Here is a 133,024-nt window from a genome sequence, read left to right as displayed (position 1 = left end):
AATAAATTTTAAGATCAACACAATGACTCACAAGATCATCCATGGCGAATCCCCTGGCTACATGAGTGATTTGATCGACCTCCCTGCCAGAAACAGATCTATTTCTTCACGAACTTATCTTAACCTACACCTTCCCAATTGTAGAGGAATTAAATGAAGACCTACTACACATCCAGTTTCTCCTTTTTGGGCAGCCAGCTTTGGAACGCTCTACCCAGTCCAATAAACGACTTCTTGCCCTTTAGAAAAATGCTGAGAGCTCATCTCTTTAAGCAAGCCTACCCAAATGCCCCAACCTAATCTCGCCAACTTCCACCCCCAATTCTGTTCTGACTTAAATACCAACCTCCCATTCTTCTCTTTCCATCTCTCCTTAATTTTACCCTTACCCTTTCTCCCAAATTATACTATCCTATCCTGTCTACCCTCTTTTGTCCTAGTCATATATTATCTAGCTCAACTCATCCTACACTACTAAGCCCAACTTTACATTGTTTTACTGCTGTTGTACTGAAAATTCTATTAACTTTGTATTTCAAATTACGACGTAAGCCGCATTGAGCCTGCATTATGTGGGAAAGCGCGGGGTACAAATGTAATAATAATAATGTCTTTCAGCAACCATTGTAAGTGATGTTACAGTAATCCAGTCTAAATAGGGTTAAAGCCTGAACCAATAATCTAAACTTACCAGGATCAAAATAGTTCTAAGTTTCCTCAGTGTATGAAATGATTTCTTACTAAGGGATTTTACATGATTGGAAAATATTAACAAACTATCTTCCTCCACCACATTAAGGACTTACGTATAATCAGTGGTTTATAAGAAAAAGAAAGAAATAAAAGCCGTCTTGTTTAAAAATCACACTCCATGCCAGCTAATGGATAGTTGTTTTGGTTTTTTTTTGACTGGACAGCTCAGTGACCAACCAAACTTTATCCAAATTACAAAAAAAGTGATGTACAAAACTGTCCACCCTGCAGACTTCACTTACCTAGGAACCAAACGGTGGAACGCCTGACCACCCAAAATAAGAAATATACAGGATACGTCAGGCCCCATCCCTACCCATCTTCAAATCCTTGCTCAAAGCCCATCTTTTCGACTCTGCTTTTGGCACTTAACCTAACCATTACTCCTTTATTCAATACCACTACCAATCTGTCTGTATTATGAATTTGCATACCTTAATTGTCTTTAGCTGTTTAGATCTATTAATCTGTCCCTATGAACTATTGTGTAATCAGATGTACTATGCTGTCCTAATTTGATTGTCTCTGTTGTTATGTCCTTTAGATTGTAAGCTCTTTTGAGCAGGGACTGTCTCTCTCTTCATGTTTGACTGTACAGCGCTGCGTAAGTCTGGTAGCGCTTTAGAAATGTTGAGTAGTAGTAGTAGAATATACTAGATTCAGCAAAATCCTCAAATCATTCCTATTCAAACAAACCCTCACAAAGACCAACCATATCTCAAACAACTAATTATTACCCGAATTGGTTATTATTAACTTTCTCTTTGCTTCATGTACAATTTCTCATTCCTAATAGATTTTCTAAATATTAAACATCCATAGCTATCCCAGTATGTTTATGATACTGTATTGTAAAATTGGATTCTTACAACAAATTACTTTCTTATGCATTACTCATTGTTATGCATCCTATTCTGTTTATTGTAAGCCACATTGAACTCAAAACTTGTTTGGGATAACATGGGCTATAAATAAATAAATACATTCTACAGTGGAGTCAGAAGTTATCTGGATAGGAGTTATCTTCATAGAAACATATAGACTTCATAGCAGATAAAGGCTGTACTGCCTTTAAAACCTGCACATCTGTATCAACTATTAAGCTCCACTATTCCATCCTGTCCCTCAGAGATATGAGGGGAGATACGATAGAGGTCTAAAAAATAATGAGTGGAGTGGAACGGGTAGACGTGAATCGTTTGTTTACGCTTTCCAAAAATACTAGGACTAGGGGGCATGTGATGAAGCTACAAAGTGGAATTTGTTGGCAGAGAATGTGGTAAAGCTTAGCGGGGTTTAAAAAAAAAAGGTTTGGACGGCTTCCTAAAGAAAAGTCCATAGATCATTATTAAAATGACTTGGAGAAAATCCACTGCTTATTTCTGGGATAAGCAGCATAAAATGTATTGGGATCTTGCCAGGTATTTGCGAACCTGTTGGAAACAGGATGCTGGGCTTGATGGACCTTTGGTCTGTCCCAGTGTTGCAATACTTATATACTATGCTTGCCCCATGCTTTCTTGATTTCAGATACAATCCTTATATCTGCCACCTCTTCTGAGAGCCCATTACACGCACCTGCCACCCTTTCTGTGAAGAAATATTTCCTTCTTCTATTTCCATTTATGTCTGGTTTTTTTTTGCACTGCAGCTACCAGCCCTTCTTCAGCAAGTACCAGAAATATTTGTTAAACAACGTTATGCCTCACACTGATTTTCCTTTCCATTGCCAGAGTTCAGCCTGTGCTTCTCAGGAAGGGAGGCCCAGATTTTCAAGCCCTGCCACTGCCTCAGGCTCTCTGCTACTGCCAAGGCCCCCCCCCCCAACCAAATGAAATGGCTGACCATGACTGCAGAGAGCTGGCGGGGAAGATAAGGGCCCAAGAGGGGAGGACAAATGTTTAATTTATTTGAATTTCATACCCTGCCCTTCTCAAAGCTAAGTCAGAGTGGTTTGCCAGAAAAACAATAAACTAAACAAATACAGATTTAGGATGGGGTCTTGGGGCGGTAGAGGGTGGGGGAGTGTAAAGGAGAAGGTGCCAGGAAGTCGCCATGGGGTAAGGTATGAGGTGAGGCCTACCTCATTAGAACAGAATGGGAAGTGTGAGCTCAGTGGCCCCTAGTGTAGGCCGAGGAGCTAAAGTCATACTTTTTAGAAGAAGAGAAGAGAGAAGAAAGATAAATATTTGAATTTTTGTATCGTACCAGATATCTGTGAAGTATCAGAAGGTAGAAAGTTCCAACAGAATGAGATGCAGAGGTCATCAGAGCAGTGGCGTATCTACAAGGGGTCACAGGGGCCTGGGCCCCCCCCAATTTCCTATGGGCACCTGGTTTTGTTGGCAGGGGTCCCCAACCCCCGCCAGCTGAAGTGTTGTCCAGCGGCACCGCCGCATTGCCTGGCCTGCTCTGCATTCCCCCTGACATCCGGCACACTCCTTTTACTGAACTGAGCATGCTCAATTTCACTAAAAGGAACGTGCAGGACGCGAGGGGAAGACAGAGCAGGGTCGGAAAGCAGCGCTGGACAACACTTCAGCTGGCGGGGGTCGGGGACCCCCGCCAGCCAAGGTATTTGCTGCAGCAGTGGGTGGGGAGCGGCAGGGCGCAGATCAAAATGTGCCCCCCTCACCTTGGGCTCTGCATCAGAGCAGCCAACCCATGATTGGGTTTGCCACAAGGGCTACTGTTAGGCACGCTAGAATTATATGAAGGATAAAATAAAAACCATGTTCGGGATGAGGGGGCCTGCTTGTGCGTGGTACTCAATCGAGAACGGGCAGACCAGAGGATTCTTGTGAGCCTTGTCTGACCTCATATCCTGTGACTGTCTCCCAGGCTTTCTTGAATTTGTCGGGGCACCGAAAAGGGCCCAGGGCAATTGCCCTGTTTGCATGTCACTAGCCCTGGCCTAGGGTGCCACAGAGTTGGGGGTTGAAGAAAAAATGGGAGGAAATCCTGTTTTCAATAAGCAGGAAGTGGATCCCTGGAACACATTTTCCATGGAGGTAATAAAATTCTAGCATGCATGGGGTCTGCTGTAAAGGGCTTCTTAGTGGCAGAGAAAGACAGCAGATCTAATAAGCATAGTAGTCAGAAACAAACAGGCAGACCGGGTGGTCCAGTGCTGCTCACATCTTCCATGCTTCCCTGTGTCCTGGCGCCACCTGCTGCTGCTCTCCGAGAGGCGAAGGAGATCCAGCTCCAGAAAAAAAAGCTGGGAAACAAGCAGCAGCTTCACTAGAAGAATCAGCAGCAAGAGCAGCCAGGAAAAAAAAAAGCCTACGCAGACAGCTGCTCGAGGGCAGCCGTACGTACGCAGACTAGAAAAACTACTATTGAAAGTATTCCACCAAGCCTCACACGCTGGAGAGAGATCTGGAGTATATCATGAACCCAAACCTGTAGAGAATGGGAGAGGTCCCCCCCACAGAAACATGGCACCCTTAATTCTGCCGAACCTCCATCAATAACGGGTACTGAGCAAAGCTAGAAATTCCCCCCCCCCCCCTTCCCCTTACTGGACAAAAGAGAATATTCAAATTCCGGTGTCACCTCAGTAACGAGAACACAACCCCTCTACTACCCAGCATTTTGTGAAGGGATACATAGCCCTGGATCCTGCAAGCAGCAGTAAAAAAAGAAAGAAATTCTGTAGCACTGAACTGGAAACGGTCACACATCTCACCCCCCCCCCCCCTGCATTGCTGGGGTGTGACATGCCATCAGAGGCCTGTACACAGAAAGGCATAACAAGATAGCACGGCTCATGCGCTAGAAGCTACGTAAACACCATCAGGGCAATTCTATAAATTAACGCCTCAGTCTAGGTGCCCCCAATGCTGTGCGCTATAAAGGTGCTGAGTTTCTGGGGGGGAGGGAGGGGGAGGAATCTCTCCCTTTCTCTACCGGGTCCTCCACATTTCTCTCCAGGTGTGAGGCTTGGTTGAACAATGCTTGTGAATTAGGGTTACCATATGTCCGGATTTACCCGGACATGTCCTCTTTCTGAGGGCATGTCTGGGCAACCGGATGGGTTTTGCCAATCTGGACGGCCCGCCCATCACCCTGCCCGTTCCTCCCCTTACTTACTAGTGCCCTGGTGGTCTAGTGACCTCTTCCGCATTCGGGACAGACAGAGCCCCCTCTTTCCTGTTGCTGATCCTCGGAGCTGATTCAAAATGGCCGCCGAGAGTTGAAGTGACCTCGTGAGACTTCAACTCTCGGCAGCCATTTTGACTCGGCGCCGAGGATCAGCAACAGGAAGGATGCATGCCGGCAGCGCTCCGGGCCGGAAAGAGGGGGCTCTTTCCTGCCCTGAAGAGGTCACTAGACCATCAGGGCAGTAGTAAGGTAAGGGGAGGGGGGTGACGGGGAGGGGGGGCAACAGGGTATGTGACAGGGGGGAGGGGAAAATGTGACGGGCGGAACGAGGGTGTGACAGGGGGGCGGGGCGTGTGTCCTCCTTTTTGGGGGACAAAATATGGTAACCCTATTGTGAATAATTTCAACAGGAGTTTTTCTAGCCTGCGTACAGCATCTTGGTGGCAAGATTCGATTACAGAACACTAGCATGTGTTGGCATCGGTGCAGCATGCATATCTTCTAGTATTCTATAAAACAAAGAGGTTTGATAACAGGATATGTTATGATATCCTTGGTCTTTTCCCAGTATGGCATTACTTATGAACTTATCACAAGGCTAAAGCCAGTCTCCATCCAAGAAGGTTTTAGTTCTCCCCAATGCAGCAGCTGCCGCCATCTTGGTACACCCCAAACAATAAAATTAATGGGCCAGATAAGCTCATGCCGTCTCCCGTTATCAAACCTTCTCGCTATAAAACTATGCACGTAACTGAGAAACACACCCATGGCCTGCCCATGCTCCACTCACTCGTACGTCCCTGTGCAGTTAGGTGCTAAGGCACTTAGACTCTACTAGAGGCCAACCGAATTTTGGTTTCGGCACGAAAACCGACCCAAAATTTCGGTTTCAGATGAAAGTACCTAAGCATTTTCGGTCGGAACTGAAAAACATGCCCAGGAACCAGCCACCCACGCCCTAGAGAAAATTTGCCCCCTCCCAACTGCAGAGCTGCCAAGTTACCCATTCCAGGAGGGAGACTTTTTGGCCGGTCCTGATTTTAAACTTACATCCCAAAGCAGTGTAGCATTTGTAGTCCATGATTCTATCCATTCAAATCAGTGCTGCAGGTCCCATAATGCACCAGGATGAAGTTGGCAGAAATCCAGGAGCGGCCAAAAAGGTCTCCCTCCTGGAATGGGTAACTTGGCAGCTCTGCACCAGCTCCACCTGCCCTCTCTGGGCCTACCTTCTACAGCCCCTGGTGGTCTAGTAACTTCTTCGGGGCTCCATGTTCATAACGCTGGCCATGACTTCCTGTGGCAGCTCTATCAGACTGCTGCGGGAGGTCGTGGCTGCCATTTTGGAATTGGGAATATCATAACCATGAGCAAGTCTCCTGCTCACGCCACTCCCGATTCCCAAAATGGCGGCCGCTAAACACTAGAACACTCCCTCCCCTCTGCTCTTGGCCACACAGACCCTCACCTAGTACAGAATATGGGGACCACAGACTGAAAATAGGAACATGCATGCAAAAACTGAACTGGGAACCCCAAGAAGCCAGAATCGGCCTGCAATGAAACACCAGAGAAGCAGAAACATTGTCTCCTGTAATGAGCAACATGCAAAAGATAGATGCACATTTCCCAAAATGATACAGAAATCAAACGCTTCCCACAAAATAATGAGCAGAAAAAAAACCTTGGATTAATCCTGGGGAAACAGCAGTAGACCGAGAGTGCCCCTTCCTTTAGTGCCAGCAAACCAATGAAAGGGTTACAATTAAAGCCCTTTTCAAGGGACCACTGCCTAAGATAAGAGTGGGCAGGGCACTGGGACCCAATGTGTGCCCTGTGCTCTGATCAGTAAGCTCAACAGAGAAGGAACCCACGACTTGCACACTCAAGATACCATAACATAAAGGATAAGCAAAACATTGTACAGAAATATCCAATCATTCTACCTCAGGAAGGGCAGAGTGTGTCCCACAGTTTGACAAGCAAATCTAAAACATTTATGGAAATTTCACAACCTTAAATGGAAAAAGCATGATTCAGGCCAGAGATGGACCACCCACTCACTGCAGGTCCTACTCTGGAAGGGATGGGGGGGGGGGGGGGGGGCTTCCTGATCTCAGATGCAAGACCTTATTCCCATACCAGGTTTCACAGTATGGTGGTAAACAGCAGATTTCAGAGGTCTGCACATTTACAACCAGAAAGAGAGAGAGAATGAGGCTACCTCTTATCAACTTAAGAGAGCCTTTGCATTTTCTCTCCTCTCTGCCAGCAGAGCTCAGGTTTTGCCTTGCACTCTCCCCACTGCCAGCGAGAAGGGTTTCTTTCTGAAGTGGAAAGACGAAATATCAATACGGTCACTCTCTAACTTCTGGAGTCTTATGTAAGCCCACAGACTCATGAGTGAGGAAGTGCCCGGGGCAGAAATGCTCAGGATTCCCCGTGATAAAAGGGAAGGCGCCTCCGCCCTAGCATCATGCAAAGATCCATCTGGGAGCCTGACCTCCTGACACTCCTCCAGCTCGGGAGAAGGAATAGGGTTCAATATGAGGCCAGACAGCTGCAAAGACAGATCCAGAAACACATATTAAAAAAAACAAATTCCTCTTATGCGTACTTCTAGAAACACCAGCCACGTAGAAAGCTGACATGCCTCTATGTATAGGTTAGTTTTAAGGGACCCTCCTGCCTGGGGACTTATTCTCTACGTTTGTGAACTTTGTGACATACAGAGATTACCCAAGTATCAGTGATACCCTCATGTCATTGGAAAAAGGGGCGTAAGAACCCCTTGTTTTCAGCCGATGACATCACAGCAGGCATGAGGAAGGAGCATAGACGCCAACCAATGATATCACAGTTTACTTCTATGTGCTTTAAGTATGATGTCATCACCACGGGACAGCGTGTCCTGTACATCCAGTGGGAGGGGGAAGATTTTTGTTTTAAAATAATAACAGGGTCTTAAATCAGCAGAATCAGAAAAACATGTACCCTACAAAGCACTGGAGGAGTAACCTAGTGGTTAGTGCAGTGAACTTTGATCCTGGGGAACTGGGTTCGATTCCCACTGCAGCTCCTTGTGACTCTGGGCAAGTCACTTAACCCTCCATTGCCCCTGGTACAAGATAAGTACCTGAATATATGTAAACCGCTTTGAATGTAGTTGCAAAAACCTCAGAAAGGCGATATATCCAGTCCCATTTCCCTTTCCCCCTTCCCTAATCTGTGAATAATGAGTCATCACGGATCTCAGGATTCAGTCTAGCTCTCCTGTCTTCCACAGTCCTTCCTGCAAATGGAAAATGTCTTCTCAGATGTGCTGGTAGCAGGAATGTACAGGACCCCCCACGCAAATCTTGCCAGTTGTGGCTAGCATTTTTGCTTGTTTTTCCCCCCCCCCCAAAAAAAATGAAAACATCATCGCCTGCATCACTCGAACATAAATTACTGTCCAATTCATTAACAGCCTTCAAAGTAGAGAATGACACCGGGGACGAAGTTTGCCCCCGTCCCCGTGGGCTCTGTCCCCATACCCATCCCATTCTCTACTATGAGTCTCTTTCAGAAGTACCATACATCTTAAGTTTTCCTACGAAGGAGAAAGGATATTTCATAATTGCAAACATGTCTAGGGTTTCCTGCTCTCTGCTGCTATCTAAAGCTCTTGTTGCATAATCAGAGCAACCCAGCTGCCACAGTTACCTAATACTGGTAAGCAGCAGTGACACGGGAAGTAACAGGGCCATGAGATATGCATGGACCACAGGAATTAGGTAACGGCTCCAGAAGTGCCATGTTTTCATCTGCCCAGACAGGCTGGGAATGGGGTCTTTGCAGACACAGGAATAAAAGGAAGGAATGGCAACAGAACCCCAGAAACTGAAAACGTCCCCTTCCCTAGAATGCCGACACTGCTAGGGTGGGGGCTCTCTTTATTCACTGCCACGCACAAGAATTGAATTACAATGATAAGACAGGCTGTTTCCTAATAAAGGAACAGCAGAACAGCGGCCATGCCTGGCCAGCTCCACCAGTCAGGGGGAGAGAAAGTAGAGAGGTGCACGGGTGCGGGCATGGCAGGATTCCCACAGGGATCGCCTCCAAGTCTGCAGGGATCCCACAGCAAGATCAGAAATGCTTGGCGATTCAAGCTTTGCCTCCCCTCCCCCAAGTCACAGGGTACCCTCCCAGCACATACCTCAAGCCACCCTGGTGGTCCAGTGGTTTCTTGGAGACAGGAAAGATCTCCACTCTTTCCTGCCTGCTGTCACCACTTTTTAAAAATGGCTGCCCGGACTTCCAGCGGTGGCCTCGTCAGACTTCCGTGGCAGTCTTGCGAGGCCGCCGCTGGAAGTCTCGGCAACCATTTTAAAGAAGCGGGTATGGCAGCAAGAGCGGCAGCAGCGGGCAGAAAAGACCGGGGATCTTTCCTGCCCCGGAGAAGCCACTAGTCCAGTGTTTCCCAAGTCCGGTCCTGGAGTAACCCTTACATGTCAGGTTTTCAGGATATCCGCAATGAATATGCATGAAACAGATGTGCATATAATGGAGGCAGCGTATGCAAATTAAGTTCATGCATATTCATTGTGGATATCCTGAAAACCTGACTGGCAAGGGGTACTCCAGGACTGGACTTGGAAAACACTGTACTAGACCACCAGGTAGTTGAGGTATGTGCCAGGAGGGCACCCAGGGCTGGAGGGGAAGTCTGGAGTCATATGTGGGAAGGAAGGAGGGAGGGAACTGTTAAAAAAAAAAAAAAAAGCAAGGTTTCCCCTTCCTCATGCAGCCGTCATCACTGTACACTGCATCCACGTGTCGTTCTTTATTGTTGGCTGCATTTTTATTTAATCTTACTTATATTTTCAAACTTGCCAGCTTATGCAAACAGATGTACTCAGAGGAAGTATAATTACGGAATAACTTTTCATAGGTTGAGTAGTAATTTGTTATAAACCGCAATTGGCGTGTCATTTGGAGGGGCTGGTTAAAGGGACACCCTAGCACTGTTATATTCGTGCAGAGATTTTTTTTTCTCCTGGTAAGGGGTCACTAAAATAGATATCATGTTATGAGAATCTGGTGCTCAACATTCAAAGCTTCTATCTATTTATTTACTTATGACATTCATATCCCACATTAAACATGAATTAGGTTGAAACCCGAGAACATTTAAAATCCTTTTTTTTTTCCAGTTCCTAAACCAAAAGAAAAAGATGGCATGTAGAAACTTGCTCCTTTTGTTTTGCGGATTAGTAACATAGTAGATGACGGCAGAAAAAGACCTGCACAGTCCATCCAGTCTGCCCAACAAGATAACTCATATTTGCTGCTTTTTGTGTATACCCTACTTTGATTTGTACCTGTGCTCTTCAGGGCACAGACCGTATAAGTCTGCCCCGCACTATCCCCGCCTCCCAACCACCAGCCCCACCTCCCAACCACCGGCTCTGGCACAGGCACAGACCGTATAAGTCTGCCCAGCACTATCCTCACCTCCCAACCACCAGCCCTGCCTCCCAACCACCTGCTCTGGCACAGACCGTACAAGTCTGTCCAGCACTATCCCCGCCTCCCAACCACCAGTCCCGCCTCCCGATCTTGACTAAGCTCCTGAGGATCCATTCCTTCGCTACAGGATTCCTTTATGCTTATCCCACGCATGTTTGAATTCTGTTACCGTTTTCATTTCCACCACCTCCCGCGGGAGGGCATTCCAAGCATCCACTACTCTCTCCGTGAAAAAATACTTCCTGACATTTTTCTTGAGTCTGCCCCCCTTCAATCTCATTTCATGTCCTCTCGTTCTACCATCTTCCCATCTCCGGAAAAGGTTAGTTTGCGGATTAATACCTTTCAAATATTTGAACGTCTGTATCATATCACCCCTGTTTCTCCTTTCCTCCAGAGTATACATGTTTAGTTCAGCAAGTCTCTCCTCATACGTCTTGTAAAGCAAATCCCATACCATTCTCGTAGCTTTTCTTTGCACCGCTTCAATTCTTTTTACATCCTTAACAAGATACGGCCTCCAAAACTGAACACAATACTCCAGGTGGGGCCTCACCAACGACTTATACAGGGGCATCAACACCCCCTTTCTTCTGCTGGTCACACCTCTCTTTATACAGCCTAACATGCAGTGGTATATTATAAAAATGCACTTGCCTTTTTTTATTTTTAATGCCCAGGTGGGTATATATGCTAATCTCAACTTTGTTAAATGTTTTAGACATATCTATCTACTTGCTCCCAAATTCTATTACTCTGTCTCACTGTATCTTCAAACGTATGCTACATTGAACCCAAGTCTGCTTGGGATAATGTGTGATAAATGTGAAAAAAAAAACCGCCCTTATTTCTAATAATTTTTTTGCTATTTTATTCAATAGCGTTTACTATTATTTTGGGTGAACCAGTGTGGCAGCAATCTCCGCCTTCTGGCTTCAGCCCATATAATAGGCTAGAGAGGCTCACCCCATCTCCTGCTTTATCTAACCTCCTTGGTAAAAATGTTGAACGGAGTGTGGATGCAGGGAAGAGGGGAAAAAAGATTGGTAAGGGGGACATACATAGATGAGTGGGGAAGGGAAAACGAGAAATAGAGCACATGGGATAGAAGGGGATGGAGAGGAGAAGGGGACATGCCGTTCACGGATACGAGTACCTCACTTAATTTTGCATTTAGCAGAGTATGGAAGAAAATGATTTGTGTTACTTTTACTAGTATTTTTACTGCTTATAGAATCTGGTTTTCTTGGGAGAGGGTCTTCGTGACTGCGGCGCAGGAAGGGCAGGGCGGGCCGGGAGTTGGGACGGAGGAGATTACTTGAGGTGGGGACAGGTTAGATTTCTGTCCCCATGCAATTCTCTATTTCCAAGCCTCCAGACGCATAGACAGTAATATCTGTCCCCCATCCTGCATGTATTTTTCCTGCTCAAAAAATGAGCAAAGGTAGCACAGGGACCTTGGCATTACCCTGTGTCTCCCCCTCACTCCTTACAGACTGTAAACTCTACAGGACAGGGAGCCCCCCCCTATCTCCTAGCCACAGGGGAAAAAAAAGTCATTAAAAGAGCAGGAAGCCCTCTAACCTTTTTTAAACTCTGCTAAGCCAACCGCCCCAACCACCTTACCTGGCAACGAATTTCAGAGCCTAACCACACTTGAGTGAAGAAAAACTTCTGTGAAGGGGGTTGCTCTTAGGTACATACACCTCCCAAAGTTATCTGTCTTCTCATTTGCATTCCCTCTTTGAACCCCAACTTCGACTTTCCAATATAGGATAAAACCAAAGGGTTTCTCTTAAACCTAACAGGCAGGGCATTACCATAACCGACCATTAAAACCAGCTAGTAAATGGGTTACACAGTCCCCGAGGTATCAGAACAGCCAGCAGTGCACAAATCCTTTAGCAGCTGGATCCTTGTGGGGCTTGGGAAACCCTCCCTGCACCTTATTATTTCCGCCCCCTCCCCATTCATTTGCAGATGCTCACAAGTTTCATCTTTTAGCAGATCAGGAAAATGTGAGTGGGGTTAACGGTGATGAGATCCGGATGGTCTGGTGGTTACTTATTGCCATGGCACTGGGGGGGGGGGGGGGGATCCCAGGACGGGGGGGGGGCAATTGTTTGCAGGAGAAAGCGAGACCCTCACCCCGAAACAAAATCAGACACAGCAAAGGTCCCCCCCCCACCCCCCCAAGACTTATTTAGTGGGGAATAACAAAGTGGGGAGGGGGATTCTTCCTCATGGGGGGGGGCAGCACTGCTGGTACTCACCGCAATCGGGATCCCCAGACGTCCGTCTCTCTCGGTCTCTCTGATCGCTTTTACCCGAAGTCAACCAGGGACGGGGGTTCAGCCGCTGCAGCAACCACCAGCACCATGCACAGTCCCACGTGAGCCCGGCTTCCTTGGATACGCCCCCTCCGCGCTTCTATTGGCCGCCGCCGGCCGCACCTCCTCCCGGGAGCCGGCTTCCCCTTAGCTGATTGGCCGGCGGGGCTCTGCGAGACGCCGCACGCGGGTCGCCAGCGCGGCGGCAGCACGTGTCGGACAGCTGCCAAGGAGATAGAGGAGGAGGGAGGGAGCGCGCGCACCGGAAATGCCTTAATAGGACTGGGGGTACGTAGGGCGACTCCCCCCCTCCCATCCCCGAAACCCAGAGAATTCAGGGGGTTATGTTTGCTCCGGAGTATTATTATTATTGTCGATCCGAATTGAAAGGCGATTTGACTTGATCCAGTGTAGCATCATGCGAGGAGGATGCAAGGATTTGTGATTGGAACAGACATGTAACAGGAATTGCAAAATAATAATAATTTATATAGACCAGAAACCATATTAAATTCAAGAAAATCAAAACCAGACATCCACCAAATATAAATTAAATTATGTAAATGGTATGTGCTTATTTGTAAATTGTCGATCCGAATTGAAAGCCGATTTGACTTGATCCAGTCTAGCATCATGCGAGGAGGATGCAAGGATTTGTGATTGGAACAGACATGTAACAGGAATTGCAAAATAATAATAATTTATATAGACCAGAAACCATATTAAATTCAAGAAAATCAAAACCAGACATCCATCCACCAAATATAAATTAAATTATGTAAATGGTATGTGCTTAGTATTTTTGGTGTATATACAAAGACTCAGGGATTGAGATGCAATAACACCTTCACAGACATCATAGCACGCCCTACCTCCTCCTAATAAAACACTGCTCAAAGTCTTCCTTCAGAATGCGAAATTGTATACCAATGTAAAGCTGTCACTTAGCTTGAGCAGTAAATTTGATGGCCCATGTAGGGAACTTGGGTTTTGTTTTTTCGTTTGATGATGGAATGGAAATATTTTGCACTATAAAAGTATTGCACTGACCAGGAATTTGCACCGAATGTATAAACACGTCAAGCAATTGGATCAAATTTAACAGCTTTACATTGGTATACAATTTTGCATTCTGAAGAAAGACTTTGAGCAGCTTTTTATTAGGAGGAGGTAGGGCGTGCTATGAAGGTGTTATTACATCTCAATCCCTGAGTCTTTGTATGTACACCAAAAATACTGAGCACATATCATTTACATAATTTAATTTATATTTTGTGGATGTCTGGTTTTGATTTTATTGAATTTAATATGGTTTCTGGTCTATATATATTTGACATATAAGGAAACGGAATTCAAAGAACACCCAGTGGCTATATCATAATGATAATATAATCAGGGCTTTTTTTGAGGGGGTACTTGGGGGTACTGAGTACCGGCACCTTTTCCACTGTCTGCTAAAATTGACCCATGGAATACAAGTTTTAATGCTAGAGCTCAGGCTCTACACACCAATTCTGTCTTATAGATTCTATGAGTGGTTGCAGGGGGGCTGGCTATTGTGGGGTAGGGCCCTCCTCGGTGATCACCCCACTCCTAAAAGGTGGCCTAGCATTTGAGTACCGGCACCTTTTTTGCTAAAAAAAAAAAAAAAACAACACACAATATAATCCATCAGAAAACATTTCCCCCCCCCCCCCTTTTTTTTTTTCCAAATGTACGTGTGATTACTTTGATTTAGCCAACCATATAGCATTTTTCTTCAAAAGCAAGGGGGGGGGGGTGGATTGTTAAAAAGAAAATTAGACTACTAAAGCACACTTTGAAAATTTCTGTATTTTTGAATTGTATATAACAAATACGCTGGAAGTTGTGACTAAAGCAATTTGATTAAAGTTATTTCCTCTGTGTACTTATTTAGGGTACAGTAGGTTATAAGTTACTGTATGCCTTTTTTGTTTTCTCTTCATTTTTTTATCCTTCTCAAATGGAGTTTATTCATTTATTTCTGAGGATTTATTTACTACCTTTTTGAAGAAATCACCCAAGATGTTATACAGAAAGAAGAGCCTGAGCAGAAGCAATAAGCAATCAAACCAGTAAAAAATTACATTCAAATAGCAGTATACAATCTAATATAGTATGATACTTACAGTATCAATGCAACACACACTGAAACATCTTTAATAAACAGCACAGGGTAAACAAAGGTGGGACATATACACAGACTATAGAGTAACAGGATATTAGATAGAATATAAGGATGACTAATATATGGAAAAATTGCACATGGACTCAGAAAAGGTGCAGGTGTCAGTAAGCAAGTCCTGCTGCGGTAAGTGCCACCAGTGTTAATCTTCCTGTAACTAGATGGTTACTTCTTCCATTAAGGGCTGTCTTGTGTCATGTGAAGATTTTCTGGGCACGTGTTCCATTGTGGGGGCTACTCCAGAGAAGGCTCATTAGCAGTTGACACGTCATGTGATTTTACTTTACATCATAGGCACGGTTTGGGTAAGCAATGGTGTCCGCCAGATGTTGCAGGCACTAACCTTGACCCTGCTGCCAGATGACTTTGACCCCCCCTCCCCCCTCAAAGTAAGCAGTGGAACTACACAGTTGATCTACATAAAGTGGATGGGGGAGGGTACCAATGTGGCCCCGGGATGGAGGACAAAACCCAGCAGTTGCAAGTACTGAAATTGAGGAGTGGGGGGGGGGGGGAATCCCAAATACTTCAGAGGAGGAAGACCCTAGAGACTGGGAGGAGCATAGGCATGGCATGAGGGCTGTGCAGAAGCTGCTAGCCCTGCACTGCCACTGGCTGCGGAAGGCAGATATGCTAATGCTGGTCACCTGTCTCCGTCCAATCACTTCCCTGGCTCAGGCTCTACCTTGCCTTTCCAAGTAGAAACAGGTATGCTGATGGAGGTCATATAGGCAGTGGACTAGGGTGAGCTATCGGAGCCACTGCCTCACTAATATTTTGTCCCACATAGCATCAAAAACTAAGACATCTGAGGAAGAGGTGAGGTTAGTTCGCTTTGCACCCCCACCAGGCAATAATATGCTAGCCCTAGTGGCTCAGACTTAACAACAGTAAGCCCTCCTGGAGGGGAGCTTAGGCTCACATCATGCTGTCCCCATGCAGCCTGCTAACTGGTAAGGGAACCGCCAAGTGTCTCTGGGCCGCCTCAGTGCTCTTCCAGGTGTGGGTGAGAAGAAGACAGTGGCTGCGGCAACTCTAGCCCCTAGTAACATCCATTACAGGTATGCATCTTCTTGCCCTGCTGAGCTTAACGGTAGCTGCAGTGCTCCAAAGGGAATGCAGACCTGGGCATTGCAGCTACTACGTTTGGGGAGCGTGCCAGGTGCCCTTGACCTGGATTGGCCACTGTCGGTGACAGGATGCTGGGCTAGATGGACCTTTGGTCTTTCCCAGTATGGCACTACTTATGTACTTATGTACTTATGTACAGGCAACCCAGGGCTGTGTTTATGATGATCTGTTTAGCACCCACCAGTTAAAGCTAAAAAAAAATCTTTCACAGAGAGCAACCAGAAATAAGAGACTGCCAAGCATTAATGAAGCCTCTTTACCCTAATATCAGTTTAGCTGAAATCCCTAGATCAAGTGTTAGTTTGGCAAATGCATCTGGCAAACACACTCCCCCCCCCCCCCCAAAAAAAAAAAAATGTTCCTCCCTCTCACCCCACCCCCAACAGAGATGTGTTCCAAACAAACCACAAAGACACATGACAATTCTCGAAGAACATTTATTATACATCACTGGCCGAGTCCCTCCTGCCGTTCTCCACTGTCACTCTCAGCTGAAGGATAGCTGTAACAGCCTCACCAGTGCTTAAACAGAGGGTGAGGGGGGTAGAGATAAAACAGGGGTACCGGCCCCCCAAGTCAAAATCCACACTCTAAAAACAAGCTACAGTGTGCATCCTTGGCTCTCTTCCTCCCGTCAAGAGAATTCATTCCTTGCTTTCTGAAGCCAACAGGAACTTCTCGTACCAAGGCCCTGGCCAGTAGAAGACACTGCATACATTCCAATGTAGGGCTTCTATCCCTACAGTTAACCCCTACTATCACCCCCTTTGCCCTAAACCACCTCTCACTGACAATTTAAACACTGGTTGGGGCCCTTGACCTGTCCCAGAATGTAATGTCAGTTTCAGTGATCTCAGCAAAGTGATCCCAGAGAGGGGGGGGTTCAGAAAATGAGTTACAGAGCCAACATGTCATAGACGGATGTAGCAATAACTTGGGGGTGAGGGTGCAATCGTGTGCCCCAAATTTCCCTCCATTAAGGGCTAGGGATTATGGGTAGCAGCCAAAGGCATCTCCCCCATCGTATGCCCCTCTCCCAAAATGTCTACCTTTTTCCATATCTTTATGCTACAGTTGAGACCCATGACTTTTCTTTCTCCTCTGATAAGGACCACACTCCTTCTCAGTGGCGTCTTCTTCAATGCCTGCTTCTTTTTACACAATACGTGTTTATATTTTTGTGCCATCACACAATTGCTCCCAGTTCTCAATGGAATGCTACAAATGGGAATAGTACTGGGGGGGGGGGGGAACAAAGAGAGTTGTTTTCTGGCTAGAGAATTAGGAAAGAGGTCGAGAAAGGAAGAGTCTCAGGGCTCACATAGCCCACTGGTTCAAGACTTTGTGCTAGAAGTGAAAGTATAATGAGTGAGGTCAACAGGGGATACTGGAACAAGGCTGACCCCCTTCCAGGGTGATCCTGCCCACCAGCTGGGGCCTACTGGCAATGCAATTCAAACCAAGGCTGGTATCTCTCATTACAGTCAGTGGGAGACTGTCAGTGTGAGACCAGGCTGGGCCTTATGTCACTCTGTGCTGTTAGTGTCAGCCTAGTCCATGGCATCTCTGTATAGTTAGACTGAGACTAGGCTGCAGGTTGAGGGTTATACCTCTCTGTGCTGTCAGTAAGTATACTTAAGCCACGCTGTCTCCATGCTATCAGAGTGAGGCCAGGCACTCTCTGGAAAAAAAAAGGCCAGGCTGCAGTCTCTTGTGCTGCAGATTTGCTGTAAAGGGGGCTGGGAGTCTATAGATGGTTCTTGTCCTTCCCGCCTACACAATACTATTTTATACATAAACGTCCATATCACATGCCACTTCCAGTACACTGACACAGCTACAGAATGTGCATCAAGGGGACACGGTCACATTTCTGTCTGCACATGAGAACAATAATATCACGTGTCTCTCTGGGATCTCCTTTCCACACTAGGAAAAAGAGCAGGCATCTTACTTCTCTGTACCCCTAACAGCCTCTGCCCGTTCCCTTCCTTTTTAAAGGCAAAAGATGTTGGGTAGTTTTCACGTTGGCATCATTCAGAGAAATCTGAGGTCACTGGCCTTCGCTGGGAGTTCAGGGGAAAGCTTATCTTCATCACTCAGAGATATTTTGATAACATCTATTGTACAGCCCTATCAGCTGGAAGCCTGGTACTATTTCCTAGAGAGAGAAACCCTCTCATTCCTGCTGCCACTCCTTTCCCCAAGGCACAGCTTTGGATGCTTTCTGCTCCCCGTGTGGGCAGGGTTTGTGCTGTGCCCCAGACTCCACAGCTGCACCGGGGCTAGCAAAGTGAGCTTTACACTGGCCCGCTCATGATGCAGATAGTGGAAGAGTGGCCGCAGGCGGAAGGCATGGGGAAAAATCTCAAATTGGGGACTGGGAACACAGTCCCATGAGATCTGTCTTGAGCTATGGGAGGCAGGGCAGTAAGTGCCGACTCTAATTGGGTGGGGGTGGGGGGCGAACCAAAATATGTCACAGGTAAGGGACTCCCATCAATCAAGATGTCACCCTAAAGTCACCGAAGGGCTATAACCAGGCCTTTTCAAGCTAAGAGCATGGGAAGGCCTAGGCAGGGTCAGCCTTCCTTGAAGACATGATGAACTAATGTGTCTCAGCACTCACCCCTGTTACAAGGATATGTGACCCTATTCCCCCCCCCCCACCCCCTCCCAATCAGGGAGCCCGTAATCCCAGACCTCATGCAAATGCCTGCTCCCCTCACTGACCCCAACACAAAGGTTATTCCAGGTAACTTCATATTAAGGATAAAATGGCTGCTCCCCTCACTACCCTCATATATGAGTTATGCTGTATAATTTGATAGTAAGTCTGATCCCCACACTGTCTGCAGGACCCCTAATTGCAATTATATCCATGTTATTTAAAGGGGAAAATGAGAGTTGCTAACAAGACACCGGAGCAGTTCCTACTGCCTGCTGTCTCCCCCCCCCCCCCCCCCCCCCCCCCCCCCAACATATTAATAACATTTGGAAAAGATCACAAAGCAGAACGGGAGGAATGTTACGGAAGCTTCAACACACACACACACACACACACATAGGGCAGGGAGAGGGGTTTAGTCAGGAGGGGGCCTGGGTGAAGGGATAATCTTTCTTCACTTCTGGGTGGCAGGTTTGCTTGCTGGTGGCACGTCCACCTGTCCTCTTCCCTCTGACCCCCTCCCAGTCTTGCCGGTTATAAAAACAAGGGAGTTGGTCCTTCTCTGGACTGAATTATAAATGGAGACACGTAGAAAGCCACCAAAAAGGAAATTAAAATACCACATCTACAAACCTTCTAGTAACAAAACTCTACAAAGACAAAATATAGAGAGAATATGTGTGTGTATAAATAAGAAGCGAAATTGCCCAGGATATTTACAGAACAGACACACACACACACACACACACACACTTGCAGACACACACACACACGCACACACACACACACACACACACGTACAAGGGGGACTCGTGAAGGACCCCTCCGCCCCCAGAGGAAGGGGTCTGGAAGATATGGCTGAGATTTGGGAGATTCGGGTCCCTGCTGCAGCTGCGGGATCTGAGTCCAGAGGAATCCTTAGGTGCTGAAGTACACTGAGGAGAGAAGAGGAGAGATACAGAAGGGGTTCCAAACGTGCCCAGGAAAGCTCACGACAGCTACTGAGTTCTGACTCCACCCAAATGCTAACGTTACCTGAAAATACTAACCCACCCCACCCCCCTCACACAACAATCAAGGCATCTGTTGAACTCCTGACCACTCAACTCACCCACTCAGTCCCTATCATCCTGGCTAATTCAATCACAGGCAATATACTCCTGCCTTAGCATTAATCAACCAACTCACCTGTTCAACCACTATCCCACTCATTTAGCCATTAAATATTACATCCATTCACCAGATAACAAACCAGCTCAACTATCTTCCCAAAAACTAAACCTGCCAACTCAACCATAAGTCAACCCCTTCAACCATTGCCCAAGCAGCTCCAACGAAGGAAGCTAACTACATTGGTCACAGCTATTTAATCTAAGCTGAACGAGTTCAGACAGCTAGCAAACCCAAGGCCCAGATTACTAAAGAGCTGTTTCCTATTTTGTGTATGTGGGCAAAATGCTCCATTCATCCAGCCTCATATGATTTAATATGGGATTGTTTAACCTAAAGAGAAGATGAAAAAGATCTATACGAATCCTGGAGAAAGTGGGTTGCCATAAGTTGGAACACTTGGGCCAACCTACAAATTCTCCAGAGATGACACTGGGTGGGAACTTTCAAGATGGGAGCGGTTGATGTGTTGATGACCAGCACTGGGGCTAGTGGTTAGGAGGCGGGGCTAGTGCTGGGCAGACTTCTACAGTCTGTACCCTGAAAATGGCAGATACAAATCAAGGTCAGGTATACATATAAGGCAGCACATATGAGTTTATCTTGTTGGGCAGACTGGATGGACCGTACAGGTCTTTCTCTGCCGTCATCTACTATGTTACTATGATGATGGAACCCAGTGCATTCTAAAAAGCTCCCACCAAATGTCAACCCTAACCTCAATCAGCAGAAAAATCAATAATCAGCTCAGGCCCATAAGCTCCCCCATCCCCTGGCTGCAAAGACCTGCTGCGGACTGAATGGGAGGTTGAGATACTCACCAATAATAATGATAAGAATGATGGCGCATATCACTCCCAGGATGATCATCATCTATTGAGGACAGAGAGAGAGCACAGGGGAGGGGATCAGAGAAAGGGTCCATAATTGGGAGAAAAAGAGAGAGGGGAGTTACAGAGAGGGGCTGTCAGTGAAGGGAGACCAAAGGAGATAACAACATGGGGGTTGTCAGTCTGTGAGACAGTAGGGAGGGGAGAGAGTCAAAGGGAGAGGCCATCGGTAACAGAGGAGTAGGGATGTGAGGCATAAATATTTCCTTTTGTTTAGTTTCCTGTGTTGCTTGCAGGCTTTCTTATTTGTTTAATTTTGTCTATACATTTTCATTTTGTTTTTGATATTCTTTTCCAGGGCACCACTGGACAAGAACAACACTGAAGCAACAGGGAACAAGCCCAGAGATGGGATAGAAATGCTCAAGCCTCCCCTCAGCTGGCTCCTGTAGGCCCAGTCAGGAAACAAGAAAACACAGTTTAGGGATGGCCTGGGTAGAGTAGCTCTCAAGTGGCAGAAAAGCTCCTCTTGAAAGTTGGCTGCCTTCCAACCTGAAGGCCTCAGGTTCAAGGCTGGCTAGTGTTTGATAGATATTAACACTGAGAAAAAATGCTAACATTTTTCCAATACTGGAAATAAACCTGACATTTCAGGGTTTATTCCTGTCGTTTCCAGGTTATAACCAATATAAAATGACAAGGAAAATGGCAATTATATTTCTCATGCTGTTTCAAATGAATGTCCTTCCCTATACAGGAGGAGGGGTTCAGACAGAAGGGCTTTTGGAGGCAAGTAGGGGAAGAGAAGAGCCAGAGAGAGGAGTCATTAGCTTGAGGCACAGGAAAAGAGCGGGATGTCAGAGAGCTGAGGGGAATGGGGAAACAGGGCACAAGATGTGAGAGACATGAAATGATGTAGCACAGGTTGGTAAGAGGTAGGATTTGGTCCATACCTTGAGGTTCTTCCACCAATATTTACGCTTCAGTTTGGCAGCGCTGGTCTCAAACTGAGAGGCTCCAGCCTGCAGGGCATCAGCTCGGTCATCCAGCTCCGACAGCTTCTGATCCCTCTCCAGAACCTTGTCCACGTTCACCCGCATGATGTCCACAACCTGTGAGGAGCAGGAGAGACAGGCAAGCAGACACTCAGAAATACGCACATCATGAGACAAGGTAAGTTCTGGGAAGCAAAACCCCAGCTTTCAACCCCCATAGACATCTTGGACTAGATTCTATATCTCACGCCTAAAATATTGGTGCCGAAAAAAATACACCTAGGCATGTTCTATAAACTGTGCCTAAATTTAGGTGCAGCTTAGAGAATATGCTTAAATCTAAGGGTATCGTATAGAATATGCCCAACACCTGTTTTCTGCGACTATATTTAGTCACGGCCATTTACGCCAATGAAAACCTGTTGCAAATGCCAACGTCTAAATTACACCCGGATCGGGCATATTCTGTAACAATGTGTGTAAATTGTGGGAACAGCCACGACCCGCCCGTGGCCACACCCTTTTTCAGAGCCACGTCTTAGAATTTACACGCATCACTTTTTAGAATACGCTTAAGACATTTGTGCACACAAATTCTAATTAATACCAATTAGCGTCAATAATTGCTTGTTAAGTTCAGTTATCGACACTGATTGGCTAATTAAGTTGCGCATACAACTCAAGTCAAGCTATATAGAATCCGGGAGATTTGGGGCTTCTTGGTTTCTCACCTCATCCACTTGAGCTTGAGTCTGCTGCAGTCTACGATTACTAGTGAGATTTGGGGGTGCTGCAGGGGCTCCATCTCCTCCAGCAGCTGGGGGTCCGGCAGCGGGGGCAGACCTATTGAAAGAAGAAGAACAGAGACTGAATCTGGTCTTAGGGTAGTCATGGTTTATTCCTCCAGTGGAAGGATCCCCAACGTTGGAACTACGTCATTCCAACAAAGACCTTCAACGGGTGTTTATAGAAATGTAGACGAAGAAGGGCAACCTTCGAAAGCTAATCAAGAAATGTATTAAGTTATGTCCAATAAAAAAGGTATCATCTTATTTTCTTTTCCATGTTTTATTTTGTTTGATTTCTATTGATAACCTTTAAGAGTGGACTAACACGGCTACCACACCTCTCTACTAGAAATGTAGACAAAATAGTGCACGTTTAATCTTCCCCATCACCTGTCCACAGCTGCCCAGAGGTCATAAGTACATGTGTTACCAGACTGGGACAGACCGAAGGTCCTTCAGGCCCAGTATCCTATTTCCAGCAGTGACCAATCCAGGTCACAAGTACCTGGCAAAATCCCAAAACAGTACGATACATTTTATGCTGCTTATCCTAGAAATAAGCAGTAGATTTTCCCCAAGTCCATCTTACTAATGGTTTATAGACTTTTAGGAAGCTACCCAAGCCTTTTTTTTAAAACCTAACTAAGCTAACTGCTTGTACTACATTTCCTGGCAATGAATTCCAGAGTTTAATTACACATTGAGTGAAGAAATATTTTCTCCAATTTGTTTCACATTTACTACTTTGTAGCTTCATTGCATGCCCCCTAGTCCTAGTATTTTTGGAAAGAGTAAACAAGCAATTCATGTCTACCTGTTCCACTTGTCATTTTATACACCTCCATCATATCTCCCCTCAGCCGTCATTTCTCCAAGCTGAAGAGTCCTAGCCGTTTTGGCCTTTCTTCATAAGGAAGTTGTCCCATCCGCTATAACGTTTTCGTCACTCTTCTCTGGGCCTTTTCTAATTCCACGATATCTTTTTTGGTTTAGGGGCATTTTGAGTTTGACCGTGATTGCCTGTCCTTCGTTAATCTGTCCGGTCACTTTTGATGGGGGGGTTCTACCATTCCAGGGGCTTATCTCTACCTCGTGTGACAAGATACTTGTATTCCAGGAGAGAGTAAAGAATAGCAGCTACTTTTAGTCACCATCACCACACAATGTCCCTTCTCCCAGGTGAGTCCGAGCTTTTTCTTGATTGTACTCAGGCCCTCGCAGATTGCGCAATGCAGCTTATCTCAGTTATCTGGTCTGACTGCTACAAAGGTTCTGAGCTATATATAGTAGGACAAGAATAGCTGGCATTAGGAGCCCAATTAAGGCAGTATTTTTACTGAGCTATTCTTGTGCATGAAGGTGCTGTCGGCCTGTCCAACACACACACAAACACGTGTCACTATTTATATCTGCGCATCCCATCAATCAGCGAGATTTAGTATTAAAAAAAAAAGCCTCTTAGCTTCCAATTCAACCTAAGATGCCCAGGACTCCAACCAAGACTCGGTGGAGTTATCAGGGAGGTCCTTCATCTCAATCTGTCTTCTCTAAAACTTCCCTGAATCCTGGAACCAATTTGTTTAAGAAGGCCCCTGATCCAAATTAACTTCCTGCGACACAGCAAAATGTGGACCGTACTAGACTTCTATCAACACCCCCTCTTTATATCTTTGTTGTTTTATACTTATGTTTCTCACATGCTTACTACTGTGCTATGTACTTGTATTATTGAACTGGAGCCTACCTCTACGGTACTGTGTAAGCCACATTGAGCCTGCAACTAAGTGGGATAATGTGGGATATAAATGTGTTAAATAAATAAATAAAGTGTCTCTTCCAAAGACTCCCAAGAATAAGCCCTGTGGTTCTCTGCTCCCTCGCTTCCCTTAAGTGCTCTTCGAGCGGGTCTCTGTTCTGTCACTCCCTACAGGTATCGTATCATTTATATTTATTCACACTCGCTATACTGCCCTTGCCAAATATGCATCAAAGTGGTTTATAACTTACTAGACAACCCCCCCCCCCAAAAAAAAAAAAACAAGCAACCCCACCACCACCACCACCACCACCAAGTAAGCCAGGATAGGGATAGCACTAACAGAATAAAAGAATCAACCCTGTTTCCCCGTAGTCCATACTCTCTCTGCTTCCCCGGTCAGGAAACAAACTCTCAAAACAGTGAGTGAGTGCCTGTGGCTTTCCGTGAGTGCAGCCTGTGTGTGTCTTTGCTCTGTATCTCCTTGTGGGTGTAGCCTGTGTGTGTCTCCGCTCTGGTGCAGCTTGTGTGTGTCTGTGCTCTGTGACCCTCTGCAGGTGTTGTGCCTCTGCTCTGTCACTCCTTATGAGTGCAGTCTTTTCTCTGTCATCCTCTGCAGGTGTTGTGTCTCTGCTCTGCCACTCCTTGTAGGTGAAGCCTGTGTGTGTCTCTGCTCTGTAACTCTTTGTGAATACAGCCTGTGTGTGTGTCTGCGGTGTGACCCTCTGAAATAGAGACCTTCATGGGAATGGGGTTTGCGGGAATCCTGCGGAATCTGCGAGAATCCCCTCCAGGGTTGCAGAATTCCCCCGGGGATGGAAGCAATGCTGCGGGCTTCTCGTGGAGATGAAAGCAATTCCTGCGGGGGAAAGAAGCAATTCCTGCAGGGTTCCCATGGAAGTGTAAGCTGCACCTGCGCCAGCCTCTCACCTACCAACTACCAAGTTCTTTGCATGCCGCCTCCTCCTCCTCGCTCTAACAGTGCAGATGCGGAATGTCTTCCATTAATCCTCTCTGGTCCTGAGATGATGCGCAGGCCTCAGCTCTGACACAGGCACGAGCATCAGAGGTCACCTGACCTACTGGCACATGCAAGTGGCAACCTCTCAGCTCACAGTGCCAGCGAGTCAGAGACAAGTCTTACATGTGTGCACCAGAGTGTACTGAACTTCTGTTCCTTTGCTGCGGCTCAAACCCAAAGAGAGACAAAGAGCTGACTGGCATTTCTTTTTTAGGTACCATTAAATTTTTGTGGGGACGGGTTACATTTTTGCAGGGATGGGTAAGATTCCAGCGGGGATGGGTTAGATTTCTGTCCCCATGCAACTCTCTACTCTTTAACTCCTTGTAGGTGCAGCCCAGGGGCGTAGCCAGACTTCGGCAGGAGGGGGGGTCCAGAGCCCGAGGTGAGGGGGCACATTTTAGACATCCCCCCCCAGCGCCGCCGCCACCACCACCAACTTTGACGACCCCCCTCCCGCCAACCACCCTCTCGACCCCCCTCCCACCGCCAACCCTCCCCTGCCGCTGCCGTCGTCGCCAACCTTTGCTGGCGGGGGACCCCAATCCCTGCCAGCTGAGGTCCTCTTCTTCCCGCAAAGGCTTCGTTCTGTTTTTGACGTCCTGATCTGCAAGGCTTCGTTCTGTTTCAGTGAGTCTGACATCCTGCAGGTACAACATGCAGGACGTCAAAAACAGAACGAAGCCTTTGCGGGCAGAAGAGGACCTCGGCTGGCGGGGATTGAGGTCCCCCGCCAGCAAAGAGGTTGCCAGATGGGAAAAATTTTCCCCACCCAAAATCAGCCTTAAACCAGCCCAAAACCCGCCCAATGTCAAACCCCGCCTCCAACGTCATCGACCCCGCCCCCTGATGTCACATCTGATGTCATTTCCCCGCCCCCAATGACACCTCTGGCGTCATAAACCCCGCCCCGATGTCAACCCCGCCCCGGAAAAGCTTCTATTGGACCAAATTGGACCAATAGAAGCCCCGGAAAAGCTTCTATTGGACCAAATTGGACCAATAGAAGCCCCGGAAAAGCTTCTATTGGACCAAATTAGACCAATAGAAGCCCCAAAAAAAGAGCCCACACCCTGCACAGCTGTAGTGAAAAAGAAGCCCAATTTCCCGCAGCCTGCAACCTTCGATAATTTCCCGCATCCTGGCTTAAAAACCAGCCCAATTGGGTGGGAAACCAGCCCACCTGGCAACTCCTGGGTCCAGGGCCAAGTCTACGTGGGCCCAGGCCCCCCTGGCCCCACGTAGCTATGCCACAGGTGCAGCCTGTGTGTGTCTCTGCAACCTGTGTGGGTGCAGTAGCCCACACCTGCTTCAGTTTATCATTTCCATTTCAGGTTCTATTTGAGTACTCCCTGCACATGATGTACAGAGCTATGCAGGGGTCACTGTGCTGCTGGTTCTGTTGTTCTACATGTTACCATTTACAGCCAGAAGCGGTGGCAGGAGCCATACGTACCGCACAAGCCTCACTTCAATATAGATCTAAAAGGTGCACAGCAGTCCTGGGTTCGCCTTTCATCCTCTGGTTTGGGGGATATTAACCTTGCATATGCATGAGTAAGATTTGCATACTCATTGCAAATATCCTAAAAACCTGATTGGCTGTGGAGTCATTACAGCTGGTTTGGGAAGTTTTCCCCTACTCTATTCTGTCTACTCTACCTTAACTATGTATTTCTTTGTTCCGGCATTGGCGTAGCCACAGGTGGGCCTGGGTGGGCCGGGGCCCACCCACTTAGGGTTCAGGCCCACCCAACAGTAGCACACGTTTAGTGGTAGCTGATGGGGATCCCCAGCTCCACCAGCTGAAGACATCCCCCTGATGGTAATGAAAACACTACTCTCCTTGATACTGGCACCTGCGCATGCTCAGTCTTCAGCGCATGCCTATTGCAGACTGCCAAGGTGGAAAGAAGCGTTTTCCCACCAGCTGAGATATTTTTTTTTTGGTGGTGGTGCGGGGGGGGGGGGGGGGAGGGGGAACACTTGGTGCCCACCCACTTTTTGCCTAGGCCCACCCAAAATCTGTTGTCTGACTACACCCCTGTGTTCCGGAACTGGTAATCACCATTTCGGAACTATGTAAGCCCTAGGCTGAGTTTTCATATCACTGGCAAGCAGTGTAGCTTCCTCCATGACAGTAGGCGCTGAACAAGGCGACGCTGGAGCCTTGCAACAAGAATAATCCATTCCAATTAACACTTCAAAACCTAAGCGTGTTCTGCACAGAGGAGCGATGTCTCATATTGACACCAGGCTTTTTATACTTCGCCTCAGCCCCCAGAAAATGAGAACAAAAATTAGCTAAATGAAGGACATTTATAAACAAAGACCCAAACAGGAGGCAGCAGAGCTAAAATATCAGTTCAGCATGTTTGTCTGGGAGAAGCCTTTGAGAAAAATGCAGGTGTCTGCGTGGAACAGGAGCGACACCCAGTGGTCAGCTGAAAATAACAGCTGTATAAATTAACTTTTATAACGGTCAACGCTCAGGTTTGAGCAATCCCTGGAACATCTTGTACACCCAAAGTGCTCTTTTTTTTAATCTGTATCTCACTTACAATTTAAAAAGGCTTTTAAAGAATCATCTCCTAAGGGGTTTCATTTGTATAGTGCTGACATTATAAGTTTCATATCTGTTCCTCTATGCTGTTTAATTATGATGTATCATTTGCTCTGTGTTAACATTTAACCATATTTCTGTTATATAACTGCTCTACTGTGCAGTTTTACTACATTTGTAACAATGTATCATGCTATTCCTGTTATTAGGATTCATTTTGCCTGTCTCCAAGTTGACATCATTGAATGTATTTATCTTTATATTTAAATCTATTTATTAGTTTCACTATTTAAACAAGCATTCTACTTGTGCAGAAATACAACGTTAAATATAAACCAAAAATGGGAAAAAAGGAAATATCATACATTGATATTCATAACATATCATTATATATATATATTCAACGTTTCCTTAGACCACTTGAGAAGAGTTATTTGTGGCTACACGTGGTGGCTTCACATGATTCTTATATTATCTCAGTTGTCTAGTATCTAGAAAAGATTTCAACTGTTCTGGAACAAAAAAGGAATATTTAGTTTCAGCAAAACGGACCAAGCATTTACAGGGATAGGCAAGGAAAAATGTCCCTCCCAGTCTCAGAACTTCTTGTTTCATTTTCAAAAAATCTTTCCTCCTGTCTTGGGTCTGACGAGTAACATCGGGATAAATCCAGATTTTCTCCCCATAAAAAGGGGTCTTTGGCAAAGTATTTATCTTTATATATCATTATTTTACTATTTCTGTGCTATTTACAGTCATAAATAAAAATAAAACAAAACCTAGAAAAGAAAATAAGATGATACCTTTTTTCATTGGACTAACTTAATACATTTTTTGATTAGCTTTCAAAGGTAACCCTTCTCCTTCAGATCAGAAAGATCTGAAGAAGGGTTACCTTCAAAAGCTAATCAAGAAAATGTATTAAGTTAGTCCAATGAAAAAAGGTATCATCTTATTTTCTTTTCTAGGTTTTGTTTTACTTTTTTTCGTTGTACCTTTAAAAGTGGTCTAACACAGCGACCACATCACTATGCTGTTAACAAAATTGTAAGTTGTTTATGTCAAGCTATACCTGCTGTATATTGCAGTCAGCGAGTCTCTTCATAAAGGCAGTTCATATATCCCAATAAATAAATAATTAAAATAAATATTCCAATTATTTTAGACTTTTGGATGCTTTTCTTTCAAAAGAAAATGGTTTTCCAATACTTGATTTGTCTCCCCGATTTTATTTTCTGTATCTTTTTTTAATGTCTTTTCTTCTTCCTTCATCTCTTTCCATTCATCCTATCTCTACCCACCCCTTTCATTTTTGTGCTATTTCAAAAGAGCAGTCAGATAAGGTTGTTTCTTTGCAGACGATACCAAAATCTGCAATAGGATAGAAACCCTGGAAGATCTGGATAACATGAGGAAGGATATAGGCAAGCTCGAAGAATTGTCTAGAATTTGGCAGCTAGATTTAATGCAAAAAATGCAAGGTCATGCATTTGGGCTGCCAAAACTCAAGGGAGAGGTATAGTACAGGGGGGTGAAGAACTTCTCTGCGTGAAAGAGTGGGACCTGGGAATTATCATATCTGGGAATCTTAAGATGGCCAAGCAGAAAGAAAATTTAATGGCAAAAGCTGGAAGAATCTTGGGTGTATAGAGATAGGAATGACCAACAGGGAAACAAGGTGATGGTGCCTCTGTATAAGTCCCCGATGAGACCTCGGTTGAAATGCTGTGTACAGTTTTGGAGGCCACACCTTCAAACAGATATCATTGATCCAGAGGGTGGCTATTTAAATGGTTAGTGGTCTTCATTGTAAGGAATTATGGGACAAACCTAAAGTTCTAAATATGTAAACTTTGAAAAAGAGGCAGAATAAGGAAGATATGATAGAGACCAGGGGAGTAGCCAGACAACAGGTTTTGGGTGGGCCTAGGGAAGAAGTGGGTGGGCACCAATTGTTCCCCCCCCCCCCCCAACCACCACTCAAAAAATATCTCAGCTGGTGGGGAAAACGCTTCTTTCCACCTTGGCAGTGTGCAGCAGGCATGCGCTGAAAACTGAACATTCACAGTCTTCAGCTGACCGAGCTTGGGATCCCACCAGCTACCACTAAACGTGTGCTACTGTTGGGTGGGCATGAGCCCTAAATGGGTGGGCCCCGGCCCACCCAGGCCCACCTGTGGCTACGCCACTGATAGAGACATTTAAATACCTCAACATGTAAATGCACAAGAGTTAGGCTTCTTAAGGAAATTCTGGAACATGGGGTCGTAGGATAAAGGTGAAAGAGGAAATATTTTATTATATAAAGAGTGGTGTATGTGTGGAACAGCCTCCCAAAACTAGTGGAAGAGGCAAAACTGTATACGAATTCAAGAAAGGATGGGACAAGAGCAAGGGGATCTCTGATGGAGAGAAAGGGATTGTAAAGCTTAATAATTGGTATGGATGGGCAGAGGCAGACTGGATAGGCCTTATTATCTGTCATCATTTTCTACTTTTTTATTAGTCACCTAAAGAAATAAAATCCCCCCCCTGCTAGCTCCTCCCTCACTGAGGAGCGGAAACTCTATGCACACCTGCAACGCCTGCATGGAGTCACAGAGCAGAAAGAAGCATGTAGGCAACACCTGTAAGGAGAAACAGAACAGACACCTACACATACACACTTAAACTCACAAGGAACTACAATCACAGTGAGTTACAGAGCAGAGAGAGACAGAAAACATCCTACACTCACAAGGAGTCAGAGGGAGAGAGATAGAGAGACACATACATCATGTTGCACCTGCAAGGAATCACAAAGCGGAGACAAACACAACACACATATACAGGTAACACAGGAAGTCACAGCGCGTGCACACCCACACACACACACACACACACACACACACACACACACACACACATCAGACATGTACAGGCAGCACCTGCAAAAATCATTCTTACACCAGCAATGTTAATTGCTAAATCATTGAATACATCCAAGTGTAAGATACCTTAAATGTCTTTCCTTTCCTTAGTGCACACTGGATATAATAGGATTATAAAGATTTCTCATAAAATGATTTTAACAGGGACAAAACAATCTGAAATTAAATGACATATATTCCCACTGTCCAAATAAAACCCTTGATTGCTCAAATATATTCCCTACACTCCATTCTATCCTGTTATTCCAATTCCAGACACCAATCCTGGGCTTGTCCAGTTCCCAGGATAGCACGCTGGGTTCAAACCAAAATCCAGCCTTAAGGAAATCAGGGACTGGAGCCTCAACCCAGTGTGTTCCTCCCTGCCCCACCGCTGGAGGTGCTGATCTGGTCCCCGCGGATCCGGCTCCAAAATTCCGAGCTGGTCCCACTGCAACTGATATGGTGCTGTCCAAGGTGCTGATCAGCCACCGCCGCCGCTCCCCCCTCCCTTGGTTCGTGCTCCGGAGCCTACCTCAGTCCTGAACCGGTTCCCACAGCTCCTGCCTCTGGTGGTGCCCCGGAATTCTCCGCGGATCCCCGCCCCTTTCCCGGCTGCTGATCTGGCCCCCCCCCCAGCTCCCGCCCTTTCCCCTGGCACTTATCCGATCTCGGGTCCCCTCCTCCCCAAAGTACTGCCTCCCTCTCCGCCGCTGTCCGAGGTGCTGATCTAGGCGGTGGGACCGCTTAGTTCCGGCGCTGTCCGAAGTGCTGAACTGCTGTTTCTCAGGGCTGACCCAGTTCCCACGGTTCCCGTTCCTCGCTGATGTCCCACAGGTTCCGATCCGGTACCCAAGTGGGGGGGGGGGTTTCTTCACCAGTTTTCCCATTTCCCCTTCCACCCCGCGCGACCCAAATCAACAAAATTTATATTCCGCTCTAGGAGAGCTTCACTACCGCATACAGCGTATCACACCCCAACCCTGCGGAAAAAAACAAAGCGCGTATAATCCATATAGAATATGAAGGCAGTCATTGCATACCCGGGATCGGACCAGCAACCTACAGCTATATAGAACATATATAATCCATGCATCCATAGTATCCACGGGTTTAGCCCATCAAGTCTATGGGGATACACAAGGTATAGAAATCCCATATATAATACATACAGAACCACAGATTATATCACCCGTCCCTAGAGATACTGAGCATATATAATGCATAGATAACATGTGTCTACAACATATGATATATAATTAATAAGACATTACTACAATACACAGCTTCTACCCCCCCCCCCCCAACACTGAAATACCCCAGCCCCTGCTCTTCTTTCCCCTCCTTTTACACCGAGCAAAAAAAATCCCAGCATCACCCCCCCCCCCCCCACAAAAAAAAAACCTAACCCCACCCGACCCCCTCCCCCACCAAGGGAGCATACCACAACGTCAACTCCAGTCCCCCCCCCCCAACTCGGGAGCAGAAACTCTAACCCCACCCTTCCCCCAACAACGAAGCAGAGAATTTATTGCCATCCCCAGCCCCCTCCCCCCCCCCCCACTTCACCGCAGCAGAATATTTCTCTGCATCCCCCCCTTCCTTCGGGTGAAACTCACATGCTGAGGTTCGGTCACGCTCCGCCGGGGTTTCGGTTTAGGCTCCGGTTCCCGTTAGAGGGATAGCCGTTTCCGATCCGCTTCTGTCTCTTTTCTCCTTGGCTGCAGATGTTGATCCTTTTCGGAAGCAAAATGTCCGACTGACGTCAGCAGCATCCGGGCACTGTGCAAGAAGAAGGGCGGGGCTCTAAGGCCTGCCGCAGCTCAGCACTTTGGAGAGAGGCGAGAGGGACCTAGCTAGCAGATTTCAGCACTCCTCCCTCTGCATAGGGGAAGGGGGGGGGGGGGGGGATCTGTTAGGGCTTTGCTGGCTCTGGTTTTCCACAAAGCAGCATGCACCTCCTCTCCTGCACCTGGACGGAAGGGGAAGGCAGCTACAGTTATCACATATCCATAGACAACCATCACAGGCAGAACCAGATTTAAGATTTTGCTTTCATGTAGGTAAGACCAGCCAGCAGATTGCAGAGAGCAGGGAAGGGATATGAGAAAATCCAAGGACTGGAGAGGCAGATGAGGAACAGAGGAAGGCCATAGCGCCAGGAAGGGAGGGGGAGGTCATCTGTATGAAGCAGCACATGCACCTGGCCTCAAAGTAAGCTCAGCAGGTTCCTCCTTGGCCTGTGTCCTTGGTGCTCCAAATGCAGGCCAGAGAAGTTAGCCCTGATCATGGGGTCAGGGAAGAATCAGGGCCAACTGTCCACATTCAGGTCTCATGTTCCTTCAGACCAGCAATGGTCAGGGAGAAGGGTCCAACACACTTCAGCCATCTTATCTAAGTCATCAAGAATTCATGTTCCTGGAACTTTCCTTCCTGAATACCTACTCCATTCTGTCTACTCTACCTTAACTATGTATTTCTTTTTTCCCGGAACTGGTAATCACCATTTCGGAACTATGTAAGCCACATTGAGCCTGCAGATTGGTGGGTAAATGTGGGATACAAATGTTGTAAATAAATAAATGGTCCTCTGGCAACCCTAGGTCCTAAGATTCCCTGTAATATATCTACTTATACAAGTATAGGCCTCCGTTCAGTCCTAGAGTTGAGCAGGCTATACATTTCTGTAAATAAATGTATATCTAGGGGGAAGGATCCTACTCCCAATGGGGGAGCATCAACCAAAGTCCTACTTGTGTGGAGACCGGAGGGCTCAGGAGACAATTCGTCACAAAGCACAGGCAACATTTTCAGAAAGAAAGGAGCTTCTACATCAAGATCTCCCCAGTCCCTCTCCACTCTTGTCTCCCCCTACGTTCCCCCTCGAGTACTCCGTTCTGTAGATAAATCTCTCTTATCCGTCCCTTTCTCCTCTACTGCTAATTCAAGACTCCGTTCCTTTTATCTCACTGCACCTCACACCTGGAATGGTCTTCCTGAGCCTATACGTCTAGCCCCGTCTTTAGCCGTTTTCAAGTCCAAACTCAAAACCTACCTCTTTACCACTGCTTTTGACTCCTAACTCACTTACCCTGTCCTTTATCCTCACCTCTTTATTCCCTCACCCTTAATTGTTCTGTCTGTTTACCCGTCTTATCTAGATTGTAAGCTCTTTGAGCAGGGACTGTCTTCTATGTATGGTGTACAGCGCTGCGTATGCCTTGTGGCACTATAGAAATGATAAGTAAATAGATAGAAGTAGATCTTGTTATTAGATTAACAAGCCAAAAAAGTATATTAATATATTTTGAGTTTATTCTATTATGGCCGGGGGGGGGGGGGGGGGGGGGAATTTTGGATCTAGCACACTCCTTTTTCAGTTGTAGCTCAAGGTGATTATATTTAGGTGCAGTAGGAACTTTCCAATCCTCATAGGGCTTAAGGGGTCTTTTAACCAAACGCTGGTAGTAGGGGGCCTCAGTACACCCTTCCAATGGTCTTTTCCATACACTGAGGCCATTTTTTATTGCAGCTGAAAATCCTATTTTCTGTATTAATGGCCATGTGTTCATTTTCCCATTATAAGTGGAAAGGGCTCACACACTAATCCCATGCTAATTGGTTAGCACCTGGCAATAGAGTTGTGCTGACCAATTAGCGCAGAACGGCACCTACTCTCCGCACTCGACCCACCCCCAGCGCTAAATTGTTTAGCGGGTCCAGAGTGCAAAATTACTGTAGGGCGCTAGTGTTTACCGTTGGTTAGTGAAAGGGCATCTAAGTTTGTATCTGAAGCAATGGATGGTTAAGAGACTTGCCTCAGAACACAAGACGCCACAGCAGAATTTAAACCCTGGCTCCCCCTGCTTCTTAGTCCACTGCTCTAACCACTAGGCTCCTCCTTCACTTGAAGAAGAGGCACTGGGCTGCTAAAAGCTGCTCAAAAATGGGTTAAGGGCTGGCCCAGAGGTAGCTTGGGTCCTAGGCCAGTGGTTCACCAACCTGGATCTGGAAGCACCCCAGCCAGTCAGGTTTTCAGGACAGCCACACAATGAATATTCATTAGAGCGATTTGCATGGCAGGTCATTCATTCCATGTCAAGTGGTCTGGTGGTCCCTGCGCGACCATCACGGATTTCGATGAAATTTTCTGTGAACATTCATACATGTCCCCAATGAACATTGGTAAAGTTTTACATTCACCGATGCAATACTTGCTGAGATATAGTAATCTGTTTGACCCCCATACTGCAGCCTTTGCGCAGGGACCACCAGACCACTTGACATGGAATGACCCATCTGCCTCCACTGCATGTAAATCTCTTTCATGAATATTCATTGTGGATACCCTGAAAACCTGACTGGCTGGTATGCTTCCAGGACCAGGTTTGGGAACCATTGATCTAGGCAAAGCAACCAAGGCCTTTCCCACTTGTGTCTATCAAGTTCCCGCCTCTAAACCCTGAGGTGTCCAGGATCTCCCCTTCCACTCCCCTACCTTACCTGTCCAGGGCAGCTTCGTTTAGTGGGTGCCAGTCAGTATCTCTCAACAACACTCAGCACAACCAGCTCAGGGCCTTGAGTCTTGTTTAGAGATGTTGATTGCTGCCCTATGGTCACTTGGGTGGATCCCTAGGCCATCTACTGTTGGGCCAGGCTTGTAGTGTTAGCCAAATAGAAGAGGTGTCACCTTTTGTCTTATTAACCTTTATTTCTACATTTCAAGTGAACTTGCACTAATTCAACCTAGAAAAGGCCATAAGGCGTCTCAAAACGGGGCAGGGAGGGGGGACTCAGGAATACTATGATGAGAGATAGTGGAGGAGAGGCCTAGTGGTTAGGGTGGTGGACTTTGGTCCTGAGGAACTGAGTTCAATTCCCACTTCAGGCACAGGCAGCTCTTTGTAACTCTGGGCAAGTCACTTAACCCTCCATTGCCCCATGTAAGCCGCATTGAGCCTGCCATGAGTGGGAAAGCGCAGGGTACAAATGTAACATAAATAAAATAATTGACATTGTACTCTCATATTTCACAGGTGACAGATTGAAGGAGTAGCCCAATAGTTAAAAGTAGTGGGTCACAAACTACAGAATCCAGTGTACACTGTCTTCCATTGCCTGAGGAACCCACTTAGACTAAAGTTCTACTAGGCAGGGACATGTATCTGAAGTCTAAAACATTGATTTATTTCTTTGGTTGACTAACAAATTAGGCAAAACAGGTCACAGCAGATTTATTTGACACGATCGTCCTGTATTAAAGCCCTGCTACCTCAAATGCTGCAGTCCGCTAGCAATAGCTAGTGAGCTATCCTTTCTTCCAGTAGATTCTTCGTTAAGTTTCCCACCAATGTAAAATAAGCCAGCCCCTACTTTACAGCCTCCTCTGCCACCATTCTTATGAAAAAAACAATATCCACTTTCTTGTAGTTTTGTGGAAACACTGCTATCACCAAAGATAGCTAGGAATTATTAGGAAAGGGATGGTGAATAAGATTGAAAATACTATAATGCCTTTGTATCACTCCATGGTGCGACCCCACCTTGAGTATTGCATTCAGTTCCGGTTGACGTATCTCAAAAAAAATATATATAGCGGAATCAGAAAAGGTTCAAAGAAAAGCGACCAAAATGATAAAGGGGATGGAACGCCTCTCATATGAGGAAAGGCTACAGAGGTTATGGCTCTTCAGCTTGAAAGAGAGATGGCTAGGCTGCATTACAATAGTTCCAAGTGCGAAACCACAGAAAAGCATGGATAAGCATGTGGAAGGTTGAATTATCACATAGGGTTGATCAGGCACAAACTCTTTTCACCCTCCCCCCCCCCCCCTTCCCTGCCCAAGTTGCATTCCTTCTTGAGCTAACTAACTTTGGGGATCACTGCATGCAGAAAAACCACACCTTACACCGATTCTGATCTCTGGAAGAACTATTCCATCCCAGCACATCACCCTCTTGTGAGCCTGATCAATCCCATCATCTAGGGAAACCATGTTAACAGGTGAGAAACTCTTCCCTTCTATAAATAACGTTGTATCCATCTCATTTCTATATGTACCCTTGACAACACAGCGCAGATTGTGGACACAGACTACTAATCAGGAGTCACTGAATTATTTTGTTTAATGTTTCTGCTTTTGCCTCATCTCTCTCTCCACACATTTGCTATCACCTTTAAATCTCACAATTCCACCTCTGGCTTTCTTTATTGAAGTGACATATGTGAAAACCGCTTCATCACCTTGCTTTACACTCTTCAGCTATTTTTTCCCCTCACTCTCACTTTTTCCATTCCCGATATATTTGGTGAAGATGAGCACATTTTTCCTGTTCGTTTTCAGAGCCTCTGTACTTTGTAACATAGAACCTTTCAGGGTTTTTTTTTCTACCATTTCTTTGGAAGATCAGAAAATCTCCATTTTTATTTAGTTTTTTTTTAGCAAAATAAAAAAAGGTGTTTTGGCATAGGTTATAGGCTCCTTTTAGTTTCATCTATCTCCTCCCACCCTGCCTGTACTTCCTTAAGGTAATTGCCCATGCCAACATTGAGAAACAGGCTTTCTGTTCCACTGAATCTGCTTGAACAGGAGACGCCACTTTCAGTTTGTGCTAAAAAGATTTATGTTTTTAAAGGCTTGTGAAGTCTTTATATTTTCAATTGCTTTTTAAATGCTGCTTCATTTTGTTAGCATTTTTATTTAACTTAGTTGTAGGGTTAATATATATTTGTTTTGACTATTGATGTAACTCAACCAAAGGGCTTGTGGGAGTGAAACATGCCCAACCACAATCAGTATTTTTGAAACATAACTTAGTAACATAGTAGATGACGGCAGAAAAAGACCTGCACAGTTCATCCAGTCTGCCCAACAAGATAAACTCATATGTGCTACTTTTTGTGTATACCTTACCTTAATTTGTACTTGTCCTTTTCAGGGCACAGACCGTATAAGTCTGCCCAGCACTATCCCCGCCTCCCAACCACCAGTCCCGCCTCCCACCACCGGCTCTGGCACAGACTGTATAAGTCTACCCAGCACCATCCCCACCTCCCGCCACCGGCTCTGCCACCCAATCTCGGCAAAGCTCCTTAGGATCCATTCCCTTCTGAACAGGATTCCTTTATGTTTATCCCACGCATGTTTGAATTCTGTTACCGTTTTCATTTCCACCACCTCCCGCGGGAGGGCATTCCAAGCATCTACTACTCTCTCCATGAAAAAATACTTCCTGACATTTTTCTTGAGTCTGCCCCCCCCCCCTTCAATCTCATTTCATGTCCTCTCGTTCTACCGCCTTAAGACTCAGTGCAATTCTTCGCCTCCTGGGCTATTATATATTAATACATATCATCTGTTAATCACTAGTGCTCAAGTAGACTCATACCTGAACACTGGAGACATTAGTTTCATTTATAGATACCAAATACAGCATTTCCTACTCCATCATGGGTTCCGGCACTCTTGGAACACAGGCCCCTGAAGGATGTTCATCATCTCCCCTTCCCACCAATTCTGCAGCTGGTAGGTTAACATTTCCTACAAGAGCACTTCATTCCCACCCTTCGGGCATCTTTGAAATCTGCCTGGAGCCTCCACGGTGGAGAGCTATAAACCAGTGTTTCCCACGTCTGTCCTGGAGCACCCCCTTGCCAGTCAGGGTTATAGGATATCCCCAAAAAATATGCATGAAAGATTTGCATATAACGGAGGCAGTGTATGCAAATCACTTTCATATATATTCGTTGTGGGTATCCTAAAACCCTGACTGGCAAGGGGGTACTCCAGGACAAACTTGGGAAACACTGCTCTAGACCACTCCACTGTCGATAGCCCCTAAATCTTTATCATTTCCCTATTCTCCCTGCATTTCTTCCTTTGTCTACGGCCTTTAGCTAAGAATGTCAATATCCCATTCTCATTGAGTTCAGCCTTCATAAGAGCAACAGCATTCAAGTTTGCTTTTGACATTAGTACTTGCATAGCTGAAACGTTATTGTTAGTCTACTTATGCCAAATATACCTAATTTTTTTTGTTACATTTGTACCCCGCACTTTCCCACTGATGGCAGGCTCGATGCGGCAGGCAATGGAGGGTTAAGTGACTTGCCCAGTCACAAGGAGCTGCCTGTGCTGGGAATCGAACTCAGTTCCCCAGGACCAAAGTCCACCACCCTAACCACTAGGCCACTCCTCCACTGTTGCTACTATTTGAGATTGTACATGGAATGTTGCTATTCAACTAGAAGTCGGCCATTGCAGATCACGAATGTGGCCGCGCAGCCTTCTACATGGAATGTTGCTAGTGAAATAGCAACATTCCATGTGGAATCTCCAATAGTAGCAACATTCCATGTAGAATCTCCAATAGTATCTATTTTATTTTTGTTACATTTGTACCCTGCGCTTTCCCACTCATGGCAGGCTCAATGCGGCTTACATGGGGCAATGGAGGGTTAAGTGACTTGCCCAGAGTCACAAGGAGCTGCCTGTGCCTGAAGTGGGAATTGAACTCAGTTCCCCAGGACCAGAGTCCACCACCCTAAGCACTAGGCCACTCCTCCACTGTTGCTACTATTTGAGATTCTAGATGGAATGTTGCTATTCCACTAGAAGTCGGCCCTTGCAGATCACCAATGTGGCCGCGCAGGCTTCTGCTTCTGTGAGTCTGACGTCCTGCACGTACGTGCAGGACGTCAGACTCACAGAAACAGAAGCCTGCGCAGCTAATGGAATAGCAACATTCCATTTAGAATCTCCAATAGTAGCAACATTCCATGTAGAATCTCCAATAGTATCTATTTTATTTTGGTTACATTTGTACCCCGCGCTTTCCCACTCATGGCAGGCTCAATGCGGCTTACATGGGGCAAGTGACTTGCCCAGAGTCACAAGGAGCTGCCTGTGCCTGAAGTGGGAATCCAACTCAGTTCCTCAGGACCAAAGTCCACCACCCTAACCACTCCTCCACTCCAGGCTACTCGCTGGTGAGAACACAAGAAACAGAAAAGGGCACAAGGACTATAGAAGCGATTGTTGTTTCCTTATACCCTAACAATTGCCAATACACTCACTACAAGGAAAGCCACCTTAGAGAAGTGATCAAAGCAAAAAGATTTTTCCAGCCTCTAACCAATCAATGAAACACCCAAGGAGTTTCTGATCATTTGCACCAGGGGTTCAAGAACTTAAATTAAATAAAAAGGGACAGAAGACACCTTGTTGAATTTCACACAGGAGAAAAAAACAGAAGGGTAACCATTCAAAATCATTTCAGCCTCAGAAGTAAAATCAAATCTTTTAATCCAATGTAGGAAAGTTAATGTAATCAAAAGGTATCTCTACAGCAGGATACATTATAAATCTTGTCTTAGTATTTTAAGGTAATACAAGAGAAAATGTTGGCTGGTAGACACTGACATTACCTTTTACAAATCCAATCTCACTAAAGCGCTTCCAAAATTTTAACACGGCCAACACCCATTGTAAAATTGTTACTATAGTTTTAATAACTTAATTAAATTCATAGTAAGAAAGTGTGTAATGCACAACAGGTAAAAACAATATATTACACTTATACCCCACATTTTCTCACCTATTTGAAGGCTCAATGTGGCTTACAAAGTACCGTGAAGGCGTTAGCCATTTCGGTTGATAACAAATACAAGATTGTGTTGGTGTCAAATGAGATAGAGGTGAATAAGGCATCAGGGGTCGAGGGAAAGAGGATGGTAGATTGTCCAGTTCGATCTTTGATTATGTTGTGTTGCAGGGTGTGGGGATTTTATGTTGGATCGTTGGGATAAGCTTTTTTTTTTTTTTTTTGAAGAGGTGGATTTTTAATGACTTCCTGAAATTTAGGTGGTCATGTATTGTTTTCACAGCATACGGGAGTCCATTCCATAGTTGTGCGCTTATGTAGGAGAAGTTGGATGCATAAGTTGTTTTGTATTTTAGCCCTTTGCAGTTTGGGTAATGTAGGTTTAGGTATGATTGTGTTGATCTATCAGTCTACGTGATGTGCAATCTAACATGTCCTTATGGAGTCAATATTCAAAGAGATTTAACTGGCCAGAAATGACTCGTTAAATCACTTGTTCAGGGCTCTCCATTAATATTCAGCAGAACTTAATTAGTTAGTGCCACTGGCTATCACCAGAGTCTACTAAACTGAAAGCTGGCTATTTTCTGGGCGGTCTAGGGGCAGTCGGCACTTAACTGCCTAATTTAAGCAGCCAACTTGGATGACATAACACAAACCTATTTCTATGCAGTGATGCTTAGGCAGTTAAGTGCTGACTATAACAATTAAGAGCCTAAGATAGTCGGCCGTGGGATAAGCGTTTCCAAATAACATGATCTTTAGTGATTTCCTGAAGGCTAGGTGGTCGGTGATGGTTTTTGGCAAGGAGTTCCGAAGCTGAGCGGTCAAGCTCTACACCAAAGCTTGTTTCGTCTCAGAATGAGTCGGGGCTTTGCTGTGCCTTACCCCACCACCACTTGGGGAGTTTTATTGGGATCCTCCCAGCTGCTGTGCAGCCTGTGATGTCACACTGCCTAAAGTTTTTGCCTTCACCTGTGGATCCTATGGTTTGCTCCAGATTCTCTTACCATCTTTGCTTACTGTGTGTGGGATCTCTGAGCACTCCTGATTGAGTGCACTTGCCACATTCTGAGGAGGCTGAGCATGGCTTCTGCAACTTCTAGCATAGGGATTCATTTGATTACAGTCTGAGCAACCTGTCAACATCATAGTCAACAGGCACAGCTCATGAGCATGCCCCTCAGGGCCATCCAAGTCCTTTAGACACTTAAAAAAAAAATTCCAACCTTTCTGGGAAGCTGAACAAACCCCTATAAGAGCAAACTAAGAAGGTCTTCACATCTGTCACTGGTGTTCTTTAACGTATTTGTTCAATTGCTGCTGGAGAGTGTGCCAAGTTAATTCTATACTAGTCACAGGCAAAACAAACTTGGGTGGGGGGAGGGAAGGAAAGAGAGAAGGGACTCGTGATAAGCAGAATTCATGCACTTGCTAACTCTGAACCTGTGTGGCTGCCTCATCCAGGCTAAAATTCACGACCTTTCTTTCTAAAGACATTTACCTACTCACACTATAGGCTGTACTGGGAAGAGTTCTGAACGTGCAAACATTCTTTTCCACCCCACCCCCTCCCCCAAAGCCACATAATCCACAGCTGCAGTCAAGAAATCAGCACACAAGCTGCAGCTTTAAGCCAGTATGGAGATTTTAATATTTTCAATTTAAGGGTCTGATTTTACAACTGAGAAAAGCATTCAGAAACGTAAAAACTATCGTACATTTTCCCTCTTAAAAATATTCAGACAATGCAAAAGAACTTGTGTGCAGGAGAAAGTTAGTAAAACGTGGATTAAAAATTTACATCAAACCCTGTGCTCAGAGTGCATTCCCCTCCAGATTTGCACTCCTGCTTCTGGGATGTTTGTCCTCAGTTACCCATCTACCTTCTCTCCCTCACCCCAAAAGAGGGAATGTACTTCCATTATACTTAAAAAGATGCCTCTACAGAGCATCTGAGTCAGAATGTCCCATTCTGTGGCACGGGCTAAAAGAGGAAGGGACAAAATGGATACTGGAACGTCTATAAAAACTATTTAGACAGAACTGCTGAGACAGCCAGGAGGGAAAGCAGGGGCAAGACATAGATACAAGAATTACTAAGGAGCACATTACAGAAACAAAACAGCAAAAACAAGGAAAAAGCAGGGACAGTACAGCTATAGGAAGGGCTAAGAGGGGGCCGCAGAACGTAATACACAAAACTGTTAATATTGGGGGAGGGGGGGGAAGACAGTGCTTCAACTTCACCTACTCCCACACAGTTTCAAAATCAGAGCGTTACTTCCAGGTCAGACTCTGGTTTCCAGGCACTGTTACACCTTGAAGCTGCCTGATGCTCACTAGTCACACATCCCTCCCTCTCCCTAGCTCTGACGTGCTGAGGCTGTGGTCCATATCACTGCACTTTTACTGGACACTGCTCAGGGAAGGGGCAGTGGAGTGTGCAAGCTGTGTTCTCATGGGCTGTAGCCACCCAAGCTGAGAACACGTGTCCAAGGACTCCAATGAGTAGAGATAACCAGGCTGCCTCCTTGTGAGCTAAACTGAGAAGCGAGTCCAGGGCTGCTGAAGACTTGAAGACCACAGGCAGTCCGTTTCCTTCGACCCACCGAGCCGACCCAGTCCCGCCCCATTGTGCATGAGTGCTTCTCTGCAATGAGCAGTTAGAATCATAAAAGCTATTTACAAACTGCCTGGTGCAGAAAGTTGGGCTCCCACCAAACCATACCACCCTAATGGCAACTGGAGCTGCAGAAGACAGGGGGTAGGACCCGGCGAGAATGTTCCTTTACCCATGGGTGCACCAGGACCTTCTCGAGCACAAGGCGTTGGGCGGGGTTGTACTGCAGCAGCCTGGAGATCAGATCCTTGGCACCCTCTGACATGGTGGGTGGGAATTTCAAATTCACCTGCAGGAGAGAGAAAATTAAGCATTATTACCCAGTTGAGGGCTAGGTAGGCCACAATCACACCCGCAGAAGGCAGTGGCAGGACACGTCCACCTCACCCCACCCACTGCTTACCTTAACAATGCGCTGGTAGGTCTCGCTTTGATCGGGGCTTTCGAAAGGTGGGTGTCCTACCAGCAGCTCATAGCACAGCACACCAATGCACCACAGGTCTACTTTCTCATCATGAGTCTTTCCCTCAATCATCTCAGGAGGCAGGTAGTCCAGGGTACCACACATTGTCTTTCTCCTGGAGGGAGAGACAGGAGAGGGCTGCTGAATTTGGGATGCGAAGAGTGCCAGACTTTGAAAAGTACGTCCCTTTTCTTCTAAGTTGCTTCAACCAAAAAGGAATAGAGCTGACAGATTCCCTCGTTGGAACCCTTCAGTCCCAAAGGGAAACATTAGACCTTGCTACTGTCCTTGGCTTGAATTCTCCTGGGTTTTTTTCCCCTTAAACTATCGGTAGCAGCTGGCTCAAGAGTAGAAGAGGGGAACAGGTGCTTTCAATTGTGCTTCCAAGCTCTGAGCGAACAGAAGGGAGGGAGGACGAGACCAATAGTCCTGTTTTCTACCTTAAGGCAATGGTTCTCAACCCAGTCCTCGGGGCACACCCAGCCAATTGGGTTTTCAGAATACCTACAATGAATATGCACAATTGAAGTTTGCATACCAGGGAGGGTTTCTCCCAAGTACTTTTTAACCTGGCTTGGCCACTGTTGGAAGCGAGATACTGAGCTAGATGGACCATTGTTCTGCCCCGGTATGGCTATTATGTTTTCATGATTATTCTTTGTGGATATCCTGAAAACCCAACTGGCTGGATGTGCCCCAAGAACGGGGTTGAAAAGTACTGCCTTAGGGGACCACAACCATCACCACCCAACCCAAGCCCTCTTAACAGCCTTAACTACACCAAGAAAATCAGCTCAACATACTGGAGACAAATACTGGCTATCAGAAGGCTACACATGTTCCTATATAGGAGACGTCAAACCAGTTTTCTGTCTCCATCTGCTGGTAGGAGAGTATAAACCTACATGTCTGGAGTGATAAGTTTCCTCTCATCAGAACACTGCTTCTAGTGCTAACTTATTATTTTAAGTGATGAACTGGTTACGTGATTACAGATGAAAGAACCAGAATTTAAAAATAGAAGCTTGATGGTGGTGATGCCAGAGCAGTGGAAGGGAAGGTGAGATGTACTGTGACAAAGTACCAGTGTTGGTTGTGCTTCAATACAGAAAGTTGAAAACCAGTGTTCTGTAGTCTCACACTAAGCACAGCAAAGATAACAGATAAGATGAAGCCTGGAAAGACGTCCCATCCATAGGAGGGTGCCATTACCTGAGAGATGGTGCATGCACAGACCAGCCAAAATCTGCTATCTTCAGCTCTCCCTTGTAGCCCATCAGTAAGTTCTCTGGCTTGATGTCCCTGTGAATTACCTTCCTGCTGTGGCAGTATATCAGGGCATCGGCCAACTCCTCCATGTACTGTGGAAGAATGGACAAATTGACAGTCCTTCTGTTCTACCTCTGTGTGGGGCCTCCCAGCTATGGGAAGTTGCTTGTGCTCAAGACTAGACCTAACCAAGGTCAGAATTGATAAGAATGTGCCACTGAACCCACCTTGGGAGGTTCAGTGTCTGGTTTTATCCAAAGCTCTTGTTATTGTGCCAGTGCCTTACTCCCCCATTAAGTAGCTAGGCCACCTGCATTGCACTGCCTTTCTTAAAGAACCCTCCCCAGCCTCTATCCCTTCATTATTCCATTTACCGTGGCAGTCCTCTGTTCATTGAACCGCCCGTATTTCTGCAGCTCTTTGTACAGCTCTCCCCGTGGCGCATACTCCAGGATGAGATAGATACGCTTCTTGTCATGGAAATAATTGTACAGTCGCAGGATATTGGGGTGCCTACAGAAAAGCAGCACAGTTTGTCCTCTTCCAAGCAACGCCCGATTCGTTATCTTATACAATATTCATGACACCCCCCCCCCCCCATCAAGCACCTCTCTCATGGGCCTAACCATCGCCCAGTGCGCACAATGCGCCCTCCTCCCCTTCGTTGCACCGACCTGAGGTGGGACTGGATCTCAATCTCTCTCCGCAGTTGATGCTCCACTCCTTCCTTCTCCAGTTGGGACTTGAACAGCACCTTCAGGGCCAGGATCAGTTTGGTCTCCCGATCCCGGGCCAAATACACGTTGCCAAACTTGCCCTTCCCCAGAGGTCGGCCAATGTCAAAATCCTCGATGGTGAACGATTTCCTGAAGGGGGAGGGAGGGAGATATTTAGGTGTTAGGGCGAGAGGAGTCAGTGTCGCTATGCTCATATTATCCCTCTCAAGTCACTTCAATGGCTCCCTATCTGTTTCTGCATACAGTTCAAATTCCTCTTATTGACTTACTACTACTAAACATTTCTAGAGCGCTACTAGGGTTACGCAGCGCTGTACAAAATGCACAAAGAAGGACGGTCCCTGCTCAAAGGAGCTTACAATCTAAAAAACGAAATGTCAAGTTGGGGCAGTGAAGATTTCCTGGGTAGAGGTGTAGAGGTTAGACTTACAAGTGCATTCACTCTGCAGCTCCTCAGTACCTCTCCACTCATCTCTCCCTACACTGGGTACATCTCTCTTATCTGCACCCTTCTCCTCCACCGCTAACTCCAGACTCCGTTCCTTTTATCTTGCTGCACCATATGCCTGGAATAGATTCCCAGAGCTGGAACGTCAAGCTCCATCTCTGGCCGTCTTCAAATCTAGGCTAAAAGCCCATCTTTTTGATGCTGCTTTTAACTCCTAACCCTTACTCACTTGTTCAGTACCCTTATTTTACCATCCCCACCTTAGTAATTCCCTTATCTCTTATTTCTCCTGTTTGTCCTAATTAGATTGTAAGCTCTGTCGAGCAGGGACTGTCTCTTCATGTTCAAGTGTACAGCGCTGCGTACGTCTAGTAGCGCTATAGAAATAAGTAGTAGTAGTCTTTGGGATTCCGGAATCTTGCTACTCTTTGGGATTCCGCACAGAATCTTGCTACTCTTTGGGATTCCGCACAGAATCTTGCTACTCTTTGTCCTTATCCCTTATTTGTCCTGTTTGTCTGTCCTAATTAGGTTGTAAACTCTGTTGAGCAGGGACTGTCTCTTCATATTCAAGTGTACAGCGCTGCGTACGTCTAGTAGCACTATAGAAATAAGTAGTAGTAGTAGCAGAAGAAAGCAATAACTACAAGGATACCATATATCCCCTATAAACATCAGGTTTAGTACAGATGCCCTGTGGGGAAGGGATAGGAAGAGTTCGTTTTCTACTTTGATCCTTTCCATCAGTAGCAGTGGCGTTCCTACGGGGGCTGGCACCCGGGGCGGATCGCCGATGCGCCCCGCCCCCCTGGGTGCAGCGCGGACCCCCCCCCCCCCCGCTGGGTGCACACCGCTGGGGGGGGGAACCGCGCGCCTGTCCTCCGTTGTTCCAGGCTTCTTCTCTGCCCCGGAACAGGAAGTAACCTGTTCCGGGGCAGAGAAGCAGCATGGAACAACGGAGGACAGGCATGCGCGGCGCACCCCCCCCCCCCAGCGGCGTGCACCCGGGGCGGACCACACCCACTGCCGCCCCCCCCTGCCCCCCCCAGGAACGCCACTGATCAGTAGGGATCTAATATGCAGAATAAAGGGAACCAAATTAGGAGAGAAGGGACTCACATTGGGAGCTTCTGTATTTCCTGTGAATTGGTACTTGTTGCAGGTATCGCCACCCTACCTGGAGCTAAGGAGAAAAAAAAAAAAAAAAAGACCATTACTATACACATTATATTATTATTCCTCCAAATATGGGCACCTCATCACTTGCACAATGGAAGTAACTTAAAATAAGTGCAGCTGTGATATACAAACAGATTAGCATCATCTCACCCCACCAGATTTATTCTAGTCTTAGCCTCTGTAGCCCTGGGTGCTTCTCGGCTCCCAGTACATTAGGACGTCCACCTTTCAGACTCACCAGTCTTCTGAAAGCCGTTCAACACAGGCGCCGTCCGGCTGCCGTTAGTTATGGCGCGTTGCAGCAAGATGGACTCTGAAGGAGTACTGAAGCCAGACACGAAGGGCTCCTTCCTCAGGACCCGCTGGGGGCCAGAACTGGACAGGGGCGTGATAGATGGGGTGAACTTAAGGGGGGGGGGGAGAAAATGTAACAGTATTAATTACATTTAATTTGGCACTTCTAGTTTTTACACAGGGACTCCCAATTACAAAACAAATCTGCTAAATTAAACACAGGAACATGTAGGCAGATAAAGGCCACATGGCCTATCCAGTCTCCTCATCCATTCCAGTCTCCTCATCCATGCCATTCATTCTATCACTCCACTGGAGATGCTATGTACTTGGCTCAAACTCTCTTGAATTCAGATACTGTCATCTCCAGTTCCACCAGGAAGCTGTTCCATGAATTCACCACACATATGAGTTTATCTTGTTGGGCAGACTAGATGGACCATGCAGGTCTTTTTCTGCCGTCATCTACTATGTTACTATGTATGTATTTCCTCAGGTTACTTCCAAGTCTAACCCCCTTCACGTTCATCCTACATCCCTTCAAACTAGAGCTGCCTTTCAATTGAGACTTGCTTCATAAGACATTTACATGGCATAAATGCCCAGATCTCCCCCCCTCTCTTGCCTTTCTTCCTAACCCAAATGAAGAAAACATTTCATAGATTTAAAAAAAATATATAAACTTTCCAACTTGGTTGACAAAATTAAAATATAAATCAAAAGCATAATTTCAAAAAATTTAAATACACAAGACAGCTCAGACTAACAAGCAAAAACAACCAGCCACCAAATGCCCGATATTATGAATTGGGGTTAAAATAGTATGTTGGAAAAATGAGACAAACCCAACCATGTGCAAAACAGGAACCAAACAGTTAGTGTCACATTGCAATATGTATAAATAAGCCATGTCTTATATTCAGGAAGACTGATTTAAAAAAAAAAAAATCAGAAAGGAACCTCAAAAACTCAGCAACACAAGTTAAAACTCAAGTTACCAAGTTCTCCGATTTAGAAGAGAAATGTTGGCATCCAATTTTTGTTCCAGGTGCAAAAGGGTTCCATAGCTGTGACTCCTTGCCAAATGATGTCACTCGTCTACATGGGAGCAGTCATTTTAACCAAAGATACAACATTTGTGACATTACAGCCTTCTCTTTTGCTCTTGCTAAATAATATACATCTGATGTAAACAAACATTATTGTAATCAATCTCTTATCCAAGAACTGTAGGTCCCATTGAACCAAAACTTGTTTTGGATAATTGTGGGATACAAGAAAGAATTAAAAAATAAATAAATATAGCAGTTAAAAACCTTAAAAGAATTTAACTTGTGTACAGATTGTAAGCTCTTTGAGCAGGGACTGTCTTTCTTCTATGTTTGTGCAGCGCTGCGAACGCTTTGTAGCGCTATAGAAATGCTAAATAGTAGTAGTAGTAGCAGGCATTTTCCCCCCAATATAAAGTTACTCACCAAAAGCCCAATTCTAGCACTCATTCCTTCTTACTGATTCCATTGCCCATCTGCTTTTACTACTACTAACCATTTCTATAGCGCTACTAGACATACGCAGCGCTGTACACATTATATACAAGTACTTTTCTCTGTCCCGAGGGTGCTCACAATCTAAGTTTTTTTTTGTACCTGGGGCAATGGAGGGTTAAGTGACTTGCCCAAGGTCACAAGGAGCTGAAGTGGAAATCAAACCCAGGTAGCCAGGGCCAAAGTCCGCTGCACTAACCATGAGGCTACTCCTCTCAACCTCAGTCATGTTCATCCACCAGCCCACACTAGGCCACTGCCATCTGTCCACATAAACGCATAGTACGGCCTTCCAGGCTATGCAACCATCAGAAGAGAGGCACAGGCATGTTGCCCTGCAAATACAGGCACACTGGCCAAGGTATCTGACAGACACTACATCTTTATATATATCAAACATATAAATGGCAAGTGACCGACTCACCTGTAAACGCGCAGTAGAGACTTCCCTCTCTGTCCCGCCCTCGCGTCAAGAAGTGATGACGTCAGAGGGCAGAACAGAGAGGGAAACGGAGTCGGACTGTCGGGTGCTGCCGCTGGATCCTGGAAACAAACATTGCGCGCACCAACCTCCCCGCCGCCGCTCCCGCCCCCCTCCGTATTGGGCCCCCTGCACTGACCTGACAGCGCCTCTCACCTCCGTGTGGAAGCGCTGCAAGCAGCAGTAGAGCGATCTGCTGCTGCCTGCAGCACTTTCACACGGAGGTGAGAGGCGCTGTCAGGTCAGTGCAGGGGGCCCAGCACGGAGGGGGGAGGGAGCGGCGGCGAGGAGGGTAGCTGGACATGGGGGGAGGGCATGGTTGCTGGACATGGGGTGAGAGCAGGGCAGAGAGGAGGGTTGCTGGACGGGGGAGGGAGAGGCCAAGGGAAAGAGGAGGGTTGCTGGATGTGGGGGGAGGGCAGGGGAGAGAGCAGGGTTGCTGCACATGGATGGATGGAGGTGAGAATTATTACATTTTGCAAAACACAAATCTTGCCCATTTTAACGGGCTTAACAGCTAGTAAATACCTATACCAATATTTTTAGAAAGACAGCACATCAAGTGAGCTAGGTATTACTAGCAGCAGCGAAATAATGCACAGATTGTGTGCAAGATTCACAGCCTGTACGTCACACTGCATACCTTGGAGATGTTGCAATAGCCACCAGGATTCAGGTTCTCCTTATAAGCCATCCTAAAAGACCAAAGCAAAGTTACACAGCACATTCTTCAGCTTGAGAAGCAACAGTTTCCTTTACTAAAGGGCTTTGGTGGCTACATCATTTAGGAAGGTTGAACCAATGCAATATTTTTCTTGGTTATTGTCATCAAATTGCTTTGGCTCTTTCTTCTTGCTGTAAGTTTATATCCTGTCTTGATTTGTGTGATGAGAAGGTAAAATTATGTATAATCATACCTGATAATTTTCTTTCCATTAATCATAGCTGATCAATCCATAGACTGGTGGGTTGTGTCCATCTACCAGCAGGTGGAGATAGAGAGCAAACTTTTGCCTCCCTATATGTGGTCATGTGCTGCCGGAAACTCCTCAGTATGTCGATATCAAGCTCCATCCGCAGGACTCAGCACTTAGAGAATTACACCCACGAAGGGACACTCTGCCCAGCTCACCACCGCCGAAACGGGGGAGGGGAATTAACCCAGCTCATCCCCACACAAGTGGGGGAGGGGAATCCGTCCAGCTCATCCCCGCGGAGCGGGGGAGGGACACCACACCCGCCGATGCGGGGGATCTGGCTTATCCTGCAACCGCAACCGCGGGAGGAGCTGACTGACCCTAACACCGCCGAAGCGGGAGGGGTACAAAGCTGCCCTACAGCCGCACGAAGCGGGAGGGAGTGCCGGCAGAATTTATGTCTCAATCCAGCCCCGTAAAATGGAGGGGAGAGGAATGCAGCAGCTCACTGTAACACAAACTCGTCTCACCTCTTGAAGAATCCAAGTGAAAGAACTTGAACACGAAGTCTTTCTGAAATAACTGAAGACTAAACTTGAACCTGAAATGCAACCAGAATAAAAACAGAACAGATATCTGGGAGGGGCTATGGATTGATCAGCTATGATTAATGGAAAGAAAATTATCAGGTATGATTATACATAATTTACCTTCCATATCATCAAGCTGATCAATCCATAGACTGGTGGGATGTACCGAAGCAGTACTCACCCAGGGCGGGACATTGAAATCCCTGACCTCAACACTGAAGCTCCAAACCGGGCCTCCCGCCCGTGCAGCCACAGTCAAACGGTAATGCTTGGGGAATGTATGAGCCGAAGCCCAAGTTGCCGCCTTGCATATCTCTTCCAAGGAGACGGATCCGGCCTCTGCCATCGAGGCCGCCTGAGCTCTCGTGGAGTGAGCCTTCAGCTGGATAGGCGGCACCTTCCCCGCGGCCACATAAGCCGCTGCAATGGCTTCCTTGACCCATCTTGCCACTGTAGGCTTAGCAGCCTGCAGACCCTTACGAGGACCTGCAAACAGGACAAACAGATGGTCCGATTCCGGAAATCAATGGTCACTTCCAAGTATCTGAAGATGACTCGTCTCTCATCCAGATATTTAAGAGCAGAGTACTCCTCTGGTAGTCCTCCCTACGAAAGGAAGGGAGACAGAGCTGCTGATTCACATGGAAGCGAGAAACAATCTTGGGCAGGAAGGAAGGCACTGTGCGAATAGTCACTCCTGCCTCAGTGAACTGCAGAAAAGGCTCTCGACATGAGAGCGCCTGGAGCTCGGAAACTCTTCTGGCTGAAGTGATAGCCACCAAAAAGACTGCTTCAACGTCAGGTCTTTCAGAGATGCCCTCGACAAGGGTTCAAAAGGCGGCTTCTGCAATTCTCTTAGTACCAGGTTGAGATCCCACGCAGGCACCACTGAGTGCAGAGGAGGGCGCAGGTGATTAACTCCTTTGAGAAGCGCACCACATCTGGCTGTGAAGCCAGGAAGCACCCTTCAGGCGGCCCCTGAAGCAAGCCAGAGCCGCTACCTGGACTTTAAGGGAACTGAGCGACAGGCCTTTCTCCAGACCTTCTTGCAGGAACGCCAACACTGAAGCAATTGGAGCAGTGAAGGGAGAAAGAGAGCCTGCTTCACACCACGCTGCAAAGATACGCCAAACCCTGGCGTAAGCAGTAGAAGTAGAGCGCTTCCTCGCTCTCAGCATAGTGGCGATGACCTTGTCTGAGAAGCCCTTCTTCCTCAGACGCTGCCGCTCAATAGCCAGGCCGTAAGACCAAAGGGGGAGGGATCCTCCATCACCACGGGACCCTGATGTACCAGGCCCTGCTCCACTGACAGCCGCAGAGGATCGTCGACTGAGAGCCTGATCAAGTCCGCATACCAGGGACGTCTGGGACAATCCGGACCCACCAGGATTACCCTGCCGGGATGCTTTGCCACCCGGTCTAGCACCCTGCCCAACATGGGCCAGGGCGGGAACACATAGAGGAGCTCTTGTGTCGGCCACTGTTGGAGAAGAGCATCTACTCCAGGGATCGAGGGTCCCGTCCTCTGCTGAAAAAGCGCGGCACTTGGCCATTGGCCGATGACGCCATCAGATCTAGGCTCGGCTGGCCCCAGCGCTTCGTGATGTCCAAGAACGCCTGAGCAGATAGTTGCCACTCTCCGGGCTCCAAGGTATGGCGACTGAGAAAGTCCGCCTTGACATTCATGACTCCGGCAATGTGGGCTGCTGAAAGCTGCTCCAGGTTCGCTTCCGCCCACTGGCAAAGACTCATAGCCTCCTTGGCTAGAGGGGCGCTCTTGGTACCTCCCTGGCGGTTGATATAGGCCACAGTCGTGGCATTGTCCGACAGGACCCGTACAGGCTTCAACACCAGTACCGGGATGAACTCCAATAACACCAACCGAATGGCTCTGAGTTCCAGGAGGTTGATAGACCACTTGCCTCTGCAGGAGACTAGAGCCCCTGCGCTGTCCTTCCCAAGCAGTGGGCTCCCCAGCCCATCAAAGAGGCGTCTGTCGTGACGACAATCCACTCCGGGGTCACCAGAGGCAATCCTGCAGACAACTTGTCTGTCTGCGTCCACCAGCTCAGCGCCTTGCGCACTGCTGGGTCCACGGGAAGGCGCACAGCATAATCCTCCGACATCGGAGTCCAGCGCAGCAGCAGAGATAGCTGTAGTGGTCTCATATGAGCCCTGGCCCAGGGCACTACTTCCATCGTGGCCGTCATAGAGCCCAACAGCTGCACGTAGTCCCAAGCCCGAATAGGAGAGGCTACTAGGGACTAGTCCACCTGAGCCTGAAGCTTGACAATCCGATTGTCTGGCAGGAACACTCTGCCCACTTGGGTGTCGAATCGAACTCCCAGATACTCCAGGGACTGAGTCGGGCGCAGCTGGCTCTTCTTCCAGTTGATGATCCATCCCAGGGAGCTCACAAGAGCAACTACCCGGTCCATAGCTTTGCCGCACTCTGCATAAGAGGGGGCTCGGATCAACCAGTCGTCCAGATAAGGATGGACTTGTACTCCTTCCTTTAGCTCCTTGGAAAAGGTCCGCGGAGCAGTAGCCAACCCGAAAGGGAGGGCTCTGAACTGGAAGTGTCGTCTCAGGACTGTAAAACGCAGAAAGCGTTGGAGAGGAGGCCAGATGGGAATATGCAGGTACGCTTCCTTGATGTCCAAGGAAGCCAAGAACTCTCCTGCCTTCACTGCCGCTATAACAGAGCGGAGAGTCTCCATGCGAAAGTGCCTCACTTTCCAGGCCTGATTGACCCCTTTGAGGTCGAGGATAGGCCGGACCAGAACCTCCTTTCTTTGGAACCACAAAGTAAATGGAGTAACGTCCCTTGCCAATCTGATTTTTTGGCACCGGAACGACCGCACCCAGGCGGATCAGGTTGTCCAAGGTCTGCTGCACTGCCACAGCTTGACCGGAGACTTGCAGGGAGAGAGTACAAACCGTCTCTTAAGGGTTGGCAGAACTCTAGCTTGTAGCCGTCTCTGATGACTTCCAGCACCCACGCGTCTGAAGTTATAGTGGTCCACTCGCCCAGAAACGAGGACAGCCGTCCTCCAATCTGCACTGGGGCGTGGACCAAGGCCCCGTCATTGGGTACGAGACCCTGGGGGAGGACCGGAGGGAGCACCTCCGGGACGGCGGTCTCTGCGAAAGGAATGCTGCTTGGGGGAGAAATTCCTCTTGAAGGAAGAGGGGGCAGAGGAACCCGACTTGCCCGGGCGGTACCGACGGGCTTCCAGCAACCGTCCTCTGGAGGTACCGGGACGAGTACTAGCCCGAGCCCTGACCTCTGGTAATTTCTTGCCCTTAGACGTGCCGAGATCGGTCACGATTTTGTCCAGCTCGACCCCAAAGAGCAGCTTGCCTTTAAAAGGCAATCTAGCCAGGCGGGATTTAGAGGCGTGGTCAGCAGACCAATGTTTCAGCCAAGCCACCGCCGCGCAGAGACTGTCTGAGCCATGCCTTTAGCTGAGGCTCTCAAGACATCATACAGCAAGTCTGCCAAATAGGCTAAGCCCGATTCCAGGGCGGCCAATCAGCCCTCAAGGAAAGATCCGAGGGGGAAGCCCGCTGCACCATAGTCAGGCACGCCCTGGCCACATAGGAGCCGCAACTGAGGCCTGCAAACTTAAAGCAGCTGCCTCAAAGGACGACCTTAAGGCCGCCTCCAATCTTCTGTCTTGGGCGTCCTTTAGGGCCGTGCCACCTTCCACCGGCAACGCCGTTTTCTTAGTCACCGCAGTGATTAAATAATCCACGGTAGGCCACAGAAAGGCCTCACGTTCACTCACAGCCAAAGGATAGAGGCGGGACATAGCCCTAGCCACTTTAAGGCTCGTTTCCGGGACATCCCATTGAGCCGCAATTAAGGTGTGCATGGCATCATGCACGTGGAAGGATCTAGGCGGGCGCTTCGTCCCCAGCATAATGGCAGAGCCAACAGGGGCTGAGGGAAAGACGTCCTCCGGAGAGGAAATCTTCAAAGTGTCCATGGCCTGTAAAAACAGGTTGGGCAAATCCTCTGGGCTAAAAAGCCGCGCTGCAGAGGGGTCATCCGCTCCATCCGAGCGGGGATCTATCTCCTCCAAGGAATCCGCAAAGGACCGTTGGGAGACCTCAGACACGCTGCCCTCATCTACATCGGAGGAGACAAAGTCCTCCAAGGCCTGGAAATCAACCCGAGGGCGTTTACCTCTGGGAACCTCAACCTCTTTATCAGAAGAGGGAGCAGGGGCAGCGTTTGGCATGAGGAAAGCCTGATGCAGCAGCAAAACAAACTCGGGGGAGAAACCCCCCAGACTGTGCACTTCCGCAGCCTGGGCACCAGCCCTAGACACACTCTCAACCGGCGCTCGCAATAGCGGGGGAGAGACATGCTGCGCATCCAAAATGGCGTCCGGCGCGAAACTCCGCGAAGGAGCCGCGCGGGAAGAACGGCGCTTAACTTTAGCCGCTTGTGCCGTCGCCCAAATTAAGGGCGTTCATGGCATGTCTCCAACCTCAAGGGCGGCCCACGAAGAAGCCGTCCGAGCCGCGTGGCCGGCCAAGATGGCGGAGGCGAGGAGCGGGGGATGGGCGTTTATGGCGGGAAAAAACCGCCACGCCGGAGGAACGACCGGGACATTCATCGGTCACTAAACTGTCACCCATCAAGGGCGAATCAGGTTGTAAAACCCCCGCATCCCCTCTAGAAGCGCTCCAGCGATCCGGGGAGCGACCCTTTGCGCCCTCGCCCTCCGACGCCATATGCCACGAGGAGAAGAATCGGGGAACCCCCTGCCCGCTATAAAAAGGTAAAATTACCTGCTTGCCGCTCCGAGCTGTAACGAACTGGTGTCCCAGTGAGTAGCTGCAATGAACGTTTAAAGAAACGTCGAATTAAACGCCTTTAAAGACGTTTAAAATTTTTTTTTTTTTTTTTTTAAACGGAGCCAGCGGGAGGGGGGGAGAAAAGGAGGGACCTGGCACCACCAGGTTTGCACTTGCTCAAAAGAGCCCTCAACCCACGCCTCAACAAAACCTAAGGATTAGGCTTGGAGGCCTAGCCAGAGCTGCTGCTGTGTGTGACCACCACCTGCTGAGATAGAGAACATACTGAGGAGTTTCCGGCAGCACATGACCACATATAGGGAGGCAAAAGTTTGCTCTCTATCTCCACCTGCTGGTAGATGGACACAACCCACCAGTCTATGGATTGATCAGCTTGATGATATGGAAGGGTTTATTTACTGTTTGACGTTATTTTATGTAGACTTTTGAATTTGTTTACATTTTAGTTTTGTAAAACACTTGGCTATTCGATGTGCCATGTGAAACTTGGTATACAGTTTACACAGCTTTGCTACACTCTGCTTGTCAGGACGTTAAAATGCAAGGAGATGGTGATCATCCAGAATTTATGACCAAAAAAATAAACAAAACAAAAACAAACAACAAAAATAAAACAAACAAAACCACCAGCAGGCAATAGGATCCTGCCTTCTCTCTCTCTCTTCTGTAGTATGGATGGACATTTAGGCAACAGCACAGACTAAACTCCACTAAAATAATACCTAGTTTCCTCCAGAAACTTTGCAGCCAGTACAACAGCAAAAACATCTGAGACAGCTTTGGAAAACACTGAAATCAAAGACCTGGCTAGAAGAACTGGGCCAGCAACTAGCTTATACCACAATGAATTAGTTTATCTATAAGGTGTTAATTTTGTTATAATAGACAAACATGATTAATCTCAACGTTTTTAACAGGGAGCATTCTCACTTCACCACCCCCTTCCAGTAACCAGGTAGTAATTATTATACACAGAGCACCCTCTTATACCCCCCACACATGTAGAGCAGATAAGCAAAGTACCCATTGTTTAGAGAACATCCTTGGTACAGGGCATATAACCAGCATACAGATAAGAGAATTTAGAACAAAAGTACCTTAATCAACCCCCACCATCCTCTTTACCCCCTCATACAGAACAGTTAAGTGGTTTACAAAGTGAAGTGTACATATATATTCAAAGTCTACACTCAAGCACACAGCACCCCTCCCTCAAAGGACAAACAGGAATTACCCCAGCACACAGTACCCCCCCCCCACACACAGGTCAGGAATTACCCCGGCACACAGTACCCCCCCACCCCCCCACACACACAGGTCAGGAATTACCCCGGCACACAGTACCCCCCCCACCCCCAGGTCAGGAATTACCCCGGCACACAGTACCCCCCCCCCCACACACACACACACAGGTCAGGAATTACCCCGGCACACAGTATCCCCCACACCCCCAGGTCAGGAATTACCCCGGCACACAGTACCCCCCCACCCCCCCACACACAGGTCAGGAATTACCCCGGCACACAGTATCCCCCACACCCCCCCACACACACAGGTCAGGAATTACCCCGGCACACAGTATCCCCCACACCCCCCCACACACACAGGTCAGGAATTACCCCGGCACACAGTATCCCCCACACCCCCCCACACACACAGGTCAGGAATTACCCCGGCACACAGTATCCCCCACACCCCCCCACACACACAGGTCAGGAATTACCCCGGCACACAGTACCCCCCCCCAACACACACACAGGTCAGGAATTACCCCGGCACACAGTATCCCCCACACCCCCCCCACACACACAGGTCAGGAATTACCCCGGCACACAGTATCCCCCACACCCCCCCACACACACAGGTCAGGAATTACCCCGGCACACAGTATCCCCCACACCCCCCCACACACACAGGTCAGGAATTACCCAGGCACACAGTATCCCCCACCCCCCCCCACACACACAGGTCAGGAATTCCCCCGGCACACAGTATCCCCCACACCCCCCCCCACACACAGGTCAGGAATTACCCCGGCACACAGTATCCCCCACACCCCCCCACACACACAGGTCAGGAATTACCCCGGCACACAGTACCCCCCCCCAACACACACACAGGTCAGGAATTACCCCGGCACACAGTATCCCCCACACCCCCCCCACACACACAGGTCAGGAATTACCCCGGCACACAGTATCCCCCACACCCCCCCACACACACAGGTCAGGAATTACCCCGGCACACAGTATCCCCCACACCCCCCCCCCCCCACACACACACACACACACACACACACACACAGGTCAGGAATTACCCCTGCATACAGCCCCCCCAGGACAAAGCCTTCGTGCACACAGAACCCCCAGCCCCAACGGACAGCTAAAAACGTACAACACGCTTATGCTAACCATTAGGAGGAAAAGCAAGACGGACGCGATCTCGCAACAAACACAGACCCGCCTTCCCCTTTTACCTCCCAGCACCGGCTCTTTCGTCTCTACCCCCCGTTCCCCGGAGAGCCTCGCGCCGCCCGCCGGCGTTATTTCAAATATACAGCCCAGCCCCCATCGACGCCGCCTATTGGCTGGCTCAGCAGAACCTTCAGCCGATTGGTCGGAGCCGGTTCCCCGGCCCGACGACGCTGGTAAAGTTCCTTTTCTGGGAGTGGCAGGAGCCAAACACGTCGGGTGGAAGAGGAGGAGGGGCGGCGTGGTTTCTTTCAGCCAATCCGCACGGCCGGTTCAGAATGGAGGAGGAGGAGGAGGAGGAGGGGAATACCAGAAAGAGGCTTGGAACGCAGCAGGTGGAACCCGTGATTTGAACTGGGGTTTGAATGCAGAAGTGTAAAAAGGTCAGAAGACCCGCCGGTGCGGCGAGGAGGTTGCATACCGAGCTGAGCTCCGACTGCGAGATTTACCGTTCTGATCGTTCACAAAGAATACTCAGCACGCTCTTCTTCTCCCGTTAACCGTTTTAAATCCCCGTGACGTCAGCAGCATTCTTTTAACCCTTTAAAGGCCTTGGAATGACGTCACTCCCCCTTGTTAAAGGGCTGTGCTGTAGCGGTTGCAGCATCGGGTTGTTTACACACAAATAAAGATAATGTAGGAGACGAGTTACATTTAGGTAGAAGAAGTGTTTCCCTGTTCAGGGAGGATTTATAATCTATATATTTGTGCCTGAGGCAATCGGGGCTAAATTTAAGAGAACTGGCCCGGAGAGGGATACCCCAGAGACTGGCCTCGTTTTTTTGAGCACCTTTAGAATTTGGGGCTCAAAGATTAAATCAAATCCTGGATGCAATGGAGGGTTGAGTGTCTGTCCTTAGGTCACAAGGAATATGTGTGGGATTTGAATCCTGTCTTCCCTGGATTGGGGCGTGCTACTTCATCTAGAATCTAGATCATATATGTGGAGGATCGTTTTCAAAGTTAGTCTAATAAAAATGTATTTCATGACTAGCCTTTGAGAACTAACACTCCTATTAGATTGTAAGCTCTTTGAGCAGGGACTGTCTTTCTTCTATGTTTGTGCAGCGCTGCGTATGCCTTGTAGCGCTATAGAAATGCTAAATAGTAATAGTAGTAGTAGTGTTTCAGTAGCGTAGCCAGACCTCATTTTTTGGGGGTGGACTGGGTGGGCATGACCCACATATTTCCTCTCTGTCCATCCCCCTCCCATAAAGATAAATACCTGGGCTGGCGGGGATCTCCGGGCCCTGCCAGCTGAAGAATCTTCTGGAGGCCCCCAAGGCTTGAGAAGTCTCATCCCTGTGCCAGTCACCAGCATGGCAGGAAGCAGCATTGCCTGCGTGCCTTTAAATTGTAACGTAGAAAATGATGGCAGATAAAGACCATCCCCTCAATATTCAAAACCATTTAACCAGCCACCTGGCCGGTTAAATGGCACTTAACCGGAGATTTGGTGATATGCAGTGGAGGATAGCCGGTTATCCCCCACTGAATATTCCCGGTTAGTGCCTAGGAGATAACCGGCTATATCGCGTGATATAGCCGGCTATTCCCAAGTAGTCAATCCCTGTCTGGCTATTGTAAGCAGCCACATCTGGCCAATTAAATAGCTGGTATATCTTTAGCCAGTTTAAAGTTATCCAGCTATCTTTGAATATCAACTGAGCCGGTTAACTTTAAACTGGCTAAAAATAAACTGGATATTCAATGCTGGTCACCGGAAATGGCCTGGCATTCAATATCCAGGCTGACCACTGGAATTAGCTGGGCTCCCTCCCATGTTCTGAATATTGGCTCCCATATGAACTATCTAGTCTATTCGTCCACACCAACTGCTAAACCCTACAATCACTTCCTCTCCCTTATAGGGACGTGAATTCGTTGCCAGAGAATGTGGTAAAGGCGGTTAGCTTAGCAGGGGTTTTAAAAAGTTTGGACGGCTTCCTAAAGGAAATGTCCATAGACCGTTATTAAATGGACTTGGGGAAAATCCACCATTTCTGGGATAAGCAGTATAGAATGTTTTGTACTTTGGCATCTTGCCAGGTATTTGTGACCTGGATTGGCCACTGTTGGAAACAGGATGCTGGGCTTCTCTCCCTTATAGGGACGTGAATTCGTTGCCAGAGAATGTGTTAAAGGCGGTTAGCTTAGCAGGGGTTTTAAAAAGTTTGGACGGCTTCCTAAAGGAAAAGTCCATAGACCGTTATTAAATGGACTTGGGGAAAATCCACCATTTCTGGGATAAGCAGTATAGAATGTTTTGTACTTTGGCATCTTGCCAGGTATTTGTGACCTGGATTGGCCACTGTTGGAAACAGGATGCTGGGCTTGATGGACCTTTGGTCTTTCCTAGTATGGCAATACTTATGTACTTATGAAGGGTAATTCTATAAAGACTGTCTAAAGTTAGACGCACATATTTATAGGATAATAACACTGACGTGTTTGATTGGCCTCAGTAATTGGCAGTTATGTACTATAAAATATGCACTTAAATCCCTTAGTAGAACTGCATGGGGGCGTTAACATGGCCGTGTCATGGCGCTTTATCTAGCAATGATGGTAGCTTATATACATAGTAACATAGTAACATAGTAGATGACGGCAGAAAAAGACCTGCATGGTCCATCCAGTCTGCCCAAGACAAACTCATATGTGTATACCTTACCTTGAATTTGTACCTGTCCTTTTCAGGGCACAGACCATATAAGTCTGCCCAGCAGTATTTCCCGCCTCCCAACCACCAGTCCCGCCTCCCATCACCGGCTCTGGTACAGACCGTATAAGTCTGCCCTCCCCTATCCTCGCCTCCCAACCACCACCCCCTCTTCCCCCCAACTGCTCCGCCACCCAATTTCAGCTAAGCTTCTGAGGATCTATTCCTTCTGCACAGGATTCCTCTATGCATATCCCACGCATGTTTGAACTCCGTTACCGTTTTCATCTCCACCACCTCCTGCGGGAGGGCATTCCAAGCGTCCACCACCCTCTCCGTATAGATTAAGTTGCCTACTTCTGCTTGCCATTGAGTTGGCGTAAGTGGCTGAATCTATTTTTGGGTGTGCTAGTGCCATCTTACGCCTAAGTATCATTGTAGAATTGGTGCTCAGCTCGGCTTTTTGTGGCACTTAATTTATGGAAGAGAAATAGCCACCGTGGTGCAGGAACAAAAAAAACCCCTATGGAATGCACACAGTCAGTAGGAGAATAGGGTAAGAAGATGAGTCTTCCAACAGTAGGCACTCGTACACTGGTAGGTTCTGAAAATTAAGTTGTCAGCTACTAAGAAATTTGCCAATATAATGTGAATAGTGTTGTATTATTCAGTCCATTGTATTTGTCCGAATTTTGTGAATGTTTTACTGTAACCCGCTTTGGGGGATATAAATCTATGAAATAAATAAATATTGAAAACAGCTAAGACCCGACGCGGACCGTGTTTCAGATGAAAGAAGCCTGCCTCAGGGGTCAGCAGGAGTGTGTGTGTGTGTCTGGGGTAGAAAAAGCAGAGAAAGGAAGACCCAGGCTGGAGGAGAGAGAGCACTGTTAGTCTTTCTGGAGGTTGGAGAGAGAGAGAGAGGGGTGGGGCGGGAGTTAGGGCTGGGAGTCTTCCTAAGGAGTGAAGAGAAAGAGAACAGGGAGAAAAAGAAAGCTTGGAGCAAGGATAGATAGATGTAGGGGGGTGGGGGTTGAACCAGAGTGTAAGGGAACAGAGATGAAAACTAAGGAGGGGGCAGAGAGGGAGCTGGTGAAAATGATATTGCTGGGCAAGAAAATTGAGGGGAGGGCAGCAGAAGCAGTGAAACATTTTTGGTTGATGTTTGGCTCAACTGTACACAAATAAATAAAGTAAAATACTGTGTGATGAGTGTGACAAACAAAATGAATTTTGAAACAGAGAATTATCACATGTTTATATAAACACGAGTAATAATTATTAAATACAGAGATATAATTTATCGTTTAAAATTATCAGATATAGTTCATAAAAACAAAAAAAAAATACTAGAAAGTATTAAGAAATCATTATTATAAATCTTTCATTTTAAACAGTAAATTTCACGAGATCGTCAGTGAAAATCAGATTGGAAACCCTGGGGCGTTGCGAGACCCCAGAGCAGGGAGACTGTAATCACACATTCATCCCGCTCCGCTCATCATGTTCTGCTTCTCCCGGAGGAGGAACAGGTAAGGATATACCTCACTGACGATAGCTCCCAACGCCCAGCCTACAAGGCAGCATTCAGCACAGCTCCCATTAAGCTCAGGGGAAACCCACTAACCCACATCGCCTAATCGGCGCGTACAACGTACTACATCGCGGAGAAAAGAACATGCACTAAAAAGATATTATCGGCACTGACAGAAGTTAAAGAAACCTGCCGCTGCAGCCTACTAATCGCCGCCCATGAGCCTTTGCGGTGGTAATTTGCATGTAATAGAACAGCGGCTGGCGGACCCTATGGAATGTGCTGCTTTTCATGCATGCAGCAGAGAAAGAGGTGCTGATGCTGCTCTCTGCCTGCATGCTCTTTAAGGCAGGACAGCGGAATAAAAGGGGGCAGAGCTGATGCCTTTGGTCTTTTCTTAACTAGAAATGGTATTCTGTTTCTCTCTGTCCTTGTGTCTGCCTGCATCAGCGTTTTAGGGGGTTTTGTATGCACCATTGGTGCAAACAAGCTCCAGATTTGATTCAAAAGGGTCCATACACTCATCATTGGTTGACCTCATTGCAAGAAAAGACGTGTAGTTCTTTCCTACAGCATTGCCTAATAGAAGCAAGACTACAAGTTCACATATGAAGTGAGTGGGGTCTCCCAGGACTGGGATTAATTCTCTAGCATACAGATATACACAAGGAAATGTTGCCAGATGCGCTGACTGGGAACGATTTGAGACTCTTAAATAAGGCTGCCAACTGGATCCAGATTTGAAGACAGGGTTGATCCAGTCCAGGGGTTACCAAGTGCATGCTACAACTTGTAGTCTTGATTTCTTTAGGGACTGCAATAGGGGAAATCACAAAACTACAAATCCCTGCATGCAATGGAGTAAACCCAGGATTAGATCAATTATGTCCTTACAAATTTGGGGTCCAGTTTTTAGCCTTACTTTCAATTACAAGTCATTTGATACATTGAAGCAGTAGTGGCTCTTTCCTATACACTGTTATGACATAAGTCCCAAGGGTATTGGTTCACTGAAGATTTAAGCCAAGTAGCCTTTGCTGGTCTGTCTGCCTTTTTCTTTTCAGCAAGGGTGGGAGAGAGGGAGTTAGTGTTTATTCTTGGCTTGGGGAGGGCACCTGACCAGGGGCATAGCCAGACTTCGGCGGGAGGGGGGCTCCAGAGCTCAGGTGAGGGGGCACATTTTAGCCCCCCCCCCCCCCCCGGCGCCAATGACCCCCCCCCCTACCATTGCTGACTACCCCCTGCCGTTGCCACCACCAACTTTGCCCCCCTGCCGACGACCCCCCGCTCCCACCGTCAATCCTCCCCCGCCTCCCTGTGCTGGCGAGGGACCCCAATCCCCGCCAGCCGAGGTCCTCTTGCTTCCGGCGCAAGGCTTCGTTCTGTTTCTGATGTCGACGTCAGACTCACTGAAACAGAACGAAGCCTGGCTGATCTGCAAGGCTTCGTTCTGGACGTCAGAAACAGAACGAAGCCTTCCATGGGAAGCAAGAGGACCTCGGCTGGTGGGGGTTGGGGTCCCCCGCCAGCAAAGGTAGCTCACGGCGATGGAGGGTTGGTGGCAGGCGGTGGGGTTGAGAGGGTCGTTGGCAGGGGGGGTCCAGGACCAAATCTACAGGGACCCAGGCCCCCGTGGCCCCACATAGCTACGCCCCTGCCTGAGACTTCACTAAAGACCAGCTGTCTGACCTGGCTCTTGGCAAGAAATCAGCACTCAGGTGGTTGGTGAGATTGGGGAGGTGATGGGGGAGCTTTGAAATGGAAGGACATGGCTGGGGATGAGAGGTGCTTTTCTTATAGGATTGCCAAATGGCTCTAGATTTCTCCAAACTGGATTGCTTAAGAAAAGCAAGACTATAAGTCCCTGCATGCAGTGGGGTAAAACCAGGCCTGGATCAAGCCTTAGGCAAATCTGAATCCAGTCCATAATCTTATTTTTCTTGGCTGTATTTCAAGAGCTTATAACAGACCAGGCCTGACTATAGCCATCCTCCATTGCTGTGTCCTGCGTGCCTGGATTTATAGCCAAAATCACAAATGTCAGAGGGATTTGAACCCTGCCTTCCCTAATTTTTAGCTCATAGCTCTACTAGCCTAATTTCACAGAGGTGAGGTTCCCTTGGACATGTGGGCTGGAGGCTTGATCTCATGCTATGAGGTCTACCCAGTTCCCTGATCTTAAGCTTAATGGTCCTTAGGCTGGTCTTGCTCCACCGTGAAACCCCATTCAGCCCTTGCTCTCTCTCACCCCCTGAAACACAGGAGAGGGAGTATAAAGATTTGGTTGCCGGCTCTGTGCCCTCACTTTGATCTGTGTGTGCATAGCAGCAGTGTTTCCATGGTAACCAGAGGCACACGTATGACATGTGGTATACACCGAATGATCGTGCAGAACCTCACCACCAGGATACTGCGGAGAATAACCTGCTTCTTCTTTTTCCCCCACCCTGCCCATCTGTTGCCCTAACACCTGCCCTCTTAACATTTTCAGAAATCCATGCTGAAAATTCACATTCAGACCTCAGGCACCCGGATCAATGTGAGATGGCGACAGGCAGTGCCTCTGTGTTCAATCCACAGAAAAGGAATTAATACAAATATTGAGATCCTTTATTTCAATATCAAGATTTAAAAAAAAAAAAAACCCATTTCCCTATCAAAATGTGTTATATATATATATATATATAAAACGAGTTACACATACAATATGCAGATTATCACGCTTATGTACACTGACAATGTAAAAATAACAGTACTGTGAAACCTCATCCATAAAATCAGGAGTACCTGAGCTCATTGACACACACAGTGCAGAGGTTTATATATTATTATTAACATTTGTATAGCGCTACCAGACGCACGCAGCGTTGAACACCTGACACAGAGAGACAGTCCTTGCTCGATAGAGCTTACAATCTAAAAATACAAACAGACAAGACAATTAAGGGCGAGGGAAGTACTGGGTGAGAAGGAACAAGGAGAGGGGAATCGAATTGCTCCCAAACAGTAGGGGTGGCAACTCTTAAAGCAATGTTTCTGCAGCTGGTCCTGGAGTATCCCTTAACCAATCTGACTTTCAGGACATCTACAATGAATATGCATGAGACTGATTTGCATGTGCTGCTTCCATGCAAATGTATTTCATGCATATTCATTGTGAGTATCCTGGGGTATTTCAGAACCGGCTTGAGAAGCACTGGTTTAGAGAACTGATTGAAAACTTCCAGCTAGGTTTCTGCATAGTGTTAGCATGATGACTCATTAAACGCCTTGGCAAGTTACTCTGGACATGCTCAGACTTCTGTATGGTTTCACACAAGCCGGACCTTGTGTTCTCTCACTGTGTTTTACGAGGAAGAGAAAGAGGTGGGTGGCTGCAAACAGGAGAGAGATGTTTAGGTTTATGGATTTGACATACCACCTTTGGTTTAACATATATTAGGTGCAGGTACTGTCTCTGACCCTAGTGGGCTCACAATCTTAAGTTTAAGTTTTGTCTTTAAGGTGTCCAGATGGAAGTTACAGTTGAGTTTAAGAAGTTTTTTTCTGCAAGTACACTGGAAGGGTCGGGAATGTGCAGACTGGGTTCCTGTTGGCTTCCCCCCCCCCCCCCCCCCTTGACTCTTGTGCTGTTTCCTTGCGAATCGGATTCCATGCCAGGCCAATGGCTCTCACTTTGAAAGAATGCTCACAGGGGTTTCTTCTTCAAACCAAAGACAGCGATGAACAGGATGACTTCGATGCAGGCAGGCAGTGCGCTGGAGGAAAGACAAAAAAACCCCCAAGACTTCTCAGTTTAGACAGCAGTAATCTGGAATCCTAAAGGTTCAGAGGAACTAAGGGCTGAGAGAGGGAGACTAAGTGTTATAGGTCCCAGAAGAGGCGAACCACTGTCTTGCTGATGGGTGACAGAGGACTGGATTGGTTCTCTCTGAATATGACAGGCAAATCTGATAAGTAACCACAGTGTGAATGGCCTGAGCAGGAAGATCATGACCCAGGTATCACTAATCGCTTTGTCTTGTAAAAGCACTATTTTAGCTGGAACACAGATAAACCCATTAATGCTCAACAGCCTTGTCACGCTATGACCTCACTGGTGATATCATCTACAGTGGGGGAAATAAGTATTTGATCCCTTGCTGATTTTGTAAGTTTGCCCACTGACAAAGACATGAGCAGCCCATAATTGAAGGGTAGGTTATTGGTAACAGTGAGAGATAGCACATCACAAATTAAATCCGGAAAATCACATTGTGGAAAGTATATGAATTTATTTGCATTCTGCAGAGGGAAATAAGTATTTAATCCCTCTGGCAAACAAGACCTAATACTTGGTGGCAAAACCCTTGTTGGCAAGCACAGCGGTCAGACGTCTTCTGTAGTTGATGATGAGGTTTGCACACATGTCAGGAGGAATTTTGGTCCACTTCTCTTTGCAGATCATCTCTAAATCATTAAGCGTTCTGGGCTGTCGCTTGGCAACTCGCAGCTTCAGCTCCCTCCATAAGTTTTCAATGGGATTAAGGTCTGGTGACTGGCTAGGCCACTCCATGACCCTAATGTGCTTCTTCCTGAGCCACTCCTTTGTTGGCTGTATGTTTTGGGTCATTGTCGTGCTGGAAGACCCAGCCACGACCCATTTTTAAGGCCCTGGCGGAGGGAAGGAGGTTGTCACTCAGAATTGTACGGTACATGGCCCCATCCATTCTCCCATTGATGCGGTGAAGTAGTCCTGTGCCCTTAGCAGAGAAACACCCCCAAAACATAACATTTCCACCTCCATGCTTGACAGTGGGGACGGTGTTCTTTGGGTCATAGGCAGCATTTCTCTTCCTCCAAACACGGCGAGTTGAGTTCATGCCAAAGAGCTCAATTTTTGTCTCATCTGACCACAGCACCTTCTCCCAATCACTCTCGGCATCATCCAGGTGTTCACTGGCAAACTTCAGACGGGCCGTCACATGTGCCTTCCGGAGCAGGGGGACCTTGCGGGCACTGCAGGATTGCAATCCGTTATGTCGTAATGTGTTACCAATGGTTTTCGTGGTGACAGTGGTCCCAGCTGCCTTGAGATCATTGACAAGTTCCCCCCTTGTAGTTGTAGGCTGATTTCTAACCTTCCTCATGATCAAGGATACCCCACGAGGTGAGATTTTGCGTGGAGCCCCAGATCTTTGTCGATTGACAGTCATTTGTACTTCTTCCATTTTCTTACTATGGCACCAACAGTTGTCTCCTTCTCGCCCAGCGTCTTACTGATGGTTTTGTAGCCCATTCCAGCCTTGTGCAGGTGTATGATCTTGTCCCTGACATCCTTAGACAGCTCCTTGCTCTTGGCCATTTTGTAGAGGTTAGAGTCTGACTGATTCACTGAGTCTGTGGACAGGTGTCTTTCATACAGGTGACCATTGCCGACAGCTGTCTGTCATGCAGGTAACGAGTTGATTTGGAGCATCTACCTGGTCTGTAGGGGCCAGATCTCTTACTGGTTGGTGGGGGATCAAATACTTATTTCCCTCTGCAGAATGCAAATAAATTCATATACTTTCCACAATGTGATTTTCCGGATTTAATTTGTGATGTGCTATCTCTCACTGTTACCAATAACCTACCCTTCAATTATGGGCTGCTCATGTCTTTGTCAGTGGGCAAACTTACAAAATCAGCAAGGGATCAAATACTTATTTCCCCCACTGTATATATATAAGGGTAAGGGAAGGGGATAGGAAAAGCCTGTGGTGTGTTTTCCTGGCTCGTAGCCCCTACTCTAACTACTAGGCTACTCCAAACAGCTTCACTCACATATCAGCGAGCGAATCCCTACGCTGCCACATAGATGTGCAATTCAGGTGCCATTAGTGTCTGAGCTTCTGCTTCTTCCCTCCCCCCCCCCCCCCCCCCCCCCGAGTTTCATGCTGCTCTACCTGCAAAAGCCCAGGATGTACCGGTACGTGAAGCATTCCCACTTCTGGAAGACGAAAAAGGAGAGGCAGATAGAGGCGCTGCAGTGTGCGATCAGTGCTGCGGGGTCTGTTGTTAGGGAAAAATACAACAGCTTCTCTCTATTACAGACCATCTGCAGAGTGAGAAACCGAGCCCTGCTCTGACAGTGCCATCTAGAGGCCGGTGGAGAAATAACGGCACTGACCTGCAAAAGGCAAATATCCACCAGTAGAGGCTGCAGGCCCACTGCTCAAAGAGGAAGAAGAGGAGGGCTACAGCGGCGCTGGCATGAGCCCCTGTCGCTGTTCAGCAGGAGGAAACATGGTTAGGGACAAAGTAACAACAGGATTTACAGCTGCAGTGGCCACTTTGGGTCAGTCTCGCTGCGTAACCCTAGTAGCGCTCTAGAAATGTTAAGTAGTACCGTGTTTCCCCAAAAATAAGACACTGTCTTATATTAATCTTTGCCCCCCAAAATGCGCTAGGTCTTATTTTCAGGGGCTGTCTTATTTTTCGGGGAAACATCGGGGTTGGCCTGCCCGCCCTCCGTCGCTCCAGGAACTAACCTTAAACGCCTCCTTTCACCTTCGCAGCAAGCAGCAGCAGGTCAGGCCACTCCTTCCTTCCGTGTCCCGCCCTCGCCTGATGTAACGTCCGCGAGGGCAGGGCACGGAAGGAAGGAGAGGTCTGCCCTGCTGCTGCTTGCTGCGAAGGTGAAAGGAGGCGTTTAAGGTTAGTTCCGGGAGTGACGGAGGGTGGGTGGGGGGGCCCAGCGACCTCAGGTGGGGGGGGGCAGCCCGGGGGCGGCCTTGTCCGGCTCTCGGCGGCCCTGCTTTCAAACAAAAATTTGCTAGGTCTTATTTTCGGGGGAGGCCTTATATCTACCAATTCAGGAAAACCTCTACTAGGTCTTATTTTCGGGGGATGTCTTACTTTCCGGGGAAACAGGGTAGTAGTAGTAGTAGTAGTAGTCTCCGGCCCAGCACAATTTCTCACCCAGGAGGAGTAACACAAGGACCATGCACTATCTGATAAATGTGCCCTGGGATGATAGAAACTTAGAATAGCCCAAGATGGAGGGAACACAGAGAATGCACTGCACCAGGTTTCAGTCTTACAGGGAGAACAAAATCCCTCTGTTTATGTTCTCATATGACACACTGCTTCCAGTTCCACCAGCATGCCAACAGGTGGCGCTGTTCCCAGCTGCCTGTACAGGGCACTTGAAACAGTTCTTTTGACTCCTTGAGCAGGGACAGAAAAAAAGCAAAGCAGCCTTTTCTACTACCAAAGGCAATGGAGGGGGTAGCTGCATGTTCAGGAAGGAAGTGAATAATAAGTCTGAGGCTCTGAATAATCATTGTGTGCCTGTTGTGGACTGAAAATGTGTGCAATTGCATTTTCAAATGTACCTGCACTACAGAGAGGTCAAGTCATTCAAGACTTCTGAGCACCCCCATCTAGTGCATTATGGGACCTGCAGTACTGATCAGACACTACAAATAGTCTCCAGCCTGGAACTGGGCAATGTGGCAGCTCTGGCAACTATCACCCTTATCAGCTGCTTGCACAAATGCCAGATGAAAATATATCTGCACCAGGGGCGTAGCCAGACTTCGGCGGGAGGGGGGGTCCAGAGCACGAGGTGAGGGGGCACATTTTAGCCCCCCCCCCCGACGCTGCCAACCCCCCTGCCGACACCACCACCAACAACAAGTTTGACCCCCCCCCCGACTCTCTCAACCCCCTTCCTGCCACCAACCCTCCCCCGCCACCACCGTCGCCTACCTTTGCTGGCGGGGAACCCCAACCCCCGCCAGCCAAGGTCCTCTTCTTCCTGTTTCTGAGTCTGTACGTGCAGGACGTCAGACTCAGAAACAGAACGAAGGAAGAAGAGGACCTCGGCTGGCGGGGGTTGGGGTCCCCCGCCAGCAAAGGTAGGCGACGGCAGGTTGGCGGCAGGAGGGGGGGGGTCGAGAGGGTCGTCGGCAGGGGTGGTCCAGGGCCAAATCTACGGGGGCCCAGGCCCACATGGCCCCACGTAGCTACGCCACTGATCTGCGCCCTTTATATGTACGTAACTTGTAAGTAGGCAGATTTCAAAGGAAATCTACAGGACTGGTTTCAGCTACTAGATACATATGCACGCACCCTGCAACACAGTGGGGTGAACTATTCGAAACTGCACCTCTAGCACGGGAGTTATTTATTTACTAGGATTTATTTACTGCCTTTTTGAAGGATTTCATTCAAGGCGGTGGATGATGGGAGTGTGTATGGAGAGTCCCCAAGTGTCCTGCTCTAAAGAGGACAGTCCCCATTTTAAAGAAATGTCCCATGTCCTACTTGAGCCGGCCAGAGCATAATTGTTCTGGTTTTCTATTTATATGTGAAAAAGGAAATTTGACTGCATTTTATTTATTTTAAAAAATGTACAACATGCTCTATCTACAATTCTAAGCGGGGTACAATTAAACAAACATCAGAAAATACAAATAAACAAAGATGTTAAAAGCCAGACATGGGCAGATCTAGAATTCTAAAAACAAAATAAAAAGGTGGGTGCATATGGGGTAATGCATTATCATCTCCCTCTTCCCCAACATATAGTAACATAGTAAATGATGGCAGATAAAGGCCTGAATGGTCCATCCAGTCTGCCCAACAAGATAAACTCATTTTACATGGTATGTGATACTTTATACCCGAGTTTGATTCGTCCTTGCCATTCTCAGGGCACAGACCGTAGAAGTCTGCCCAGCACTGTTCTTGTACTAAGTTCTGAAGATAAACATCGAAGCCCCTTAAAATTTACACTCCAGCCCATCCCTATCTATTCAGTCTCCATCAGGGCATAGACCATAAAAGTCTGCCCAGCACTTTTTTGGTTCTAAAAGTTCTGAAAATTCTGGAATCCCAATTAGTAGCAACATTCCATGTAGAACCCCAAAGAGTAACATAGTAAATGACGGCAGATAAAGACCTGTACGGTCCATCCAGTCTGCCCAACAAGATAAACTCATTTTACATGGTATGTGATACTTCATACCCGAGTTTGATTTGTCCTTGCCTTTCTCAGGGCACAGACCTGAAAAGTCTGCCCAGCACTCTTCTTGTACTAAAAGTTCTGAAGCTAATGTCGAAGCCCCCTAAAATTTACACTCCAGCCCATCCATATCTATTCAGTTACGATCAGGGCGCAGACCGTAGAAGACTGCCCAGCACCGGTTTTGCTTCCCAATTACCAGTGTTGCCACCCAATCTCCGCTAAGATTCTGTGGATCCATTCTTTCTAAACAGGATTCCTTTGTGTTTATCCCACGCATGTTTGAATTCCATTACCGTTTTCCTCTCCACCACCTCCTGCGGGAGGGCATTGCACATATCCACCACCCTCTCTGTGAAAAAACTACTTCCTGACATTACTCCTGAGTCTGCCCCCCCCCCCCCCCCCCTTCAACCTCAATTCATGTCCTCTAGTTCTACTGCCTTGCCGTGGAAACAGTTTTCAGAGCTCTGCATCCTGTAACTACCTAGTTGCTAAGGATGCTGCCAAGTCCCTTTCTTTTCAGATGTGGCGGTGTGTACTGTGAGATCTTTTCAGCTGGGGAAGGACTGGGTCAAGTATTTATCATTTATTGACAAATGCTAAGCCAGGGGAGTGCCATAAGGAGGGGGTAAATGAATTTATTGAAAGGATACAGAGCAGGCTCTGTGTGTTGTTAAACATGGACACGCCCGACAGGAATCCAGCCAGCTCTATAGCAAACAAGCCCAGAGTTACAGAGAGTGCCACAATCATTCTGTAAGAAGCACAAAGAATCCAGCATTCATTAATTATTTTGGCATCGGGATCAAGGGACTTTACCTGCCTGCATACAGGTACATCTTTACCATCGTATCCGTGTTAGTTGAATGTTCTAACACATGCTAAAATTATCTTTGGTGATGCCCCAGGATATATGTCTGACCTCATAGACCTGCCAACTAGAAACTCAATCAGATCATCACGTACTTACTTAAATCTCCGCCACCCTAGCTGCAAAGGAATCAAGTACAAATCTATTCATGGATCCAGTTTCTCATATATAAGCACACAACTCTGGAACGCACTTCCAAAAGCCGTGAAAACTACGTACGACCACCTCAACTTCCGGAAATCACTAAAGACCAACCTGTTCGAAAAGGCATATCCCACTGACCCCACTTAAGTACCTGAACCCAGCAATATAAAGACGCCTAAACTTGTAACGAACCCTATGAACTTTACATAACTTCCCTCTCTTTGATTCCCTAATGTGTCTGTACATACCTAGGGTTACCATTTTGTGTCCTCCGAAAAAGAGGACACATGTCACGCCCCCTACCCTGCCCATCCCCCGCCCCACCATGCCCCTTTCATGTCCTCGTTCCGCCCCCTATTCCCCGCCCCCCCCGTCACATAGTCCCCTCCCTGCCCCCCCCCCCCCCGTCACATACCCCCCCCGCACCACATACCCCCCCCTCACTTACTATCTAGCCCTGGTGGTCTAGTGGTGTCTTCTCTTCGGAGCCATTCAAAATGGCCGCCGAGAGTTGAAGCGACCTCGCGAGACTTCAACTCTCGGCGGCCATTTTGAATACCCAGCCAGACCGAGAAGGATGATGGACAAGGGAGGCAGCGCTCCGGGCAGGAAAGAGGGGGCTCTTTCCTGCCCCGAAGACGTCACACTAGACCACCAGGGAACATGGTAAGGAAGGGAAGGGGAGGGGACGGGAGACCAGACCCACGGCACAGATCGCCCGCCCACACGCGCCCACGTTTGTCCAGAAATCCGGACAAACGTGCGTGCGGGCAAAATCCGCCGGACGCCCCGGACATGCCCTCAAAAAGAGGACATGTCCGGGGAAATCCGGACGAATGGTAACCCTATACAAACCTATTTCATTGAAAATTGACCTCGTTCTGTATTTGTTTCTTCACCATAGGTAGCTATCACCTTACAGTATTATGTAAGCCACATTGAGCCTGCAAATAGGTCGGATAATGTGGGGTACAAATGTAATAAATAAATAAATAAATGCTTACTAGCCGCATCTCAAGAAAGATATAGTGGAATTGGAAAAGGTGCAGCGAAGGGCGACTAAAATGATAGCGGGGCTGGGACGACTTCCCTATGAAGAAAGACTAAGGAGGCTAGGGCTTTTCAGCTTAGAGAAGAGACGGCTGAGGGGAGACATGATAGAGGTATATAAAATAATGAGTGGAGTGGAACAGGTGGATGTGAAGCGTCTGTTCACGCTTTCCAAAAATACTAGGACTAGGGGGCATGCGATTAAACTACAGTGTAGTAAATTTAAAACAAATCGGAGAAACTTTTTCGTCACCCAACGTGTAATTAAACTCTGGAATTCGTTGCCGGAGAACGTGTTGAAGGCGGTTAGCTTAGCAGAGTTTAAAAAGGGGCTAGACAGTTTCCTAAAGGACAAGTCCATAAACCACTACTAGATGGACTTGGGAAAAATCCACAATTCCAGGAATAACATGTATAGAATGTTTGTACGTTTGGGAAGCTGGCCAGGTGCCCTTGGCCTGGATTGGCCGCTGTCATGGACAGGATGCTGGGCTCGATGGACCCTTCATCTTTCCCAGTGTGGCATTACTTATGTACTTAGGTTTATCATTAGTATTATGCTAACATTGTATTATGTCTCTGGTATTTGAATTCCAGTGCTGTCAAATGTGTATATTTTTTATCCTATTTCACAGTAGTTCTATTATTAGGTTTCAATTTACTGTTTTCAAGTTTACTTCATTTATTGTATTTACGTTTATTCTTGGTTATTTTACTACTCTTATGCTGTTAACAAAATTGTTAGTTTTATGTTAAACTGTACCTGCTGTACACCGGCTTGGGTGAATCTCTTCATAAAGGCGGTTAAAAAAATACCAATAATTACATAAATAAATAAAATGAAATCTCTGCCCCAGAGAGTTTGCAATGGAAGTGGCTACCCAAGGTGGCAGGTGACTAGTCAGATGTCATAATGAATCTCAGGATACGCAGGAGTCAAAAACCTTAGATCTTGGTTCCTAGCATGTTATTCTAGTCACTAGGCCAGTTCTCCTCTTCAAAATTTAGTCTGCAGCAGGCAAAATTTGGCCTTGTATAAAGGGATCCTAATAGATTTTTAAATATAATAAAACCATTTCCAATGCACCCTTCTCCTTCCTTGTAAAGGCATTACAAGACCCCTCACAATTACCATCTTTATTTATTTATGTTTTTATTTATTTATTTGTTGCATTTGTATCCCACATTTTCCCACCTATTTGCAGGCTCAACGTGGCTTACATAGTACCCTCATCCACACCCTTGTCACCTCTCGTTTAGACTACTGCAATCTGCTTCCTGCTGGCCTCCCACTTAGTCACCTCTCCCCTCTCCGGTCGGTTCAAAACTCTGCTGCCCTTCTCGTCTTCCGCCAGGGTCGCTTTACTCATACTACCCCTCTCCTCAAGTCGCTTCACTGGCTCCCTATCCGTTTTCGCATCCTGTTCAAACTTCGTCTACTAACCTATAAATGTACTCACTCTGCTGCTCCCCAGTATCTCTCCACACTCGTCCTTCCCTACACCCCTTCCCGTGCACTCCGCTCCATGGATAAATCCTTCTTACCTGTTCCCTTCTCCACTACTGCCAACTCCAGACTTCGTGCCTTTTGTCTCGCTGCACCCTACGCCTGGAATAAACTTCCTGAGCCCCTACGTCTTGCCCCATCCTTGGCCACCTTTAAATCTAGACTGAAAGCCCACCTCTTTAACATTGCTTTTGACTCGTAACCACTCGCCTCCACCTACCCTCCTCTCTTCCTTCCCGTTCATACTAATTGATTTGATTACTTTATTTATTTTTTGTCTATTAGATTGTAAGCTCTTTGAGCAGGGACTGTCTTTCTTCTATGTTTGTGCAGCACTGTGTATGCTTTGTAGCGCTATAGAAATGCTAAATAGTAGTAGTAGTAGTAGTACCGTAATGGCGATCGCCAATTCCGGATCAAGAAATACATAGTGGTATTGTAGTAAAGTTCGTACATGACAAAGTAAATTAAGCAGTCAAGTGTTAAGTTTTTTTTCTGGGGTAAGAATTCAAGTGGTATTGCGTTAAAGTTCAGTAATTGGCAGTGTAGGTGAAACAGTCAGGTATTAAAAGTTCATTCTGTCTATTCCTAGTATCGGTTTCCTTGTCTGGTATTTAGGATGGATCAATTGTGGTTTGCCTTTTTGAACAGGTTGGTTTTTAGTAATTTTCGGCTCAATTTGCAGGCTCAATGTGGCTTACATTACACCGTAGGGTGCGTTCGCCATCTCCGGTAGAGAAACAAATACAGAGGGTTGTCGTGGTCTTCAGGGCTGCGTCGTATGACCCCTCCAGCACATCCTCTCAGGGCTGTAACTACACCCACTGATAACTTAGTAAACTACAGTATAGATTTGCTGAACTCCCAAGGGGCTGGAGATGTGACTTACTCTGTATCTCGGCTGCTGTACTCCTCTTTGGTATAGGTCGGGGGTAGGCAGGCCAGGACATTGTTCTCCTGTCAAGAGAATAAAGTAGGAGAATGTGAGACCGATCGAGATAAGAGAAACAGACCCTCTACGCTCACCACATTTCATACATATAGGAAGGATGCAGGGACAGTACCCGAGACCAGAAGATAGTGATGACAATGACCAGGTGTGCCACCAGGGTAAGGAAGCGTGATGGTACCAGGCTGTTAACCACAGGCATTGTAGGGTCTCAAGCGCTGAAAAAGAAATATTATTTATTTTGATGTAGCTCAGGTCTTTTCATTAAACAGCTCAAGGTGAGCTCAATTCAGATACAAAAGATATCATATCTCCCCGTCTTTAGTTTAAGTTAGGGGTTCTCAACCTGGTCCTTGGGGACACACCAAGCCAGTTTGGTTTTCAAGATATCCACAATGAATATGCATGAGTTAGAGATCTGCATACAATAGAGGCCATGCATGCACATTTATCTCATGCATATTCATGTATGTATCCTAATAACCTGACTGGCTCAATGTGTCCTGAACACTGGGTTGAGAACCTCTGGTACCTGAGAGGATCAGATGACTTGCAAAGGTCACACAGAGCATCAGTGGAATTTCAACCCAGGATTCCCCAGTTTTTAGGCTGCTACTCTAATCACTAGGCTATTTATCCACTCCAAAAATAATAATAATTAAAAAAAAAAACCACTCTAAAGTTCATTTGCCACTTCGTTCTACCACTATACTCGTTTACTCACCAGAAGGAGGGACAGAACGCCTACTATGTAACATCACTCTCCATTCACTAGACAGGCATGTAGTACTAAAGTGTAATGGTATGCACAGCAGCTCACCAGAGGGAGGAGTGGCACAGCACTCATTCAATAGTGGGATGCCTGGAACAACACGCATCCATGTCACAGGGGGGAAGTGTGTGCAATGGTATGCTTGCTCATCTGTTCACCAGACACAGGATACTCATCCATTCAACAGAAGGAGGCAAAGAACACTCTGTGTGGTACTACACAATGCTGCTCACCAGAGAGGCACTAAGAGGCCTAGCGTTATCCACATCCACTCAACAGATGGAGATGTACAACACTATACACCACCCACGAGAAGAGAGCCTGTAATACAAGTAGTGCTCTTCCTGAAGCTTATCCAACAAACCAGCCAGGGATGAGCCAAGCCACACCACAAACTAGGGAAGTGTTTCCCAAGTCAGTCCTGGAGTACCTCCTTGCCAGTTGTTTTCAGGATATTCAAAATGTATATGTATGAAATAGATTTGCATACAAGAGATACAGTATAAGCAAATCAATCTCATGCATATTCATTGCGGCTATCCTGAAAACCCAACTGGAAAGGGGGTACTTCAGAAGTGACTTGGCAAACACTGAATTAGGGTTCTCGACCCAATTTTGGACACACCTAACCAGTCAGATCTGTAGGATACCCACAAATGAATATACATGTGATAGATTTGCACAGAATGGAGTTACAGCATGCAGATTTCCGTCATGCATATTCACAGTGGAAATCCAGACTGGCTAGGTCTATCCCAGGTAAAGAAACTTGAAGTAATCCCATCTACCCATGCTTTAAATGTTTGATCTAGATCAGGAGTGTCCAACCTCGGCCAGCCAGGTATTCAGCATTTCCACAATGCATATGTATGAGATCTATTTGCATGCAATGGAGGCAGTGCATGCAAATCAAACCTTATGCATATTCATCGGGGAAATCCTGAAAACCCGACTGGGTTGCAGCGTCACAGTGCATTCTGGGATAAGTAGTCCTTGACAATGCTACCTGGCATCATGCACTGGGGAACAGGATCTAACACCCATCTGCCTCCCGCGCGGACGCGCTGAGACGGTCCCCTCAACGGACGCTTAATATTTTCATTATTCCCACTCACCGGAGAGCAGCGGCCGCACTCGCTCCAGGCGGCAGCTCGCGCGGCGTCACTCACCCTTAGCAACCGCCCACATGCACGCTCCATCCAAGTCTCGCGAGAGCTTCTTGAAGGAAGCGGTCAGGTTCGGTCGTGGAACGTCGGAGCTGGTCACGTGATCACGTCTGACGCTTCTGTTTCCATTTTTGTTACTGGCGCAGCAGAGCCTCTGAGAATAACAAAATGGCGTCGTAGCTCAGCTCCTATGAAACAAGGAGGTTGATGGATTGGCAGGGGGCTTAGGTTTCTCTCCCACCCTTGGCACCCCTGTGGGGCAGGGCTTCCTAAAATTAATATGCATGAGATAGATCTGCATGCGTTGGAGACTCTTCATATGCAAATCTGTATCATGTTGTATGTGGACATGGCAGGGCATCCTTTCTAGATCTGCCCATGTGTGTCATATGTACAGTTGAACAGCAAAACATCCAAAAATAATAAAAATCTACATATTAGTCACTTTGCTATGTGGCTACAGTCATGTTGTAAAGGCACACTCATCATCTCAAAATTATAGTTTCTAACACGGGGAAAGAACAATTTTTAAATAGGCTACTACCCCATCATGTTACAAGGTGCACAGGATGGGGAAGAGGTTTGCAAATTGCATATATGTATCTTGTAGCTCATTGTTATCGAAAGAAAACTACACAAGTAGTTTCCTTTGAAATATTTGAAACAGGCTCTTCTCACAAGCCTTTAATACATGTGGTGACCGACTGTACACTCATTCTACACCTGTAGTAGTGTACCAAGGATGGGGCAGTCTGCCCTGGGTGCAGGCAGCAAGAGGGTGCACGGTGCTGTAGCGTCTCTTGAAACGTGCTTTTCAAGAGTACCATTACAGCACGTTTCAAGAGACGCTACAGCTTCATAACAAAATCCACAATTGAAAAACGAATATAAGTGTTATTATATCTGATGGTTAAAGATACAAGAAACAAAACATCTGAAGTTGAAAGACTCCTGATGCAGGCCTTGTAGGCCGAAACACAGCTGTGTCCAGTCTTGATCATCGAACATTTTAATTGTATATGGACTTTTCATCTTGTCTATTGATTATCTTATTTATTGACCATTACAATTGTATTATTTTTATTGGATTTTTACATGCTGTGTCGTCTTTTGCAATTTTTATTTTTTTGTTTTTATTTTATTATATTTTTTAATTTTTATAGTCATCTTCGCTGTTTTGGTTTGCAGTTTTGCTTTTTTATGACGACTAGTTTCTTCTATTTTTTTGCACTGCTTTTATCATTTCCATCTTGGAGTTTGCAGATCAATTGCCTTTCTGTTTTTTGGGACCCTCTCTGTATTTACCTATTACAGATTCCATGATAAACTCCACTCAACCTGTGAAGAAAGAGAATATGCTGACCACGCTCCTTAACTGTACCCTCTATAGGAGCCATGCTTGCATGCAACTACTTTGAACTTGCAGAAACAAATGATCCTATCATCATCTCTTCCTTCTTGGACCCAAATACACCCTTGACTTCCTTTCCATTTAGATTTCAGAGGGCTGAAACGCTTACCTACTAGAATATTGCAATCATAAGCACTTTGAACTTCATTTTTTCCTCAATGTCTGTCTATTGATTAGACTGTAAGCTCCTCAAAGCAGAGACATTTTGGGCTACATCCAGCAAATGGCAACCAGTGCTATTGGATGCAAGGACTTACACTACTGAAACCCTGACCTGTCCATACCAACACCCCTGTCACGAAACATCTAGCACCCACCTGGGGTTACCATGCGGGTACCTGAAGGTTCTGCCCTGCACAGCCCAGCCTCACATGAACTTGGGCTTGTGCTCTATACTAGCACTCTCCACCCACTGACTGGGTCCTGCTTGCCTCTGGGCTAGTCTCCCATGCTCAGGTTATTCCCTGGTGATCTCTAGGACACTGGGACAACACTCCAGGGGTCCCACATCTCCCAGAGAGCACCCACAGACCCAAAAACACAAACCAGGATTCTTATTCAGTCCAGGACAGTCAGGGCCGGTTTTCGACATGCTGGGGCCCAGGGCAGAAATGAAAGAGGGCCCCCCCCCCTTCCCCAACCTCCCCACCCACCATTACTACCACACGTAAAACAACTTTACATGATTTCTTCACACACAAAACACATCTGAACTGAAAGATTATAAGGCAACATTTGATGAGGGTGGGAATCCCTTTCTACTTTCGATAACTAATATGTAACTCTTGCTTTGGATTTTATATGTGCCTTCTTTCCTTTTAGATATGACCTCATTTTCTGTTTTGTTTACTGTTAATGACCATGTAATGCTCTTGACTCGGAGAGATGTATCTGTTCAAAAACTGAGTACAAAAGATTTGAAAACAAAAAAAGAACTGGGTGTCTCTGCTTTCCTAGCATGGTGTTCTAACTACTAGGCTAGGGTTGTTGAGGAATTTCTTTTCAAGAGTCAAGGACATTTGGGAACTTCTTATTCTGCTAGGCTAAGGCCAAGTATAAGGTCTGACTCATGATTTGACCTTTTGGCGGAGACAGAGAACTTGCATAATACCATCTAACATGTCTGGTGTGTGCGGGTGTGTGTTTGTTTGTTTACTTATTTTTATTTCCTATACAGGGAATAAGTGTGTAATTAAACGCTGGGATTCGTTGCCAGAGAATGTGGTAAAAGCAGTTAGCTTAGCGGGCTTTAAAAAAAGGTTTGGCTAACTTCCTAAAAGAAAAGTTTGAATGCCATTACTAAGATGGACTTAGGGAAAATCAACTGCTTGTTTCTAGGATATGCAGCATAAAAATGTATTGTACTGTTTTGGAGTCTTGCCAGGTATATGTGACCTGGATTGGCCACTGTTGGAAACAGGATACTGGGCTTGATGGACCTTCGGCCTGTCCCAGTATGGCAATGCTTATGGTCTTATGTGTCTTTGGTGACCACTGATGGAATTACGATGGAGTATGGAGAACTATGGATGGGGAAGGGAATTTGGGTCCCATTAGCATCATTTTTAGCTGATAGGCTGTGTTTTTATGTTTTTCTATGCACATTCTCTTGTTGATGTGGTAGAAAGGTTGAGAGTTTGTTGGATTAGTTACACTTGTACATTTTTTTATTGCCCTTTTTGTTACTCGAAGTTTCTTTTAGTAAATTTTGTAAGATGCTAAAAATAAAACAAAATCATTTGCTATTGAAATCAGGGTCTGTCTTCAGGACATTTATTTTTACTCTATTCACACACACAGTCTTTGATTATAGCTAAAGAGAAATGAGTAATGCAGAAAGGAAATAGGAGATATTAATAGTTATGACAGTCACACTTTTGAGTTGAGTGTTGTATCAGAAAGAAATTAACAGGACATATAAGAGCCAATGTCATGGTTCTTGGCTGGATACATCCTTCAGTTTTAGCTTTCCAGTCACTAGATTTAGGGTAATTGTATCATTCATTCCATTATAAACATTCTGATAATATAAATCAAGACAAATACTATCATTTTACTTTTTTTTTTTGTCATTTCAATGTAACTGAGCGTCATCAAGACAAACATGAGTATCAAAGTTTTCAATGAATGAAGAGCACCGGCACTGGTCTCAATATACCGGAGAGATCAGAGTCTGGAGATTATTAGATACTAGTAAAAAATGCCCGTTTCAAAAGGGAAGGAAACGGGCGCTAGCAAGGCCATCCCCCACCCTCCCTCGCTGTTCCAAACTCTGCCATCCTCCATTTCCCCCCCCCTTCCACAACCCAGTCGGCCCCCCTTCACGGCGAAAACTGTCCCTCCGCCACCGTCCAGTACCTGTGCTGTCGGGGGACCCCAACCCCCGTCAGCCGAAGTCCTGTGCTGGCCTTCGCGGCGTTGCTTCTTCAATGATTTTGTGTTCAAGTTCCTCTGCGTGCGGTCCCAGGCACAATCGAACGTTGGAGGTTGGCGTTTCGTCGAGTGTCAGTGCTCCGCCCTCGTCATCATCACGTAGTGACACGAGGGCGGGGCAAACACTCATGGGTAAAGGGGCTATCGCGACGCCTCAACTTCTGGTGGTGGCTTCATTTAGAACGTTGGGGTTGTGAATTATTTGCGGATGGGGCGGGGCCGAGGGCGGGTCTATGACTGACAGTGAGTGGTGCATGAGTGAGAGTGAGTGTTGCTGACAGCCTAGCCTACCAACACTGCAGGGTTTCAGTGTTTCCCTCCCACAGAGTGAGCTTCAGAATGTTCCAGGTGAGAATTATTTATATAGATTTTAAAGGTTTGCAAGAAGAAAAGGTTTGTAAGAAGATGTTCTGAATTGGTGAACAAATAACTAGCCCTGTGAATTTGTGTATCTGCTGAAGGGCTTATACAGTAAGAAGGCAAGACTTGCACAAACTTCCTGGTGCAGGAGGATTTCTGACCACCACATTTATGCAGATAAGATAAAGATCTGCAGCTCTGGTACCTACAGAGACCATGCCGCATCTTGTGTTAGAACTGTGCATGGATGGTTTAGCGCTCAGCTTCCTAATTTATTTATTTATTTTGTGAATTGATTATATCCATTACGTTACACTGTTCTCTATGTAACTAATTGTTTATCTACTCTTGATTAGCGCTTGCCATGAGATGTATTATTGTAAGCCACATTGAGTCTGCAAATAGGTGAGAAAAAGTGGGATACAAATGCACCAAATAAGTAAATGATGCAAATGCAATGCCAAATTTCTGCGTGCCCATGCAGTAAACAAATTATTTGCAAATAGAACCAGTGCAGTACTTATGCTGTAATCCAGGAGAGAACACGGTGCTAAGGGCAATCAGCGCTTGCCTGAGCAGAATAGCATGTATAGGCTCCCATCTGTGGAATTGCTCATCTCTTCACTATCACTGAGTTTCACAGGGGCATAGCCATGGGTGGGCCTGGGCTCACCCAGTTTCAGCTCGGGCCCACCCAAAAATTCTGACACCCTTATGGCTAGCGGGGATCCTCAAGCCCCGCTAGCTGAAGATGTCCTGCATCGGCTGGCAGCGCTTTCCATCCAATGCCACAGTACCAACCCCCCACCTCGTGCTTATACTTGTTTTTTGCACATACCTGAAAAGAAGCCAGCACGGCAGCAATGGGTGGAAAGTGCCACTGGCTGTAGCAGGTAGGAAAATCACTGGTTCTGGCTGCAGGAGGACATATTCAGCTGGTGAGGCTTGAGGATCCCCCACCAGTTCAGGCATTTATTCTATTTTTTGGGGTCTTTGGTGTGGGGCAGGTGCAGAAAGTGCATGCGGGGGGGGGGGGGGTAGGAGATTGTATGCAGGGCAGGGACAGAAAGCACGAGGGGGGGGGGGAATTGTATGCCCATCCAGTTTGGGCTCAGGCCCACCCAGAATACTGCATCTGGCTACGCTACTGGTTTCATATGCTGTCTTTTGGTGTCTAACTCAAGGCAGGGTTAGCTTCTGCACAGAACCCCTTTTCATTTAGCTAAGAATGGATGGATATGAACAGGTAGCCCCCCATGCCCTCCCCTCCCCATCTTCTGGTAACTGTACCTTCAGATAAGCATCTGCTGCTTGTGATCTGAATAGTGAGGCCAGTGCATTTTTCCTAGCAAAAAAGGTGCCGGTACTCAAATACAAGGCCACTCCAGGGGCAGGGTGATCTCAGAGGGACCCATCCCACAATAGCCAGGCCCCCTACAACCAATCACAGAATCTATGACAAGGCAGAATTGGTGTGTAGAGCCTGAGCTCTTTCATTAAAACTTGGGGGTCCATGGGTCAATTTTAGCGGACAATGGAAACGGTGCCGGCACTCAGTACCCCCAAGTACCCCCTCAAAAAAAGCCCTGAGTGAGGCAGAGCTGCAAAGTTAACCTGGACTGATTCAAATGGGATCAGAGATTACAACTGCCACACTCTTTTGGGATGAAAATTCCAAAACCAGGAGTGGCTAAATATTTCCCCCATCCTGGAATTGGGTAATTTAGCAGCTCTAGTGATGTGGTTAACAGAGTCTGAACTGTACGTTTATCCTTAGCCTTCTATCAAAGTCTTAGCATTTACCTACACTTTAAATCCTAACATTAGATGAGAATTTTGTTTTCTCCTTTGAAACGTATACACTGGTTGTTATCTGCCACATACTAGGTGGTTCATTTTCTATGTAATATATTTTTTAGTTATTTGCTGGGAGATATATACACTTAACTAACTAATCAATTTTCCCATACATCAATTTATGCTCATTGTCATCTTGAAGGAACACTTATAGGGCCATTGCAGTAGAGCTGTGATGGCCGAGTGGTTAAGGCGTTGGACTTGAAATCCAATGGGTTCTTCCCGCGCAGGTTCGAATCCTGCTCACAGCGTTCAGGTTTCAATTTTGCTCCTTAAGGTAGTTCTTTAATTTCGACAAGAAAGCGAGAAACAATAACAATAAGGGGCCCTACTGAGCCCATGGTTTGTTGTCTTAGCAGCAAAACGTATCTTCTGGAGATACCAGGGATTGAACCCGGGACCTCGTGCATGCGAAGCACGCGCTCTACCACTGAGCTACATCCCCAACTGCTCACGTATGAGGACAAATGTGAAGTCCAACTGCTATTCATAAAAAAAAGGTGATTCCAATTTCTGGGTCTTTGTTATTTGTGTCCTGTTCAAAAATAATGAATAACTCACAAAAGGTTGGGGACGGTTGCCTTCTGGGTGGTAGTGTGCCCCGGAGATATATCTGTGCATCTGGGGTTACAGTAAACCTGAAGAATGATTTGGAAAGCATTTCAAAGAAGATATGATGGGTTTTGCTCCACTGAGCATCAGTTTCCTAACTCTCATGCTCATTCACCCCGTCCACTATGGCTGCTAGGAGTGAACCATGTACCAACTCTCCCCACCCAATGTTATCACATTCAGCTCAAAACATATTATTATTATTTTGCTCACACCTTTTTCAGTAGTAGCTCAAGGTGAGTTACATTCAGGTACACTGGATATTTCTCTGTCCCAGTTTGTACCTGGGGTAATGGAAGGTTAAGTGATTTGCCCAAGATTACAAGGAGCAGTAGTTTTGCAATGCTAATGTGCAATTAAAGCTGACCAAATTGTGGGTGAGCTGAGCCCCCCTTTTTTAATTGGGCTAACAATATAGTTTTGGCTGTTTTTCAGACCTCTCTTGACCTTAAAATCCAGAATCGCTCTCTTTGATAAAGGAATGAAGTATGATTATTGTACGATGCACATAGGACTAATATATGCAGTAACCAAGGAATATATGATAATCTACACACAAATTCACACTTATATTTTTGTATGTTTAATTATGTGTTCCAAAAATAAAACCATCAAGATACCCTTTTAACCAGCTGGCAGATGCGAGTAGGAATTTGCAAATTCATTTGCACCACACATTTCATTGCATTTTTTTTTAATTGCTGCAATATTTTTTTGGCTATAGATTAAAGCACCTGTCCTATTTTCCTGTTATAAAAATGTGGAAAGGAGGTGCACCTTTAAGAGGCGCCGTGGCTTAGTTGGTTAAAGCGCCTGTCTAGTAAACAGGAGATCCTGGGTTCGAATCCCAGCGGTGCCTTTTAATTTTTCTCATTCTACTTTAAAAATCCTCCTCACTTCCCTCTAAGGTGTTTATGGTTAAGGTATTCTTTTTTTAGTTGAAATGTAGAAATGCCTAAAGTCTACATCTGCTGGGGTGTTTTTTTAATGAGCTCTCTGGGGGAGTAGAACTTTCTTCCCAACATTCATTGTGGCATGCAAGAAAAGCATTATAAGACAGGAAAATGTATCTGTTATAAACTGATGTTCTATTGGTCTCTTCCTTTAGGCCTCAGATTTAACTGGTGTGATATCTGGAAACAGGTCTGTTTTCAAAGAAGAAGAAAATCCTTTTTCTCTTTTTGTTAGACAAAGTCCTATTTACATAGTAACATAGTAGATGACGGCAGAAAAAGACCTGCACGGTCCATCCAGTCTGCCCAACAAGATAACTCATATGTGCTACTTTTTGTGTATATCTTGATTTGTACCTGTGCTCTTCAGGGCACAGACTGTATAAGTCTGCCCAGCACTATCCCCGCCTCCCAACCACTAGCCCCGCCTCCCACCACTGGCTCAGACCGTATAAGTCTGCCCAGCACTATCCCCGCCTCCCACCACTGGCTCTGGTCAGACCATATAAGTCTGCCCAGCTCTATCCTGGCCTCCCAACCACCAGCTCTGGCACAGACCGTATAAATCTGCCCAGCACTATCCCCGCCTCCCAACCACCAGTCCCGCTTCCCACCACTGGCTCTGGCACAGACCGTATAAGTGTGCCCAGCACTATACCTGCCCCCCAACCACCTAAATGAGATTGTAGTACTCATTTAGGTGTAATATTCTTTTGAAGTGCTTACTCAACATTTTTCTTAATACATCATAGGAATCGGTTTCACATTGGACAGCTATTTTGGCAAATCTCTTGTAAGCAGGAGGAGCACCCTTGGTTTTAAAATCTTTCTAGGTTTATATCCTGGCTGCAAAGGGAAAAAGTACTACTATAAACTACTACTATAAATAACTTCTATAGCACTACCAGTCGTACGCAGCGCTTTACAATTGAACATGAAGAAGACAGAGTCCCTGCTCAAAAGAGCTTACAATCTAAATCAGGACAAACAGACAGGACCAAAAAAGGAGAAAGGAAGGACAGACAGAAGGACACATAAGGATAAGATAAAAGTTACAAGTCAGGAGTGGAAAGCAGCATCAAACATGTAGGCCTTTAGTCCGGATTTGAAGGCAACCAGGGATAGAGCTAGCCGTAGTGGCTCAGGAAGCCTATTCCAGGCATATGGTGCGGCGAGATAGAAGGAGCGGAGTCTGGAGTTAGCGATGGGGGAGAAGGGTGCAATTAGGAAAGATTTGCCCAGTGAACGGAGTTTTAGGGAAGGAGTGTAGGGAGAGATGAGGGTGGAGAGGTAGTGAGGGGCTGCAGAGTGAATGCACTTATAGGTCAATAAGAATTGTATACGGAAACGGATAGGGAGCCAGTGAAGCGATTTCAGGAGAGGGCTGATATGGGCATAACGACTTTGGTGAAATATTAGTCATGCGGCAGAGTTTTGAACAGATTGAAGAGGAGAAAGATGGCTGAGTGGAAGACCTGAGAGAAGCAAGTTGCAGTAGTCTAAGCCAGAGGTGATGAGGGTTCTGATAGCGTGTTCAGAAAGGAAAGGGCGAATTCTGGCAATGTTATAAGAAAGACATACTAATACAAGAAAATATCTGTTTTATGATAATTAGATTCAAGGATGCCAAGCAAACATGTCACTTTAATGCCTCAGCTTATTTTAAAAGAAAATCAACTAATATATTTATGCTACTTCTGTTCACTTTCACCTACAAGTCCCCTGTGCCTTTCCATAGCTGAACTGGTCTGCAACAAAACTGGAAATCTTCAGTGTGCAGCATTAGTCAAAAAAGCAGACAGGATACTAGGGCTTTTTTGAACAGGTTGGTTTTCAGTAGTTTTCGGAAGATTGTTAGGTCATGCATTGTTTTTATAACATTTGGTATAGTGCGTTCCATAGTTGTGTGCTTATGTAGGAGAAGCTGGATGCATACGTTGATTTGTATTTAACATAATAATTTAAGTGGTGAAAAAAATGGAATGGGTTAATACTTGTATGACTGCCACTAGTAATCTGCTCAGATTTCTGCAGTTTAATTGCACCAATAAATACAATTTGGGATGTCTTGGTGGGGGGGGGGGGAGGTTGAAGAGCTCTCGCCATACTCCCCCCTCCTTTTCCGCCCGCCCCAGACTGCTCCTATCCCCCAGCTGTTTATTCAGGAATATTTATTATATTACTGGAACCCCTTTAAACTGTTCCCAACAAAGAGAATTAAAACAGCTTAGATCTGGTGAGCAGCCAAGAGGAAAGGGGTGCCCGCTGAAAGGGTGCTGGCGCTGCACCTAATCCCCTGCTTTAAATACAAGGGGTCTTAACACCCCCTCTCCCCTTTCATTAATCAACAGTGAGGGGGTGGGAGGAGGATAGAATTACATCCTGTACCTAGTTCAATCACCCCTTGAAACACAGGGCAGGAAGTGATATGAAATGGGGGGGGGGGGGGGGACATGACAGCTGTTGGGGAGGGGGTAACTTCAGAAATTAAGCATGCAGTGTGACCCTTCCCTTCCCTCTTAATAAGAGCTATTATACTGATTTCTTTGGTCGAAGCCACAGTGTTTGTAAGAGAGACAGGTTTCTTAGGATAAAGTCTGTAATAGGATGCTCGGGGATTTAGAGATGAACAGTATATATACAGTTTGCTCTTTTCAGAAACGTTTGCCCTCCGTTTCTAATATGTAGCACTGCACCCCGGGTATAATATGCAGTGACCTCTGGAGCTCTTTGATGTGCAGGACAATGGGATGACTCCTTCTGATGAATATCTCATTGGGCATTATTCTTGTTACTAATACAAAATCCCCTATTCCCTTTAATTAACTTAGCTAATCCCCCTTCACCCTCTAAGGGAAACTTTCCCCTCTTAACATGCAACCCATTGGCTCACAGTGCCAAAACAAGGGAGCTTGGTATGGTGCTTCAGGTTCAGAAAACTGTCTTGGCATAACCATTTTTCATAGGTTGCCAAAGTAATACACTTAGCGGTGACTGAGACAGTGAAAAGTGGAAAAAATGTAAAAGCTGAGTCAAGGTCATTTTCTCCTAGACACAGAGCTAGAGAAAAAGCATAGTGAATCAAGGCTGCCCATGGGTTTTAAACAACAAACCGGGGTGGTGCAGGGATACAGGCACCCTAGGCAAATCAGTCTTATGCCTGTCCTGCCATCCCTACCGCCGAACCTGAATTAATTGCTGCTGTGAGCACATTCAAACTATGCAGCCATGGGATAAGCACTCATGTTACTTGGCCAATCATGCTACTCCACCTGGTTAACCCAGTCTACTGGCTGTCTCCCAAAATTCTGGTACTCTAGGTCAATGTTTCCCCAAGCTAGCCGTGGAGTACCCCCGTGCCCAGGAGCAGACTGACCCTTTGGGCAACTGGGCAGTACCCAAGGCCCCAGAGGCTCTCCCCTCCCCAAACCTCAGTAGGCCCTTCCCGGTCATACCTTGAAAAGCCCTGGTGGTCTAGTGGCTTCTTCAGGGCACTCTTTCCTGCCTCCTGCTGCTGCTGCTACTCTGCCCGGCAGCACCATGTTTTAAAAATGACTGCAGAGACCCACGAGGCTACCGCAGTAAGTCTCAGTAGCCATTTTGAAAATGAGGCTCAGGGGTCTCCAGTGTGCCACAGATTATGCATTGTTTGCACAGACATTCCTGCACTGATATGACTACCTGATGCATTAAAGGTTTTAGCCTGAGACTTGCAGCAGGTTGATTTTAACATTGAAATATGGAAAGCCAAGGATGAGCCTGGGAGAGCAGATGGAGGATAGGAAAAGTGTTGACCTAGTCAGGAATCCAGGATCAGTTTTGACTGCCATGTAGATGATGATAAGGAGACAGGGAGGGATCCTCTAGCTTTGATTGCAGGCAGCCTCTGAATGGGGATGGGGGCTGTTCCCTAGTGAACTTGGGGCAGGAAGGTGGATTCACAACTGTGTCACTTACTGCTGCTGCTTTTAGGAGTAGTGTGCTACTTCTCTGATGCTACTGCCCCCAATGGCTAGAGGTGCAGCTCTGGTGCTTGTCCCTCCTACCGATGGCAGCTGTAACAGCAGAGGGAGGGAGTGCCTGGGGCCAATGTGACAAAAACCATGTTAAAACTAGCAGAGTAATTTTGGGGATTAGTATAGAATTCTAACCCTGCACAGATTCGTATATTATTAGTTTAATACATTATTTTCTGTATTTTACCGTGGATCTTTACATCAGTTTTGTTACAGGAGAGCCATGGTGAGGCAGAATAGCTCCGCTGGATGGTTTACTGTGTTTTAATATCTTTCATCTTGTGGAAGAGGCAGACCCTCTTCTTTACGACCCGCCTGTCGCTTGGATTTTACCCTCCAGAGCAAGGCAATTGCAGACTCTAGTCTTCTAAATAGAGCATCAAAATCGTTTGTGAACCCAAAATAGAGACTGTCGTGGAAAGCTTTACCAACGTGGCTGCGATGACCGAGTGGTTAAGGTGTTGGACTCGAAATCCAATGGGGTATCCCCGCGCAGGTTCGAATCCTGCTCGCAGCGCATCCATTCCTTATTCGTATCTTTAGAAATAACAAGCATTTCCTTATAAAATAGCTGTTCTTCCACCTAGGGAAAGATAATTAAATACTCCCGTGCGACTTTAATATGTATGAGGCTCTTTTTTTATATAGTCTGATTGCATAAAAATGAAAAGATACAGAGCCACAATTAGTGAACAATTTCTACAGATCTCTGTTCTGTGGATCGCTGCGTTTTGCATATCTGCAAAATACCAGAGGCAAGCTTGGATTTAATTTCTATGAATAAACATCCTTAGACTTTAAGAATATACAAATGAATCCTGAATGAAAACAAATATGAGTATATAGTTGTCAATTTTTTTTTCTAGTCTGAGACACCACATGGGAGGTTTTTTTTTTTTTCAAGACTATTGAAATTACAGACCTCTTGTGTTCATTTCTTTGCACGGAAAGGGAAATTAGACTCAGAAATCTTTGTATTTATGGTTTGGGGTTCCCCTTGCGACCTTAATTTTTTTTAATTGACTGAAAAGCCAACTGAAGAAATGATTAAAAACCACGTTTGGCAGCGGTGGGATTCGAACCCACGCCTCCGGAGAGACTGGAGCCTAAATCCAGCGCCTTAGACCGCTCGGCCACGCTACCTCCTTGCAACTTCTTTATTCGTTCTTATTGTCACAGAAAATAATATAAGAATAGTCTAACCTGCCATAATATTATACCATTTTTATTTTCTTATATCCCTTAATTTCTTGCTTCCTTTCTTTGCATTATTTGACCAGTTATGAATCTGATGATATTTGGAAATCAGCCTTTTCTAGTTTCAAAGGACAAAGATGCATCTTCTCCAATAAGAAGCTATTTGGGGGCAGCGGTAATAATGCTATGGGATAGTCTTTTTCTATAGGTAATGTAACCCAAGTCTCTCCCCCCCCCCTCCGGTTAGTGCCAGATCCAGACACAGAAAAACACTCTCACACTGTTTCAGTTCCACAGCTTCTATACTCACTCTCAGGCCATGCCCTATCCACAATTTCTCCCATTCCCTTTTGCAGCCAAGCTGGGTTGGGTAATGGTCTGCAGTAACAGTTGGGGGTCTTTGATAGATACTTATCTAATTCTGGGTTCCATTCAACTCTTCAGTCCAGGAACCAGGCAACACTCCAGGAGGCTTAATGATAACTTGAACTTTATTTGCAGCACTAACAACTTGCAAACTTTTGTTTCAACTATGGCTCAACTCAGTCCACGAAATACTGTAGATGCTCCTATAACTCAAGGTCAGACTTCAATCACTATGGGGAAAAATCTTTCCCTTACGCCTTTCAGGAGTATTCACAAGGAACAGCTCCTTCCCAGGGCTACACATATAGGCACAACCTCTTCATGCCTATCCTGAAGCCAAGGCTGATTTTCCTCCTGATGCACCCTGTTGCCACCAGGTCTGGACCTCCTTAAGCTGTCTTCTCTTCATAGGTAACCTCTTGCAGGCAACCCCAGCTGCGGGCAGACCTCGTCCTACCCTGAACCCCGCTTACGGACCAGACTCCCCAATCTGCCCAAAGTTCTGGCTCCTTCGCCAGTTGTGAATTTAACGGTATCTGTCCCTTAAATTTAGCTGAACTGGAGTTGACACTTCAGGGACCCCCTCCTTATTCTTCTGCTGGTCACTTGGTAGGAGGCTTGTAGGAGGAATGGTCAGAAAACTGCAGAACTGCCTCAGTTAATGGGGGGGATGAGCAGACCCCCCCCCTTTTTCGAGGTGGTGTATGGTGAACTCCTGTTGGGCCTTGCTGCATGGGAATAGAAAAGTGGCTGGAGGGTTGGGCCTCACTGTGGTGGGGACCAGAGCAAGGGCAGATGACATCCCCAATTGGAGTGGAGGAGTAGCCAAGTGGTTAGAACAGTGGATTTTGATTCCTACTGCACCACCTTGTGACTCTGGGTGAGTCACTTAACCCACCATCACCCAGGTACAAATAAGTACCTGCGTGTAATATATAAATTGCTTTGATTATAACCAGAGAAAGGCCGTATATCAAGTCCCCTTCCTTGATTGTAACATAGTAACATAGTAGATGACGGCAGAAAAAGACCTGCAGGGTCCATCCAGTCTGCCCAACAAGATAAACTCATATGTGCTACTTTTTGAGTATATCTTACCTTGATTTGTACCTGTCCTTTTCAGGGCACAGACCGTATAAGTCTGCCCAGCACTATCCCCGCCTCCCAACCACCAGACCCACCTCCCACCACCGGCTCTGGCACAGACCATATAAGTCTGCCCAGCACCAGCCCCGCCTCCCACCACCGGCTCTGGCACAGACCATATAAGTCTGCCCAGCACTATCCCTGCCTCCCACCACCGGCTCTGGCACAGACCGTATAAGTCTGCCCAGCACTAGCCCCGCCTCCCAACCACCAGCCCCGCCTCCGACCACCGGCTCTGGCACAGACCGTATAAGTCTGCCCAGCACTATCCCCGCCTCCCAACCACCAGTCCCACCTCCCACCACCGGCTCTGGCACAGACCGTATAAGTCTGCCCAGCACTATCCCCGCCTCCCACCACCGGCTGTGGCACAGACCGTATAAGTCTGCCCAGCACCATCCCCGCCTCCCGCCACTGGCTCTGCCACCCAATCTCGGCTAAGCTCCTTAGGATCCATTCCTTCTAAGTAGGATTCCTTTATGTTTATCCCACGCATGTTTGAATTCCGTTACCGTTTTCATCTCCACCACCTGTTGAGGCTGTTTATTGTGTGTCTCTATATAGCGCTGTGTACATTTTGTAAGCGTTATAGATATAATTAATCTGTGCTCCTTTAAAAATACATAAAAGGTGGATCTTGCCGATCCCATGATTTCTACCTTAAGACGTGCTGCTTCATGTAGTATTTTTTTTTCATTGTACTTGTCATTTTGGATCCGCTGGACCCATGCTTTGGATAACTTTCTACACTTTTGTTCAGTTGTTGGCCAGGCTGCCTTTCTTTCCTTGCTACTCAATGGACTTGGGAAAAATCCACAATTTCGGGAATAACTTGTATAAATTTTTGTACGTTTGGGTAGCTTGCCAGGTGCCCTTGACCTGGATTGGACGCTATCCGGAACAGGATGCTGGGTTCGATGGACCTTTGGTCTTTTCCCAGTATGGCATTACTTATGTACTTATGTCCTCTACTTGGCTCACTTTTATTACATAGAGCAGTGATTTAACCTATTGTGATGTCATAGTGGCTCATTCCACCAATAAGAGCCAACCTCATTAGTGATGTCACAATGGCTTGATTGTATAGAATGTTTGTACGTTTGGGAAGCTTGCCAGGTGCCCTTGGCCTGGATTGGCCGCTGTCGGGAACAGGATGCTGGGCTCGGTGGACCTTTGATCTTTTCCCAGTATGGCATTACTTATGTACTTATGGTATCCCCAAAGATGATTTTTCTCCATTTCTAAATACCTCATTTTATAGCATAGGCATAATAAAAAGTTTAATATGTGATATGACCTGGTTTAATAGAGTATATTAGTCCGATATGTTCTGGAGATCAGAGTATAGTGCTAGAGGAATTAAATGCCACAGCATATACGCTATTAATTATTCTATAGGGCATGATTTTCTAACGTAAGTTAATAGGATTTGATATTGTATAGTTTGATGTAATGGGGTAACTATAGTATAGGATCTGGATTTGAGGGATAGGAGGAAGGCTGCACCCCCTTCTTTTAACCGCATCTTGCTGCTCTCTTTTTATTAAGAAGGCTGTGGTTGAACTTTCTTGACAGGTCCCACTTTCTACAAAAAAAAAAAGAAAATCAGAGGCTGGGGGTATGTAGAGGGGTTTTAATCAGCAAATCAAATGGCAACAAAAGGCGGATAGACCGCAGGAGATGAGCAGGAGAAGCTTGAAAGAAAGATTTAATTAGCAGCATCTGCTTCCAGCCTGGACTGCCTCCCCCACCCCATCCGCCCACCCAGCCCAAAAAGAAATGGAAAAAAAGCTTCAAGGGAAAGAGGTGACTGGGATGAGTCTAAAGGTCTGACATGGTGCAGTGATTAAACAAATTCGAACTTGTCTATCTCCTGCTTTTCACAAGGAGGTTGGGGGAGGGGAGAGGAGAGGAGAGGGTGTCAGGACTATGGTGAGAAGAGTCCCTGGACCACTCACTTAACCTTCCATTGCCTCAGCTACAAAATTAGATTATAATTATTATTTGTTACATGTGTATCCCACATTTCCCCACCTATTTGCAGGCTCAATGTGGCTTACGTGGCACCGGGAAGGCGTTCGCCAACTCCGGTAGAGGAACAAATACAGAGTGGTGTTATAGTATAGTAGTTTCATAGTTACAGACACAATTGGGAATAGTTGAGAAGGAGAGATATATAGTGTTCATTACGAGGTTTGGTTACGTTGTGTTGCAGGGGTTTTAGGCACTTAAGTTGGGTCGGTGGGGTATGCTTTTTCGAACAGGTAGGTCTTTAGTGATTTCCGGAAGTTAAGATGGTCATACGTTGTTTTCACAGCTTTTGGTAGTGCATTTCACAATTGTGTACTTATGTAGGAGAAGATGGATACATAAATTGATTTATACTTGAGACCTTTACAATTTGGGTAGTGGAGATTTAAGTATGTTCGTGAAGATCTGGTTGTATTTCTGGTTGGGAGGTCTATGAGGTCTGTCATGTATCCAGGGGCTTCACCATAGATAATTTTATGGACCAGGGTGCAGATTTTGAAAGCTGTGCGTTCTTTGATTGGAAGCCAGTGCAGTTTTTCTCGGAGGGGTTTGGCGCTTTCGAATCGTGTTTTTGCAAATATAAGTCTGGCTGCTGTGTTTTGAGCGGTCTGAAGTTTCTTTAAGAGTTGCTCTTTGCATCCCGCATAGATTCCGTTGCAGTAGTCCAAGTGGCTTAGTACCATTGATTGTGTAAGGTTACGGAAAGTTTCCCTTGGGAAGAATTGTTTCAGGCGTTTAAGTTTCCACATTGAGTGGAACATTTTCCTGGTTGTAGAGTTCACTTGGCTCTCTAGTGTAAGGCAGGGGCGTAGCCAGACTTCAGCGGGAGGGGGGGGGTCCAGAGCCTGAGGTGAGGGGGCACATTTTAGCCCCCCCGGCACCGCTGACCCCCCCTGCCATTGCCAACCTCCTCGCCATTGCCGAGCCCCCCGCCACTGCCACCACCACCAACAACAAAGTTGACCACCCCTGCCGATGACCCTGTCGACCCCCCTCCCGCCACCAATCCTCCCCCGCCGTTGCTGTCACCTACCTTTGCTGGTGGGGGACCCCAACCCCCACCAGCCGAGGTCCTCTTCTTCCTTCATTCTGTTTCTGAGTCTGATGTCCTGCACTCAGAAACAGAACGAAGGAAGAAGAGGACCTCGGCTGGCGGGGGTTGGGGTCCCCCGCCAGCAAAGGTAGCAGATGGCGACGGCAGGTTGGCAGTGGGAGGGGGGGTTGAGGGTCATCAGCAGGGGGGTCCAGGGCCAAATCTATGGGGGGGCCAGGCCCCCATGGCCCCAAGTAGCTACGCCCCTGGTGTAAGGTTACGGTCAATTGTGACCCCGAGAATTTTCAGGCTGTCTGAAATAGGGAGGGTGTAATCTGGGGTGTTTAGGTTTGTGGGTGTTGATGGAGGTGTACATTTGTTCGTGTTGTGTTGAGATGAGAGGATGAGGCAGTGTGTTTTTTCTGTGTTGAGTTTTAATTGGAATGCATTTGCCCATGAGTTCATAGTATTCAAGCTAAGGCAGCCCTCTGTAGAAAACCTACCTCCAGCTCTTACAGAAAAGGTAGAGCTGAATCTATGCTAGTGTGCATACATGAGGGTGAAGTGAGTGTTTCAGCAGTTGTGCAGACTCCTTCACTGCATTTTAGGAGAAATAATTTGTCTTTAGTACTCTCTCTCCCCACCCCCCACCCCTAAATCATTTTGAAAAGTTGGCTTCTTTGTTTAGTAGGTAAAGAACAATTGAGAACTGCATACATGAATAGTTGATCAAAAATGCGTGGATAGAGAATTCCGCAGGGCGACCGGCTTGTCTGAAATTTAACAGGGGGAGGTGAGCTTCACCTGACACTGGCCTGGGCGACTACAGTGGGCTTCAGGAGGGGCCTTGCTCACCCAGGCCGGGGTGGAGGAGGAGACAGGCCATGGGGCAAGGAAGAGCCCATAGCTGCAGGCTGCTCAAGCCCTTGATGGGACTGAAATGTTTAAAAATGAGGTGGCGGGAAGCAAGCCCCAATGGGCTGCTACCATTTGCCAGTCAGGGAGGAGTTTGGCAGAGGTTTTTAAAGAAGGGGCCTCCTGGGAGCAGGATTCTTCCATCTTGCCTTTCAGAGGTGTCCTACTTATCCGTCCCACCCACTCTGTTATGCTGTTGGGTAGGTCCTGATTTCTGTCGCAGTTTAGGGGAAGGAATACCCAAGCGAGGAGCACCTTCAAAGGTGGTCCTTAACTAAGCCTTAACATTCACCAGGTGGTCAATGTTAGGCCTAACTTACAGGCGATCTGCAGGGCTTCGTTCTGTTTCTGTGAGTCTGACGTCCTGCTACTGCATGACCTGGGCGGAAACTGGGCAGTAATTGTCATTCTACATGCGTAGATGATTACTGCGTGGTTAACACCTGAGACCTTACTGCTAAGTCAACGGATGGCGGTAAGGTCTCAGACCCAATATGGACGCGCCAATTTTTATTTTGCCGCACATCCATTTTCAGCCAAAAAATTTTTAAAGGCCTTTTTTTACAGGCACGCTGAAAAATGGATCTGCACACGCCCAAAACCCGCACCTATACTAACGCAGCCCATTTTTCAGGGCACCTTAGTAAAAGGACCCCCTTAACCCTCCGTTGCCCCAGGTACAAAATAAGTACCTGTATATTTACAACTTTGATTGTAATCACAGAAAGGTGGTATATCAGATCCCAACCCCTTCCCTTCCATCGCCACTCTTGTGTCTGTTTCCTTTGCTGTATCTCTTTTTATTGATTAGGAGATTAAGAATGTATTTGGTACAGGCCAGTGGCGTAGCCACAGGTGGGCCTGGGTGGGCCAGGGCCCATCCACTTAGAGCTCAGGCCCACCCAACAGTAGTACATGTTTAGCGGTAGCTGGTGGGGATCCCAAGCTCTGCCAGCTGGAGACTTCCCCCTGACGGTGACCAAAATGCTGCTCTCCACGATACTAGTACCTGCCAATGCTCAGTTTTCAGCACATGCCTGCTGCAGGTTGCCAAGGTGGAGTGAAGCATTTGCCCACCAGCTGAGATATTTTTTCGGTGGGGGTGGGGAGAACACTTGGTGCCCACCCACTTCTTGCCTAGGCCCGCCCATCATCTGCTGTCTGGCTACGCCCTTGGTACAGGCGGGGCACCTCCTCTTGTCAGGCATTTTCTGACCGGTTTATCCATCACCATTTCTCCTTGCTCTTTCTGTTCACTCTTTTGACCCTCTGCTGACACCAGATCAAACCATGGGAACAAGTTTTTGGGCATTTTATTACAAAATATACAACAATTCTTTATTCACAACAATCCTGTACAAGTGGGGGAAGGGAACGAATAAGAGAAACAAAATATTTGTTTTCCTGGCAAGCAAAGAATCAAATAAATTAAAGTCTTCTGACACCCTTTTTGTGTCTTGAATGTCTCAGCCAATATGGCTTATTAGGACCAGGGTCTCCAGACTAGGCAGTTCTGATTGAGCAGAACACTGTCTTCTGGGGATTCTTGTGTCTTTGAGGTGGAAAGGGGAGCAGGGGGCGGGAGCTGTGCTGCTGTGTCTGGAGATTTCTGCCCCGTGGTCCGGGAGGAGGAGGAGGAGGAAGAGGCAGCTGAAGACTGGGTGAGGGCCGGGGTCTTGACTGTGGCTGCAGAGACAGGGTTCAGTCCGGAGCTTGGACCAGTCTCCACCAGGTCTGCCACCATCAAGCTTGGGGAAGGGCGGCACAGGCTGGTGAAAGATGAGAAGGACCCCACCAACACTGCTCTCCTCTCCAAGGAGATGTCCGGATTAGCTTGGATAAAGTGCAGTACCTTCTGGAAGCATCCCTGGTAGCCAGCTTGGTATTCCCGCCAGTGATCTGCACTGGGGCTCCGTGCTTTCAGAAACTGGACGGTGCTTTCCAGAATCTCTGCCTTCTCCACTTTAGGGTTCCTCAGTTTCTGTGTGAATAATCAAAACAGAAGATAAAGAAAAAGTGGGAAAGGGAAGAAGGATGAATCATCTTTAGAGTTTAAAGTAGGCTCAGAGGGTTGGAAAACTTTACTCTGCTGTTTCTATCTATCTATCTCCTCCTGAGATTAACAAGGAATCTCAAGTAGAGGAGTGTGGTAGCCGTGTTAGTCCACTCTTAAGGTTATCAATAGAAATCAAACAAAATAAAACATGGAAAAGAAAATAAGATGATACCTTTTTTATTGGACATAACTTAATACATTTCTTGATTAGCTTTCGAAGGTCGCCCTCCCCTCACCTATCCACACCCACCCTGTTAGAATATCAATGATATGCTTTGATGTCCCCATGCATACCTCCGACCCACCCCCATCCTCCCACCCTGTCAGACTGTCATAGTAATGCTTGAATGTTTTCACTTATATACACTGTCAGCTAGCACATTTGCTTATTTCCGATCTGAGGAAGAAGGGCAACCTTCGAAAGCTAATCAAGAAATGTATTAAGTTATGTCCAATAAAAAAGGTATCATCTTATTTTATTTTCCATGTTTTATTTTGTTTGATTTCTATAGATTCTACATGGAATGTTGCTATTCCACTAACAACATTCCATGTAGAAGTCGGCCCTTGCGGATCACCTATGTGGCCGCGCAGGCTTCTGCTTCTGTGAGTCTGACGTCCTGCACGTACGTGCAGGACGTCAGACTCACAGAAACAGAAGCCTGCGCAGCCTTCTACATGGAATGTTGCTAGTGGAATAGCAACATTCCATGTAGAATCTCCAATAGTAGCAACATTCCATGTAGAATCTCCAATGGTATCTATTTTACTGTCATAGTAATGCTTGAATGTTTTCACTTATATACACTGTCAGCTAGCACATTTGCTTATTTCCCATCTGAGGAAGAAGGGCAACCTTCGAAAGCTAATCAAAAAATGTATTAAGTTATGTCCAATAAAAAAGGTATCATCTTATTTTCTTTTCCATGTTTTATTTTGTTTGATTTCTATAGATTCTACATGGAATGTTGCTATTCCACTAGCAACATTCCATGTAGAAGTCGGCCCTTGTAGATCAGCAATGTGGCCGCGCAGGCTTCTGCTTCTGTGAGTCTGACGTCCTGCACGTACGTGCAGGACGTCAGACTCACAGAAACAGAAGCCTGCGCAGCCTTCTACATGGAATGTTGCTAGTGGAATAGCAACATTCCATGTAGAATGTCCAATAGTAGCAACATTCCATGTAGAATCTCCAATGGTATCTATTTTACTGTCATAGTAATGCTTGAATGTTTTCACTTATATACACTGTCAACTAGCACATTTGCTTATTTCCCATCTGAGGAAGAAGGGCAACCTTCGAAAGCTAATCAAAAAATGTATTAAGTTATGTCCAATAAAAAAGGTATCATCTTATTTTCTTTTCCATGTTTTATTTTGTTTGATTTCTATAGATTCTACATGGAATGTTGCTATTCCACTAGCAACATTCCATGTAGAAGTCGGCCCTTGTAGATCAGCAATGTGGCCGCGCAGGCTTCTGCTTCTGTGAGTCTGACGTCCTGCACGTACGTGCAGGACGTCAGACTCACAGAAACAGAAGCCTGCGCAGCCTTCTACATGGAATGTTGCTAGTGGAATAGCAACATTCCATGTAGAATGTCCAATAGTAGCAACATTCCATGTAGAATCTCCAATGGTATCTATTTTACTGTCATAGTAATGCTTGAATGTTTTCACTTATATACACTGTCAGCTAGCACATTTGCTTATTTCCGATCTGACGAAGAAGGGCAACCTTCGAAAGCTAATCAAGAAATGTATTAAGTTATGTCCAATAAAAAAGGTATCATCTTATTTTATTTTCCATGTTTTATTTTGTTTGATTTCTATAGATTCTACATGGAATGTTGCTATTCCACTAACAACATTCCATGTAGAAGTCGGCCCTTGCGGATCACCTATGTTGCCGCGCAGGCTTCTGCTTCTGTGAGTCTGACGTCCTGCACGTACGTGCAGGACGTCAGACTCACAGAAACAGCAGCCTGCGCAGCCTTCTACATGGAATGTTGCTAGTGGAATAGCAACATTCCATGTAGAATCTCCAATAGTAGCAACATTCCATGTAGAATCTCCAATGGTATCTATTTTACTGTCATAGTAATGCTTGAATGTTTTCACTTATATACACTGTCAGCTAGCACATTTGCTTATTTCCGATCTGAGGAAGAAGGGCAACCTTCGAAAGCTAATCAAGAAATGTATTAAGTTATGACCAATAAAAAAGGTATCATCTTATTTTCTTTTCCAAGGAATCTCAGAAATCTGGGATGAAATTTGTCTCACTCCATTTTTAGTGATTGCTCAAGGTGCGTTAGATATTTCCCTGTGCAGAGAGGGCTTAAAATCTAAGAGGTCAATTCTATATGAGGTGTGCTCCCTCTCAAGAGTTTCCCCCACTATCTCCCATCCTGCTTAACCTAGTTATGGCAGCCTTTGGGAACTGGTGGAGGGATGAGTTCTCTTAAGTTATTATACTTCTGCGGATGATATCATGTTATTACACTCCCTTTTGATTCTTCCCTCAAGGCCATAAGCCCCCCCCCCCCCCCAATTGCAATCCTGTTGTTCTTGGGTTGGGTAGCCAAAAACAAAGCTCATCTGGTCTGGTCCTTTAAATTTGCCTGTATTGAATGGCAAAGTTTTTCCATTGGAGCCATCTTTGGGAATTTTGGGCATGATATGTATTTGTTGCATCTGTATCCCACATTTTTCCCACTTCTTTGCAGGCTCAATGTGGCTTACATAGTACCGTAATCGGCGTTAACCGCTTCCGGTGTGAACAAATACAAGTTGCGAGTAATGTAGACTTATGATCCCCCATTCTCTACCCCCAGAAAGAACAAGAAATCATGCTCCAGGCCTATAAAATCCATCCTTCCAGCCTCTCCCCCCCCCCCCCCCATTTCTCCAGCAGCTGTTATCCATCCTACTGATTGCGGTATCAAATCAAAAATGACACTCTGACTCTCACATATTTCATAGATTCTCATCTTACCACGAGGGGCCAATTAAATAAATTAACTCACTCGATTTTTATTTTAATATAACCTGAAAATATTAAAACACATTAAGCATTGTTTTTCTCAGAAATGTTTTATTTTGTTGACTCAGGGGCCTAGTGGTTAGGGTGGTGGACTTTGGTCCTGGGGAACTGAGTTCGATTCCCACTTCAGGCACAGGCAGCTCCTTGTGACTCTGGGCAAGTCACTTAACCTTCCATTGCCCCATGTAAGCCGCATTGAGCCTGCCATGAGTGGGAAAGTGCAGGGTACAAATGTAACAAAAATAAAATAGATTCTATTGGAGATTCTACATGGAATGTTGCTACTATTGGAGATTCTACATGGAATGTTGCTATTCCACTAGCAACATTCCATGTAGAAGGGTGCGCAGGCTTCTGTTTCTGTGAGTCTGTATGTGCAGGACATCAGACTCACAGAAGCAGAAGCCTGCGCGGCCACATTGGTGATCTGCAAGGGCCGACTTCTAGTGGAATAGCAACATTCCATGTAGAATCTCAAATAGTAGCAACAGTGGAGGAGTGGCCTAGTGGTTAGGGTGGTGGACTTTGGTCCTGGGGAACTGAGGAACGGAGTTCGATTCCCACTTCAGGCACAGGCAGCTCCTTGTGACTCTGGGCAAGTCACTTAACCCTCCGTTGCCCCATGTAAGCCGCATTGAGCCTGCCATGAGTGGGAAAGCGCAGGGTACAAATGTAACAAAAATAAAATAGATACTATTGGAGATTCTACATGGAATGTTGCTACTATTGGAGATTCTACATGGAATGTTGCTATTCCACTAGCAACATTCCATGTAGAAGCCTGCGCAGCCACATTGGTGATCTGCAAGGGCCGACTTCTAGTGGAATAGCAACATTCCATGTAGAATCTCAAATAGTAGCAACAGTGGAGGAGTGGCCTAGTGGTTAGGGTGGTGGACTTTGGTCCTGAGGAACTGAGTTCGATTCCCACTTCAGGCACAGGCAGCTCCTTGTGACTCTGGGCAAGTCACTTAACCCTCCATTGCCCCATGTAAGCCGCATTGAGCCTGCCATGAGTGGGAAAGCGCAGGGTACAAATGTAACAAAAATAAAATAGATACTATTGGAGATTCTACATGGAATGTTGCTACTATTGGAATAGCAACATTCCATGTACAAGGCTGCGCAGGCTTCTGTTTCTGTGAGTATGTGCAGGACATCAGACTCACAGAAGCAGAAGCCTGCGTGGCCACATTGGTGATCTGCAAGGGCCGACTTCTACATGGAATGTTGCTAGTGGATTTCTGGATACCTACTATTACAAAAGTACTCCAATGTTACTTAACATCAACTTTTAATAAAATATATGCACATGTACTATCCACAACCTAATATGATTTCCTTAGGCTGTGGATAGTACATGTGCATATTATTATTATTTATTAAAAGTTGATGTTAAGTAACATTGGAGTACTTTTGTAATATTTATTTATAGCATTTATACCCCGCTCGTTAGCAGGTTCAGTGCGGCTTACAAGGTATGGTACAAAGTATTACAGAGATAAAACAGACTATGGTACAAAGTGTCGCAAGTAGTAGTAGTCTCTAAAAGAAGTCAACATCCTGAGGTGCATCTAGGTCTCTGTATTCAATGATTGCTCGGGGGTCGCCTCTGATCATCCTGTTGCGGAGTTTGCCTGGGTAGCCGCCTTGGCCACGGAAAGAAGGTATGTAGTAATTGTACTCTAATACAAAGTGATTTTCCCCTGAGTGAACTAGACTCCTTTTTTCTAGAGCCATATGGGAACCCTACCCTTAAGGAAACAGAGACAAGATCCTCCTCCTCTATCCCCTTTCATGTCAGATGAAGTTATGTCCAATAAAAAAAGGTATCATCATATTTTCTTTTCCATGTTTTATTTTGTTTGATTTCTATTGATAACCTTAAGAGTGGACTAACACGGCTACCACACTCCTCTACTATGTCAGATGAATAAACTTCTGTCAAATAGAAGAACATATGAGGCGGCGGGGCGGGGGGGGGGGGGTGATAGAGGAGAGCAGGAGAGAACGAGGGGAACATAGTGCTAATAAAGATATAGAAATTGCCTAGTCCAGAGATTTGGGATAGTCAAAAGAGCGTAAGGTGTTTAATGTCTCCCCCTCCCTATGCCACAAGTTGTGGATGAGTTACTGGGCAGCGCTTGTCCACCCTCTCATGGAGACCCTGCATAGCCAATTGGGATTTCAGGATTAGCACTGAGAATATGCATGAGCTGGATTTGCATAAAATCAGTCTTCAATATGTACAACTATATCTAATGCATATTGGCCATGGTAAGCTTGGAAACCCAACAGGCTAAGATGTGCCTTAGGACAGGGTTGAGAAGCGCTAGAACAACATGTTCTGAGAAAACTAGAGGAGACCTAGGAAGAAGCAAAAAAGCGGATTGTAAAAGGAGAAGAAACAAGACAGCTGATATTTAAAGCCAGGTTTTCCAAACTTCCCCAGGGATACCACAGGTTGTACAGTCTTCAGGATATACACGAGCTAAGTCTGCGTATAGGTAAGATACCCATTAAGGAACGTATCGCCTTTAAGGTCTGTAGTACCTTGATTGATAGGATTATTTACGGAGAAGTTCCCGAATACATGCTAGATCTGGTTGATTTGCCACCCAGAAACAGTTCCAGTTTCTCCCGATCCTACCTAAATTGACATTATCCAGATTGCAGTGGCTTAAAATACAACTCTACCTAGGCATCCAACGTCTCCTTCATAGGCGCACAACTTTGGAACGCACTACCCAAAAATCTTAAAATCAACTCAGAATCATCTAAATTTCAGAAAATTAGTGAAGAATTTCAGAAAATTAGTGAAGACCACCTTGTTCAAGAAGGCTTACCTTCCAGACTCAACCTAAATTACCTCTTCTTGGTATCAACAAAATTCATTGACCCTTTTATCTTGTATTATCTTATTATCTTTGCTGTTTTATATGATACCTATTTGATTACTATCTTACTATTACATTGTTGAATTGTACTTTTTTTTTTAAACTGTAGCCTACCTACCGTTATGTGTAAGCCACATTGAGCCTACAACTAGAGGGAAAATGTGGGGTATAAATGTGTTAAATAAATAAATAAATAAATAAATAAATAAATAAATAAATAAAATACCCTGAAAACCTACAGAACTTGGGTCGCTTTGATTTAAGCCAGTGCTGCGGTTTTAAGTCAGGTCTACAGCTTAAACTTGAGAAATACCTCGTTCGGCAAAATTTCCAGTAACAGGATCCGCAGCCTCTCCAGGTTCTGGTTGATCCGATCCCGGCGTCTTTTCTCCACCAGGGGTTTCAGAAGCTGGGAAAAAGGAGGGGGTGAAGGGAGTTGAGAGAGCAAAAAAGGCCGAGGAAATCAAGAGAATATCAACAATAATAACAGATAACAGAAAAATAAACGCAACTCCGCCAACCAATAACTATAAACTGGGGTTTGCGTGGAGCCGAGGATGCAGCACGTGCTTCCGGCGTCCCTATCCTGGAGAGCTTACAAGGAAAGTCCGAGTACAAGGGACTTCCAGTCGATCCAGATTTTTTTTTTTAATGTGTAATAAAACACATATTTTAATAATCCGGAATACTAAAGCAAACCAAATAATTACTCAAAGCTTTTACAAGTCCAAACGATCATACACGTCCGTCCTGCAATGATAACGGATCTAATATGAGATAACTGAGGTAATATCCATTTTTCTTTATATAGTTCATTTAGGATAAGCAGCCCCCCCCCCCCACCCACCCCCCACCCAAGTTAATCGAAGATCATGCAAGGCACCTAATGTATTAGGTACAGCTGGCTGGCTTGGACCGTATGGATCTGATCTTGATGGTCTTCTCTCCTCACCCCCACTCCCACTCCCACTCCCACTCCCACCCCCACTATGAATTATTGTCTATTCTAACAAGAAAACATTTGATTATTCACAGAAATTACCTTTTTCACGTTCTTCAATGCTCCCTCCTCGGTAGGTATTTTCATAGCTGGAGATCAGTTTTTTTTTTCTTTAATGAGGCAGGATTGTACAGACCGAGTGAGGATCTGTCAATGACCAGCTAGGATGGGCTAAAGGAAGAGGGGTCCCAGGGAACGGTGGGTCTGACTGGTTTTATGGAAAGCTGGGGAGGGGGTTGTCCTGGCCTGCCTCCTTTTCTTCCTTGGGCTGGCCCCAATCAGGAATGAGAATCAGTGTTGGGGAGGGAGGGGGGGGGGGGGGGTTGTGGAGGCGAGGGAAATCCTTCCAGAATACCACCATTATATCAGGTGATATCGATTATGGCTCCTCATCGTAATAACTTTATTATATACGACGGATGTTATCGCTCAGTGATCGGACTTTATGTGACCTTCCTTAAACAGCTGTAATGGGAACACTTCTTAAAAAAAAAAAAGTGTCCCTTCCTTCTTTGGCATTTCTAGCGTTTTTCAACGTAGCTAAAAATGCATTTATTTATTTTTTCCATTTTACAGCCCGTCCTGTCCACTTTCGCCCAGAAGAACTTCGCGTTGGGTTGAGATTCTCCAAAACCCGCGTAATTAAAATGACAAAAGCTTCGAAAAGCGGTAGAAAGAGCTAGGCTTTCACCATTTTCGTTATTCCATACCTGCAGAGAAGATCCACTTTTACACTTCTTTCAAAAAGCTCACCCTATTCCACAGCACCGCTTCCCCTTCCAAACGGTCCAATATTATTTTATTTATTAATACATTTATATCCCACATTTTCCCACTGATCGCAGGCTCAAAGTGGCTTGCAAAGTCTGTAGTGCAAGCTGCAGTACAAACAAAACAATTATACAAATTGAGAATAAGATATAAAATAACAATTAAACATCAAAAAGGCAAGTTACCATGACAGGTAATTATTGTCCTTGGATCTGAATTTATAGTAATAGTTGATTGAGTTAGGTTAAACGGTGGGGAATAAGCCTTCTTAAACAATACTGATTTCAATAATTTTCGGAAGTTTAGGTAGTTCTGGGTAAATTCAGTGGCGTTCCTGGGGGGGGGGGGCGGTGGGTGCAGTCCGCCCCGGGTGCACGCCACTGAAGGGGGGTGCCATGTGCACCTGTCCGTCGTTCGTTCCATGCTCCCTCTGCCCCGGAACAGTAACCTGTTCCAGGGCAGACTCAGAGGGAGCAGTGAAGACATGCGAATTGCGAACTTTCTCGGAGACAGGGCAACAGGCATGCACTGCGGCACCCCCCCCCCCCCCCCCGCGCGGCGTGCACCCGGGGGGGGTGTCATTTCCCCGGGGGGGGGGGGGAAGAGGTTTTATTTCGCCGGGGGGGGGGCATCGGTGATCCGCCCCGGGTGTCAGCTAGGGTCAGAACGCCACTGAGTCAATGTAATTTAAGACAGAAGAGTTGAGCGCTTTTCTATGCAAAACGAATCGATATAAGCGATACAGACTAGGAGGTTTTTCCGCCCATGATGAAGAAGTCCTAGCCCTCCTTCTGTAGAACAGCGGAAGAGGTGCTTCTTGAAGCGTTTTCCTCCTAAGAATTAATTTTCTTTTGCTTACCTAGAGATTGGTTTTCTAGTTATATATGAGATTGGAAAAATTTTAAAAAAAGGTATTTTTTACATGTGCACTGAAAAATGATTCTGCGCATGCCCAAAACACGCGTCTACGCTACCGCAGGCCATTTTTCCGCACACCTTTGCAAAAGGACCCCCTATGTTGTAGGAATCCTTTTTTTTTCAAGTGGACCAACGTGGTTATTATAATATTTCAAGTCCCTTATTGAGAGAAGCAATGACCAGCACGACAAACATTCCCCCGGTGGTGTTTTAGAAAGAGGACACATCTGGGGTGGTTAAGCCGAAAACAGTTGAGGGGGGGGGGGCAGGGGGAGAACCTGATAAATGTAACCAGCAGCCAAACAATGCGTTAAGTATTGTTTATTGATTCTATGCAACTTCCATGAGCCAACACGGCCGTGTTTCGGCAAAGTGCCTAGCCAAGAGGTCTATAACGGTATAACGATAAATAGTATCTGTTTAAAACCTCTTCACAGTTTTTAAGATCTTTATCCTTACCTGGAAATCATATATTTTGGCACCCCACAAAAACAAACAAAAAAAAATCCTTCACTGAAGCTTGCAGAAGGGATATGAAATGTGAAATTCTAGCAACTTCTATCATTCATAGAGGCAAAAACGATAATTGGTATATTTAATTTATCTACGGATAAACTTTCTAAACCTCCTTCCCGGCCTTAATCACATAGAAGTGTCCAGGAAGGATGATGTGCAACTGGAGAAATGCTGTCGGGGGGGGGGGGGGGGTTCTTTTAGTTATTAGATTCTACAATAATATTAAGGAAAGGCTCCTTTAATGTCTTTCAATCGTGCATGTGATAGCTTTTCTCTTGGGAAACAAAGGAAAAGGAAATTAATGCTTCTTATATATCCCATGATCCAAAAATATTTGAAAAACCAGGGCCTTTTAAAAATATATATATATCCTGCTTTGATAAGCTTATTTCGGAGCAACATTGAATTGGAACAAAAGGGTTCTTCAGGAGACTCACAATTTAACTGATTATATCTAGGAGAAACTATTTTACTCCAAACTTTAAAAAACAAAACGAACCAAAAAACTTGTAAAAAATGCAAAACATTTATGTGATGGGACCAAATTTTCCAACAAGAAGAAGATTGATTCTCTTATAAACACATTTCTCTGGAAGCATAAATCTCAGACATCTCGCTTAATAAACTCAAACTTAGCCTGACAAGGGAGGAATTAACCTTCCTGATTAAAAAGAAAAATATCACACAGCCTTTAGACTTTCTCGGTCATTGTTATGGACACAGAGTACGTATGGCAGGGATGTACCCAGATGGCTCTTTTTTGAGTCATCTTTGGTGCAACCATGTCCATGACGTCTACTCCTTTTAATGGATAAATACAGCTACCCTAAGCCCCTTCATCTCCTGAAGGCTTCGGCCTACTCTATCTGGGAATTCCGGAACACCATTAAGATTAAATTTGACTCATTAGAAGAAGTCCCTCTGTAGCACAACTCTTCATTTGATTCATCCTGTTTGTCAGAACAAGAGTCTATTTGTAAATCCAAAGGCTTAGGGTGGCTGTCACACTTTTTCAAAGATGATAAGTTACTTTCCAATGAAGATTTGCATACGTTGTTCGACTTGCCATTAACCAAATTTATTCCATGGACACGGGTTACGTCACCTATTTCCTCATTCCAGAAAAACTCCTCCCCACCTTTGAGGTCTTCTCAATTTGCCAACACAAACTAATGAGCAAAATGAAATCATCAATCCTATATCAGATCAATCCAGATCCAGATCTCTCTTACTACTTCCTGATTGAATCTACATGGGAGAAAGAATTTGATATAACTGCTACTGAATTTGACTGGGCATCCTTCTGGTATAATGTACTCAGACCAACAAATTCTGCAGCGATTACTCAATCCTCCTTCTGGGCTCCTTCTAGACTTGCCAAAATCAGGAGGATTAGGGGTGGGCCAAAGAATCTTCGCAAAAAACAACTTTATTCAGCACCACACAAGCGTATGTACTCTCTATATAGTGTCAGACCCCTAAGGCAGGTGGCTGTTCCGTTGAAACACGGCCGTGTTGGGTCATACACTCGAGTGGTGCTGAATAAAGTTGTTTTTATCCACTCCAGGCTGCGAAGATTCTTTGGTCCACCCCTACTTCTTGGATTCTTTTTGTTTGGACTATATGTAGCGTGTTTTTACCGTTACCTGTGGTTTTGCTTGTTAAAATCAGGAGGATGCCAGGTGTGGATACATGTTGGTCCTGTTCTCTGCCCTATCCCACACGATTTACTATTGCAAAAAGGCTAAAGCCTACTGGAGCCTTATTTGGAAGAGAATGGTGACTATTTTTGACCTACCTATTAATTTAGAAATTACATACAGAATAATTATTCTACATTCACACTAAAGTTGACCACCTCAATTGGTTTATTTTATTTGTTACATTTATATCCCACATTTTCCCACCTATTTGCAGGCTCATTGTGGCTTACATTATGCCGTAGTGGCGATCGCCGTTACCGGAGTGAAAAATACAAAGTGGTACTGCATTACAGATCGTAGGCGATAGAGTCATTTAAGCAGTCAAGTATAGAGAGTTCATTTCCGGAATGAGAGATAAAGTAGTATTGCGTTAAAGTTCATTAATAACAAAGTAGTTGGAAGTAGTCAGGTGTAGAAATTTTGGGATACCAATGCAACAAATAAATAAATAAAATAAAATAAAATATAGAAATATCCTATTGATAAATTCTGATATTATCTTACTGTATCAATAACATTACAATACTATATGGTATTATTATGAGTACTATCAGAATTATAGTTTATTATCAGTGATGGTCATTGCACTTACAACAGGGTCTTAGGGTACAATTCGGGAATGATCTACGATTTTATAGTAGCGAGGATTATGTGTAGAATAATGTAATATTAAGCTCCTTGTGATCTAGGGCAAGTCACTTAACCCTCCATTGCCTCAGGTATAAACTTAGATTGTGAGCTCTCCAGGGACAGAGAAATAGCCAGAGTCCCTGAATGTAACTCACCTTGAGCTACTACTGAAAAAGGTGTGAGCAAAATCTAAATAAATAAGATTCTGGAATCTTAAAGAGTGACAAGATTCCATGCAGAATCTCAAGGAGTATCAACATTCCATGTAGAACCCCAAAGAATAGCAAGATTCTGGAATCCTAAAGAGTGACAAGATTCCATGCAGAATCTCAAAGAGTAGCAGCATTCCATGTAGAACCCCAAAGAATAGCAAGATTCTCGAGTGGAGGAGTGGCCTAGTGGTTAAAGCATGGGTCTTGCAATCTTAGAGGTGGCCAGTTCAAATCCCACTGCTGCTTCTTGTGATCTTGGGCAAGTCACTTAACCCTCCATTGCCTCAGGTCCAAACTTAGATTGTGAGCCCTTCTGGGGCAGAGAAATATCCAGAATACCTGAATGTAACTCACCTCGAGCTACTACTGAAAAAGGTGTGAGCAAAATCTAAATAAATAATGTTGTTATAAAATATGTATTATAAGCTACTGGGCAGAGCTGCCCAGAGGGTTCCCACGCAAACAGGCTGTAAAGTCCCTTTGGCCTGAGTCTGGGGAAAGAAGGTGTAACTTATGATGGGGGGGGGAGGGTTGTAATTTATGATCTGCCTAGCAAGTGGGGTGGGGGGGGGGGAGGAGAGCAAGCTGTATTTTTTCTGGCACTGGCTCTCTGGGAGAGTGGGGGGGGGGCCCAGCTTGACCTCTGGTAGTGGGGGTGCAGCTCGTGCCTCTGACAATGCTGGGTTCTTTGATGTGACCGCTTTGGCACTTTGCAAGAGGAAGGAATAGCTGGGGGGGAGGGGGGGTGCTGGCATGTGTCAGGTTGTTTGCACGTATCCAGCAGGCGTCTTTTGCCACCTGGCCATGGGCAAAGTGAGAAAGGGACATTTGGAAACTCGTGGCTTCCACACGACTTCCTGCACTGCTGCTCAGAGGGAGGTAGGAAAGGGAGACAAAGCTTTGAGAAATGATTTTCTTTAGCCAGGAGAAAACGATCCTTCTCAAGATCTACACTCCCATCCCTTTCCCTGCTTCTGTCTCTCTGTGCATCCACCGTTCTCCTTGTCCCACACAGCTCATAAACGTCTATTTCCTTCTCCAAACATGCTCGACCTTTCTGTACTTTCAAAGCACTTAGCCTTCCAAAGTTCCATAGAAACCGATGGAACTTTGGAAGGCTAAGTGCTTTGAAAATGAGGGATGGTCCCTTTTGTTATCCCACAAAATGAAAAGCCACAGTCCGCTGATTCAAAAGCAATATTTAAAGGGGGTCCTGTGCATTTAAACTGGAGACCCAGCTCGCTTTTTCTGTTAGCTGAGCAGAGAGGGGTAATGAGAATGTGCTGGGATGAGTTGGTTTATGGCCTCTGTGAATACCTTTGCTTGAAGCTATTTGGGGGGGGGGGGGCGGGGGGGGGTCCCTGCTAAAGGGTGTTAAAGCTGGAGATCAAAGGACACTTTGGCCGCAGTGAAAGGAGGAGCAGGCCAAGGTTCTCGTGGGAAGATGCTGCCCCAGCACATGACTGCCCTCAGACCCCCCCCCCCTCCACACCCCCCTCGGCTTTTAGAGGCGTTTTAATGTGCCGAAATGCTTTCTCTCTCCTTGTGATAAGTGACACAGGGCTTGAGAACCTGCCATACCAAATGAACCAGCAAAGGAGTGTCCCAGTTCCAGCTACAAGTCACATGTTTATTTATTTATATCAGAATTTATTAACTGCCTTTATGAAGAGATTCGCTCAAGGCGTGTACAGTAAGCACGGTTTAACATAGAAACATATAGAAACATGACAGCAGATAAAGGTCAAATGGCCCAGCCAATTGCTTTCAAAATCTGCACTCTGGTTCACTGCTTTCCGCAGGTCGCACATGCTCAGTTTTGAGACTGAGCATGTGCGACCTGAGGAAAGCAGCCGCAGGGGCAGGCAATGCTGGGCAGAGGAAGGAGCCGCGCTGCCAAAGTACTTAACATAGTAATATATAGTAGATGACGGCAGAAAAAGACCTGCATGGTCCATCCAGTCTGCCCAACAAGATAAACTCATATGTGCTACTTTTTGTGTATACCCTACTTTGGTTTGTACCTGTCCTTTTCAGGGCACAGACCATATAAGTCTGCCCAGCACTATCCCCGCCTCCCAACCACCAGCCCCGCCTCCCACCACCGGCTCTGGCACAGACCGTATAAGTCTGCCCAGCACTATCCCCGCCTCCAAACTACCAGTTCCGCCTCCCACCACCAGCTCTGGCATAGACCGTATAAGTGTGCCCAGCACTATCCCCGCCTCCCAACCAGCCCCGCCTCCCACCACTTCGGGCGGGAGGGAGGGGGACAGCGGTTGCGGTGGTGATGACGATTTTGGGGGGGGAAGGGGCAGTGGCGGCGATGATGATCCTGACCCAGGCCCAGCTCAGTCTCTTGGTGGCCCTGGCCAGTAAATAAAGTTTACTGGCACCCACCCTCCAAGATATTGTGAAGCTGCGGCTTCAGAGGTAATGCAGGAATAGCACGCTTAATAGGTTCCTGAAAATCATTCAACCACAAGTCCATCCCAATATCAGACAAGTGACCTCCATCCCATCCAAGCAGCCCAGCACACCTGGGGTCAACCCAGTCATGCCATAACTGCAAGCCACCCTGAGCCAGCAGCCATAACCCAATCTGTCTGCTAACTTTTATCAACCCTGACGCCCGCTTCTTAAACCCCATGTGCCTAGGCCTGGAAATAATGTCAGAACAAACAATTCTCGTGGTTGCAAATCATTGCAGAATGAGTCTCATGTCAACCTTGACCGCATCCATTAGACACTTCCTGGTCCAGGGTTCATATCATTTCCACCAAGGTGGATAATCAGCAGTGTGGGGTGATGTGGTTGGGTTTTCGGGTAATACAAAAGAGGCAAAAGCTGGCAGCGATGCATGCCCCTTTCCCCAAGCCAAGAAATCTGGATGCCAAGATGCATCACGCCAAGACGTAAACCACCCAGACGGTGAATCACTCTGTGGGCCACCCAATGAATAAAGGAATGACCCACAATCCAGACAGAATGCAGCCAGAAATAAATGAGGCAATCAGGGGGCATCTGATGACATCACAAGGAAGAAAGAAAGGAAAGACCCAACCAAGAATACAAGGCATCACTGAACATAGTAACATAGTAAGTGACGGCAAATAAAGACACAGCCAAGGACACATCACCTCAATTTTAATGGGTGTAATTACCCTCTAGAAAAGGTTATCATTTTCCAGCAAGGGCATTTGGACACAGGGAAAGGGGATAGTATTTGATATACCATCTTTCTGTGGTCACAATCAAAGCAGTTTACATATCATGTACAGGTATTTCTTTTGTACCTGGGGCAATGGAGGGTTAAGTGACTTGTCCAGAGTCTCAAGGAGCTGCAGTGGGAATTAAACCTAGTTCACCAGGATCAAAGTCCACTGCATGAACCACTAGGCTACTCCTTGGGATTCCGGAATCTTGCTATTCTCTGGGGTTCTACATGGAATGTTGCTACTCTTTGAGATTGTGCCTGGAATCTTGTTAATGGGACTTGATATACCGCCTTTCTGTGGTTTTTGCAACTACATTCAAAGCGGTTTACATAATATATACAGGTACTTATTTGTACCTGGGGCAATGGAGGGTTAAGTGACTTGTCCAGAGTTACAAGGAGCTGCAGTGGGAATTGAACCCAGTTCCCCAGGATCAAAATCTGCTGCACGAACCACTAGGCTACTCCTCAGGATTCCGGAATCTTGGTATTCTTTGGGGTTCTACATGGAATGTTGCTACTCTTTGAGATTGTGCCTGGAATCTTGTTAATGGGACTTGATATACCGCCTTTCTATGGTTTTTGCAACTACATTCAAAGCGGTTTACATAGGATATACAGGTACTTATTTGTACCTGGGGCAATGGAGGGTTAAGTGACTTATCCAGAGTTACAAGGAGCTGCAGTGGGAATTGAACCCAGTTCCCAGGATCAAAGTCTGCTGCACGAACCACTAGGCTACTCCTCTACTCCTTGGGATTCCGGAATCTTGCTATTCTTTGGGGTTCTACATGGAATGTTGCTACTCTTTGAGATTGTGCCTGGAATCTTGTTAATGGGACTTGATATACTGCCTTTCTGAGGTTTTTGCAACTACATTCAAAGCGGTTTACATATATTTAGGTACTTATTTTGTACCAGGGGCAATGGAGGGTTAGGTGACTTGCCCAGAGCCACCAGGGAGCTGCAATGGGAATTGAACCCATTTCCCCAGGATCAAACTCTGCTGTACTAACCACTAGGCTACTCCTCAGTGCCTATTGGGTTGCATATGTCTATAGCCCTATACGTTTATATGTATTTATACACACATGCATTGTATACACTATGCGTGAGATTTTATTGATGCATCTTGTCTTGACTGTTGATGGCTTGGTATCACATCTATCTGTTAAACAGGTGTGTACATACACACAGACATACATACTGTGTGTGTAGTGTGTAGATACATAGCTAGTTTCTGGTTGTTACTGATTTGCTCTGGGAGATGGAAGAGAAGGGGAGGAGATGGTGAGAGAAAATCCATCCCTTCTAACTGGAAATCAATCTCCAGGTCTTTGAATAGAGCAGCACATGGATTAAAAGATTAAAAGCCCAAATCCTGTTAAAGGGATGTGTTCTCTTTCTTTCCCAAGCAAGGAGAAATTAAACCACTTCCACGCCCTCCTCTCCTCATACCCCCCCCCCCCCCCAGCTCTCTGGACTCACATTGCTGTTTCTAGCTAAATGCAGAGTTTCTCTTATAGCAAACAGGCCTGTTAAGTCCATCTAATTCAGCTCCTTGGTTGAAAAGCTGCATTGCAAATATTTTACATAATTTTGAAAAAAAGAATTAGGTCGGCACAATTTTACTGCTGGGTGAGGATGTGCAGGAAGAAAATATTTAACTTTGTTTATTGAACAATTATTCCATTTACTACAATGGCTATTCATTCATTAATCATAACGCATTTCCTCACTACCCTACCCTTAAGGGCAGGGGTGTAGCTAGACAGCAGATTTTGGGTGGGCCTAGGCAAGAAGTGGGTGGGCACCAAGTGTTCTCCCCCCCCCCCCCAACACCTAAAAAAAAATCTCAGCTGGTGGGAAAATGCGTCTCTCCACCTTGGCAGTCTGCAGCAGGCATGCGCTGAAAACTGAGCCTGCGCAGGTGGCAGTATCATGGAGAGCAGCGTTTTTGTTACCATCGGGGTGGGGGGGGGGGGAAGTCTTCAGCTGGCGGAGCTAAACGTGTGCTACTGTTGAGTGGGCCCCCCTGTGGCTACGCCACTGCTTAAGGGCCATGGAATTGGTATACTATCTTTCAGTGGGTACAACCAAAGTGGTTTACTTATACTTTTGCTGTTCCTAGTGGGCTCACAATCTACGTTTTTTTGTACCTGGGTCACATATTGCAACCCGTTCAGATGCTGATGCTCAGAAGTAAACGCGGGCGCTACAGGCCATTAGCGTGAACCACTGCCTGCGATTACCGGCACACGATACTCAAAGGCTCTACTGCGGGAAACAATGAGCTCACTGGACAACAACGCAAATAGCTTGCAAATGTAGGCAAATGTGGCCATTTCTTATTCCCCCCAATGCTCAGACAGCGCAGTCAACAAGCACGCCCTTACCGCTGAAAACCTAATGCCAGCTGGGAGCAGGCATTAGAGCGGCCGAAGAGTGGTTTCTCAAGGGGACCCAGGTCTGGGGAGGGGGGGGGGGGTCAGATTTGCGAGCTCACACATCCGGAAGGGGAGAGATCGGTATTCAATCCCCTTTCCAGTTCCGTCTCTATCCCCAAATCAAACCTTCGCCATGAGGCTTTCCCCACGCATCTGACCAACAGCTGCTGTGTGTAAAGCCAGAGAAAACCCTGAAGGAAGGAAAGCCCCACTTTTCTATTTTATCACCAGAAACGTTCTTTCTCGCTTCATTCCCCAAACTTTTTTATTTTTGCGTTGAGTTTTTTTTCCTCTCTGTGCACTGCTGGTGTTTCATTGTGTTGGATGATTTCACTTCAGAGTTCGCTCCGTTCAGCAACGAGAATCCGTCTTCACTCCTCAGTGCGGGTGCATGAGCACAAGTGCTGTGTTTGATACGCAACTCTTGAGCACAGGCACAATGCTCCCCGTGAAACTCCCTAATACTCAATGCTAACAGTGTGTCTATATTTGCATACCTTCAGTGTTGAGCGTTAGGGAGTTGTATTGTCATGCTGTCCAGTTTTGAGCATTGGACCCTGAGTTTTTATTTTCGGAGTGGGAGTACATAAGTACATAAGTATTGCCATACTGGGAAAGACCACAGGTCCATCAAGCCCAGCATCCTGTTTCCAACAGTGGTCAATCCAGGTCACAAATACCTGGCAAGATCCCCAAAAAGTACAAAACATTTTATACTGCTTATCCCAGAAATAGTGGATTTTCCCCAAGTCCATTTAATAATGGTCTATGGACTTTTCTTTTAGGAAGCCGTCCAAACCTAACCGCCTTTACCACATTCTCTGGCAACGAATTCCAGAGTTTAATTACATGTTGAGCGAAGAAAAATTTTCCCCGATTCATTTTAAGTTTACACACTGGGGCATTGCATTGGAATTTGAAAGCTTCTCTCTCTTAGGGGTCCTTTTACTAAAGGATGTTAAGGCTTAGGACTAGATAGGTTCTATACAAGGCACCTAAAAAAAAATCAGCAAATACCAATATAAACAGTCGGAGACTGGTCGATCTTACTAATGGGAAATCAAATGATCGCATTCAAAATACACTTCCCATATTGTAATACTCAGTAAAAATCCTTTTCCCATATTACAATATGGGAAGTGTATTTTGAATGCCTAACCCCCCCCCCCCCCCCCCCCCAGTGCTATTCTATAAATATTGCCTAAAGTTAAGTGCGGTGTATAGAATAAGTGGAGCCCCCATCCCCGTGATTAAAATTTAGACATGACCATTTACACCAACTGCAACCTGGTGTAAATGCACGTGTGTAATTTAGATACAGATCAGGCGTACGTTATAACACAGCGTGTCATTTTAAGGAACACCCACGACCCGCCCTTTCCCCTTCCATGATCACGCCCCCTTGCGTGATCCGCGCATTACTATACTATTCCAGTATTTATAGCCCGCTTATATCAGCTGTGGATCAAAGCAGGTTACATAATGTCTAATGACCTATAAGCATTAGCTTCGTATAATTAAAATAAAAGTCAAACCACAAAATGAACAAGACGGCTCACAGATTAGAATAAAAGTGCTTATTAAAAAGATAACTTTTTTAAAAACCTTACAGAATTGAAGATAGTTAAGTAAAGTATGAATTAGAATTTACGGGCACCATTTTACAGAATACGCTTAGAGAATTGCGCGTGTAAATTCTAATTAGTGCCAATGAGTCCTGGTAATTGCTTGTTAGTGGCCAATTATCGGGGCTGATTAGCTTGTTGTGCAATTAGTTGACCCATTTGGCAAGGTCAGATATAGGTAAACGAAAAGTTGTTTTGTACCTCTCAACACATGAAGCAGGGTTGCCCCAGGGGACTAGGGTCAAGAAAAAAAAAACCCCAAGATAGGTGAATGTTTCTTGACCTTGCTGGAATTTGCTATGGACAGGTTTTCACAGCTTTGCAGAGCTGTCAGCCTGGGAAAGTGAACGGTCCCTCGTTCCCTTCCATGAGAACAAGTGAAGGGTCTTTTTCTGGCCCCTCATCTAAGATTGTTATTTTTCATTTGAACGACTGTTCTGGGATTCCCCCTTTGATCAGCATCCAGGCCCTTTAACACCTCTGGTGTCGGAGGCACGAGGAAGGGGCTGCAGGGGGGAAGCGTGGCTCACAGGGACATATGGGGACCCTTCCTCCACCTGGGCTTCACCATCCATGTCCACATTCGAGGTGGAAAAGGGAACCCTGCTACTCTGTCCTTTTACCCTGGGGCACAGGAGGCACTTAGATGAGCTCCTTAGAGAAAAAAGTCTGTGCTTTCAACCCGTTTCATCCAAGGAAGTGGAAGATATACGCTCAGACTGGCCCTACCTAGTTTTATCCGTTTGCAAAGAAAATCAGATTCAGAAGACTTTATTCATTGACGTGATGCTTTTTTCACTCTGCATTTCCTACCCCCCCCCCCCCCCCCCCCCCCCCACACACACACACACACACAAAATCTATATTTCCATTGCCTGATGATAGGGAGGCAGAGGCCGATTTCTAACCATTTGCACCGTTTGCATGAACCACCCACCGTCCTTACACAAAATCAGCCCAACCGACTGCTTTGTCATGCCAGAGGTTTGCATCCTCCGCCATATGTGACTCCTGCTGTCGGCCTGTGACAGCCACGCTCCCCTGTCACTTAGAGGGGCGAGTGGCAGAGATGAAAGGCTTGGCGAGTACTTGCTAAAAATCTGAGGTGATGGGGCCAGAAGGTGAGGAGGGGATCTTCCAACTTTCCCACAGAACGCACAGAGGTCTCTTTCCCAGGCCCCCTCCCCAGCTCCATCCTTATGTCCCACTCAGTGCTGGGGACCCGGTTCCCTGCAGTCCCACCCCCACACTGCAGCACCCCCCCCCCATCTCTATGTTCCATCCAGTATAACCGATCTGCTTCCCTGCAATCCCAGCCCCCTCCATCCCTCTATCCCAGCCTCCACCCAGTATCAAAGAAGAAACAAGTGGACACAAGAGGCCATAGGAAAGGTGAAAAAGAGGGTGATTTATTATTATTATTATTATATCATATTATATTATACGAAAGTGCCATGCCTCTAAGAGAAAAACTACACTGGCTTCCACTCAAAGAACGTATTACATTCAACGTCTGCACCCTGATTCATAAAATCATTTACAAGAGGCCCCGGTCTATATGTCAGACCTCATAGACTTACCACCCAGGAACACCAAAACATCAGCACGCACATTCCTGAACCTCCATTTCCCCAGCTGCAAAGGACTAAAATACAAATTAACACATGCATCCAACTTTTCATACATAAGCACGCAGCTATGGAATGCACTACCACTTGACGTGAAAAAAATGCGCGACAACCAACTTTCGGAAATCACTGAAGACCTGCCTCTTCAACAAGGCATACCGCAACGACCCATCATAAGAACTTTAACGCAATACTACTTTCTCTTATCCCGAATTGTGATCTCTTTATACTCGATTGCTTAACCTACTACTACTACTTAACATTTCTAGAGTGCTACTAGGGTTACGCAGCGCTGTACAGTTTAACAAAGAGAGACAGTCCCTGCTCAAAGAGCTTACAATCTAATAGATAAGAGTGAGACAAATATAGGACAATCAAGCCATTGTGACATCACTGATGAGGTTGGCTCTTAGGCATTGGTGGAATGAGGCATTATGACATCACAATCTCAGCTCTGGTTAAATCACTGCTATATGTAATACTACTACTACTACTTAACATTTCTAGAGCGCTACTAGGGTTACGCAGCGCTGTACAATTTAACAAAGAGAGACAGTCCCTGCTCAAAGAGCTTACAATCTAATAGACAAGTGAACGATCGGTCCGATAGGGGCAGTCAAATTGGGGCAGTCTGGATTCACCTACTAACCAGCTTATACTATTAACTATTAACCTACTATCCAGCTTATAATTGAAAAAGAAAAACACCTATATTGCGACCCAAATCGGGAGATAGACGTTTATCTCACAAAAACAAATAAAGCGGTATAATCGAAAGCCGAATTTGGACGTTTTCAACTGCACTCCGTCGCGGATGTGGACAAAGTTGATGGGGCGTGTCGAAGGCGTGGTGAAGGCGGAAATGGGGCGTGGTTATCGGGCGATCAGAGATGGGCGCCTTTCGCCGATAATGGAAGAAAAATATGCGTTTTTAGCGAGAATTTAGGGCACTTTTCCTGGACCCTGTTTTTCCACGAATAAGGCCCCAAAAAGTGCCCTAAATGACCAGATGACCACTGGAGGGAATCGGGGATGACCTCCCCTGACTCCCCCAGTGGTCACAAACCCCCTCCCACCACAAAATATGCCGTTTCACAACTTTTTATTTTCACCCTCAAATGTCATACCCACCTCCCTGGCAGCAGTATGCAGGTCACTGGAGCAGTTATTAGGGGGTGCAGTGGACTTCAGGCAGGTGGACCCAGGCCCATCCCCCCCCCCCCACCTGTTACACTTGTGCTGGTAAATGGGAGCCTCCAAACCGCCCCCCAAACCCACTGTACCCACATGTAGGTGCCCCCCTTCACCCCTTAGGGCTATAGTAATGGTGTAGACTTGTGGGCAGTGGGTTTTGAGGGGGATTTGGGGGGCTCAACACCCAAGGGAAGGGTGCTATGCACCTGGGAGCTCTTTTACCTTTTTTTTTGTTTTTGTAAAAGTGCCCCCTAGGGTGCCCGGTTGGTGTCCTGGCATGTGAGGGGGACCAGTGCACTACGAATCCTGGCCCCTCCCACGAACAAATGCCTTGGATTTATTCGTTTTTGAGCTGGGCGCTTTCATTTTCCATTATCGCTGAAAAACAAAAACGCCCAGCTCACAAATTGTTGAATAAAACATGGACGTCTATTTTTTTCAAAAATACGGTTCGGTCCGCCCCTTCACGGACCCGTTCTCGGAGATAAACGCCCATGGAGATAGACATTTTTGTTCGATTATGCCCCTCATCACGTCACTCATGATCTTTATGTAATACCACTTGTATCTCTCACTCTGGAATGGCGATCGTCACGACGGAACAATGTAAGCCACATTGAGCCTGCAAATAGCTGGGAAAATGTGGGATACAAATGCAGCAAATAAATAAATTAATATAATATGAGTTATCTTGTTGGGCAGACTGGATGGACCATGCAGGTCTTTTTCTGCCGTCATCTACTATGTTGCTATGTTACATAGACAGGTTCAGGTCTTCCCACTAATGCATTTTTTCTTTAATTAGACCAAGATGTTCTGGCTGTCTGCACCCATGGCTGAAGGGCTGGGAGGGACCCTGTCCTGAGGCCTTTCACTTAGCAGCTAAATCTACTAATTCTTGTGCAGAGCCAGTTGGCACTAGTGGAGGGGCCATGAAGATAGGGGGGGGGGGGGGTCGAGATTTTCTGGTGGGTGGGAGGCTGGGGCTGAAAAGAAAGAGGTTTCTGTTACTAGCTGAGGGATGGAGATGGGGGAGAAGGGGTGTTAAGGCTGCCAGGGAGGAGCTGGGACCGGAGAGGAGCAGGTTGCTAGAAATCTGAAGGTATTGTGCCCCTGTTTCATCTGTAGAGCTCTGATTCTGAAGCCACCTTGGCTTCTGTTTCCTTGAAATGGGCTCTGTGGAAAGTGACGGGGGGGGGGGGGGGGGGGGGAGAAGGGGGTTGCCTGTCCATGCCACCCTGAGCAGCGCTCCAGAGGTCTTTCATTCTCTACAGGTGTAGGAGGGGGGGGGGGGGGTTATTTCCTTAATAAAAAGGCTTCAGTATATCTCTAGGATTTGTAAGAAAAGCATTAATCTATCCCTTCATCTGTCCCTCCCCCCCCCCCCTAAAAATAAAACAAAACTCCCAACATCTAACATCTGAGCAAAAAAATGGAGGTTTATTTTTATTTTTAAACCAGCTTGTTCTAAAGAATCTAAAGTGTCCTTGTGTGATCAGATTGGGGTGAGTAGGACAGACTGGTCTGCTGAGGTATAAAACTTGCAAGTAACAACTCCCTCAGTCGTGAAGGGAAATTTCAAAATGGCTCCACAGCAGTCTTATCCTCCTTTCACTAAGGTGCGCTGAAAAATTGGCCAAGCTAGTGTAGGCGTGTTTTGGATGTGTATGGATCCATTTTTCAGCGTGCCTGTAAAAAAGGCCTTTTTTTTTTTTTTTTGCTGAAAATGGACGTGCGGCTAAGTCAAAATTGGCCTGCATCCATTTGGGGGTCCGAGACCTTACCGCCACCCATTCACTTAGTGGTAAGGTCTTGCTCGGTAACCGGGCGGTAATCATCAACACGCGTACAATGCCGATTACCACCCGGTTTTCGCCGTGCGCTGGAAAATAAAATATATTTTCCAACGTGCGTAAAACAAAATGAAATTACCACCCAGGCCATGCGGTAGCTGGGCGGTAACTCCGAATTGACGCACGTTGTGCGCACGTAGGTACCAGTGCGGCTCCTAAGAGAAGCACTAGTAGCGCTACTAAAGAAAGGCCCGAGAGCTTGTCTCAATGAGCCCAGTTAAACGAGAGCTGGGCCCGTTTGGGAAGGTTCTGGGCAGGAAGGAGAGAGTGCCTGGGTGGGTGGGGGGGGGGGTGAGGGAGGGTTAGTGTTCTCGGACGGAGGGCTGGGGGGGGGGGGGCTGGAAGAATTGGTTGGCTTAAAAGAAGCCAGCCAGCCCTTGAGCCTGATTCTTGCTTCCGATTGGAGGAGAGGTTGCCGGGGGTGGGGCAGTGGGGAGGGAATAAAGGCACAGGGCGTGTTTCCTGATCCTCGGAGGTGGCTTTGCCCTCCCTCCCACCCTCACATTTAATTGAGGGGGCGAGGCTTCCTTTGTTGTGTTGTAGAATTCTGTTTTTCAGGTGAATGGTGTTGGATTTGGCAAAAAAACCCCAGCTACAGAAGCAATGGCTCATGGGGATGAGCCAGGGCATTGAAGGCGGGTCGGGTGACCCTGAATAAATGTGTGGAGGTCCACACAGGCCAGGGCTCTTGCTGTTAGGGCGGAGCCGGGAAGAGTTGAGGTGACAGGAGGAAGTGGAAGTTGCTGCTTTGCTATCAAGGAGAGGGGAAGAGGGGGGGCAGCTTACTTATGTACTTATACTGTTTGTAGGTTTGGGAAGCTTATCAGGTGCCCTTGGCCTGGATTGGCCGTTGTCATGGACAGGATGCTGGGCTCGATGGACCCTTGGTCTTTTCCCAGTCTGGCATTACTTATGTACTTATGTCCTCTACTTGGCTCACTTTTATTACATAGAGCAGTGATTTAACCTATTGTGATGTCATAGTGGCTCATTCCACCAATAAGAGCCAACCTCATTAGTGATGTCACAATGGCTTGATTGTATAGAATGTTTGTACGTTTGGGAAGCTCGCCAGGTGCCCTTGGCCTGGATTGGCCGCTGTCATGGACGGGATGCTGGGCTCGATGGACCCTTGGTCTTTTCCCAGCGTGGCATTACTTATGTACTTATGTACAGCTGTTGATGTTATGCTTTGACAACTGTAGCTGGGGGGGGGGGGGGGGGGGGTTATCCTTTACTGATGTTAATTGAAAGTTTTAAATTGTTAATAAATCAAGCTGCGGGCTATGGTTATCCCACAATTGTGTGCAGAAGAGTCATTGATTGATGAAGTATGGGGGAGGGGGAAGCAAAGTAAGTGGGAGGGAGCAGGGGCATGCCTGGTGGAAGGGGTCCCCGCTCCAAGGGTTAAGATCTGGCTGATTCAGCCAGAGGGAGTGAGACCTGCAGTATTCCCAGTTATTTCCCCGGCAGACAGTAATACATTTTTCCTAATTCCCAGGGCACCATTCTCTGTTCCCACCTCTCCTGTCCTCTCCAACCTTAACCCTTGCTGTCTTCCAAAGGGATGTATGCAGTCACAATAATTTCAAATTTAAGGGTCCTGTCCCGTCCCAGAGGACTCTCAGGCATCCCCCCCCCCCCCAAAAAAAATAGAAAGTGGAAAACATCACAACTTTGAGCTTCTTCTTAAGAGACTGTGCATTTAATTATTTTGATTAACCTTGATACAGAGTGTAATCAGTGATTAACAGAGTGTGCAGAAGGGATGAAAGAGAGACCACCGGGGAGGGAGACACAGAAAACAGAGAGAGGGAAAATAGAGAATTATTTTACCTATTACTTGGCAATAAAATAATCGGGCAGGCCAACAGGTTTTTTTTCTAAATGCAAATTGACAAAATGTGTAGGTAGATACTGATGCGATGGTTGCTAGTTTTCCCTGGAAAACACCAAGACACAACTGCTGTAGACTGGTAGACAGAGAGCTATGCAGAGAGTTTGGAGAAGTGTTTTCCAAGTGTTTGAATTTTAAATACCTTGTAGATATAAACAAAATGCACCCTGCCCCTCCCCGCCCCAAAGTTCCAGCACAAGCATCCCAGGAAGTGACTTGAAATGATGAGGCAAAAACGAAAGAAAAACACACTTTTTTTATTATTATTATTAAAGATCAAACAGAAAATGAAATTATGAAGCACATTCAACACTTCAAAAGACGTTTCAGACATGCCAGGCAAAGGGAAAGTCCAGGTTACAGAAATGCACAAGCAATTCACATCCAGTGCATAACCCTTACTGTACTTCCAATACATAAAACACACACACACACCACATGCATCACACACACACACACACACACACACACACACACACACACACACACACACACACACACACACACACACACACACACACACTGTATTTTATGAAACTGCAGATCCAGAACACCTGGGGGCCAAACGTGCATGCAGCTCCAGCTGGGGGAATATGATGCAAAAAGGCAAGAAATGTTTTATTTTACTGCAGAAATGGGGAAGGGCTTAAGGCCACGGCCTCCAGACCTGCAGAGCCTGGGCTGGGGTGGCTGAGTCCTCCCTTACCGGGTACAGTCTCTGTGGCGCTGCCCGCTGGCAGCTGCTTTGCCCCAGGCCGGGGGCAGCTCGCAGTCTTTGCTGTGGTCGGGGGAGAAGTGGCAGATCCGGAGGGGGGGAGCGAGATGGAGAGGGTCTCTGTGAAGAAAGCTCTGGTCAGGGCGCTGCGGTTCTTACCTGTCTTTCTGAAGTCCTGTGGGGGGATGGGAGCGGCTGTGCAAGGCTCCGGCCTTGCTAGCTCTGGCCTGGGGGGCTCTTGGAAGCGGGAGGGGGCTTCTCCCAGTAACTGACAACCCCGGTCCCAAGAGGTAGGTTCTCTTGCCTGTGCACAGGCCGGGACTGGACTCAGGAACTGCGCGGCTTGCAACAGACACTCGTGGTAGCCATGCTGGTAGCCTCGTACCTTGCGATCTTCTTCTCTCTTTTCATCTGCGGTTGCACATGATTTCAGTTAATGGGGGGGTGAGCTTCTCCCTTAGAATTATACAGACAGTGGGGACTAATTTAATACAGTTCACAGAAGGCCCGAACATTCTTATCAGAAAACTAGTGTCTCACGACAGAATTATTCTAGGATAGAATACTGGCGACGTCTACGGTCTGCGCCCTGAAAATGGCAGAAGAAACAATCAAGGTCAGGTATACACAGAAAGTAGCACATATGAGTTTATCTTGTTGGGCAGACTGGATGGACCGTGCAGGTCTTTTTCTGCCGTCATCTACTATGTTACTATGTAATATTTATAACACTGAATGAGTATATGAGAATCAGAAAACACACATGATTTCAACTTTTCAAAATGGTGAACAGAATCCATAGAGCAGAACACACACATTGAATTGCATATACGTATATTGGTGAATGTATTAGGTAGCAGAGGATCACACAAGTGGAAACATAGGGAAGACAGTATCACAGTTTTTATGTTCTATATACTGTCCCCCCACCCTCCCAAGACAGGGTGGGGGCGGACAGAAGGGAAGGAAGTTAGGTACAGTGACAAAGCGATCAGTCGCTCTGCCTCTCTCTCAGGTCCTCAGTCCCCCCTCCCCCCGCCCTCTCCCACTTGGAGGTCATTTACCAACAACGCGTGTTAACAGCCTTAACGCGCCTTAACTGTCAGTAAAATGAGCAGAATAGCTTTCATCCGGGAGAAAAATATGGAAGAAGAGAATAAAAATACAAGGTTACCTGCGCTCGATTATCGTCACAGGTGGGGAAGGGGAATGACAGACACTGGCCAGACGGATTAAAGCACAAGTTACCTAGTATCAAGTTCAAAGCCAGCCTCTCATTCAAAAGTAATTTGAAGTGCCCCCCTCCCTTCCTTATTCAGGGCCGCTATAGACTGACCTTCCCCATGTCCTACATTTGCAGAGCTATAAAAGAACTAGTGAAATGAAGGAATATTTCTAGAGTTTTGCAAAATCAAACTCAGGGTACCCAGAAGGGGGACCCCTCTTCCCCTCCCCACCCTCTACTGGAAAAGCGTTCGCTTAAGTTTGAAATATTAATATCTCCCCACAAGACAAACAAAGCAAAAAATCTGACTGATGGACGAACTGAAAGCCTACCAGGAAACATTTAGGTGCATCAGGGATTTACAGATACATGGACCCTGATCTGTAGAGCTTAGCAAAAACTGCAGATTCACCTCCTCCGCGATCATTGCTAGTTAAATCCCCCCCCCCCCCCATCGTTTCTTGTGTTTGTATTTTTCAAGACAGGTACATTTCGGTTCTCATTGCATTAGGACTTCTTTCATAGTCTTCTCCCCTCTCCCACCACTCCCCGCTGCTCTTAACAGCTTTTCCACAGCTGCCTTCTAAACAGCATTTTGACTTAAGCAGCTAGATTACTGAAATAATGAACTTGATCGGGGTTATTTTTCTCTTTCCTTAGGTGTCAGTGGAACAGATTGGCGTAAGTTTTGCTGAGGATCAAGGCATGTAACCAAGCCCTCCAGAGGACAGGGAGGAGAGATTAAGAAAGAGGAACTTCGAATAAACCCCCCCCCCAACACACACACACCACAAAGAAGTATATTTAATAGTATATACATTTTTTAAAAGTCCAACATCATTAAAGCCAACAGGAGTCAGATAAGAGCTGGCAAACAGAGCTGCTTCTTAAAAAGTGTGTGTGTGTGTGAGTGTTTTAAAGTATTTTATATGATTTGCTTGGTTCCTTGTGTGTGTGTGTGTGTGTGTGTGAGAGAGAGTGTTTTAAAGTATTTTATATGATTTGCTTAGTTCCTGGTGTGTGTGTGTGTGTGAGTGTTTTAAAGTATTTTTTACGATTTGCTTGGTTTCTTGTGTGTGTGTGTGTGTGTGTGTGTGTGTGTGTGTGTGTGTGTGTTTGTGTGTGTGAGTGTTTTAAAGTATTTTATATGATTTGCTTAGTTCCTGGTGTGTGTGTGTGTGTGAGTGTTTTAAAGTATTTTTTACGATTTGCTTGGTTTCTTGTGTGTGTGTGTGTGTGTGTGTGTGTGTGTGTGTGTGTGTGTGTGTGTGTGTTTGTGTGTGTGAGTGTTTTAAAGTATTTTATATGATTTGCTTGGTTCCTGGTGTGTGTGTGTGAGAGAGAGAGTGTTTTAAAGTATTTTTTACGATTTGCTTGGTTCCTGGTACCACTTGCTTTTATCCTACAGATCAGATGAATTCAAGCATTTTTCCCTTTCTTTTTTGTGCCTATGGGACACGTGGCCCCTGGGACAGAGAAGGAGGGGGGGGGGGGGGTACATTGGGACCAGGAAAAATGTACCTGACAAACGCTGCAACTTCAAGAACTGAACGGTTTTTTTTTCAGAATCTCGGCTTTCTCTGCTTTGGGGTTTTTCAGCCATCTGCAACAGAAACGTAAAGAGCGAAATCAAGCTTTGCTTCTGGGGGTGGAGGGGAGGGTGGGAGCAGGCTGGCAGGGGCAGGGCGCTCACCTCATCTTGGGTAGCCTCTGTCAAGAGGGTCCTCAGGCGCTCCAGGCACTGGTTGATGCGGTCCCCTCCGCCTTTCTCCATTCAAGGGCTTCAGCAGCTGGAAGAGAGAGCAAGAGGGGGAGAGAAGATGGGGAGGAGAAAAGTTTAGGTCTGGATTTACTCATCGCTTGTGCTCACGAGCCAAACTATTTTTTTTTAAAACCCAACTCTTTTATAATCGAGCTACCCTAAAATCTGATACTATTCAGCTCTTGATTCTTCACGCAATACAAAGAATACTTTCTCATATTGTCTCCTTTTAAAACCACAGGATCACCATCAACGTCATAACATAACTGGCACGTTTTATCTATGGAATATAAATCCTTCTAAATCTATCCGTATAAACTCTTTTTTAGACGCATATGTAAATGAATGAAATCCCAAAACAACCGGACTGGGGGGTTTCTGCTACTTTCTGGCTGGGTGGGGGTCTCCCAAGGCCCGGTAGGGCTGTAGATTACCTTTTCTCCTCCTTCCAGTCGCATTTCTCCTGGCTGATCCTCATGATTTCTTGTTCCAGGCACAACAGTCCCACGTGTAGCATTGACTGAATGAAGCCCCCCCTCCTCCTCTGCCTCATTTTATTCTCTCTCCCCCCCCCCCTCCAATCCCCGCCCCCAGGAGTGTGGCAGGAATTTCACCACGTGGCTCCAGCTCCCCTATAGGACAGCGCCCCCTCCTCCTCCTCCCCCCCACCCCATTACACTGCTGTGTAGGTTACCAGAGACCTACAGATCCATGTTTTGGGGGTGTCTATTGTTATACGGGAGTAAAACTATTTTAAATAATACAGTTTATAGTTTCCACTGGGGAAGAATGAGGGGGGTCTGACCTTCAGCTGGGCAGAAAATGAGGAATTAACTGCTTGAGTTTACTCCTAACCCTTATTCACTTGTTCAGAACCCTTATTTTATTCCTCACATTAATATTCCCTTATCTCTTGTTTGTCCTGTTTGTCTGTCCTAATTAGATTGTAAGCTCCATCCAGCAAGTGTACAGCCCTGCATACCTCTAGTAGCACTATAGAAATTGTAAGTAGTAGTAGTAGTCTTTGGGATTCTGCACAGAATCTTGCTACTGTGGGATTCCAGAATCTTCGTACTGTTTGGGATTCCGCACAGAATCTTGCTACTGTGGCATTCCGGAATCTGCTACTTTTTGGGATTCTGCACGGAATCTTGCTACTCCTTGGGATTCTGCATGGAATCTTGCTACTGTGGGATTCCGGAATCTTCGTACTGTTTGGGATTCCGCACAGAATCTTGCTACTGTGGGATTCCGGAATCTTGCTACTCTTTGGGATTCTGCTTGGAATCTTGCTACTCTTTGTCCTTATCCCTTACTTGTTTTGTTTGTCCTAATTAGATTGTAAGCTCTGTCGAGCAGGGACTGTCTCTTCATGTTCAAGTGTACAGCACTGCATACCTCTAGTAGCGCTATAGAAATTATAAGTAGTAGTAGAGGTGACCCCTCTCCTTCCCCTCCATTTCTCATGAAACAAAAGCAGCAGCAACCAGCAGTATAAGCAAATACTTCAAACCACATAGTCTACCTATGCCAGAACATACTCTGCTGGAAAACAAAGGCGTCTCTCTCTTCCAAATATAATTTGGCACAATGAATAAAAATTAAGCGTTGAAAGGAGGCTTGTTCTGAGAGCTGAGCTACCTAATACATAATATTGTACAGCGTGTATACTGTATAACTTACGCCTGCCCGTAGATTTACCAAACATTTGGAACGCCCACAAAATGCCCATTTCCCTGCCCACAGCCATGTCCCTTTTGAACTGCGTGCTTTAGAATTTAGGCGCAGTTCATTACAGGATACCTTGCACAAATTCTAATTATTACCAATTAGTGGTGGTTATTATTGCTTGTTAAGTGCTGTTATCAACTAGCTTGTTAAGCCAATTAGGTTGTCATAGAATACACACTTGCTACTCACACTCTAACTTAGATTAGCTCCTATCTCTTGCTTAACTATTCAAGGAACTTGTCTTGAGTTTAGCTAACCACCAAATTATCCCAACTGACTTCCTACCACACATCTTGTTCCCATCATGTATCTGCACTTGGTCCCTCAGTTATATGGTAAGCCGTATTAACAAAATCTTTAGCATCATATCTATGATAGTTGAATGCTCTAATGCTTATTAGGTTTATTATTAGTATTATGCTAACATTGTATTATATCTCTGGGAAAGATACAACTCAATCATTCAAAAAAAATGAAAGAAGAAAATGGGGAGTGGGAAGAGGGAAGAATAAAATTATAAATGTTTTTATAGAAGCTTAGCTGGCGGTGGGAGGCAGGGCTGGTGGTTGGGTGGTGGGGATAGTGCTGGGCAGACTTATACGGTCTGTCCCAGAGCTCGTGGTGGGAGGCGGGGCTGGTGGTTGGGAGGCGGGGATAGTGCTGGGCAGACTTATACAGTCTGTGCCAGAGCCAGTGGTGGGAGGCGGGGCTGGTGGTTGGGAGGTGGGGCTAGTGCTGGGCAGACTTATACGGTCTGTTCCCTGAAAAAGACAGGTACAAATCAAGGTAAGGTATACACAAAAAATGACACATATGAGTTTATTGTTGGGCAGACTGGGTGGACCGTGCAGGTCTTTTTCTGCCGTGATCTAATATGTTACTATGTTGTGTATTATGTTGGCATTGTAATGTAGAATAATATGCCATGCTTTGTATTGTGGTTTGAATATTTTTACTGCTATAATTGTCGATTGCTTATGTGTGATTTATTCTTACTGTACACCGCCTTGAGTGAATTCCTTCAAAAAGGCGGTAAATAAATCCTAATAAATAACATAAATAAATAAATAAACACACATCTATTTCTATCACCACATACATATACACTGTTACATGTCCTTTGGAACAAGTGTAAATGTACGCTTTTTTTTTTAAATTACTTAGGACCACATGACTTTATAAGACAGTGAAGTCTTTTTTCCAAAATGGGGGAAGGTGTAGGATTGGTCATGCAGATCTGCCCAGTTCTGGGGTTAATACTAAAGAACCCTATGCTTTATCCCCCATATAGCCCCGGATTACTACTACTACTACTTATAATTTCTAAAACGCTACTAGACGTACGCAGCACTGTACACTTGAACATGAAGAGACAGTCCTTGCTCGACAGAGCTTACAATCTAATTAGGACAGACAAACAGGACAAATAAGGGATAAGGACAAAGAGTAGCAAGATTCCGTGCAGAATCCCAAAGAGCAGCAAGATTCCGGAATCCCGCAGTAGCAAGATTCTGTGCGGAATCCCAAAGAGTATGAAGATTCCGGAATCCCAAAGACTACTGCTACTACTTATCATTTCTATAGCGCCACTAGACGTACACAGTGCTGTACACTTGAACATGAAGAGACAGTCCCTGCTCGACAGAGCTTACAATTTAATTAGGACAGACAAACAGGACAAACAAGAGATAAGGGAATATTAAAGTGAGGATGATAAAATAAGGGTTCTGAACAAGTGAATAAGGGTTAGGAGTTAAACGCTGCATAAAAAGGTGGGCTTTTTTATATAGTGTGCCTAGAGATCCATGCCGAAATGCAAGCGTATTCTGTAACAGTGCACATAAGTTAATTGACCTCACAAGCCAATCAGCGTTAGCACTAAAAAAAAAAAAACCAATAATGAGCACTAATTGGTTATAATTAGAATTTAAAAGCACAACTCCCAAAGCATATTCTATATTGCAGTGCGCCTAAATTCTAATGAGCAAAGGCAAAGGGGGCATAATTATGGGCAGGAAAATGGGTGTTCTATGGGCGTTCCGAAATGTACACATAGATATAGAATATGGCCCAGTGCGTGTAAATTTACACCGGGATTTATGCCACATTTTCATTGGCGTAAATGGAGGTGCGTAGTTTCAGGCGCTGTATTATCAACTAAGCGTATTCTAAATACTGCGCCTAAATCTAGCTGCCGCTTACAGAATATGCTTAGTCGACACTGTTTTCCACGCTGATTTTGTGGGCGCCATATATAGAATCTTCCCCATAGAGTATTCAATTAATGTTCCTATCAAATAACTGTAATAGTAATTTATGGGGGGGGGGGGCAGGGGGAAAAGGAAGGCGGAAAAAAAATTAGCCAGTGCTTTAATTTTACTTTTTTTTTTTTTAGTGTCTGGAAGGCTCTTAGAAAATTGTATGTGTGTCTTGACCTGGCCTTGGATCCCAACCCCCACCCCTGGTTCTCAGAGCTATAAAAGCAAGGTGTGAGAACATAATGAAGAAAGCAAAAAGTGCAGCCCTTGACTGCTGGAAAAAAATGAGAGAAACTGCTAAACCCCCCCTGCTAACTTTCTCAGGATAGAGTTGTGTGGTTGTCATTCTAGTTCAGTGAAAAGGGATCAGTTTTTTTTTAGTTTTATTTCTATTTATTTCCTTTATCAAGAGAAGCCTCCACTGAACAGTGGCATTCCTAGCCTGGATGACACCCGGGGCGGATCGCCGATGCACCCCCCTGGGGTGCACCTCCCCCCCACGGCAAAATGACACCCCCCCCCGGGTGCAGCGGGGGGGGTGCCGCGGCGTGTGCCTGTCGGCTCCGAGTTTACTAACTTCGCTCGTTCGCTGCCGCTCCTCTGCCCCGGAACAGGAAGTAACCTGTTCCGGGGCAGAGGGAGCTGCAGTGAACGAGCGAAGTTAGCGAACTCGGAGCCGACAGGCGCACGCCGCGGCACCCCCCAGCGGCGTGCACCGGGGCGGACCTCCCCCACCACCACCCCTTGGTATGCCACTGTGGCACTGAAAGAGACCATCTCCCTCAAATCCAGACTCCATTATTGGTGGTGAAGCTGTCAGAAATGTTTGCACTTAATGAGAAACGTAAGAACATACGCATTGCCATACTGGGACAGACCAAAGGTCCATCAAGTCCAGCATCCTGTTTCCAGCAGTGGCCAATCCAGGTCACAAATACCTGGCAAGATCCCAAAGAGTAGCAACATTCCATGTAGAACTGCAAACAATAGCAAGATTCCGGAATCCTATAGAGTAACAAGATTCCATGTAGAACCCAAAGAGTAGTAACATTCCATCAGAATCCCAAGTACATAAGTATTGCCATACTGGGACAGACCAAAGCTCCATCAAGCCCAGCATCCTGTTTCCAACAGTGGCCAATCACAGGTCACAAATACCCGGCAAGATCCCCAAAATGTACAAAACATTTTATACTGCTTATCCCGAAATAGTGGATTTTCCCCAGTCCAATTAATAATGGTCTATGGACTTTTCCTTTAGGAAATTCCAAAGTGGCAAACCTGCTCCAGTGGCTCCTGCCCAAGTTCCCTGGTCTACCTTTGCTGACGGGGGGGGGGGGACCCCAATCCCCACCAGCCGAGGTCCTCTTCTTCCCGCAAAGGCTTCGTTCTGTTTTTGGCGTCCTGCACATATACGTGCAGGACGTCAGACTCACAGAAACAGAACGAAGCCTTGCAGATCAGCTGATCTGCAAGCCTTCGTTCTGTTCTGCGAGTCTGACGTCCTGCACGTCAGAAACAGAACGAAGCCTTGCGCGGGAAGAAGAGGACCT

The 133,024-nt window shown here is 46.2% G+C and overlaps 4 protein-coding genes and 6 non-coding genes across 14 annotated transcripts; 3 read left to right on the top strand and 7 right to left on the bottom strand.

Annotated features, from left to right (window-relative positions):
- Positions 1-19,057: 19,057 nt before the first annotated feature.
- On the bottom strand, positions 19,058-32,482 carry VAMP2 (vesicle associated membrane protein 2). Its single transcript, XM_030187648.1, has 5 exons — positions 32,361-32,482; positions 22,436-22,547; positions 21,663-21,821; positions 20,701-20,752; positions 19,058-19,644 (listed from the first exon to the last, which is right to left on the bottom strand). Coding segments are annotated over exons 1-5 (342 nt in total). The 5' UTR covers positions 32,363-32,482; the 3' UTR covers positions 19,058-19,627.
- A 9,486-nt stretch (positions 32,483-41,968) lies between these two features.
- Positions 41,969-58,332, bottom strand: AURKB (aurora kinase B). 2 transcript variants are annotated; one of them, XM_030188163.1, is made up of 9 exons: positions 58,196-58,332; positions 50,026-50,077; positions 47,302-47,467; positions 47,004-47,067; positions 45,374-45,565; positions 45,074-45,212; positions 44,643-44,791; positions 43,371-43,545; positions 41,969-43,256 (listed from the first exon to the last, which is right to left on the bottom strand). In XM_030188163.1, the coding sequence occupies exons 2-9, from the start codon at positions 50,074-50,076 to the stop codon at positions 43,080-43,082; spliced, it is 1,113 nt and encodes a 370-aa protein (XP_030044023.1). In that variant the 5' UTR covers position 50,077; positions 58,196-58,332; the 3' UTR covers positions 41,969-43,079. The 2 variants fall into 2 exon arrangements, with proteins under 2 accessions (XP_030044023.1, XP_030044025.1); XM_030188165.1 differs by having other exon boundaries at positions 58,131-58,205.
- A 3,943-nt stretch (positions 58,333-62,275) lies between these two features.
- On the bottom strand, positions 62,276-62,407 carry LOC115458478. Its single transcript, XR_003940076.1, has one exon. It is a non-coding gene; the product is annotated as a U8 small nucleolar RNA (small nucleolar RNA).
- Positions 62,408-65,301: 2,894 nt separating this feature from the next.
- TMEM107 (transmembrane protein 107) lies at positions 65,302-77,878 on the bottom strand. 4 transcript variants are annotated; one of them, XM_030187440.1, is made up of 7 exons: positions 77,844-77,878; positions 76,018-76,120; positions 75,843-75,910; positions 72,035-72,135; positions 68,538-68,634; positions 68,314-68,419; positions 65,302-66,144 (listed from the first exon to the last, which is right to left on the bottom strand). In XM_030187440.1, exons 2-7 carry the CDS (start codon positions 76,102-76,104, stop codon positions 66,058-66,060), a joined length of 546 nt encoding a protein of 181 aa, XP_030043300.1. In that variant the 5' UTR covers positions 76,105-76,120; positions 77,844-77,878; the 3' UTR covers positions 65,302-66,057. The 4 variants fall into 4 exon arrangements, with proteins under 4 accessions (XP_030043300.1, XP_030043299.1, XP_030043302.1 ...); XM_030187439.1 differs by having other exon boundaries at positions 77,790-77,868; XM_030187442.1 differs by lacking the exon at positions 68,314-68,419 and having other exon boundaries at positions 77,790-77,868.
- A 6,192-nt stretch (positions 77,879-84,070) lies between these two features.
- Positions 84,071-84,152, top strand: TRNAS-UGA. Its single transcript has one exon. It is a non-coding gene; the product is annotated as a tRNA-Ser (tRNA).
- Positions 84,153-84,274: 122 nt separating this feature from the next.
- On the bottom strand, positions 84,275-84,346 carry TRNAA-CGC. The gene has a single exon. It is a non-coding gene; the product is annotated as a tRNA-Ala (tRNA).
- Positions 84,347-85,298: 952 nt separating this feature from the next.
- TRNAT-AGU lies at positions 85,299-85,372 on the top strand. The gene has a single exon. It is a non-coding gene; the product is annotated as a tRNA-Thr (tRNA).
- Positions 85,373-89,917: 4,545 nt separating this feature from the next.
- On the top strand, positions 89,918-89,999 carry TRNAS-CGA. The gene has a single exon. It is a non-coding gene; the product is annotated as a tRNA-Ser (tRNA).
- Positions 90,000-90,543: 544 nt separating this feature from the next.
- On the bottom strand, positions 90,544-90,625 carry TRNAL-UAG. The gene has a single exon. It is a non-coding gene; the product is annotated as a tRNA-Leu (tRNA).
- Positions 90,626-97,541: 6,916 nt separating this feature from the next.
- Positions 97,542-105,360, bottom strand: LOC115458295 (transcription factor HES-7.1-B-like). The gene is made up of 3 exons (XM_030188160.1): positions 105,212-105,360; positions 104,483-104,578; positions 97,542-98,151 (listed from the first exon to the last, which is right to left on the bottom strand). Exons 1-3 carry the CDS (start codon positions 105,254-105,256, stop codon positions 97,654-97,656), a joined length of 639 nt encoding a protein of 212 aa, XP_030044020.1. The 5' UTR covers positions 105,257-105,360; the 3' UTR covers positions 97,542-97,653.
- Positions 105,361-133,024: the final 27,664 nt, after the last annotated feature.

The sequence above is a fragment of the Microcaecilia unicolor genome, chromosome 14 (genome assembly GCF_901765095.1).
Source record: "Microcaecilia unicolor chromosome 14, aMicUni1.1, whole genome shotgun sequence".
Lineage (NCBI taxonomy): Eukaryota > Metazoa > Chordata > Amphibia > Gymnophiona > Siphonopidae > Microcaecilia > Microcaecilia unicolor.
Note: the sequence above shows the minus strand (reverse complement) of the source record. Positions and strands in the feature narration are given on the sequence as shown.

Coding starts and splice junctions, on each gene's coding strand:
- VAMP2 (XM_030187648.1), bottom strand. Junction 21,822..22,435: donor CTCAAGCTCAAGTGGATGAG/GTGAGAAACCAA, acceptor TGCTCCTCACAG/GTTGTGGACATCATGCGGGT. Junction 20,753..21,662: donor ATTGGTGGAAGAACCTCAAG/GTATGGACCAAA, acceptor TGTCCTCAATAG/ATGATGATCATCCTGGGAGT.
- AURKB (XM_030188163.1), bottom strand. CDS start 50,076: ATGGCTTATAAGGAGAACCTGAATCCTGGTGGCTATTGCAACATCTCC. Junction 44,792..45,073: donor ATGAACAGAGGACTGCCACG/GTAAATGGAATA, acceptor ATTCTTCCACAG/TACATGGAGGAGTTGGCCGA. Junction 43,257..43,370: donor CCTACCAGCGCATTGTTAAG/GTAAGCAGTGGG, acceptor TCTCTCCTGCAG/GTGAATTTGAAATTCCCACC.
- TMEM107 (XM_030187440.1), bottom strand. CDS start 76,104: ATGCCTGTGGTTAACAGCCTGGTACCATCACGCTTCCTTACCCTGGTG. Junction 75,911..76,017: donor TCACTATCTTCTGGTCTCGG/GTACTGTCCCTG, acceptor TTCTCTTGACAG/GAGAACAATGTCCTGGCCTG. Junction 68,420..68,537: donor TGGATATTTGCCTTTTGCAG/GTCAGTGCCGTT, acceptor CCCTAACAACAG/ACCCCGCAGCACTGATCGCA.
- LOC115458295 (XM_030188160.1), bottom strand. CDS start 105,256: ATGAAAATACCTACCGAGGAGGGAGCATTGAAGAACGTGAAAAAG. Junction 104,579..105,211: donor CATTGAAGAACGTGAAAAAG/GTAATTTCTGTG, acceptor CCTTTTTCCCAG/CTTCTGAAACCCCTGGTGGA. Junction 98,152..104,482: donor TGGAAATTTTGCCGAACGAG/GTATTTCTCAAG, acceptor TTATTCACACAG/AAACTGAGGAACCCTAAAGT.